The following is a 144,179-nucleotide window of genomic DNA, read 5'->3' on the forward strand; positions in this document are numbered from 1 at the left end:
TAGTAGGATTTTCATTGTCTTCTAGATATAGCTACTCGTGATGAGTACTTGGTAGATACTGCTAGTTTATTTTGTGAATCCTATCTTGTAGAATTGGAGGATTCCATTGAGGAAATTCATATCCTCTTTCATGACAATTCCTATTGAGTTGCATCTTCTTCTTTAGATGTTGTGAGGGGATCTTCAGAACCTCTTGTTCTTTCTCTACATCATCATCTATCATATTTCAGAATTGGTGTGGAGATATTTGAGCAACATTTGGAGGGGTCATAATTGTCTTTGGACTATGATCTACATTGGCCTTCATTATATTCTAGATTTATATCTTCATCATTGTGTCCTAGAAGACATTTTTTGGCAATGCTACCTTTTTGTATCAACATGGAGACACTTGTGTGGAGTCTAGAAAATTCCTTTATGCTAGGTTTTCTTTCATCATATTCCTTTCAAGACTAGGCAGATAACTTGCATACTACTATGGTTCTATTTCCTCATAAGAGGACGAATTTTGTTAATTTGGATTGGATCATCTTCAACATTCATTGATAGGCATCTACCAACACTAGAGGAGATTCTACATTGAGGGTGGGCTGCATGGTCTCACTCTTTCTCTCTTATGGGAAGGATTTTTTGTTCACTTGGGGTTTTGTACTTCTCATCTTGTAGAAAGCATGTTTTTTTTACCTTGTTTTGTGGGGGGTTTTTTCGCCTAGGGGTTTTCTTCTTTTCTTAATGCATGTATTGTATTTGGGTACCTTATTATGGTTTGATTATGAGACCCACTCTTATTCCTCACCCCATTAATGCATAAGGGGGTGGGGAGTTGGTGTATCAAAAAACTTAGGTGGTTGCTTAGATGCCATGTTTAGGTGGCTTGCTTATGTGGAAAGTTAGGTAGGATGGTAGGTAGGATATTATTCCTATATATGTACCTCCTCCCTATGCATTTTCATCCATCCAATATCAGTATTCTATTTTTCTCTTACAATTTACTCCTTTTGTTGTTTCCATTATGCCTAGTAATCTTGGTGTTGGTGTATAATCATGCTTAGGTGGCAAGTTAGGTAGGGTGGTAGATAGGATAATTTTCCTATATATGTACCTCCTCCCTATGTATTTTCATCCATCCAATATCAATATTCTATTGTTCTCTTGCAAATTGCTCTCTTTATTATTTCCATGATGCCTTGTAATCTTGACTAATTTCTACAAATGCAAGGGCTTAAAATGAATATAAACAAACACTAAGGGAATGGACATTAAGTTGGGTGAAATTGCAAGGGTGTGTAATTTATAATACTGCACTTAGTAGTCTAGACTAGGAAAATGAAGCGTTTGCTACATATTCATCTCCTTTAAAGATAAGATTCATCAATATAAACTTTGATTTAATGGGTCCCATGTCAAAATAAACATCAATAGTATCATTTGAAACCTTTTCCTCTTTTGATTCTTTTTGTTTAACTTTTTAATAATTTCACCTCATGTAGTGTTCCATTGATGTGTAGTTGGATATAGACTAGTCTTGACCCTCACTAGTGCCAAATGATGTGCTATATGTAGAATATTTATTTCTCACACAACCTATAATCAATTTGTCATTATCCATTTAGGAACCTTCTCTATCATGATGAGGTTATAAAGATATATGTCCATTAAAACAAATACCACCAAATTGTATCACCTTCTTGAGAATAAGAGCTTAATTTCCAACTTGAATGGCATGCATCTACCCACTATACATGCATACATCTACCCACAATATGTGCATGCATCTAATCATTAATAATAAAAGTAATAAGAAATTTATGACTGATTAGCATACGTCTTGAGTTGTCAACACACTTGATAGTAGGACACTTGAGGATATGTGTTCATGAAATTTGTTATAATATCATATGTTGATGATTTTTCAATCTTTTAACATCACTTAATGTTGTGTCATGGATTACATGCTCATGATTAATAGTATAACAAAGTTGTTCAACCTCATTCTCATATTATTGTTAATCTCAATATTAGATAAGTATATGAGATCACATTTAACCAATTAATATTGAAATATTTGTATGATCATGCAAGAACCCGTGAGAAATAAAAAATAAAATATTCTATTCAATGTGTAATAGTCATAAATGAAGATCCTTGATGTAAATAGTGTCATAATTAAACATTGACAATTGAATCTTCTATAAATACATCTACATTAAAAACATTCCATCATTGATATAGGAATAATAGATGAAGGATTTTAAATTTTTTTATAATATTCACCTCTAAAATATTATAATCAACTATAAGAGATTCATCATATGACCTAGAAGGCCTATATGTATCCATATAATTTAGAGCAAAGGAAATATATAGATGTAGGATTACAAGGAGTGTGTGCATGAAAAACATGAGTTAATGTATCATCATAAAAAATACACCATAGAGAAAAGATTCAATATTATCATCATGAGAAGGCAATAAACTATTAGTAATATCTTCACTAAATATATCATCCATAATGACGAACACAATATAGAGAAGAATATCTACCATTAGTGGTTGAAGTAAAATAATGACCATATGATAACATCACTAGGATAGCCATTAAGGATTAATTTTGAAAGAATAAACACTTTTGTAGACTCCTAAAGGACACATGTTGGAGAACCTATAAATGCAAGAGGAGGCACATGTAGGAGAACCTATAGATGCAAGAGGATACACATGTAGAACCTATAGATGCAAGAGGAGAATACTTATGAGATTTAGAAGATTATGCTTACTAGGTACACCAAGATCAAATGAAATAAAATTGCAATATGTATCATGACAAAGTAGGGCTAGTTCCTCATTTTCATATGTTGAAAAAAATGTAATCATCATGGATCGTGTGGATACATGAGGAAGATTACACTAAATGGAATGCAAAAGCACTAACAATCTCTATGAGCCATTGCATTTATATAACATGGAGCAACCTCCATGTGGTAGAAAGAAACAATATCCTTACTCATATGTTAGTGAGATGAAACACATAATTAAAACACATGAGAATCATCAATATATAAATGGAAACAAGTCAAAGATAGGGGCTAAGAACAATACATTGTAAAAAATCTAATAGTGGACAAAAATCAATAGGAGGTAGGGAACTAATCAAAGAGGTAGTAAACAATGAGCTCGCTAACAACTCAATTAATTAAATCGAGAGGCTTCCTACAGTGGCAAAAAAAAGTATTGGTAAACAATTTGATTTTTGAATAAATTTGACACCTGTCTCAAGAGCTAAGTTGGCAATAATGCTAGAGAATGTAATTGATTCAGGGGGTGGAAGAATATCATAGGGTAGTGAAAGAATCACACAGGGTAGTGGAAGATTGTATGTGAATAGTTTCATTAATTGTTTAAATGAAAAGGATCGACGGTGTGAAAGCATGACCTTGATCATTGTGGAAGACTCGGTTTCCTCCTACCAAGTTGTGATCTCCTTTCTAGTAATGCAATGTTGTCTTTGCCCTAGAATTCAATGTTGTTGCTTTCGTATTCAAAATCTTCAAATTTGATATTGAGAGTGAGCAACAATGTATTGGGATCTTCGTCTTCAACAATAAAGATACTAATCACCATCGCTCATTAAGAAAGAAGAATTTGCAAAAAAAAAATGATTGCATTTTCTGGATTTTCGAAATCAAAATGGGAAATTTTGCTTTCTTTAAATCTCCCCTTATGCTACTAATTGTGGCAAATTTCAATCCTATCACCTTCCCTAAAAGCTTAAGTGAGTATATCAGTCTTAGTTTGTTTTAGAGGGTTTTTATAGTGTTTTATGGATTGAATTGTCAAATTTATTTCTTTAAATCTCTCGTGTTGTTTTAGAGGGTTTATCCAGTATTTTATTGTTTTAATTGTTTTAAAGTCGACAAAGATTAGTATTGGTATATATGTGATTTCCTATTCAACTTTTATGTGAAAAATTGATTAATATAATAAGTGCCTCTAGAAGGATGTCTCTCGGTGTAATGTGTGTGTGTGTGTGCGCGCACACTTGTTTATAACAATGAACATCAATAAGGGGTGAATCAATATTATAACTAGATTTCAAATTATAAATATCATTTAAAAAAATTAAAGATAAAGAAGGTCAAAAACCTAGAAAAAAACTTGTAGGATTTCAAATGTTATATTTACTATTATTTGTAAGAATAAAATAGTCTACATTAAATTTATAGGGTATATAAATGAAATAAACTACTTATAAGAAAACTAATCTAATATATAAGAGTTTGTGACTAAAGTATGTACCTAAGTTGGATATTAAATATAATAAAATAACAAAATGTAAATGTATACCTTAATATTGATGAAAATAACAAACTTAAATTTGATTTCAGATACAAGACAAACAAAGTGAAAAGCTATTACTTATGATTTTCATGATTTTGTGCTAAACTGGGTCACTTTTACATTATAGAAGTGATTTTTTCCTCTATAGACTTAATCTTTACTTTGTATAATAACATTTGATTATAAATTTGACCCTAATGTCTATAAACATTTTATATATTTGCAACGAATGAAACTTGACACTTGAATAATGTGTGAAAGGGTAATGCAAAGACCTAGTGCTTCAAAATTTGTTGACAAAGAGGAGATACAATCATAATAGTTGAATATGGGTCGTGCTATGAAAAGTGCAATAGTGATTGAGAGGCATGAAGCTAGGACTAAATGATTCTAGATGATAAGGAGTGATAATTAATGTGCTATGCTGATGATCTAATATTGCTGTGGCTTAGACCCAAATCGAAAGATTCAAAATGAATATTAACACACAAAAACTAGTTCGAGAATTTAAAATTTGAACATGAAGGTCAAATATGCATCGTAGAACTAATCTAGATAATTTTTGTATTCATAAATTAGACTTTAAAAAATTTGGTAATCTAAAAATTAAAAAATTATATGAATAAAAATAACACTTCAAAAAAAAAAAAAATTAACTAGAAATTAAGATCACCAACAGCACCAAATCAATTAAAATAATATGGAAAAATTACCATTCAGAGTATTATCAAAATCAATGATCCAAAAACATCTGACATCTTACCTAAGTCTAGTCAATTCCACCATATCATGGTTCAATGTATAGTAGTCAATAATCCAAAAGCATGATGGGTAGTCTTTCAATTATAAAAAAAGAAAAAATAGCAAGTGGAAAATATTTTACAAGATTATATAAAAAAGAGGATGGGCTGCTCCAGAGTAATCACATGGCCCACAAGTCAATTCAAAATTTAATATTCTTACTTTCCAAATATGAATTAAATACAAGAGAGACGGCTACTTTAGTGTTTGATAAATTTTTATTTTTATTTTATGGGTCAAACAAAATCCAATGGTTAACTATTTACATCATTTTTATTTTTATTTTTATATAGTCTTATATTCCCTATAATAATGTGTGATCTTTGGCTCTTTAATACTTTTCTTAATGACGAAAACAGGTCTTTAATGATTTATTGTGTTTTTATATAAAAGTCATCTTGGGTAAGGACATTCATATGGTGCTCGTTATGACGATTAGAAAAACAAGTGTGATGATAGAAAATTATAGAATTAAAATTAAAAAATAATAATTAAAATTTATGAAAATTTAAAAGATTATTATTTTATTGTTTTTTAGTGGTAAAAAGTATATATTTTTTATTATTATTTATTTAGTTTTATGTTTAATTCAAGATAACTGTTTGATGTATTTATATACTTTGAAATGATATATTCTAATAAATAGTTAGCTTTGCATATCTTGTCTTTTTCATACATATTCTTTTATTTGTCTTTTATCTTTATGTTTATCTACATGCAGTTCTAATTTAGTTGACCTATCTATCTAATTTTGATCATTAATCAATCCACTAAATATAAATCCAACCTAGTTTTCTCACTTATGTCATGTCCACATGTCAAGGTCATCCTTGCAAAGATTAATCAATGTTCATCTAGTCGCTAATAAATTTATATAAGATTTTATTTACTAACATAGAATCTTTAAATATCTCTATCTAATCAATGCTTACAGATACTAGTTCGAAGGCTTCTCTAAATTATTTGAAACCTTCACTTTTTGACGATCTTTAAATATTTGAAAATGAAGATCTTGTCATGATTGAAACCTTCATTTTTTTATGATCTTTAAATATTTAAAAATGAAGATTGTCATGCATTTTTTTTTGTTTATTTAAATATTTTTCAATGATTTAATAATTTTTGCTTAATAACATTTTTAAATCAACAACTTATATATTAAACAAGACCAAATTACCATTGACAAGCTAAAAAATAACATAACAACATAGATATAATAATATGATAAAAATGAATCTATATAAATTTATATAAAAAAAATATTATAATTTTTTTCTATAAGTCATTACTCTTAACTAATTAATTGAAGTAATTATCTCTAAATTTTGAAATAATCACCACTTCAAATATTTTAATGTATAATCTATTACTATTTATTATCATGCAATTTTATAAAATGGAAGGTTTACATCAATAGATAGAAGAATATTAAAACTATCAATATCCTCATATCTCAACTTTGTTAGCACCCTGTTTTAAAATTTAAAATAAATAAGTAAATACACATATAATAATAGAAGATTTTTTTTTTATTGGTATGTTGTAGACATGGGTTTTACTCCCATGTATATAAATGAATAATAACAAAAAAATTACATCAACCCTTAACCATGGGTGCAACAAAATCACATATTTCTTCAATATTTTCTTCCATGATATTAGCATCATTTGATGCTTGAGTATGAAGGGGGGATTTCTTCCTATTTTCTTTGTCCATTCTTGATTTGTCTAAGTAAATTAATTTGTATGTTTTTTTTCTTTTGACCTGTCTTCATTACCTCCAAGTATAATTGTTAGAACATAATGCTATTAGGGGTCATACCCTTATAGCATTTATATATAACGTTCTAACATAAGGTTATAAAACCTTATATATTATATGATTTATAAGCATCTTATTGAAATAATTATAATCTAATAACTATTAGATTATTAATTATTTGTGAATCGAGGTTATTGAAAAGGTGTGACTAGTGAAGTCACCCTTCCTCCTATATTTAAGGAGGTCCTCTCATTTGAGAGGTGTGTGAATTGGAGCTTTATGTGAGTTGTATCCCTTTCCAAAAGAGATATTATTGGCCATGTGGAAGTATTGGAGGGGTTTCCTCAGGTTGTAGTCAATTTTATGATAGACTATATTTGTAAGTGTTTTAATAAAATAATGTTTTATGGGGTTTTTTTTTTTACCTGAAAGGGTTTTCCCCATGTATATCTTGTGTAATGTGTTAATTTATGGTTGTATGATTCTTAATGAATTTATTTTATACCTTGTTTATAATAATTAGTAATCTAAGATCCTAATTTCTAACAATAATAATCATTGATGCCTCCAATAACACTATAGAGACCTAAGAAATAGTTGTCTTGGTGATTAGTTTCTTCAGAAGGATTGATGAAGCCTCTAGGATATTTCCTTAAATAGAAGCTTAATGGAAGACCCCAATAGTTGGGTCTTTTAAGTCAAGTGAAGGGGATGTATTTAGATTTGGATGAATTCCAAAGAGATTAGGAAGAAGTTGTAGCATCATAAAATTGTGACCCTTACAATTTTTGACTGCATTTGGGTCTTTGCATTAGCGAAGGAATCCCTAAACTTGATTGGAGACCCAAAACATGCTCCTACCATCAACCACTTGCATTTTCCATCACTTTGCATTGTCTCTTAGTTGTTGCTTGTCCTAAATTAGGGTAGGACAGGGGTGTGGCGCCCTTGTCCTAGCCCTATTTTGGGCCCCCTTTGGTCCTATCTTACATTGAGCTTGTCAATTGTTGAGCGGGAAAAGTTTCCCTTTGTCAGACTAAGGTGGGAAATTATCTAAACACCTCTAATCAGCAAGTATATAAGGAGCACTTCCCCTTCTATTTGCATAAGTCAATGATAAGTTCGACAGGTGGATCATAAGTTGATAAGCGAAGTCAATCATAATCATTCAAGCATTGAGCATTTCAAGTCTCCTTTCAAGGCCAGGTTTTGCATTCAAGACACAGATTCAACCATTGAAGAGGAGATTTCTACCAACATTCAAGACATCCTATTTCACATATCCATTCAAGCAAATTCATCTAAAAAGGTATCAACCTTTCAATTACATCCCCTCCTTGAGGTGGATTCACTTCAGACATTTCCTTTCATTTACTTGCAACATTTTTCAACCACTTGGTTAATTCCAAAACAGGGTTTGACCTAAAGGCAAACCCCCAATCCCAACAACATTTTCCTCTCTTTTATGTGTGTAACTTGTAGGTGCGCAATTGTAATTGCAGGTTCAGGCTTCATTTCTAGAAACAGAAAAACCCTTTTCGGTGCACAGATTTTTCGGAGGACCGTGTGCAACTTCAACCCGGTCCCTGCAACTTTTGCTCAGATTTGCAGGGAAGCTTCATCTCAAAATTCTACTACTAATTCCAGGTGCACAACTCCATCCTGCATCTCTATCTCAAGATATAATTGCTTCTTTGTCATTTCTACTTTTAGTCTCAATTTGCTTAGTTCAACTAGTCTATTATAAAAGAGGGTTAATTTACTTTCCTAATTGTAGTGTCATAAAATTGCAACCCCTGCAATTTTAACCACATTCGGGGTCCTCACCTTGGAGACAACATCTCCTTCCTTAATCGGGACATACTTCTGCATTTCTAACCCCTCTCCTTTTCTCCTTTATGTCTTGTGGCTACTCTGTATCCTATCTAGTGCCCAAAAAAGGGTAGGACAGGGGCATGGCGCTCCTGTCCCCATCTCCTAGGGTGGTCCTATTTGTGGGTTGCTCGATCTCCTATGCACTTCTTCTCTCTGGGGTTTTTTATTCTGCTTTGTCAGCTTTCTATGGTTGAAAGTTAATCCTTGATACATGTATAAAAAAGAATTCAATACCCTCATTCAAGGGAGGATGAAGGACAAATGATAGATGATAAGAGATATAGAGCATAAGGAGAAGATACAATATTCCAAGGTCATTATCAAGCATTCAAGCATTCAAGTCTTCTTCATTCATCCATTAGAGCAACATTACAACATTCATTTGCAAGCATGTGTGTGTGTTAGGATTTTGTCATGTTACATGCCATTTCATACAACATTTGTGATTACAATCAAGAAGCAAAGAAATCATCATCAAGAAGTTGCAGATCTACAAGGTATACATCTCCATTGTTTACATTCAAACATTTGCAATTAATTTCTTTCTAGGTTGATTCCTCAACCAGGGTTTGACAAAGGAAACGCCCTATCCACAACCCCCCTTTCTTCTCTTTTCTGTGTGTAGGTTGCAGGAACGCAGTTGTAATTGCAGGCTTGGGCTTCATTTGTAGAGACATAGGAACCTTTTTCATTTCGTGGATTTTGTGGAGGACCATGTACATTCCGACCACGGTCCCAATGAATTTTCTCCAAATTTGTAGGGCAGATCTGTATCAGTCTAATTAGCTTAGATCCGAAGTTACAGTGCGATCTCAAACTGGTAGCACCTCATTTCACTCATTTCCTCTCTCTTTTCCACATAGTCAACAAGTCAATTTTCTCATTTACAAAAGAGGGTAAATCACTTCAACCACTTGCAATCCACTTAGTATTCAGATCCTTGCCTCTCTTAGATTTGGATCTAGTGGATTCAACCCCTCTTTTGAATGTAAAGTTCCTCCCAAGTGAAAATCATCCTAGTGGCTTCCTTTCTCTCTCCTAGGTGGGGAGTCACTAGGATCCAATTTTCCACTTTACATTTTGGTGAACCTAATGTCTTACACATTAATTCTGATTTCTCATTCTTAGATCTGATTAATTGCAATTTGAATTTAAATTTTATTTTCAAGCTTAATTATTTGCAAATTTTAGAGGTTAATTGCATAAAAAAACCCTAATTTTTCATTTTGAGAAAATTAAGCTTGTGAGGCATAAAATTTTAATTACTTGTTTCAGATTTGATTTCTATTTCAAAATTACAATTCAAATCTGTTTCTTTATTCTGAAAATTCAGTGGTTAAATCATAAAATCCTAATTTTTAAGATTCTTCTAGTTTCGACCTTTGATTGCAAGTTTGACCAATCTAGACATCTCCAAATCGACTGTTTTTTTGAATTCCACATTAAAATCATAATCTATATCATACCTGAAATTTTCAAAAAAAGTTGGTTGGACCGTGTGCGTTCCCGCCACGGTCCTCAACTTTTTTCTCAAAATTTCGAGAGACATAATTGTCTGTATTTTTCTTCTCGGATCCATAAAATCAGCGTACTTTATTAATTTTAACACTCTAAAGTGAAATACAAATTCAAATTTCATCAAATTCAAATCTTAAAATTAAATTTCATAGAAGGTCCTAATTTTAGATCTTCTTTTTCAACAAATTCAGATTTCAATTAAGAGACTTTTAATGGCAATTAATAAATTGGATTTAATTGTTCTTTCACATGTGATTACATTAATTTTTGCATATATATATATATATATATATATATATATATATATATATATATATATATATATATATATATATATATATATATATATATATATATATATATATATATATATATATATATATATATATATCATGTGTCGGATAAGAGTTTCTTTCATTTCTTGTTGCTTCTCTTTCTTCATAGCACTTGGTCATATTGTGTTATTAGGATTTCCAAATTATTTTCTTTTCAATTAGATCTGAAATCTTTCATGTATCATTTATGTTGCATTATGGTAATGTTGTTAATAAAATGCATTTCTTATGTTAATCATCTTAAAGCTTTTGTAGATCCTAATCTTTGTCCCTCTCCTCGGGTTTGTGTAAAAGAAATGAGATCCAATGCTTTACCCAATGATCTTTCTACAAGAGAGCAAGCATTGGAAAGTAATGTGGATCCATCTTCTTCTTCTACACACACCCTTGAGAAAGGGGGGACATATGACAACATCAACATTCTTACATCCTTAGATCCTCCTTATTCTCCTAGGACCTATCTTCAACATCAAAGTCTATGTAGAGAGGATGATGTCATGCATTTTATTAATGACCTTTCTCCTCACATAGAAATCACTAAAAATGACCTTTTAGATGATGAAGATGTTCCCCATATTCCAACAAGGATAAGCTTGATAAAGGCAAAGAGATTCTCATTTCACATGATACACCTCCCTCATCTACAAATCCTTTTTTGCCTCCTTACACATCACATTTCAAAGAAATTCATGATCTTGTTCCTCCATCTAATCAATTGCAACACTCTTATAGTCATGGCTTTCATATAATTACAAAACAAGGTTTTAAAGGACAAGGAATTGGGAAATTTGAGCATGGAATTCGTGTCCCTATAAACCCTCCTACACAAACTACTACAAGAGGCCTAGGAAGTAGTACCCCTCTTTCTATGGATGAATTCATTAGACTTCAAAACTTTCAAGATTACCTTCAAAACAACAAATCAAGAGAGCCCGCAAGAATGCTTCTTCTTCAAAGCGTCCTTTTTGTTCATTTCATCAAACTCATGACCATAATGCTGATAATTGCCTTGATTTTCAAAAATCTAGTCAAGATGGCATAGACAGTGGCAAAATTAGAATTGTGGATAATGAAACTCCTTCTAATAAACCTTCTTCTTCATGGGAAGATGATATTTACCATCCTGACAGATTAGCTGCAAGAATCTATTGGAGATTGAAATATGACAAGAACATTTCCTTTCCTCCTCAAAATAAAAATAAAAATCTTAAGCAAGTGAAAGGTATTGAATATTGCATTTTTCATGATTTATATTCATATTCTATTGAAAAATGTTATGTATTTAAGAAATTTTTTCAACTACAATATGATCTTGCACACATTTGTCTCACAGAAGATCTAGCTGCATTTCTTGTTAAAAACATCATACCTTAGCACTTCCTTTTCCCTTCATGTTGCTCTTCACCCTATACCTTGGCATAATTATCCCATTTAATAGGGGCTCTTTATCATTAGTGGTGGTAGTTTTTTACTTTAACATACTTTGGGGCAGCAACATGAAGTCCTTTTTCTCTTCTTTCTATTTCATTTATCTCTATCTTTGTGCATTGTTCATTATTAGATCTCTTTTCTTGCATAGGGATATTCCTATTTGAGCATATAATTATTCTTTGGTTTTCCTCTTTGCTTAGAGAGGGGCATCTTTAATGAGTACTGCGCTTCTTCTCTTTCCTTCATTCTCTTGAAAATCTTGCCTCTTCTATGGTTTCAATTATTCGCAAGTATGATATGCCCCTTAGCAGGGAATGATCTCTTGGGAGGTATGCATCCTTTCCTTGAGAGGATTTGTTCTACTTGGATGACATATCACTTGGGACTAATCACCATCAGAAAATGTGTAATATTTCTCCTTGTTCTCCTCACTTGGGGGCCAAGGATTTTTGCTCCTTTCCCTTGTATCATTATTTCCTTTAGGGGCTGCATTTTTCATATGTGGTTATTGTTTCTTACAATGGTATGATTTTATGACTAATCCCCCTTGGGGAATATATGATGCTTATTATTTCTTCTTTTCGAAGATTACCACTTCTTGAGATGTGGATTTTATATTTACTAATGTCTTTTCTTGCATGTGTTCATGTAAGTTCATTGCACATTTTGCTTATGTCTAATCTCTCTCGTAAGTTGTGTAAGCTCTTCTCATTGTCCCTTAGCTTGAAGGGCAATGATCCTTCTCTATCTCTTTCTCTAGGGATCCACTTTTCCCTATTAAGTGGATGGTGTGAGTTTTATTACTTGATGTCATTCCTTACGTGCAATTTTTGGTTGTTGGCTCAAGGATTCTCTCTTATACAAGAGGTATTAATCCTTTATTACAATCTCTCTCACACTTGGTAATGTACATCTATGATAAATCCAACCATCCCTCTGGGGGCTAAATGTGAGTCATCCCTCATCAAGAATCTCTTTCACCTAGAAATAGGAGGAAGGATTGCATTCTTGTTCTTTCGCTTTCTTGTTCTAGAAGATGTTATATTTGTCGAAGACAACTCCTCTTGGGGGTAGATGTCTTTTTGAACAAAGATCTCTTCTCCTCCAAGGATCACCTTTACGCTTACAACAAGATATCTCTTTTCAACTATCTTATCCTTGCTTGAAGAGTATTCCCTCTCTTGCTTGGATTTATGACATTGTTGCATGGCAGATATCTTCTTTGTGATGAAGGTAGGTATCCTTGTTCTGCTTTCCTTAATATATCAACATCAACCTATGTTGACATCTTAAGGCAGGGAACCCACACTACTCCTTTGTACTATACTTCTCTCATGCATTGAACAATGTGACATTCTTGGAACCAGAGGGGAACCTCTTAGAGCAAGATGTCATCACTTTTTGTACAATGGGTCATTATCGGAACCAAAGCATAGTCTCTTAGAGCAAGATGTCTTCACTTATTCTTCTCTTGTACAATGAGACATTCTTGGAACCAGAGGGAAACCTCTTAGAGAAAGATGTCATTACTTTTCTCTTGTACAGTGGGTCATTCTTGGAACTAGAGCACGGTCTCTTAGAGCGAGATGACACCACTTTTCTCTTATGTGGGGTGATTATTCTTGGAACAAGAGCATGGTCTCTTAGAGTGAGATATCATACCTTTCTTGACACTTGTACTATACATTCTATACAGGTTGTAGCGTACTCGGGCATAGACTCCTATGAGGCACTTCAAACCTCACTTTCACACACGCACATGAGGTTGAGTGGAACTAACGAAGTTCTCACTCTCTCTCTTTACATGGATCACCTAGGCAAGCTCTATGGGTGAGATTTTCCATGTCCTTCTCTCTATGGATCACCTAGGTAGGCTCTAGGGGCGAAACATCAATGCTTTCTTTCTTCTTCACTTTTCTTCTCATGGATCACCAAGTGTGTATTCATGTTCTCTCTCTTCTTCCTCTCACGAACTCATAGTTTTACTATTGATAGTTCATGGATGATGTTAGCTTTTCTCTTTTATGTGGTTGCTCGTGTTTATGTGATGGCATTGGTCTTTGTGTCCTGATTAGTTGTTGAGACATCTAAGCTTGAGATCTCTTTGGCTAGTTGGTTTGTCATCTTGTGTCTTGTTCTTACCGTGTGTCTTTTTGCACTTTGTCTTTGTTTTTGTGTATTTTATGCCTTTTTGTGTTGTATGCTCTTGCATATGTTGGTGTGAGTTGAGACCCTAAAGATTGGGGGCTTTTTGCTCCTCAATATTAGTGATGTCTTATACTCCTTGTGGTTTTGCTCCGCATCTCCCATCTTCATCTCTCTTTTCTTCTAGTTTATCGGCAGTAGTGACGTGAGCCATACTCCCACTAAAGTGGGGGCTAAATGTAGTGTCATAAAATTGTGATCCCTATAATTTTAACCACATATGGGGTCCTCACCTTGGCGACAACATCTCTTTCCTTAACCGAGAACTACTTATGCATTTCTAACCCTTCTCCTTTTCTCCTTTATGTCTTGTGACTGCTTTGTATCCTGTCTGGGGCCCAAAATACGGAAGGAAAGGGGCGTGGTGCCCCTATCCCCCCTAGGACAGTGGCATGGTCCCCCTATCCCCATCTCCTAGGGTGGTCCTATTTGTGGGTTGCCCGATCTCCTATGCACTTCTTGTCTCTGGGGTTTGTTATTCCTCTTTGTCGGCCTTCGGTGGTTGAAAGTTAATCCTTGAGGCATGTATAAAAGGGAATTCAATACCCTCATTCAATGGAGGACAAAGGAAAAATGATAAATGATAAGAGATAGAGAGCATAAGGAGAAGATACAAGATTTCAAGGTCATTATCAATCATTCAAACATTCAAGTCTTCTTCATTCATCCATTGGAGCAACATTACAACATTCATTTGCAAGCATGTGTGTGTTAGGGTTTTGTCATGTTACATGCCATTTCGTACAACATTTGTGATTACATTCAAGAAGAAAAGCAATCATCATCAACAAGTTACAGATCTACAAGGTATACATATCCATTGTTTACATTCAAGCATTTGCAATTACTTTCTTTCTAGGTTGATTCCTCAACTAGGGTTTTACTGAGGCAAATCCCTATCCACAACCCACCTTTCTTCTATTTTCTATGTAAGGGTTGTAGGTGCGTAGCTGTAATTGCAGGTTTGGGCTTCTTTTGTAGAGACGGGAGAACCCTTTTCATTTCGCAGATTTTGTGGAGCACCGTGTACATTCCCGCCACGGTCTTGACAAATTTTCTCCAAATTTGCAGGGCAGATCTGTATCAGTCTAATTAGCTCAGATTTGAAGTTACAACATGATCCCGAATTGGTAGCACCTCATTTTACTCATTTCCTCTCGCTTTTCCACATTGTCAACAAGTCAACTTTCTCATTTACAAAAGAGGGTAAATCACTTCATCCACTTGCAATCCACTTAGTATTCAGATCCTTGCCTCTCTTAGATTTGGATCTAGTGGAGTCAACCCTTCTTTTGAATGTAAAGTTCCTCCCAAGTGAAAATCATCCTAGTGGCTTCCTTTCTCTCTCCTAGGCGGGGAGTCACTAGGATCCAATTTTCCACTTTACACTTATACATTCCAAATTTCTTACAATTCACTTAGTATTCAATCTCTTTCCATTGGGATTGGATCTAGTGAATTCAACCCACCTTTTAAGTGTAATGTGTGTGAAAAATTGAAGGGAATCCTTTGCGAAACTTTCATCCCTCTTTTGAGGGGAGTAAATATTTCCACTTGATCTCCCCTCATCACTTTTCACCATATTACATTTTGGTGAACCCAACAACTTACATGCCTTACATTGAAAATTATTGCATATTTTTCATTTACAAGTTTAATTTTCTTGCAATTTACAAAAATTTAGTGGTTAATTCATTCAAAACACTAGTTATTAAAACTGAAATTGAACTTGTATTTTTCAAAAATTGCTATCTACTATCTTAGATCTTAAAATTGTATTGCTTGTCAAATTCAATTCTTTCATTGTCTTGTTCAATTTGCAAATCAAAATTACAAAATTAAGTGGTTAATTGTCAAAACCCTAATTTTCAAACATCAACTTGAACTTGTGCAAAAATTGGATTTACATTTAATTTTCAGATTTGTGAGTGTTTTTAGACTTGTCTTCTTGCCTAAAATTCAAAATTTCAATTTCTCTCCTTTTCCCAAAATTCAAAATTTTAAAATTCAGTGGTTAGGTTCTAAAACCCTAATTTTCAATTTTAATTGGATTTTGTGCAAATTTCAATCAATTTCAACCAATTTCAGTTTTCTAAATATTATTTAAGGTGTCCCTATCCATTAGGTTTGACCTTTTTCAAAATTGCAATTCAATTTCATATATTTTTAAAAACTCTAATAGGGTCCTATTTTGACATTGAAACCTTAATTTCGCTTATCTAGAGATCGTAAAATCAATCAATTTTTTGGGGTTATCTATCAAATCATCGTAGCTTTCATTCCTGAAAATTTCTGAGAAAGTTGGGCGGACCATGTGCAACTTCAATATAGTCCTTGGCTGTTTTCCCGAAGTTTCGGGAGACTGTTATGACTGTATTTAATTGCTTAAACACAAAAAATTGGTTGATTTTGTCAAATTTGTATCCCTCTACTTCCCAAATTCAACATTACAACTTCCAAGGGAACATTTAAAATTAAGTGGTTAATTATAATCTGCCCTAATTTTACTTTTGTCAATTTTAAATTTGAAATTAAGTGGTATCCCATTGGCCCTTGTTTTAAATTTCAATCTCTTTTTATTAATTATAAATCTTTCTTGGAGATTGTGTCATTTCTTCTTTCCACAAAGTTCAAATTATATCATCATCATTTTCTTGAATTCTACATTATTCAATTTTGCAAAATTTGTTCCCAAAATTCAAAATTCAAATTCAAATTTTCCCTCTAGTGCATGAGTTTTACAACTATTAGTCCTACCTATACTATCCCAGTTAGACGAAGCATTAGAATTAGGGCTTCCCAAGGTTTAATTCTCAAAGAGATGGAGCCTAATTTGGGTGACTTCTACAATGATGATATTGCTAATTCTTCCCATCCTAATAACATCTCTACCTACCCAATTGATGATTCCCAGGATGAAGAAGATGCTTTGACTAGAGTTTTCATATATCAACTTTCAAAATTGGACAATCATTTTGACAATTTCCAACAATGAATGTCCCAAGAATATCCTAATAGTGAATCTCTTAATTGAAGGTCTAAAACACATGCTTCAAAGTGATAAGAATGAAATTGATATATTGTGTGGTATTTCTCACATTGCTGACTCTATTGTTATGCCTATGAAGAGTTGTGCTCAAAACTTAGGTTATTCACAACCTTCTACACAAATCAATCATTATATTCCTTTGAACACTTCTATGGCTAGTATTCCTACTTTCACTTCAAAAATCATGGCTACTTAAACTCAAAATGTCATACCTACAACCATTAGTCATGGGGGCAATCCCTCTTCTTCATTCAATCCTCCATCTTTATCTATGCCTTCAAGGAGTATTCCTATTGTCTCCCAACCAATCAATGTGACAAGGGGGCAATTCGTTCAATTATTTTACTCCTCCTTTTAGTGTCCCATTTCCTACTCAATCATCACCTATGCCTAATTATCATAGTGTCCCACCACCTTATTCTCAATCAATGCCTTCTTTCAATAACATCACACCACCTTCTCAATCAAATATTTCTAACATAAATTATTCAACCAAAGCAACCATTAATAACCTTGCTCAAATCGTGTCTTAACAATAAATTTCTTCTATGAGTCAATTCAAGTTTAGTGTGCCCACATTTGATGTTGCGAGCCCACTTTCTCTTGATATTGTTAGAGTTGTCCCTCCTAAACATGTTGAAGTTCCTCAATTGGAACTCTATAATGGAAAAGGTGATCCTTTAACGCATGTCAAAATATTCCAAACTTTGTGTATTGACTTTGCTTATGATCAATGATTGCTTGCCAAATTGTTTACTAGAACATTACGAGATAAGGCTTTACAATGGTATTGCTCTTTGCCTTCTTATTCTATTACTTCTTTTCAACAATTAGCAAATGCTTTTATTCAACAATTTCGAAACAACATAGGTCCTAGAATCACTTTGACTGATTTAATGCATTGTAAACAAGGTATTAAAGAAAAAGTGACTGATTTCATTGGTAGATACAAGCATTTGTGCTCTCAAATTTCTTTTCTAGTGCCTAAAAATGATATTCGAAGAATTTTCATTTCTAATTTGCAAAAAAACATTAGGGAAAAAATTCTCTTTTCTAAGTTTACTTCCTTTCCGCAGTTGTGCGCAACACTTCACAATTATCAACTGAATGATAGTCAAATGGAGCAATCTAATCCCATGGCTCTGAGTGATAAGGGTGAGAGTTCTCAACACCTATTTGCGAAGTTAAAACAAAACAAAGGCTTCATCAAATTCAATGACACCATTAACAACAACAATGTGAATGCTACAATAGGTGTGCCTCCTATTTCTAAATTTTTCAAAAGAGAGAGAATTGACTCATTTGAATGAATCTTTGTATAGCATCATGTCTCAGTTGTTACAAAGAAATGTTATTAAACTTTCTCCAATAAAGCCAGTTGACCCCTCTAAGGCAACTTCACCTCACTTTGATTATAATTCTTTTTGTCAATTTTATCGTCAACCTGGTCATGATACTGAAAAATGTTTTGCATTAAAATGTAAGATTCAAGACTTGATTTATAATAATACTATATCTGTGGAAGGTGTGAATGACAAGGGAAACAAATCAATAGCTCCTCCTAATCAAAATCTTAAGATTTTCACTGATCATTTACCCTCTCATACCTCTAATGTGATTGAGATTGAGCATACTTCTTTCTCTCCCTCTGATTTTACTTTCACAGCTCACGATATGGTTAATATGGTAAAGAAATAAGAAACACCTAAGGATCCATGTATCACATTTGTTCCTAGTGAGACCATTAAGGCACCTGTTGGCCCTTTATACATAGTTGCGAAAATCCAAGGCAAACCTTGTCGTGGTGTGCTTATTGATCCCTCTTGCATGGTTAATGTCATGACTAAAGAATACCTTTACACTTTACATTTGCATCAACCAATCTATTATGATACTAATGTGGTTGTTAAGTTATTTGTTGGATTTTCTTATCCTACTATTGGTTCTATCACACTTCCTATTGAGGTTCATACTAAATCTATAGATGTTAGCTTTGTTATCATTCCTTCATCTCAACAATTTTGTGTGAATTTAGGCTACTCTTGGCTATCTTCCATGAAGGTTATTGCTTCTCCAATCCATAAGTGTTTGAAATTTACTCACAATAGAGAAATCATAACTGTTAACCATAGCTTATTTCGACCAACCGAAAGAAGCCCGGGTGTTCCTATTGATTACTTTTGGCCTCAACAATTTGCATCTCTTCCACCAAGAAGTGATTCTCTCTTTCAATCTTATCAAAAATAGAAGAAAGATATGATCCTATCCTTAATCCAACCTAGGACTCCAACACTTGATATTCCCATCATTCTTGAAGATGAAGTTCTTCCCCTAACAAATAGAATTAATCTTCTGCCTAAGGAAGAATCCCAACCTATTCCTATGGATCAAACCATGCCTTCTCCTAAGAAGAATAATAATATTCCTCCTAATATTAGACCTATACCTCCTCCTCATGATGGACCAGGTCTCCTTCCTACACAAAACATTCGTCCTATCTATGGTGTAGTCCCACCTCCTTCCTCTTATAGAGAAAAGAGACCTACATCTCCTCTTGTCCAACCTAAAATGCCTCGACCTAAACATCCAACTACTAAAGATGAGAACATTCCTCCTTCAACAAATATTCTTCCTTCTTCCCAGCTTTCTGCTAAGACTCGATGAAATCATTGTACAATAGAATGTCAACGAAGACGTCGTGTTAGAGCCCGTGAAGTTGTTTCTCAAACTATTCTATCTCACAAAACACTAACAATTGACATGATTCTATTTTCTCCTCAACAAAATGTTGTGCCTAAATCTCCAAATCATAAGTTGAAAAACGCATGTGATGGTTTTAATTCTATTCATGTTAGAGGTCCTCTTTTTATAAATATTGATGAAGAAATGGGTGAAAATGTTATTCATGATGGCAATACAACTCCTAATGCTTCTGATAGTGAATATGAATATGTTGATGTTGACAAAAATTTATCTACAAAATTTTCAAAAGCCTTAATCCTAGCTCCTAGAAATGAACAAAGTGACTTAGCAAATGAGCATAGTCCTTGTTTGGATCTTGTGATAGCTCCATCTATTGTGCTCGATGTCACTCCTCTGGCATGTTTCCCACCTTCCCGAAATAGTGATCAACAAAATCGAGAGGAGGATGTCGTGCTAGACTAGCTACATTAGCACCGTGGATCCTCTACCTCTCTCCTTTCTTGCTCTTTTGTGACCATTCTTCTATGTGTTTCCCTGTTCTTCTATTTGTTGTCCCTAGTGATGTCTCCTTGAGGATGATGCAAAGCATTGAGGTTTCTTTTGGTCTCTTTCATGTTGACTCAAAAGACACATGTGTTCCCTTTCTTCCTAGGTAGTTTCCTTTCTTTGGAGAATGGGGACTATTCTATATATATACATGATATACATGAGTTATCATACATCATACTAACCCCAAGGAAAGAAAATCCACCTCGTGCTTTGTGTTTTGTGTTCATTATCCTTGGGTTTCTTCCTTGATTGGGGGCTAAATCCTTGCGATAACTTTCTCCCTCTCTTTCTCTCTTAGGTGTATCCTACCTTAAAGAAATTGCTCCCAATAAGGCGTGCGTGATCGCTTTAACGTGGGGGCATACACTTTTCTCATATCTTCCTTCTTGATACTTGGAGTTACTTAGTGAACTTGGCTTTGCTTAGTAATTTTTGGTGTCCTTTCTTGTCACGACTCATAGTGAGGGGAACTTTACTACTTGCAGTCATGGTTCTCCCTCTTGATCTTCCCTTTTACTTTATCAATCAAAGTTGTAAGATCCTTAGTCCACTAGGGGCTTGGTGTATCTTTCCTCCTTCATGTGGTGAAAGTCTTTCAATCTTGTCTCCTTGTACTTTATCGGTAGTATTGGCGTACGCTTATACTCCCACTAAAGTGGGGGCTAAATGTAGCATCATAAAATTGCGACCCTTGCAATTTTCAACCGCATTTGTGTCTTTGCATTAGCAGACAAATCCCTAAGCCTAATCGGAGACCTGAAACATGCTCATGCCATCAACAACTTGCATTTTCCATCACTCTACATTGTCTCTTAGTTGCTGCCTATCCTAAATTAGGGCATAATAGGGGCATGGCACCCTTGTCCTAGATCTATTTTGGGCCCCCTTTGGTCCTATCTTACATTGAGCTTGTCAATTATTGAGTGGGAAAAGTTTCCTTATGTCGGCCTAAGGTGGGAAAAATAGATAAACACCCCTAATTGGCAAGTATATAAGGAGCACTTCCCCTCCTATTTTCATAAGTTGATGATAAATTCGACAGGTGGATCATAAGTTGATAAGGGAAGTCAATCATAAGAATTCAAGCATTCAAGCATTGAGCATTTCAAGTCTCATTTCAAGGCTAGGTGTTGCATTCAAGACAAGGATTCAACCATTGAAGAGGAGATTTCTACCAACATTCAAGAATCCTATTTCACATATCCGTTCAAGAAAATTCATCTACAAAGGTATCAACCTTTCAATTACATCCCCTCCTTGAGGTGGATTCACTTCAGACATTTCCTTTCATTTACTTGCAACATTTTTCAACCACTTGGTTAATTCCAAAACCAAATTTGACCTAAAGGAAAACCCCCAACCCAATAACATTTTCCTCTCTTTTTTGTGTGTAGGTTGTAGGTGCGCAACTGTAATTGTAGGTTTAGGCTTCATTTCCATAGACAAAAAAACTTTTTTGATGCGCAGATTTTTCAGAGGACCGTGTGTAACTTCAATCCAGTCCCTGCAACTTTTGCTCAGATTTGTAGGGAAGCTTCATCTCAAAATTTTACTACTAATTCTAGGTGCACAGCTTCATCTTGCATCTCCATCTCAAGATATAATTGTTTCTTTGTCGTTTATACACTTAGTCTCAATTTGCTTAATTCAAATAGTCTATTATGAAAGAGGGTTAATTTACTTTCCTACAATTCACTTAGTATTCAATATCTTTCCATTGGGATTGGATCTAGTGAATTCAACCCCTCTTTTAAGTGTAATGTGTGTGAAAAATTGAAGGGAATCCTTTGCAAAACTTTCATCCCTTTTTTGAGGGGAGTAAAGCTTTCCACTTGATCTCCCCTCATCAGTTTTCACCATATTATAGAAGCCATATCATTTTGAGTGCCTAGTGGAATGATCATGCAGTCTCAACATGCTCTATCTCAATCCACTAGGTGGGCCTTCCACTTAAAGCATGAATTCACCACTCACGAGCTTGAAAATTTTGACATTGATGGGTAGAATGATCAATTGAAAAAATAATTATTGGACTTTAAAGTAATTTTTCATAATCTATGAGTTGCCTCCAACAATTGTTTTCCACCTTTAGAGAGATTTTCTAGGAAGACCTTCAAATAGAATCATTTCCACATATAAGCATACACAAGTTTAACTTTCATAATTAATTATTTCTTTTAAAGTGTAATGATAATTACATAAGCCATTACCAATGACCATAAACTCTCTAATTCCTATGATTGTTGGGGAAGATAAAGTAAACACACCCAAAGGTAAGCTAAAGAGACATTCTCATTTCATGGATCAAAAGACAGGATTCAATATTTTATGCATAATAAATCCCCTTCTAGGAAATACAAGGATAATTTTTTAACACCATCTCCACATCTTTAAGAGATTCAAATTAAAGGATAAAAAATCCCTAGCACAGGGATGAATGCAAAGTTATTCCTCCATACATTCTTTATATTTTTTGATGGGTGGAGGTTGCATATCTTTGGTCATTTTTTCATAAATTCTTATACGAGGGAATGATTATACAATATTCCTCTCTATCACAAATAAAATCATCCAAACAAATCTCAAGAACATGGATTGAGTGTCAAACAAGGAGGGGACTATCTAGGTTGACAGTCATGTCAAGTGATGAACAATAAAAAGGAATGACCATCAAAATAGATTTAGTTGACTATATCTCGATGTCCCACAACCATAATCTTGAGTGTCATATTTTAGCATATCCTTGAAACGGTGTAGGTAGCCCTCTATACACCAAAAATATTTTGCACTAGATCATAGCAAGTTAGGGTTGTAGATGTTGATAGAAGGAATTTAAAAGGTTTATGATAGATAGTACAAATAAGAAGGATGGGTAGAACTTTATCTTCTCTACTATAATAATAGAATAAGGTACATAAGCAAATTCCTCCTTTACAAATTTACAAAAGTCTCTCTAATTTTTTTTAAAAAAATTCCAACTTATCAATTTTATCCTACCAAGACATCGCCTTTATAAATTTAGTGATTTTTAAAGTTTATTTACTGATCCCAATGAAGGGGGGTATCCATTCATGAAGCAAAATTTATGACAAATATTTTTACATGGAAACATGGTTAAGGGAAAAACCATGGTGGGATTCAAACCCATAATATTAATATAACTTGTTAGAAGTATAATAATATTACATGAGGGGAATGCACATGCATTCAGACACACTGCCGAGAGCTCATTGCTCAACTACAAGTAAGGGCTAGAACCCTGGAAGGCTCACTGCCTTACAAAATATTACATATAATAATTGCAATGTCTGAATTGATAAACAACATCTACAAATGCCTGAAACAGTTCCAATTAAGCACAAATACTCTGTCCTGCAATTCTGCTATGTTATGATACTCTGTTGTAATCTGGAGCATAAATCCTTCAACTGTGCATGTGAAATTGCACACTATCACTCATACACACATAAACACTGATATAAAAAAATGATCAAATCAATTACCTATATATATTTGCAACATCAAATTAGATCTATTTCATGTCAGCCCAAAAATGCATAACATGCAAATGAAACATGCTACCCAAGTAGGTTCAATCCGATAAAAATAATCAAGTGGACCAAAACAAATGTCCACATGCTTCCCACATGTTGGCTCACTATCCTTGAACACACAAACAACCACCAAAATCACTCTGCACGATACGCTCAAGGAATCTTCACATGCTACCACTGATGAACACTATTCTACAAGAAAACCTATCTACCAGATCTTCCAATTTACACAAGACTGAACACTAGAGGCAATAAATCTGGAATAAGGCATGTTACATGTCCAAAATGCACCTTCGAGATCCACAACACCAAATACTCAACACATCTGAATCACCAACCAAAACATTGTACACTTTGTCGGATGTCTTATTCTTCTCACCGGACCTCACCAATCCTTAATCAATCTTCCGTTATGAATTAATCATGAACTGTAGATTGGATATTTGACTCAAGTTGCCATCAATGACAACATGTGAACAAAAATATAATGTTTCTTGCAAATAATCTCCCCCTTTGGCATTGATGGCAACACTTAGTGAAAAATGACTGTGTCAGAACCAAAACCAAAATATATACATTGCAACAAGAATCTAACTACCGGACTCCAAACATCAATAAATCCCCCTAAGATCAACATTTTTCACTCCTCTTTACTCCCCCTTTGACATCAATGCCAAAGATAGGGTTCCGAAAATAAAAAATACTATTAACATATGTACACAAAGTCCTTACACACAAAAATTTGAAGATGTCTGCATATGAATTCTTTAATGTGTCCAAGTGGTTCTCCCAACCCTTCTTCAAGCTCTCCAAAACTATTATCAAACCACTAAAAAGATAAGCTTAAGCTTCTGCGATCTTTAGGTCTATCATTTCACTATTTTCTAAAGCATCTTGAGATTCCTTTAAGGCACTGAGCATAATATCTAACTTAGGAGTGATGAGATGCCTAAGTTCTCCAACTCTACCAATTATTCTCTACCGGTCATGACTCAAGCTTCTGTTTTTCTCAAGTAGTGATATCACCTAATTATCATGATTGTTGAATGATACAGACAGAGGATCAACTGACTAAGATATGTGTTCAAGCTCATCCTCATGTACCTTAGACTTCTTATCAATGTCAACAGTAAACCTGGACTAAGATAAGCATGATTTGTATAAGTTTCCACCTTCAAACAGTGCATCTTTCATGTTCTTCACACAAACATCTAAAGTGACTTTGTCTTTTACAATCATCTTTTTCAAATTTTGGAGCCTCTTTGCATTGAATTCATTTTGGACCTTCTCCTTAGTAGATTTTTCAAAAGATTCAAAATGTGCATTTACATAATTAATCAAACTCTTAAATTGCTGTCATAACCCCTCTTTGGACATGGGATTAAATAAAGACGATAATTAAAACATTTATTAGTTAACATTTAATAATGTTGGAAAATCGTCTCATTTATGAGACTTCATGATTTTTCCTCTAATATATGATTATTAATGTTTATTATTTGTTATGATTATTATTTAATATAACGTTCATATTTGAATTATTAATATTATATTAACTATTAAAGAAGTTTTACCATAAAATACTATTAAAACATAAAATAGATATATTGAATATATTACACTTACCATATAATGTGTTATTTAATAAATATAAAATATAAACATGAATTGTCAAAATACATTATAAGTATTATTTGAAATAATATTGAATTAATACAATGCCATTAATAGAACCGATATACAATATAAATTATTTATGCTCTCCAAAACACACTTAAGAAGAGCGAATATAAAACGTAAATTAAATAATTATTATTAATTTAATATTTATTAATGAAAGATTAATTGAAATTATTAAATAGTTGTTTATTTATTAGATATCATTATTTAATTAATATTCATTAATAATAATATTCTGAAAATATTCAAATAGAGCAAAACAATATTATCATTATAAACATTACATAGCATCATTTTGGACAGCCATAAGGTGACTGATGGCTTCTATATTGTTGGCATAGGAGTTACTAACATGGTGTTGGGGGTAAAATGTCTTGGATAATTAGAACTATCAAACCATGGAGCTGAAGTTCCTCTTAGAGGGGAAGGAGGTAGTGCTTTGTGAAATAACAAATGGATCTCCTAGAATTGTTTATACAAAAAGAATAGAGAGAACTTTCCATTGACAGTGTCATGTCCCTATGATAATTGTACTAAATATGTATTTATGTTATTCAACTTTCTGTTATTTATGTAATAACCATTCAATTTCATATGATGTTAAGTTGATCACCTACGATTGAATATTAATTTAATATTAATTTGTATTACACTAATTAATGTCCTATTATTTATTATACTAAAATAATTTATTGATGTATCACATTAATCAATACCTTACTATTTAGCAAACTAAGATGGATGTATTACCGAATATAAAATTGTTGACTATGAAATTAATATATAAACTTAGCCACCGCATGGGAAGCACCTTTTCAGTCAGGCACGACCCAGACTGGGTAGTTGGACAATCGACATGTCTCAAATAAGAGCCACATCCCTTCTACCATAGACGTGACCATTAAGACCAACCCTGATTACTATATCATGGGCAGAAGTCTCATACGGAGGGATAAGAAATAAGTTTTAATATTTTTTGTGAAAGGAACAATTTGCAGCGTTCTGTTTACCAGTATGTAAGGTGATATCCCAGGGTTATAATATACGACGATAATTTGCATCAATGCCAAATTCACGTGTTCTGGTGTTAACCTGTAAATATCCACCATTCAACTTGTACATCATTGCTTGTATCTCAGACATATTAGAAGATAGTCTATCATATTAGACGGTAAGGGCTTGCACGCTATAAAATATAATATCAGATCCTTTATAAAATTGCAATATAAATATATAATACCGACTTATCTCTTATAACAAGTCCGAGAGGATCAATATACACTTATATCTATACATCGTTCATCGTTCTCATTACAAGTGATATTTACTGTCAACTATATCAGTTTCTTGATACTTTCTTAAAGAAAAGATTCTTGTAGTTAAAGTATTAGCTTCTGTCCCAAAATTCATAAGCCATCCTAATAAGGGACATTACAATTGCTCGGATGGAGTATCTGAAGTATCTTTTTGAAACGAGGGCATCAATGTTTTAAAAACACCAGTTGCCAGGGTTAGTTACATTTTGTCTTCTGTATGAGGTTTCAAAAGATCCTCACTAGCTTTTTCTTGAGAAAATGATGCAAGTTGAAGCTTTTGAATTGGAGATAGAGAAGCAAGGTTAATCGAACCTTTAATAAATTCTGGATTTTCCCTTTACTGTCTCTGCAGTGTCTTTTACCTTAGTCTTGACTTCAACCTTAATGTCCACCTTTTCTTTTCCTGCATTCTTCTAAGGAATTAGAGGGTCAACTACAACTACTAAAGGATTCTCAACTTTGTCCTTTCCTTCATCTATTTTTCCTGCATCTACATCACCCTTGTCAACCGCATCATCAACTTTGACTTCTTTTTGCACATTAAGCTCTGCATGATCAACTGTCTGTACTTTCGAGATAGAAATATCATCCATTTTCTGATTGACTTGAGTTGGCGTGTTTTGCTCTTTCAAGAGAGATTCTTAATTGACTTCATACTTGTTCTCTTGCAAAAATTTTCTCTAAATTTTCTCAGTTTCCTTTGTAGCTTCATCAATTTTCCCTAACATAATTTTATTTACTCTATACTTACTTTTGAACTCATTTTTTGCTAGTTTAAGTAGTCTATCTATCTCCTCTTTAGAAATAACTGAACATAAAATGACTAATATATATTCTTTTAGTCTCTTGTCTTCCTTATTTTTTGTTTGTCTCCTAGCATCCAAAATCTCATACAAGCTCTTGGGTATGACTGTCATTAGTTCAATTAGAGCTTTACTAAATACATTCAAATACTCTACTACAGTAGCTTCTTCTAAATTTCTTTTGCTAGATTCATAAAAAAATCATACCATTATGCTAATGGCTTCAAGTTACCATTCTTAATTGCTTCATTAACAATCTCACTCAAAGACATGAGAGGCTTAACATATAGCTTACCTTTCTTCAATGCCTCATCAAGTTCTATGGCTTGGATTTCTTGTCATATTTAGCTCTCCTAGATGGCTCTTCTTTTTCAAATTTTGTGGCCTTAGTAGCTTTAGCCTTCACCTCCTTCACTGCTTCATTTGACTCGGTCTCCTCATCACCAACAAGAATAACTACTCTAGCTTGTCCTCTCTTCCTTTTCCCTTCGCTGGATGGCTTGACTGAATATTTGGGCTTGCTTATTGGCTTTGTAGGACCAAAGGAAGGAGTTGTGCTTCTGGATTGCCTTGGCTTAGGCTTAGGCACTTCCGGTTTAGATTCCTTCTTCACAAACTGCTCCTCAGAGAGAATATTTTCATCTCTAGCTTTCTGGACTGCTTCCTTTGTTATCCCATGCTTTTTGCAAGATCCTCTACCTCCTTTCTTACCTTCTTTTGTATTGCAAGCTTCTTGAACTATTGATGTAGTTTTCAACTCTTCTCCTTGTATGTGCCAAACCTCTCCTCATTGGGGTCCATCGGTTGACTCAGCAAATGTTGTGTATACAGTTCCAAAATATTTTCTTTGACCTCATAGCCCATAGGCATAATCCATACTGTTCAAGGCTCTATAGATTCCATCAAACATTGACCTGTATCTACAATAAAACAGATGGTGTCCTGATATTTTTCTACAATATATTTAGGGATTCTCTCCCTCTCATGCATTTCCTTTTGGAAGTTTTTGAAGTAACCCCACAGATTCTTATTCCAGACCTTAGAGTCACCAAAATTGTATAGGTATTCTCGGATCTAAACTCCCACCGACTTGTCAAAGACCCACTGCACTTGCCCAACACTCGGAACCTCTTTCACAAAGTAGAAAAACAAACATGGAAGCAACGTTCCAAACTTGAAAGGATGTTTCTTATTTTCTTCGATCTTCTTTATACTCTTAATAAGCTCACTCTGAAGAAACTCACAAAGATCATATTTCGTATTCTCCCTCATCATCTCATAAGAAGCATAGAAACATAATTTCTCTACTGAAATAATAAGTCTTATAGCCAATTACCATTGATGCAAACTTGATGTCATGCTCAAGGATGTCAATGATTGTCATTGCTAATTTATCTAATTTTGACCCAATTGCATTAGTCCCAATATCATTCTTCATCGCTTTCAATGATGGCAATTACTGGATGCACACAATCCTCTCACAACTTGAATAATAGTCTTGGTGATCTTGTGGGGCTTGTCCAAACACATGAATTCAATGTGTACTCAGCTCAATATGAACCAGATCCATTCCTGTTCATAGAACATCAGAAATCTAATTAACTGTGCAAAACCCTTATCTTCCAGTCCTTGAAATTCTGGTTTCAATATTGAACTCTTATCAGATAGTTGATTATTGTATAGATTTAACATTTGTGAGCTTCCTAATTCCTCAATGGGACAATGCGTGTAAACCCTAATGTATTCAATGTGCAAAACTCCATAGGGCATAGATGAAAACACACTCTTAGGATCGTCTTCCATAGAGATGAATGGATGATTATTGAAGTTTGGACATGCACGCTCAGTTATTTCAACAACCAAAGGAGTATCAGTACCAGATGCAACCATCTTATCAAATTCAAATTTCAAACTTCAACCAAAAATGGGTTTCGTTGTCAAATACCTTTCAATCGGATGCAAGATCGCACACCAATCTGGACATCACTCGAAATCTCTACAAATTCTTCTTTACTGCTCTGTTGCTTTGAATGCACAGTGACAAATGAAGTGATTAAGTCACCTTTTATTCATTGTAAACCTAACTTTTTATCGCAATAAATGCACTTAACCCTAATGCTTCCAGATACTCTGTGTTTCACAATATCTTCTACGGACCTTCAAATATGCCCAAACTCTTTCAGAAATCCATCATAAACATCTGCTATCACCATACACACCTCTGCAATCTACCAGAAACAGGAACATATCTCCAACAAGGGGTTTGTAAGATTTTCATGAAAACCTCCCCCTAAGGCCAGATGCCTTAATTTAGTTACTTGATGAGGTTCCAGCACTGGAATCAGGTGTAGACCCACTTACTGCATCATTATTGCTCTTCTTCACCCAAGTCTTCTTCATTTACTCTTTGATGTTTTCAAATTTCTCTTTTCCCTTCTCAACTGCTTTCAAATTCTTGTTTTTGTCTTCCAAACCTCTCCTATTCACATTTCTTCTTCTGCAATACTTAGCAATGTGATCAAATTTGTTGCAAGCATAGAAAATAATATTTCCTTGCATAGGTTTGACATTCATCTGATTAGCAACATGTCTAAACATACCACATGCATAACACCTCATATTTCTCCTAGTTTGAAATTTACTCATCATACTTCTGCATTCATTTACCTTATGACCATACTTATTGCACTTGAAACATTGACTGGTAAAAGATGGACCATTATTGATCATCCCATTTTTGCATTGACTAGCCATATAACCAAATTTATTGTAAATAAAATAGTTACCATTGAATTTTTTAGCATTAGGCTACCTTACCTAAGGTTTTCTTGAATTGTTCTTCTGCTATGTTGATTTGGAGCTTTCACTTTTCTCAAATCCAAGACCTTGAGTATCATTAGGATTTTTTTGACTTGCAAGCATCTCATCTAGCTTGGCTGAGCTGATTTTGAACTTTTCCTTATACTCATTCACAACTTCAAGGTCATATTTAAGAAAATGGATCTCGTTTCCAAGATCTTCCTTGGTTTCATACAATTCCTACTTTAGTTGATCATTCTCATTTTCAAGTCCGCAACATTCTTCAGATTTGTCTTTTAGGGACTAAGCAAGCTTCTTCTCATTCTTCTTCCTTTCTTCAATCTCTTTTGTTAACCTTATCACAATGACTTCCACCTTATTCTTCTGGACTGTATTAGCTCTAGCAAACCTCTCACACTCTTCTGTCTTTTCCTTTAGGGCTTCTTCATCAATACTTTGACTTTATTTTTCCTTCAACTTATCAACAAGTTCCTTTCTCTTCTCTGTTGACTTGTTCAACTGATATTTCAATGATTCAATGAATCTCTCAGCATCCCTAAGGCTCGTTTTCACTTGCCAGACCTTAGCTTGTGAATGGTTGATATCTTCAAGTGCAAAAAGAAGTTGTTGTCTAAGACTACCAGAATCCATTGATTCTCTTTCCCCGATCCTCCTCAAGCTGTTAAGCTTCTTCTAAGGAACTAGGCTCTGATACCAATTGTTGGAATCAAGGAACACTCAGAGGGGGGGGTGAATCAGTTTTCTACAATTTTTAACTTTATTAACCTATTATTTCAACCACTTAATGCAAATGAAGAAAGGTAAAGTGCAGAAACACAAAGCAAAGATGAACAACACCATAACACCAAGATTTTTACGTGGAAACTTGGTTAAGGGAAAAACCACATTGGGATTCAAACCCATAATATTAATATACCTGTAGTCACATAAATCTGTCCACTTAATTAAATGAATATTTAGTATTTATTTGATTATTTAACCATCAATCATTAATTAATTAAATTAATATTTAATTAATTCATTTTAACCCTCTTCTCCTATTAATTAAATAAATTATTCAATTTTTTTGATTTAATTCACTTAACCAAATTCAGACCATTAATTAAATAAATAAATCATATTTGTTTAATTAAATATTCTCTCACATTTAAATAAATTAATATTTATTTAAATCCCCCAAAATCTCACCTCTCACATTTAAATAAATTAACATTTATTTAAATCACCTTTATCCTCTACCCACTTGCATTTTCCTACAAATGCAAGTTGCACAACTATTTTAAATAAATCATTTATTTAAATCACCTTTATCCTCCACCCACTTGCATTTTCCTACAAATGCAAGTTGCACAACTATTTTAAACAAATTATTTATTTAAAATCCTATTTATCCTCACCCACTTGAAACCTTTAATGGTTTCCCTTAAAGTCTTCAAACTTGATGGCTTTAAAGTCTTCAAACTTGATGGCTTCCCTTAAAGTCTTCTTAAGACTTTAATTGCTTCCCTTAAAGTCTTCAAGCCTTTAATGGTTTCCCTCAAAGTCTTCAGGCATTTTAATGCTTTATCTTCATTTTTCTCATTTAAATAAATTAATATTTATTTGAATATTTATCCAAATGCAAATTACACCATTTAATTGAAATAAATGATTTTATTTTAATTGAAAATACCAAAATTTCTCCCACTTTTGCATTTTCCTACAAAATCCACTTGCATGCCTAAACCCCTTCTAGATTCTTCTAAACCCTTCCTAATTAACCTAATCCATCCCCTAAATATTGTCACATTCCTAAGCAAATTGGAGTCACTTCTCAAAGACTCCAAAGTCTTTGAAAAGCAATTAATGCTTTGTGTGTTCAACAAATTAACCTCTAAAGTCTTCCAAACCACTTATGGCTCTTACATGACCATTAATGGTTAATTCCACTTGCACCAATGGTTAAGGACTTTGACCCCTAACTTAACCCTCATGTAACCCATGTGTCTCTTCAAAGCATTTATTTCTTTGACTAGGGTAACCATCATGTCCCCTCAAGCATTTAATGCTCCTTATCTCTCCTCTCAAGCCTCCTCATGGTGACACTTGTCAACATGGGATTGGGTTGAAAGTCTCACATGGATTGAATATCTTTCAATCCTAACCCTTGTTAAGATTACTCAATCTTAACCCTTCATTTCTCCATTTCTTCTATAAATAGAACCCTTCTCCTCAAGCAAAGAAGAAAGCATTAGAGTATTGTTGTTATACTGGCATTAGCATAGAGCTTTCTCATAGCATCATTATCTACACTTGCATAGCATTTTCTTATCATATTCAACCATCTTGAATCTCCATATGGCATCCATGGCTAGTGCTAAAAGCTGAGAGCTACACTCATTTGGGACTTGGAGAGGAGAGGAACAAGGGAGGAGCTACTATGAGCATCTTGATTAGCTATTTTATTCTATGTTTATATGCTTTCTATTTCATGCTTAATATCTCTCTTGATATGCCTATTTAGGATAATCTTTTGTTGCTAACACTAACGTTTGTTTCTTGTGCTCTTGTGTGTGTTGCCATCAAACAGATTTTCTAATCCTTTTTGCAGAGCATCAATACCTTTTAGAAGTATAATAATATTACATGAGGGGAATTCATATGCATTCAAACACACTGCCTAGAGCTCACTACTCAATTACAAGTAAGCTACAACCCTAGAAGGCTACTACCTTACAAAAGATTACAGATAATAATTGCAATGTTTTAACTGATAAACAACATCTACAGATGCCTACAACAATTTCGATTAAGCACAAATACTCCATTCTGTAACTCTGCTATGTTCTGATACTCTACTATAATGTGGAGCACAAATCCTTTAACTGTGCTTTATCGCTCATACACACATCACACATAACTGCAGATATCAAAAAAGATCAAATCAATCGCCTATATATATCCACAATATCAAATTAGATCTATTTCATGTCGGCCCAAAAATGCGTAACACGTAAATGAAATGTGTTACCCAAGTCGACTCAATTCGATAAAAAACAATCAAGCAAACCAAAACAAATTGTCCACATGCTTCCCACATGTTGGCTCACTATCCTTGAATATGCAAACAACCACCAAAATCACTCTGCACTAACTGCAAAATGAATCTTCACACACTATTGTTGATGAACATTATTCTACCAGAAAACCTATCTAACAGATCTTCCTATTTACACAAGACTTGACACTGGAGGCCATAAATTTGGAATAACACATGTTACACATCCACACTACATCTTTGAGATCCACAACACCAAATACTCAGCACATTTGAACTTCCAACCAAAACATTGTACGCTCTATCGGTTGTCCTGTTCTTCTCACCGGACCTCACCGAACCTTAATCAATCTTCCAGTATGAATGAATCATGAACTGCAAATTAGATATTTGACTCAAGTTGCCATCAATGACAACATTTAAACAATAATGCAATGTCTCTTGCCAACATAAAGAGACTTAATATAATGTTGCATGGTATCCTATTAAATAATTATCTCTCAAAGCAATGTCACATGGTTCAAAATTTTCCTCATTTAACTGATATATATGTGAAAATAATGAATTTATATTGCAATGACAACTAATTTAGGTTTGTTGTAAATAATTATTGGGATAAAAAAATTAAACTCTAATTAGCTCTTCAAAAAATTGCAAAACAACAATTCTTCATATAGTGTGTTGACTAAGTGGTGGTGTTGTTGTTGTGGCCACCAAGCTTCAAACCCTTATTGGGTCATTGTGATCGCAAGCTTGTGCCTTTGCTAATCCAATGTGCTTGTGGGTTTGAGCCTCAACTTTGATAAATGGGGATATGGTCGCCCATTTGTGATCTCACTAGTTCATATCTCTAGCACAAAAATTGTTTACGATAGAGGGCTTGTCGTGCCAAAATCACCAATCACATTAAAAGTTTACTAGACACTAATGAAAAGTTTTTAAAAAATTGCAAAACAAAAACATAAAATAGGAAAATATTTTTGGGTGATCCAAGAAAAGATTTCTCTATCCCTTATATGTTTCTACACAAAATTCTTATGTATGATGTGAGGCCCTACTCATGATCCATATTGAAAATATTTAATAGGAAGACTAGTTTTGTTAACTTTAGGAAATGTTAATCAAGTGCCTTATTATTCCTTTTTATCCTTTCGCCTCACCAAATATTCCATTTAATTTCTTGCTTTAGTCTTATTTATCGCTCATTTCTTCAAAATTAACTCAAGTTTTTCACTTTGCATTTTTGAAACTATCATACTGTAATATATATTTATAAAATCTGTTAGAGTAATCTTTTATTAGCTAATAATTATTTATTTAGTTATTAGTCTATTATACTCTATGCTTAAGCTAAACTTAGGAATATTATAATTCTTTAGGGTTTTCTCCTTTGGGATTTCGAGTATCCTCTTATAAGGATTCTCTCTTTGTATTTTCATAACAACTGTAATGATTGAATTGCATTCTTGTTGCACAATCAATATGACTCCTCTTTTCTGGATCTCTGAATTCTGGCTTCCATAGCTTTTTGCTTCTCTCCTTTTGTGACAGGTTTGCATGCAGGTGATCTTTGGGAGTTGTAGAGTTGATTTTTTTTCAACTCCAATATGGTATCAGAGCTGTGAGAAAGACAACCCAGGGGCACAAGCCAATCGGCCCTTGGTCTACTGGTGAATTTGAATGGCTCCAAATGAGCCCACCTGGAGTTGAAGAAAAATCAACTCTATAGCTCCCAAAGATCACCTACATGCAAACCTGTCACAGAAAGAGAGAAGCAAAAAAGCTATGGGGGCCATAATTCAGAGATCCAGAAAAGAGGAGTCATATTGATTGTGCAACAAGAATGCAATTCAATAATTATAGGTGATATGCAAATACAAAGAGAGAATCCTTATAAAAGGATACTCGAAACCCTAAAGGAGAAAACCCTAAAGAATTATAAGATTCCTAAGTTTAACTTAAGCATACAGTATAATAGACTAATATTTAAATAAATAATTATTAGTTAATAAAAGATTAATCTAACACCCCCCCTTAAGATGAACTTAGGGAGTAGCTAAAAAACAACTAAGGACTAAAAAAACATTTAAAAAATGTAGGTGATATTTGGGAGTTGTAGATTTGATTTTTCCTCAACTCCAATATGGTATCAGAGCTCTAGATTTGCATGCCCCTGTTCTCTTCATGATAGATTTTGGGCCTTGTTTTTCAGATTTGTGTATTCAGGGGTTTGTGCAGTTGTTTTTTTTCCATTTTTGGGGGTAGCTGATTTTTTGGTACATTTTGGTGCCAAAAGGAACTCATGATTGAATTCAAGAGGCCGTTTCCACGAATTTTGATATATAATTCAACCTTTTTCGGTGACAAGGGAATCTGAGCCATGATTTTTTTTATTGGCATGCTTTACGAGGCACAAAAATCCGTACGGTTGTACCTACAAATGCGTTAGATTTTTTTTAAATTTTTTTTAACCCTCCGTATGCCCTAAAAGAGGTTTTTTTTTTTGTTTTGGTCGTAAATTGGGCATACGGAGGCATTTTTCGACAAATCTTATATCATTGGAAATCTCTTTCCGAGCTCTATCTAGATCTAGAGGTTTGAATTTTGAATTTTGCTTTTTTGATATAATTTTTTTGCTGTCAAAGCTAGAGGTTCATTTTTGCACTTTGGGAGACATAACTTGAGCATCCGAACTCCATTTTTTGAAAACTTTATATCATTGGAAAGCTTGTTCTGTGTTCTTTCCATTCATATAAGTTTTCTTTCCAGATTCTGCATCAAGTATATTTTATTCAGTTTTTTTTCTTTTTAGCACTCTAGTGAATATCTTTTGATGTTTCAAGTCTTGGGATCTCTTTCTTTGAGTGGGATGTCTCGTCTTTGGTTGTTATTTCTATGTTTCCAGTCTTATGTCTCTTCTGATCATTGTAGCATTTTATTTATGCAAACACACCGAGATAAAGTGCCACCATGCATTGTATACTTGGGATCTTGCACATCTTGTGCATTATTGTACATGCACTACTTATAAAGTGTCATGGGGGGGTTGATGTTTGCCTTTGTTTTCCATCTACCTTTGTCACATGAGTGTTCCTTCCACGATATTAGCCTTATGATGTGTGTCAAGTGAGTGTTCCTTCCATGACACTATGTACTTTCTCGCACTTTTGATGTTCCTGGTTCTTCGTCATGTAGTTCTTGTTGGTCGTTCTTTTCAATGTACCCGTCCCTCTCCCTTTTCAACATTATGGGGAGGTTTGTTCTATTGTTCTAATGCTTCCTTGGTTCGATTGATCAACTCTTTAGGATTTGGTGTTTAATGCCATCTGTATCTTCAAGTTTAGTTGTTTGCCTTTGTTTGCTATCTGATTTGAGTAGTGTCATTTGAGGGTACTCATGCAGATTACAGTCTTCTGTACCTGGTCATGTTCTATTTTAGTGGAGGTTCTTTAGATCAGCAGTTACTCTTCGACAATGTTTGCAGTTATTTCATGCTTCAGTGGTGTTCTTCATTCTCTTCTTTTTGTTCCTATCTTTTAGAACACTCTTGTTTGGAGGCTTCTTAGGTCCTTCACTTGAGTTTTCATCTCTTCTTGGAGACGAGTTTTGTTCCCACTGGGTTTTCTCCTTTGTCTCCACTTTACAGAGATTTTATTGTACTTGGGTACCTCATCAGGCCTAGTTGTTAGGACCCATTGTTTCTTTCCTACATTTTTTACATGTGTTTTTAGTCCTTAGTTGATTTTTAGCTACTCCCTAAGTTCATCTTAAGGGGGGGTGTTAGAGTAATCTTTTATTAGCTAATATTTATTTATTTAATTATTAGTCTATTATACTCTATGATTAAGCTAAACTTAGGAATCTTATAATTCTTTAGGGTTTTTTCCTTTAGGGCTTCGAGTATCCTCTTATAAAGATTCTCTCTTTGGTTTTCTCCTTTAGGCACATTTTTTAGTTATTGTTAATGGTAATGCTTCTGGTTTTTTTCGAGCCACTCAAGGAGTTCGACAAGGTGACCCACTATGACCTTTTCTCTTCATTATCATGGCAGAAGCTTTTAGTATATTGGTCAATAAGCAGTTGAGTCTGGGTCTTTGGAAGGGGGTATGCATCCCTTATACCTTAATTTCTATCATTCACACTTTATTTGCAGATGATACACTTTTATTTGGTTGTTCCAATATTCAAGAAGCAAGGCATATTAAGAAAATGTTAGACATATATACTTCCAGATCTGGGCAGAAAATCAATGCTCATAAATCTAAATTATTCATATTCAATACTTCTGAAATAGTGTCTAACAACATTATCTAGACATTGGGCTTTCCAGTGGATTCTCTTCCATCCTCATACTTGGGTATCCCTTTCTTTATGGGAGCAGGGAAACCTTATTTTTGGAATTATGTGATTGACAGATTAAAAAGAAGAATTTTTGTGTGGAAAGCTAGATGGTTATCTCTGTCAGGATGAATCCTTCTTGTCAAAACTATTTTGGCTATAATTCCAAACTATTACATTTCAATCCTTCAAGCCTCGAAATCTATTGTTTCCCATACCAAGAAAATTATTTGAAATTTTATTTGGAAATTTAATCTTTCAGAAGATAAAAAGATCTCGCTTGTGTCTCTCAATAAAATGACTCCAAGTAAATATACAAGCAGGGTTGGTCTGTACAATCTTTCAAAAAGGAATAAGGCCTTTGGGGGAAAGTTGGTTTGGAATATTTATGTAAAACCACATGCTTTGTGGTGCCAAATTATTGAAGAAAAGTATTTAGATACTCCTACCCCATCACGTATATTTACTATCCTTGATCCTCCATCAAGGTCTGCAATTTGGAACTTCATGATAGCATCTAGGAATGTGATTACTAGATATTTATCATGACAAGTACATAATGGCAAAGATGTCAACTTTTGGCATGATTCATGGAGTGGTCTCCCTCCTCTTAATCTTGAGGAATCTCTAGTAGATGAAATCCCTATATTTATTACTCAATGGGGTTCTCACCTTTATGATTACATAGATGATCTTGAGAAGCCTTCAAATCGTGTCATTTGGAAGAAGCTTGCTTTACTCCCAATCTCCCCAGGTCAAAAGGTAAAATTTTCTTTGATTCTCAAGAATCGAATTATTTTTATCTCTAATGGTTTGGAAAAATTGATATGGTGCCCTACAAAGAATGGAAAGTACTCTATCAAGGAAGGGTATAAGGCAATTCATCAGATGTCTGTTCAATCCTATTCACAAAGAGCTTATAATTTCTGTTGGAACAACAATATTCTTCCCAAGGCAAGGATGTTTGCTTGGCTTTCTCTACACAAGAGAATACTCACTAGTGAGAGACTTGATAAATTGAATATTGGACATCCATTTGCTTGTGTACTTTGTGGTGAGCATAGTGAAACGTTAGATCATCTCCTCCTCCAATATGATTTTGCTCATTATTGTTGGATGTTTGTGCTTGATAAGCTTTCCTTTAGCATCCCTCTTCCAAATAATGTATGGGATTCATTCTAGTCATGGCTAGTCTTATACTCATCCTCTCTTTTTGCATGCATTTGGAAAGTGATCCCATCCACAGTAGTATGGTCACTTTGGTGGGAAAGAAATAAGCGCATTTTTAGAAAGCAAACATCTCCTCTTTATGATGTTTTCAATTATATTAAAAAATCAGTACCAGAACTAGTTAATGCTCATATTTCAATTCAGTTCAATCCAAATAGGGAATTTACTTCTTGGGATGGTCAAGTTATTAATTATTGGAAGGGAATTTCTATTCCTGTATCACCTTGATTTCCGAGAGTGAGAACTAGTAAAATTGATAGAAATAAAGTGAAATGGTGTCCTCCAGATTGAGTGCATTTCAAATTGAATTTTGATGGCTCCTCTAAAGGGAACCTGAGTGATGCAGGAATAGGAGTATGCATAAGGGACCACACAAGGTGTGTTTTTGCTTTGAAATCTACTTCTATTCCACTGGGTACTAACAACTTTGCAGAGGCATATGCTTTGCTTGAAGGCATTATACTAGTAAAATAAATGAACATCTCTTATATTCACATTGAAGGCGATTCAACTATTATTATCAACACTTGCATAAAGAGAAATATTGACAATTGGTAGATAAGATATTTACTTGAACAAGCATGGACACTTATTGATACATTTGTAAACTTTACCATTTCACATGTGTATAGAGAAGGGAACCGGGTTGCAGATCATTTGGCAAATATGGGAAGTTTCAAGGTGGAACTTAATATGATGGGTCTGAATTGTGATCTCGATTCTTTTCCAATTCTTAAGGAAATTTTTTTGGAGGACATGGGTACAAGATAATATTACACATGGCTATGCAGTGGTCTTTTTCGTAATGATAAAAATTGGTATGTGAGGTATTATTAGTGCAGGATCTCGTGGTTTTGCTGTATTTGTATGATGTGAATGGATGTGGATTTGAGCATCTAAGAAACATGTTGGATTGCAAGTTGAATAAATGCATAAGTGAGACAGACTATGGACTACTATGTAAATGTGTACAACTCTCATGATGTTTTGGTTCGGACTTCATCTTGTTCAACATATTCCAAAAAGCATTCGATACTTGGGGATGATTTGTGGCACTCGGTATTCTAGACATTATAAGATATATTGTACTTTTAGGCATACTAGGGATTTAAGTTTCACAACCTTTTTATGTATTATAGAGAAAGGATCAGAGTTTTTCTTATTGATTCTTTTCTGTGGAAGCTCTTTGAATCAACTTTTGTAAAAGAAATATATAAATAAATAAAATATATTAAGTGGCACTGCCACCTTTTTTTAACAATTTTTTTTTTATTGAATTGCATTCTTTTTGCACAATCAATATGACTCCTCTTTTCTAGATCTATGAATTCTGGCCTGAATTCTGGCCTCCATAGCATTTTTGCTTCTCTCCTTCTATGACAAGTTTGCATGCAGGTGATCTTTGGGAGCTGTAGAGTTGATTTTTCTTCAACTCCAATAAAATCTTTATATTCTTATAATTTTGTTTTATACAATCTACTAAATTGAATATGTGAATTATTATTACAAAATAATATTTATTTAGAAGCCACTCTTATTTATATGTGCTTCCAATAACATTAATAATTCTATCTAGGTTTTAACCTCATAATTAATATAGATGACACACATGATAATTATAATTAATTAATAATTTAGAATGTTTATTTAAAGGTCTTATTTATATATGTTTTCCCCATGCAGTTTACCCCATGCACAAACTCAATTTTTATATGTGTTTATTAGTTAGTTGTATGCAATTTACCCCATGCACAAACCCCATGTGTGGTTTCAAAGGCCATGGAAGATGTAGATGAAACTTATGCCAGCTGCGTAGAAGAAGGGTTTGAGCAAGATCATATGGTGAATATGATTTCTATTGGTTCATTTCATGATAACACTAAATATTACTCTTTAGAGGAAGATGGAGTTCAGATAGATGTTGAAACTTAGAGGATGTGGAATTTAGGGCACCAGCAAGAGGCTTTCTCAAATGATGAGGATACAAAAGATTGTAGGGTACATGCAACTAATGCACAATTGGAAGAGCTAAATTTGAGAAGGCCATCTGAGGAAGAGATTAGATAGTTGACTGTGGTTGCAATAGACCAAGCCAAGAATGAATACAATTTGAGATCAAAGGGTCCTCTTCTGAGCCAAGGAAGGTCAGGAAGGCTCTTCATGAGAAATAAGCAGCCTGATATAAAGATACAAACAATACAGGAAAGACAACTTAAACTCAACAATATTTTCTAAAATCAAATCAAAAGCTTGCAAATCCTGACAAAGAAACTCCAGGAGATACACTTGTCAAATCTGTAGCAGGAGATAAGGATAAACAACATAAGGTAATCACACAAAAGGAAACTAAACCAGGTACTATCGGTGCACTACTTTTTGATATGGCCCAAACTTTGTCTCAAATTAAAAATTTTGTCCCTTTATTGGAAATGATGAAAATCCAAGAGATAATGCATTGTCATTGATCTCTAGTGTACCAAATGCATTCTATAGGATTGATATCAATTATTTCCTAGAAGAAAACAATGCATATGTTAATGAGGAAAAGTTAGAAAGTATGCAAGTCCCAGAAGTCTACCTAGGCACTACCATAACCAAGAACCCATCCCAGGTAGACCCTTTCTATTTGAATTTGCTAATTAATAATAAACTTGTGAATAATTGTATGACTGATTATGGGGATGCCATAAACATTGTGCCAGTAGGTGTCATGAGAGAATTAGGATTGTCTGTTGATTGTAATTATGGCAGATATTATGCTATGGATAATCGGTCTATACCAGTCATAGGCACTTTGAAGGACTTAAAGGTCAGGCTTGCAAATTTCCCTAAGGCTACTTACAATGTATAGGTGATTGTGGTGGATGTTCCTCCTCATTATGGTATGTTGTTGTCTAGACATTGGATTGCTATAGTGGGAGGTAATGTGCAACTTGATTTGTCTAATGCTACTATCCTTGTGAATGGTCAAGATGTCAAGTTAGAAAGGGAGTCAAGGTTTGATACAATTGTGGAACAAGTTGATCCAAACAATATGGTGTGTTTTTGTGACAATGATATGGAGAACTTCAAACTTGATATAGCACAACCCCTTTTGTAGAATTTTGACCCTATTAGCATTGAAGTTTAGAATAATCATGAAGAATTATGGTAGATGTACTTTGATGGAGCTTGTAGCAAAGAGGGTTCGGGGGCAAGTTTAATACTCATTGCACTAGGAGGGAAGACCTTTAAATACTCTTTCCAGTTGCTATTTGAATTCACAAATAATGTGGCGAAATATGAGGCATTGATACTAGGATGAAATCTTACTATTAAGCACAACATCAAGATGTTATTAGTTTGGGGAGATTCGGAACTAGTCATATCAATAGATCAGGTCAAGGTATTCTTCAAAGAAAAAAAGATAGAAGCAGTACTGTCATGTTGTTTGGGATACAATTGAGTTCTTTGATGCATTTAATGTCAATTGGGTGGAAAGATCCAAGAATATAATGGCTAATTTTTTGGCAAATGTAGCATTGAAAAGTGATGATATCACCTTGGCTGGAATATCAAAGGTAGAGGTTAAGACAAGACCATCAATCCCAGATAACATTTGCAATTGGAAAGTGTTCAATGATGATGATGACTTATTAAGATTCTTGCACTATGTGGATGAATATGAAAAATCAAGAAATTGATTTCAATACCTTTGTGGAAATTGTAGATGGTGTAGATACAATATTCAGGAATGAAGTAGTTCAGTTGATGACAAACAAGATGCTTAGGGGGCTTGTTGCTTTAGAAAGAGTGTTTGATAACAGGGATAGTCAAATGAACAAACCTTCTGCTATCAACAATGAAGATTTGGAGGAAATTAATTTAGGGACTGAGTCATCTCCTAAAAGAGTTTACATTGGAAAAAGGATAACACCCAAGGTTAGATCCATGATGGTAGCATTATTAAGGAACTACAAGCACATTTTTGCATGGTCATATGATGATTTAAAGGCTTACGGGGAGGATCTATTTCAACATGAGATCCCTTTAGACCCAAATGTAAAATAATTTAGGCAAAAAAAGAGACCTATTAATTTGGTGTTCAAGCCTAAAATGTAGGAGGAATTGATGAAGCTCAGGGATGGTGGTATTTTTAAGCCTATAAGGCATTCATCTTGGGTCTCAAATTTAGTTCCAGTAAGGAAGATGAATGGTAACATTAGGTTATGTGGGGATTTCAGAAATCTAAATATGTCATCATTGAAGGACAATTACCCCCTCCCAAACATGGAAGCCATGTTGCATAAGGTCACAAGGTGTGACTTGCTATCCATGATAGATGGATTTTTAGGATATAATCAAGTGAAGGTGAAGGAATTAGAGCAGTACAAAACCGCATTCACCACTCCATGGGGAACCTATGTGTATGTAAGAATACATTTTGGCTTGACAAATGATGGAGCTAACTTTTAGAGGGCCATGGATGTGGCATTCTCAAACCTGATTGATGTTATCATGGTGGTATATCAGGATGATCTGACCTTATTTTCCAAGAAGGTCGAGGATCATTGTCTTGGCCTAGAAAAGGTTTTCACTAGAGTTTTAGAATATGGGATATCAGTTACTCCCAAAAAGTATCATTTTGTTGTCATAGAGGGGAAGTTGTTGGGCCACATCATGTTGAAGGAAGGAGTCAGAATAGATCCAGAGAGGGTGGAAGAAATTGATAAGATACCCATTCCAAAGACTATCAAGGGCATATAGTCATGTTTTGGGCAGATAAACTTTGTTAGAAGACTCATTTCAAAATTTGCTGAAATTGTTAAGCCTATTTCAAGAATGCTCAAGAAAGGGGTTACGATTTATTGGACTAACGAAACCATATAAGCATTTGCAACAATTAAGAAGGAAATTAAGGAGGCCCTTGTTCTGAAGGCTCCTAATTTTTCTAAACCTTTTCAGGTTTTTTCCTTTGCATTATTTTATATTATTGTTGTAGTTATGCTCCAAAAGAATGAGGAAGGCTATGAGCAGCCTATTCGCTTCTACAACAAATCTCTCCAAGCAGCTGAGCTCAAGTATGATATGATGGAAAAGAAGACATATTCCTTGGTGAAAGCAATTAAAAACTTCAGATCGTACCTTGTAGGTGCTAAAGTTATTTCTTATGTCCCAAATGTTGCAGTCAAGAACATTTTTGTTCAGTCAAAGGTGACTGGTAAGAGATGTAGATGGATAAAAAAAATTAAGAGTTCAATATTGACATTCAAATCACTAAGTTAGTCAGAGGAATGGGATTGGCAAGGCTCATGGATGAGGAGAAATTGGAATTTGTTCAAGTGGATGCTTTATCTACCTCAAATGATACAGTTTGCAGCATTCAGTGCACTCCCTGGTATACAAACATAATGTATGACCTTAAGCATATGAAGTGTCCAAATGATATGACTGAGCATCAGAAAATAACTTTGAAACTACAAGCTCAAAGGTATGTGTTCCTAAGTGGTGATTTGTACTATAGACAAAGATGGTTTCCTTTTTTTTGTTTGGATGAACATCAAGCAAAATCTATGCTAGCTGATATGCACTTTGGAGTATGTGGAGGTCATTTCCTAGCCAGCACCACTGCCCATAAAGTGTTGAGGGTCAGTTATTTTTGTCCTACTGTTTAAGGATGCTCATTCTTATGTGAAGAAATGTGAATCATGATAGAAGTTCTTTGGAAAATTGAAATACTCAGGGCACTACCTCTTAGACCTATCCAAGTTAAACTTCCATTTCATCAATGGGGAGTTGACTTCATTGGAGAGATCACAGAAAGGTCAAGTGGTGGACATAGGTGGATACTTAAAACAATAGATTACTTCAAAAAATGTGTAGAAGCCATCCCAACAAGACAACCAACAAGTAGAACTGTCATCAATTTTTTGATTGATAATGTCATAACCAAGTTTGGGGTCCCGGTGAGGTTGATTATGGACAATGCAATGAGATTCAGATCAGAAGAATTTATAGATTTCTGCAAGACATATGGAATCAACATATCATATGCATCACCATACCATCCCCAAGGTAATGGACATGCATAATCTTGCAACAAGAGCCTCATGAAAATCATAAAGAGAACATTGGAACAAAATAAGAAAGCATGGGATTCCAAGTTGAAAATGGTAGTATGGGTAGATAGGGTTACAGTTAAGAAATCCATAGAGAAATCTCCCTTTGAACTGGTTTATGGCACACAGGCAAGGTTACCTACGAATAACTTCCTTCCTGTATATAAATTTATCCAAGAGAATGATTTGGAGATCTCTAATCCCATGAAAGAGAGAATAGAATAGCTCATGGAGTTGGATGAGGGTAGAAATGATGCTCACAAGAGGAATCTAAAGTTGCAACATAAGACTAAATATTTATTTGATAAGAAATCATCTTAGAGAAAGTTTAATATTGATGACATGGTGCTACTATGGAATGCTAAAGCACAAGAAAGGGGTAAGCATGGTAAGTTTGAGGCCTTGTGGTTAGGCGCCTATGTTATAACAGAGAAAAATGCTGAGGATTCTTATTTCCTCATTGATCTGAATGGTGAACTATTGGAACTGCTTGTGCATGGATAGTTTCTGAGGCATTTCTTTTCTTAAACTTTGATCCATGCATACTAGCTTGGGAGATGTACATATTTGTAATTATTCACTATGTTTTTTGTCCTAATCTTCTCCCCCAAAGATTTGGATCCTCACCTTGACCCTATAGTGTCAAGCGTCCCCAACCAGAGCCACTGGTGGAAGTGCCAAAAAATTCACCTTTAGAGGCACTCTGTCTGTGCTTTAATCCTATGATTCTAGGGTTTTAAGGGGGGGTTTTAAAAATAAATATGTTGATGGTGTCTTTTCTTTTCTCGAGCCCTATTATATTTTGTAGTTGACCGCTAATAGATGGTGATTGTGTTTTATGTTGTCACTTGAAGGGCTCATGGTCGTGAGTTTACCAGCCTCATGCGTCTAGTCTCCCTATCAGACCGATCGCTCAAATATATTTTATGTCCTATGTTATATATTTGGCCCCCAGGTCTTAGGCTTCTATGTTTAAAATGTCCTAATATATCCCTAGGCCATGACCCCTTTCACCCTTCACGAGTCTTCATATCAGAAAAGTTCACCCTTTCACCCTTCACGAGTCTTCATATGCAGAAAAGTTCACCCTTTCACCCTTCATGAGTCTTCATATGCAGAAAAGTTCACTTAAGTGACCACCCTTATATCTTAGGTCATGTGGGATAGCGGGAAGTGTTACCGCTAGTAGGAGGACTTACCCCGCATGACCTTCACGTTAGAAATTTTTTCCATGCGGGCTAAGAAATCAAGTTGGTAGTAGTGCAAATTCTTACCCTGCGTGGTATTACTTTGATGGAGTTGAAAAGATTGTCGGATCACCTTGCGGGACAACGAGAACTAAGGGATTGTGTCGAGGCCTTTACCCTGTAGAGCTCATGGATCACGCTAATAAACATTATGGGCTAAGTATATGGGAATAATATAGTTCTTCCCACTATCCTGCATGATTCTTAAAAAAGGTGAAGCTATCTTGATCCCACAAGTATTTAAAAAGGAAAGGATATGCACTGCAGGCTAAGTATTAAAAGAAATTGGATGGTCCTCACCATCCCACCGGACCATCGATGATTTTCCACAAAGAGTAAAGAAAAAGGGAATATAGGTGCCTCATGTGGGGAAGCAAGAAAAATGAGATTCCAATAATCACCCCATCCCGCACAATTGAGAAGAATTGAGAAACTCCCCGCCATCCTGTGGAAACAATAAGGAACAATGCCAACAAGCCCTTCATTGAAATGCGATGTCCATATGGGCTGGCAGGAATAGTGGTAATTAATGAAAGTTTCTATCCAACAAGGATAAAAAACAAAGAGGAGTAGCGACATGGGGAAAGTGGTGTTGGTTTAGTGCATTCTTCTTGGTATCCCGTGATGATATAAGGGTTAATAGTTGGGACTCCTTTGCAGACAAGGATAGAAGATTAATGTTTATGCGGGACAATGGGAATAAAGGCGATCAAAGGAAGTTCATACCAGAGCAATTTCAAGGTGATTGAAGAGTGAACCAATGCAACCAAAGGAACCAAATTGTGCCCTAAACCAGTAAGTAATTGATAAAACCATACATTTTCATTTTGTAGGGTTGTGTCTTGTTATTCAAATGAGGGGGGGTTGTTTCTAGATAAAATTGTATTAATTACCCTACTTACGGGAATATCCTATTTGTTTGAATTGTGTTATTTCCTTGTTGTAAAATAATTAAGATGGCGTCCTCCCTTAGTGCTCCAACCTCATCTACTTCAAAGGCATAGGCTGCAACAAGCTCCTTTGACCCTAAAATTACCCATGCTATCCCACTTACTACAGTTCACCCCTTTCTAGTGATTGCAAATGTCCATGTTGCCAATTCAACCCCTCCGCCTATTGCTACCATTGCCTCAGAAGCTGAACCAAGTGACCCGCTAAAGGAAAACCCTCCTATGACAAAAGGAAGAGGGTGGCCAAAACAGTTGTAGTTTCCACTAATGATGAATCATCAGATGAACCTAGCCCTCCTCCAAAGGCTAGGAAACCCACTCAAAAGAGGAGGAAACCAACTACAAAGCCCTCTGCTCATGAGCCATCCACAGAGGTTTCATTTGCTCAAAATCCATCCACTAAAGAACATAATCCATAGGGTGAGGCTTCTGAATCTAAAAAGAGTAAGGCCCTTGGAAGGTAGGCCATACCCAGGGCTCCAAAGAAAATAAAACATACCTCTGTAGAAGGCGAGAAGGCTCCCACTCAATCTGAGCAATCTACAGAGGCTCCAGTTCCATTGGCCTCTGCAAAGACAACAAAATAAATTGAGGAGGTGGATGAATAATTAGAGGAGATGGAACAAAGGAAGAAAAGAGAGGGAAGGAGCCTCCACCAGGATCTCTTGGAGTTGTTTCAAGGCTCTATAATGCAGGAAGGCATGTAGGTTGCATTTGGTGACAATGAGTTTGGATGCAGAGATGCCCACACAAAGGACAAAGGGTGGGACATATTTTACAACTTTTTTGGAAACAAGGATAAGTCCATCCGAGTCTCAAACCCATGGAGATTGAACTTAGGGAAATTGGTGGTCCCTAATGTTTTTTTGGAGCTAATGTTAATCAGAGAACTAGCCAAGAACTACCATCATCAAAGTATGACAGTCAAAATAACCACATGCCATGATTTGGTGAATATGTCAAAAGAGGTTATCATTGAGTGTTTTTATTTAGATAGGAGTGCCCTCAGGAAAATAAACAAGGATAGACTGAAGAAGGAATACTATATTAAGAGGGACTTCTATAGGCAGAAGATTTTGCCCCTATTTTTAAGAAAATTGTTTAAAGGAGGAAAAAGCTATCTTGTGAAATCAAAGATGGAGCCCCTTGATCTCAATATTTTGGAACATTATTTCACAAAAACTTAGTATGCCCTTTGTCAAGTTTTAGGAGAAGATTGCAGGCTAACAATGATTCCAGTGGATTTTATGATGATGGCAATAAGAATCCATCATGGTGATACTAATGAACTATATGATTTTAAAGAGAATATTTAGGATAATTTGCATGAGGGTTTGATTAGAGCAAGGGACCTCAAGGAAGGTTTGAAATTTAAACATTTTTCATTATTGTGCCACTTAATTATTTACAAGAATATAATTGGATTGGATGAGTCCTTGAAGGTAAACCTTTTTTGAGCAAAAAACACACAAAAGAAGCTGATCAGTACAAAGATGGACCCAAACATGGGACAGGGGGTCCAAATATTCAGATTATTGTGCATTTTTTTTTATTGTTTTGTCATGAGAGTGCTGATGTTGATGGGGATTAAATTAACTAAGCTCCAAAGGGAAATAGTAGAAGTTTTGAGAGTTAGAAGTGTTAAGGAAGACCATGTAGATTATCCTTAGGGTGTCTTCACTCACAATTTTGGTGATTTCTTATTTTACTCCAATTGTACATTAATAAGGTTGTATGGATGCAACCAAGCACCACGTGTTGCCCATCAAGGTCTCACCTAGGCTTGCATTCATAAAGTTCATTTGGTAGATGCTCTGGTTAGAGAAGGAGAAAATAAGGACATAAAAGAAGGGGTAACATCTTCCCTGAATGATAAGATACCATTAATTCAATGTGAGGTGTGACACCCTTGACAAGGTACAGGAATTCCTTGTAAATAACTATATGCTCAAGGTGGGTCAAGCAACATATTATGACCTCAAAGGATATATAAACAATGTTAGAACAAATAAGCTGAGGGTGAGGGGTTTTAACCACCATTTTGATGAACAAGAAGACTTGATTAGAAATGCTTATCCCTCTAAAGCTTTGCAAAGAAGAAGGAAATCGAATTATTTGAGCAAATTGGAGATGGAGAGGAAAGAAGAGGACCCTAAATTCTAGGGATTTTGTGCCCACATTCACAATGAATTTGCTAGGATGTCTTGCAAAGCCAGAATGTCTGACAAATTAATTGAAGATGAGTTGGCTCAGAGGCAAGCCAAATGACTTGGTAGGGTAGAAGAAGAAAGGTCCTCATTTGACCCCTTAGGGAGATATAAGGGGAAAGAAGTTCTGAGGGGAGAATCTTCAAAGGATACACCATATAAGAGACCTCAAGGAGCAGAGTAGACAATTCCCAAAATAATCAGGAAGGTGGAAAAGGGGAAAGCAAAGATCTCTGACTTTTTTGATATTACAGTGGAAGAAGACACCAATGTACCACCACCGTCCCCTCCTCATGATACATTTAGAGAAGATGAAGTTGTAGAAGTTTTGGTAGACTTGGATAGGGAAATAATCCCTAGTGTGATCCTTGAAGATGAAGTCACAGATGAAAGGGTTATTGCCTCTAAAATTTTCATGTCCAATGACAATTTTGTCAATACAGACGAGTTTAAATATTTTTGGCTAAGGGAGAAACTCAAGGATCTATTTGAAGCAGAAATCAGAAATTTTGATAAAGTATCATCAAATGACCCCTGAAGAGGGGAGATAATTAGTGACGAAGAGTGACATTCTCTTGGTACCTGGGTGGGACCTTGAGAAGATTTTTATCCTTGATCAAGTAATGAGGCAAGAGGACTCAATGTCTACACAAGAATTTGGAGAGCATGGGTCTAGGGTAAACCCAAGCATAACTGCTTTTTCTTTATGGTCTAAGGCTCCCATTATAGACAAGCTTGTTGTTCTAAAAGGGATGCAATACAAAACAAGTGATGTAGTAATTAGGACTCTTGTTGATACCATTGCAACAGAGGCGACCACTGTGTCTATGCATGCTAGACATTTTGCTAAATTAGTTGTAGAAGAGCAGGAGAAGCAACATGAAAAGCTTAAAGCTCTACACGTAGCATTAAATTTTCATCATGGGAGGATTTTTATTGAAAATGCTAAGTTAAAGCATGACTTAGGAATGAAAGATTCAACATCTGCAGTAGGTCCTAAGCTCGAAGAGCTGGAGAAAATGAGAGAATAATTACAAAAGAAAAGAGAAGAGGCTGAAAAGAAGATTTTGGACATTAGAAAATCTACAATTTTGTAGATTTCAGACAGGGTCTTGGGCCATCTGGATGAGGTCCACATCTCTTATTCTTTAGTATCACAATTGCATGATTAGGTTGACAACATTCTTTCATTTTTTCAACAAATTAGGACTACTTGATTCCCTAGGGGTCAACAATTGAAAGAAATTCTTTTTGCAATAAAGAATGACCTAAAGGCGCCTCAGCTTGTAGGGATCACATGGAAAACTTTCAATTTATTGATTAAAGAAATTGCCCACATAGAGGAAGAAAAAAAAACTCTGACAAAAATGATTGGATCATTCAGAGGCCTAAAAAAGTGGGAAATTCCTCTGATTTTGATAGATGAAGGGAAAATAAAAGATCTAGCTAGGTGGAGAGAGGATTTTGCAACTATAGTAAATAAGGTTCTGGACGCATTGGCAAAAGAACCAAATCAATAAAATGCCTACTACTTAATTATTGATAAGATTATTGATGTAGCTTCCCTTTATCATGATTTTTCATTTGAACTATAACTGTGATGCTAAAAATGCGTGTCAATGGAAACAAGCATACACATAGATGAGTTAATAAAACATAAGTAGGAAGCAAATAAAAAAGCTAAATTAAAGATGCAAATGCATATCCTCCTTTGAAATGTCCCATCTTCCTCTATTCTTGAGGACCTTGAAGGTTGTAGAATTGTTGGCTCTCAGTGGAGCAATGACCTCCAATAGTGACAACTCAACAGTTGAGTAGCTACTTGATCATGATTGATTGTGCAAATGATATGAGATGCATCATGATTGATGGATGATTTAGCTAGAATGATCTATTAGAGCTACATGATTTGATAAAAAGGAAACTAGATTAAGATGCTATGTTTAATCCCAATTAACAATTATGCTAGATGATATAAATTCAAATGCCTATAATAACAATGCAAAAACTATGAATGCAAGGGATCTTTATTTCTCCAAAATGAGGGGTATTTATAGGAATTCCAAGGCCAAAGCTGAGGTGGCAGGAATTGAAGGTCTAGATTTGATTTGAAGATATCAAGGGCCAATATTGAGGAAGTTGGAGAAGAGGTTGGAGGAAGGGACACATGTCATCTCTGTGGTGACAAGTGTCAAGGAACCTTGCTCATAAGAGGGCAAGTGTCCAAGGGAGAAGACATGTGGCAAAAGTGCCATGTGTCTCAAGGAGGGGATATCCAACCCACAGGAGGTTAGAATAAAAGAGGTTAGGATGTGAAAGATAAGATAGGTTTAGTTAAATCCAAGATATGATAGAATGGGTTAGGTTAGGGGGTGGTTAGGCTAGTTGGTTAGGATTTAGGAGCCATGTGCTCATTTGAATTTAAAAATTCAAATATTAGGAAAAATAATTAATTTCAACAAATCATGATTTGATTTGTTTTAACTAATTATGAGATTAGAAGAATGAAACTGATGGGGGAAAATTAATTAATTTAGAATTAATTAATCAAAAGGGATATGAAATGAACTATATAAATAGATCATGTAGATTTATTTACTAGTATATGAATAGGGAAATTAATCAAATTGCTTGTGAATTCAATTAAATTGGGAAGGGGGATTAATTAAAGTGTTTAATTAATTATCTTCAAACCATTTTTAGGTGCATACATTTTGCCCCTCTTTGAAGCGACGTGTGACCACACATTGGTTCAAAGAAAACTTGATTGATGATGTTGATGTGATATGATTCGATGTGGATTTGATTTTGATATGAGGCCCCAGACATTGGTTGATAGGTTACGATGTGAGGATGTCCCATCAGGAGATCAATTGAGAAAATTGGTGATTTTGTTGGATTGTTTGGATTCGGTGTGAAATTGATTTCCCGATAAAGATATTTGATTTATGCAACTTTGGTTGATGCAAATGTCAGTTCTCTAATTACTTTGATATTTTGTTTGATTTGATGATTGATTGAGTTTGATTTACCTCATGATTGATGAGGTTCAATGATGTAAACTCAAAGTTTTGATGATTTGATAGGATGAGTTTGATTGAATTCATGATTGATGAGCGTCAATGATGTAAACTCAAGATTGGATGATCTGATAGGATGAGTTTGATTGACTTCATGATTGATGAGTGTCAATGATGTAAACTCAACATTGGATAGACTAGATGTGTGACCTCATGATGAATGAGCATCACAAATGAGTGCTCAAAGAGATTGATGGAAATCTCTAGTGAGCAAATATGATAGCCGATCAATTGAGCAAGGTGATTGATTGGATAAAGAACTGACATTTTGTTGATATCATGTTGCAGGAAGAGTGAGACATATTGATTCAACTAGGGGGTAGAGTTTTGCACATCGCCCGAGTTTGATATCTTGATATGAGACATTGATCCATTGATGTACACACCTTTTTGTGATGAGATATTGACGATTTCCCACTACGTATTTTTGTGATGTATCTCCAATATTTTTATGATATCATTGCACATTGGACCTGGATTATTTCTAATGATATGATATGCAGTCGATTCTATTCGTTCTATATGTCCTATGTGATTATGGATGACTTCTACTTGCTATATGATTATTTTGTGCAACTATTTTCATGATGTATGCTTTACTTTCTATATGGTTATGGATTTTAGATGATGGATGTATGCTTTCTATATGATAATGTAGTATTTACATGATGTATGCATTTATGTACTATGTGATGCATGTGCAATGGGATGCTTTTTATTTTTATGATGTTTTTATGATTTTTCCCATGCATGCCTATATGACATGGATGCAATGCAATGCAATAATGATGCTACTTGACATGATTGAAATGAGATGGATGCAATGTAATGATCTAACTAAATGAATGAATGATTGGATATTTGATATGAATGATATCTTATTATGCAATGCTTACATGTGATAAAATGAACTAATTTATAATGTAGGATGAATGAGTTGATTATTTTTGTTAATGTCTCATGTACTCAATCACTTAATAATAGAGATAACACCATGTTGAAGCTTTTGGCCTTGGAAAATATGAGCTCTTGTGATCCCATGCAAAATGAAATGCAATCTACTTTAAATATATAAATGTGAATGAAATGCCACGATGTGATCAGTTCAATCATTTGGTCATTGCTTTTTTTTTGTCATCATCGAGCCATTTAAATATGGGAAGTGAGTGCAAACATCAATGGTATAATTGAACCATGATGACCTGAGAACTACTTTCCTGAGTTTCGATATTGCAAGTTAGCATAATCATCAAGGTATAAGTGAACCAAGATGACCTGAGTGTTGATTGCATAAAACAGGTAGTATTAACCATTTTTATATGCAAATCCAAAATGTCCTCGATGATATTCTAATGATCATGTCCTGAGACAAATTTTCACATATTAACGATTAATTTACAAACATTAGACAAATTAAATATCATGTTCCTTCCTTGTTTCTCTAGTCAGAGACATCCTTGAGTCACTCAAGAATTATGATAGCGAAAATCAAGATGTAAAAGTTGAACCATTGTTGTCCAAGTGTTAAAACCATTAGTAAATAGATATCATCCATTGATATGTGTTTTTTATATGCAGACTGATAATAGTTGAATGTAGATAATTTGATCTTGTGTTCAACGTCGGATGTGTCTTAGTTTTCGCTTGACAAGTGTTACCTAACTATTGTTCTACCCATTTGATTAAGCTCAACGAAATTTTGCCCCTAGCTAGGTTCGAGATTTTTGCGCCCAGTCTAGAAACAAACTTTATTATGGTATATACAATGATCCAAACCATGGTGAGATGGCACTGCTTGATTATGTACAAAACGCTTTATTGTGGATATGAATTATGTTGATGAAAATGAATGAAAGTGAAAGGATGCATGAACTAATAGATGGAAGAGCTAGCTGACAAGTAGCACATGTTTCCAGGTTCCCACTACTTATTTTTATTACACTTTTTTTTGATATTTGATTTTTTTTTTCACTATTTTCGCTGTTTTTGAATTTTTCGCTTTTTCATTGTTTTTTGATTTTCTTCTTTTTCCATTATTTTTGGATTTTTCTACTTTTTACACATATATGAGACAATAAAACATAAGTAGGAAGCAAATACAAAAGCTAAATTATAGATACAAACCCATAGCCTCCTTTCAAATGTCCCATCTTCCTCTATTCTTGAGGACCTTGAAGGTTGTAGAATTGTTGGCTCTCAGTGGAGCAATGACCTCCAATAGTGACAACTCAAGATTTGAGTAGCTACTTGATCATGATTGATTGTGCAAATGATATGAGATGCATCATGATTGATGGATGATTTAGCTAGAATGATCTATTCAAGCTACATGATTTGATAAAAAGGAGACTAGATTAAGATGCTATGATTAATCTAAATTAACAATTATGCTAGATGATATGAATTCAAATGCCTATAATAACAGTGCAAAAATAAATAATGTAAGGGATCTTTATTGCTCCAAAATGAGGGGTATTTATAGGAATTCCAAGGCCAAATCTGAGGTGGCAGGAATCGACGGTCTAGATTCGATCTAAAGATATCAAGAGCCAATATTGAGGAAGTTGGAGAAGAGGTTGGAGGAAGGGACACATGTCATCTCTGTGGTGACAAGTGTCAAGGAACCTTGCTCATAAGAGGGCAAGTGTCCAAGGGAGAAGTCATGTGGAAAAAGAGTCATGTGTCTCAAGGAGAGGATATCCAACCCACAGGAGGTTAGAATAAAAGAGGTTAGGATGTGCAACATAGGATAGGGTTAGTTAAATATGGGATTAGATAGAATGGGTTAGGTTAGGGGGTGATTAGGCTAGGTGGTTAGGAGTTAGGAGCCATGTGCTCATTTGAATTTATAAATTTAAATATTAGGAAAAGATAATTAATTTCAACAAATTATGATTTGATTTGTTTTAACTAATTATGAGACTAGAAGAATGAAACTAATGGGGGAAATTAATTAATATAGAATTAAATAATCAAAAGGGATATGAAATGAACTATATAAATAAATCATGTAGATTTATTTACTAGTAGATGACTAGGGAAATTAACCAAATTGCTTGTGAATTGAATTAATTGGGAAGGGGGATTAATTAAATAACTGCATATTTAATTAATTATCTTCAGACCATTTTTAGGTGCATACAATAACTATGCCTTCTCCAAGAGTAAAATAAGCAATGAATAAGCTACAGGGCTTGCAGTCTTTTGTTTGGCCAATAAATGATGTAGATATATGGCATAAGAAATATTGTTCTTTAGAAGAAGAACAACCCGAGGAGGAGTAGGTGAGACTTTATTTATTTCTCCACTTGCAAATTGGCATTTTTGGCATTCTGATATAAATGCTCAGCCACTTTCTACCAGTTGAAGTATATGAAACCCGACTTTGAGATGTTTGATAATAACTACAACAGATACAAGTGCATATGAGCTACCTAAAAGACTTCATTAAGAGTGCAGCTCCAGGCATCATATCGGATCTCTACATAGGTAGCTGCAATTAATAGACTCTGAAGATTTGATACACAAGGAGGATTTGAGTTACTTAGTAGCATTTTGTAAAAGATATAATTAGGGTTTTGACAGATGTCACAATTGACTTGAAGCTTGTTTTCTCCCTTAGTGATATAAAAGGGAATTCAGAGCCATTGTGAAGGGATTGATATTTGAATTTTGAAAGATCTGTTAAGTAGTATGTACATAAGCCAAAAGGAATACAAGGATAGATGAACATTTCCTTTCTATAGATGTCCACCTGAATGTAAACTCTTGTTTCGATGATTAATGAAATGAAGATCATTCTCAGATTGCATCATATTTTATGTCCATGTGTTGTATGAGATTTTATATCAATGATATATGAGTTTGTTTTTCTCCAGCAGGAATGTGGGTCTCTTTCAAAGAAAGAGTTAAATTTTGTTTTCAAACTACTGCAATTTGTGTTTGATTGGAAAATATTGGTTATTTAGTTATGGTGTTCTCAACAAATTATGCAAGTTATAGTGTATTCAAATGGGCATTAAAGGTGTTTCATTTTGAAGTGTTGATATTCTGTGGATTGGACTCTGTTCACCCTAGGCAAGGCACTGATTAGGTTTTAGCTTTCAGAATCATTCTTATTTCACCTTTTATATTTCTGCAATAGGAGTAGTTTTAGTTTAGATTATCAAAATCAATGCAAGCATATAAGGTATAAACTGAGGTTGAAGCCAAAGATGAAGGTTTATTTTCCTTTCCTTGGTATATTTTCATTGAGATATCTGCTTTGTGTAATAATGTCAATCCATAAGTATGTCTGAAAGTTAGTTGGCACTGTTAAGGTTTACTCACCTTGGTCTTCTAGAGCCAGAAGTGTAGGAGATTCTAGTTTTATAATTGAATCCCATTCATTGGCCAGATCTAGCCTTAGACCTATTGATAGGAACATGGCTAAATCCTTAGGGTGTAGGGATCTGTTGATTTGGGAACCAACAAATTAAACTGTCTATATTTCAGACTCATCTAACCAAAAGATCTAGACTGATCAACAACCAAAACATATCACTATCATCTATTCACACAGTAACTAACAGACCAGGTCTTAAAGACATCAAACAATATCGATATAAGCTAACACTTTAACATGACACAATTACAAAGACTTATCAAAATATTGTCCATGACTTAGAACAGACTATAAGTAGAAATTTCATTGATCTAACTAGGTTGTCCATCTGAGGGGACACTCCATCCATATTGCTATCTTGTTGTTGACTAACATTGCGCCTAGGGCTGCAAGCTGGGCTTGATGTTGTCTTTCCATATTCCTACCTTTTATTGATTTTGTGCATGAAGGTTGCTAAAGAATTCACAAATGGGGTCATTTCCATGTTAAATCTACTCCATGTATATCCATGAGAGATCTTCAAAGTAAATACTCTAGTTCCATCCTCTTAGAACCTTTCAAACTTTTTCTTGGCCAACCTCATGACTATGGTGACCCAAATGTCAACACGATGAAAAATGAGTCTCCTTAGAGAGTCAACATGCATCCTACCTTTACCTTGATACTTATCCTCATTCCTAATCTCCTAAATATACCAGATAATTTCACAAGATAATACAAACCAGAATAAGTTACAATCTTTTTTTAAGCCATAAATAAAACTAGTAACAACATCCATACTAAAATTAACTCCAAAAATAAACTATATTTCCTTACAAATGACGTAATCAAATAAAATATGATTGTTAGTTTCAACAAATTTGCAAATATTACATGTGTCGATGACATGCTAATAAATACTGAAAGGAAGCCTAAGAAAAGTAAATAGCCATTTAAAATCTTTCTTCTTAGGAGCTATGTCACTGCTTCACAATCTACCAAAGATTTTATGCCAGTCGTTGTTAGAATAATCAATAAGCCAAATAGAATTAACATGTGAAATAAGATCAACATTACAATATTAAATATTATAGACCATCTTAGCTTTGGTCCTTATAAGTGAATTGCCATCTGTCCAAATATATAAGATAAATTTGTTTGCGCTCTCTGTACAAGACTTGGGAAGTTGGAGCATGATACCAGCCTCCCTTAATATAGAGTATGTCCTTTGATTGGAGTCAGGAAGCTAAATTTTTTGAGACAACTCAACCCACAAAATTAGTTGATCATTAGTAATAATATCTTTAAAACAACATATACCTTCAATAATCCACTTTTAGCAAAGCATCCTTAAACGAGAGCAAGGGGTCTACCTCTATGGAACAAGTTCCACCAAATAGATCTCTCCCCACACAAATTTTAATTATTATTGATGATCCTATTATTAGAGACCTAATGTCTAAGATGATCCCAAGCCTTCCAGATGGCCTTAAAAACATTAGAACTAGCTGGGGAAATAGGGAAGTTCCCAACGACTAGGTCACTAAATGAGAGGGATTTACATGCCTTAACTTGTTTTGGAAAAGCCAACATAATATTATTTATATTTAAATTAGATCATGACATGTGTCCTCATCCTATTCCATGAAACAAAAATCACATGACCTATGTTTAGCTTAAGTATGCTAAAGTAAAAGTGGACCTAATAATTAAATAATTAGATAATTTTTCATTTTACTCTAAAACCCCCTTAAGAACAACTTAAAGAGAAGCTAGGAACTCTAATTATCAATGCATGGATAGATGCATAGATGGTTCTCTATCATAAGACTCAATGAGGCACCCATGTATAAAATATATTTTTCTCATAACTAGAGAAAAGGAAAAAATTGAATGAAGAAAGACTCCTCTCCGAAAGAGAAAAAATAAAATAAATGAAATAATAGTAAAAGAAGGAAATGAAGTTATGATATGAACCCATAAGGACTACTATTGTCATGTAAGTATAATGAATTATCCTCAAAAGGAGAGAAAATATGAGACTATGAATCCCCCACAAAGAAGTAACTCATATCCTAATGATGATAGCTTGAAGACATAATATGAGATCCACTACATACTGTACCATCCTTAAACTACACCCTTGTACAATTTTGACTGCATTTGGGTCCCTACCTTGGCGTTTGCATCCCTAGGCCTGATTGGGGATTGAATCTGCTCATATCACTCAAGTATGATTGCATTTTTTACTTTTACATCAACATGAGACCTTGTCCTAGCCCTAAATTGGGGTAGGACCAGAGCACCATGCCCTTGTCCTAATTAGGCCCAAGGCACCATGCCTTGGTCCTCCCTCATTGGGCGCTCTTTCAAACCCTTTTTGCTATTTTAAATTTGTGTGGGATTCCTAGCTTTGTGTTGGCTCGTGTCAAAAAATTAGCAAGTTTTTTTATGGGCATGTATAAAAGGAGACTTTCCCTTCTCATTTGACATTTAAGGAATAAGTAATGTGCTATTCTCAAATACATCATTGCTAAATAGGAAATAAGGACAATCACAAATTCCTTAACTATCTAAGCAATTCAAACATAAAACCAATGAAATATTGCAATCAAGAAATATGAATGTAAAATATATTAATCAAAACTCCCTATTCCATGATCACATATGGCTTCCATTTCTCTTCTCCTCTCTATGGTATGATGACTCTCAGATATTGTGCTGACAACCTACAAATGACACAAAGATTCAAAGTTCGTGATCTAGAGGAATTGTGAGGATTGAATGCTCAATTTATAGATTTTTGGATGAGATTGATTGAAAGGTGGAACAAAATGATCAAGAGTTGGAACTTAGGTGAGCTCACATGCTAATTGATAGTCTCTCAAATACATCATTGCTAAATAGGAAATAAGGACAATCATGAATTCCTTAACTATCTAAGCAATTCAAACATAAAACCAATGAAATAGATGCAAAATAGAATCAAATTAAACAATATGAAACTCCCTATTGTGCATCATGGCTTTCATTGTTCTTCTTCTCTCTGTGGTATGATGGCTCTCAGATATTGCACTGGCAACCTGCAATTGACACAAAGATTCGAAGTTCATGATCTAGAGGACATGTGAGGATTGAATGTTCAATTTATAGATTTTTGGATGAGATTGATTGAAAGGTGGAACAAAATGATTAAGAGGTGGAACTCACATGAGCTCAAATGAAAATTGATAGTTGAACTGCTGACTTGGAGGTGAAATAGAATAGATTGAATAGATTAATTGAGTAAACTGATTGAGAAAAAGCTAACTGAAAGAAGAAAAAGAATGATTGGAGGAAATAAAGAGGATGACAAAAAGAACTAGAAGATGGAAATAGAGATTGGAGAGATAATTGAATTAATTAATTTATCATGTGCTTGCACTTTAACTTAGATTTTCAAATTAATATTTGCATTAAAATTAATTTAAATAATTGAATTTATTTAATTTAGTATTTGAATATATTTAGAACTTGACTTTGATTTTCAATTTGGTTTTTGAAATCATGCACATGTATTTGAATTTGGAAGAAATTAGAAGAATATGAAATTAAATGAAATTAGAATTTGGAGATTTGGAAGTGAAAGAATTAATTAATTAATTAAATAATTTAAAGAAACTATTTAATTATTTTAGAAATGGACTTTAATTAAATAATAAAGATTATTTAATTTAAAGGATTAAATCATAATTAATTAAATAAAAAATATTTAATTAATATTTAGAAAAGGGTTAATGATTAGATGATTAGAGATAGAATTATTTAAATAATAAAGATTATTTAAATTGGGTAATTAATTAGAATTAATTAAATAATAAATATTTAATTAATATTTAGAAAATGATTAAAATGATTAAATGATGATAGAATAGGAAATAGAATAATTACTAAGATGATGAGGAAATATGAATTTAGAAGAATATGATTAATTAACTTAATTAAATAATTAAAGAATTTTTTAATCAATTAGAGGAATAATTAGTACATGATCAATGAGATATTTTTAGGTGTCTACAAGTAAGCATACAAGACATCAAACATTCAAGCAATTGAGCAAGTAATCAATCTTCCTTCAAGCCTTGGAGTAGCAAAACAGTCAAGATTCAAGCATTGAAGTGGAGATTTACATCCTATTTTGTCAAAGACTTCATGAAACCATAATCCCATGTGGAGAAAAACAAAACTTCACATAGAGGTATATTGTTTGGTTTTCAGTCATTATTCAACATCTCCCTCAGAAGGAGAATCTTCAATTACAACAATTTAATTATCTTTTATCTCTATTTCATGGTTAATTCCAAAACCGGGGTTTTACTTAGGCAATCCCCTATTCCCAATCTATTACCCTTTTTTCTGTGTGGAGGAAACAGGTTTGAAGCTGCGATCTCCAGAATCAACATTATTTTCAAAGACAAATCAACCCATTTTGGTGTGCAAAAAGTTAGGAGGACCAAGGTGAATTTCGCTCCAATCCTAGCATTTTTGGAGCTTTTCGAGGATTAGATTAGAATATTCTTATATTCCTCAAATCCAGGTGTGCACCTCAATCCGATGACTATAACTTACCATTTTCGTATTTTTACCTTCAATTTCAGCACTTTACCCTAATTTCAGCAATTCAACTCACAAAAGAGGGTAAACAAACCCACCACCTTGAATCTGATCAGTATTCAGTTCTTATCCTTGTTGTTTTGTGATTGAATCTACTGGATTCAACCCTCTTTAGAATGTAATAGGTCCCTAAGAAAAAAATAACGGTTTTCATCCTTCTTGTGGTGAAAACCCTAATTTTTCACCCATTACATTTTGTTGAACCTGACTCATTACACCTTGATTTTTGATTTATGTTCTCAAATCTAAGTGTTTTTGCAATTTAAGATTCAAATTTTCATTTACAAGTTTGATTTCCAAGTGAATTTAAAAATTTTTAGAGGTTAATTTCAAAACCCTAATTTTTAAATTTAAAATTGAACTTGTGGGTTATTTAAATTTTGGATTAATTTTTTAAAGATTTGATTGTTAATGTAATTCAAATTCAAAATTCCAATCTTAGATCCAATTTCAAATTTAAAAATTAAGAGGTTATTTTTACAAAACCCTAATTTTAAATTTAATTTTACTAGTGGGTTGCATGCTCTTTATCTTTTCCAAATCACATATCAATGCGCTTAATTAATTGAACAATCATTTTTACAAAAAAATTATATTTTTTAATTATTTCAAATTCCAAATTTTGAATCTCTAATTTCCCTCCTTTGTGCACATGGAGTTTTACTACTATTAGTCCAACCTATAATATCCTTGTGAGAAGAAGTTGTAGAATTAAGGCTTCCCAAGGTTTAACTACCGAGGAGATGGAGCCTAATTTGGATAACTTATTCAATGAAGATGTTGGTGGTTCTTCCAATCCTACAAATGACCTTGTTTATCCTCATTCTTTTCTTAATACTTATTGTGGGATGCAAAATTCATCTTCTATTAACAAAGTAATCAATTAGAAACAAGGGAAATCATGAATCCCTATCCTAATTAGAATTTAACAAACAATACAATGGAATAACACAATTAAGAAATAAGAATTATAAATGAAGTCAATAAAAACTCCCTATTCCGTGACTGCATAGAACTTCCATTTCTCTTCTCCTCTTCATGGTATGATGGCTCTCAGATATTGCACTGGTAACCTGCAAGTGACACAAAGATTCAGAGTTCTTGATTGTTGAAAATGGAGATTGGATGCTCAATTTATAGAAAATTGGAGAAGATTGATTGAAAGGTGGAACATATTGATCAAGAGGTGTGAACTCAGGTGAGCTCAAATAAAAATTGATAGTTGAACTGCTGATTGTAGGAGTGAAACTCAATAGATTGAATAGATTAATTAAGTCAATTGATTGAGAAAAAGCTGACTGAAGGAAGAAAAAGAATGATTGGAGGAAATAAAGAGGATGACACAAAGAGCTTAATTTAGGAAAAGCTAACTGAAAGATGGAAATAGAAGTTGAAGAGATAAATGATTTAATTAATTAATTGATTGAATTAATTAATTTAGCATGTGCTTGCATTTAGATTTAGATTATTAATTTAATCTTTGCATGAGATATTATTCAAATAATTGAATTTATTAATTCAATTTAGCATTTCAATATATTTAGAACTTAACTTTGATTTTCAATTTGGTTTTTGAAATCATGCACATCTATTTGAATTTGAAAGAAATTAGAAGAATATGAAATTAAATGAAATTAGAATTTGGGGATTTGGAATTGAAGAATTAATTAGCTAATTAAATAATTTAAAGAAACTATTTAATTATTTAGAAATGGAATTTAATTAAATAATAAAGATTATTTAATTTAAAGGATTAAATCATAATTAATTAAATAATAAATATTTAATGAATATTTAGAAGAGGGTTGAATGATTAGATGATTAGAGATAGAAATTGAATAATTAGTAACTTATTTAAATAATAAAGATTATTTAAATTGGGGAATTAATCACAATTAATTAAATAATAATTATTCAATTAATATTAGAAAATGATTAAAATGATTTAAGAATAGGAAAATAGAATAATTAATAAGATGATGAGGAAATATGAAATTAGAAGAAATAGATTAATTAAATTAATTAAATAATAAAGATTATTTAATCAATCAGAGGAATAATTTGTACATGATCAATGAGACATTTTTAGGTGTCTACATTTGCCCCTCTTTGAGACAAAGTCGGAACAACATTGTTTCAAAGAAAACGAAAAATTCTGCCCCAGTATGCCTTGGTACTGCTGTATAGTGTAAATATGCCCCCTCGGAAAAGGTGGTCGGAAAATTCCAAAATTGAGACCATGTTTTCGATATCAGTGTAATGAGCAAGTGTGTGGAATTTCATTTGATTTCAAGATTGTTTGAGTAGGCTACGAGGTGTTTGAACCTGACGAGGACCATGGGCGTCGAGGTGTCAAAAAACCCTAATTTTGAGCTATAAATAGAGATTTTTAGATTTTCATTCGCTCATTTGCACTTTGGTAATTCCTTGGTTTTCTCTACAATTTGTGTGTTTTGTTCTGAATATTTGATCATCATGGCTGGTTATAGAGCTTAATTGCACCTGTCTGACCGAGTTCGTTCATATCAGAGACCTCCTAGGACTAGCGACATGGTATTTTTCCAAATTTTTCCTGATATATGCCTGTTTTATGTCTATTTTGCAAAAATTTTCCATGATCAATTTTTGCTATCTGTTACGCAATCGCTTGTCGAATTTCACGCATTAGTGTTAAGTGTACCGCAAATGCTTTAAATGCTACGCATGCACCCTAAGTGTTACACATTAGTGTTATCATGCCGCATTCATGTATATCATTACGCATAAGTGTCAATCATTACGCATGCGCCCATTTCATTACGCATTATCTTTAATCATTATGCAAAAGTCATATTTGTACCGCATAAGTCATAACTATCATGCATTTGTTGTATAATTTTTTTGTCATGCATTTGAAAATATTTAAGTTTTTCGGGATCCGATATCTGATATTTTGATCATTTTTTCGTTGCAAGAGAACATTGGAGTGTTATACTGCCGACAGAGCAGACCTAGTGGACTTAATCTTCGAGCTGACTTACCAGATGAGGAGATTGAGCATATCCGATAGCTTGGTCTATACCATGTTTTACATTTGCCAGAGGTTACGGCCAACAGGGCCATGATTACAGGTTTGATAGAGCGGTGGCATTCCGAGACCTGTTCGTTTCATCTTCCGACTAGTGAGGCATCCATTACATTAGAGGATGTATGGCATATACTGCATATTCCCATTCATGGTGAGAGGGTTATATATGACCATGATGATGGTGTTGCTGGACTATGTGCACTTTTCGAGTGTGAGATTCAGGACTTGTAGATTAGTGGTCATTATGAGATCCCTTGGGCCTGATTAGACTATGATGACCTGACCATTGTATTATGTGGTATTGTTAGTGGTTTACTGATACCTGACAGACGAGGTCATGGGTTTCCAGTTGGATGGGGCATATTGCTCCATGATATGATTGTGCATCGTCAACTATATGCTTGGGGTCCTTGTCTTTTAGCCATGTTATACTATCAGATGCATGGTATAGTCTATCTAGGATACCGTTCTATTAGTTGTGGTGTTACTTTGCTTTAGACATGGGCATGGGAGCATATTTCTATTTCTAGGCCTATCATTCATGTAGACTTGTAGCCTAGTGAGCCTTATGCCTTCAGGTATACAACAGGTATCAGACACAGGGGTTCAGGGAACACCTTGTACTGGAGACATCAGTTTGATATATTGCAGCATTTTATTTGGAGACCTTACTTAGATTGCCCCAGTTGGCCTGATAATGTAGTGCATTTGTCTTTTTGCCGACAGCAGAGATATCTCATTGGGAGGACCTTTGAGATCCAACAGATTATCGAGATGTATCTTCCAGGGCAGGTTCTCAGACCGTTCGGTGAGGTACAGGTGACACCTGTGGTTACTGCCTATTTTGCTTGTGTATCGCGAGAGGTATCTGATTGGGGTCTTTGCATACAGCCACATGTTGCTTCTGCTGAGTTTGATTCTCTACAGCCATTACTCTGGGGTTGGGGTAGAGGTGGAGCAGATCCAGGGATGATGATGGAGTACAATGCGTGGTTTGCTAGGCATGAGCCAGTGCCTTTGACTAATTCTGTTGTTTTGATTACAACACAGCAGATTCACCATCCTAGACAACGGTTGAGGATAGACGTAGGGGAGAGAGTCGGAGGAGGAGGAGAGGGTGGAGCTGAGGGAAGAGATGGTGGAGATGAGGGAGGAGGTGGGGGAGATGAGGGAGGAGATGATGGAGATGATGATGTAGACATTGGTGGAGACACCGAGTCTATTAGCAGTGATGACAACGATGATTCTTCTAATTCATCGAGCAATGAGGATGGAGGTGATGATGAGGATATGCCAGAGCTAGAGGATGTGCCTGGTGCTAAGGATGGGAGAGGACAGGTTGATGATGAGTTGGAGACTCTTAGAGCTCAGGTCTAGAGTTTGGAGGATGAGGTCACCAGATGAGATATCGAGCGAGAGACCTACCGTGCAGATTATGGTGCCCTTGAGGCTGAGAGAGATCATTTCTAGAGGGAGAGAGATGAGGCAGTGTGGAGATGTCAGATTACTATGGATGCCTTCGATCAACTTTTTAGAGCAAGTAGAGATGCGCGCGACTAGGTAGACAGGTATTTCACTGCTGCGCAGGAGTCTATTTATTATCAGCAAGCATATGAGAGAGCCATCCTTGAGGGTCAGAGAGAGCCTAGCTTTAGTGCATACATGGGGAGGAGATTGAGTAGATCTACTTCACGATGGACTAGCAGTGGTGGTGTTATAGGACTACCTCGACATCTTGGGGTAGGATCTAGTGGACAAGATCCACCTGCTGACAGAGGCAGTGTTGGTTGATCATGTTATCTGAGCCTTCGGGCTTATTTATTGTATTCACACACATTATCATTTTTGAGTTATATATATATATATATATATATATATATATATATATATATATATATATATATATATATATATATATATATATGGCATGCGGGTTTGGTAATGATCTATGTATGTTTTATATGATGTTATGAGTTTTATGATGCATATCTATTTAAATTCTATATGATTCTAAATGCAATGGTAGTACATGTATGTAGTAATGATGTAAATGAATGCAAATGAATGCAAATGACTCTATAATGAATGTTATGCTAATGAACTCTTATAATTAATGCAAATGAATCTATAATGAATGTTATGAAACTATAATGAATGCATGTGAAACTATAATGAATGCATATGCTAATGAACTCTTATAATGAATGCAAATGAATCTATAATGAATGTATGCTTTTTGTATGATAATGGTTGAACCAATTTTAACTCAGATATAAATTGAAGAAATGTTAGTCAGATTGATAGAGAGAAAATTTGATGATGGAAAGAATGTTAGAAAGAATGCGATTTAGACAGAAGATGAGAAATCAACAAGCTATCAATAAGCAATTGAGATGAGAATAAGAATGAAATTGAATGAATCACAAACCTGTTTCACATATTTTATTGTGTCAATATATATTCATCATTGAGCCTTATTATTGAACAATGAAGCTTTAGCACATCAGGGTATAAGGAACCAAGATGTAAAGATATCTCATTGAAGAAACAAACATGTAGCAGACAAGAAGTGAACCCTCCATTCTGGGAATTGCGTTAGGGGTCGAGGTATGTGTGGCAATTTCACCTTGATGTGAAGGCTCTTATCACAGACACCCACTAGAGCAATTTCCCTAGAATTTCATCGGTTCACACCACAAACAACAAACAAAGAAAAAGATAATGCCCATCATAGCTCCTCTAGTCACTTGTGGACATCCTTGAGTAGCATAGGAACAATATCTGTCATCAAATGATAAAAGATAAAGACTGACCCGGACAAAATTCAGCAGCTATACTGACCTTGTGCCTTCATTCTCAGTTGTTTGATGTGATGGTTGATAATGTCTGATCTTAGAAAGTTGAAGATCCCATTTAAGACTGACCTGTCTAATTTCAAGTGTATCCTCTTCTGTTTAAGACAAGATAATGATCACGTTGATATGTATATGATATGATTGATAAGATAGTTTGATCAGTGGATTGCAGATGTTTGACTGGATAGTCGTATCCTTTGTTAACTTCGTGCGAAGCATTTGCTAGATATCTGCTAGGGTATTTGTTTCTCACAAGACATTTTATTGCAAGTTTTTTTGATTGATTGATTGATTGATTTTTGATTTTTAGTTCTTTTCCAAGAGCTTTTTCCGATGTTTTTGGATTATGTGGATTGATATTTGAATGTTTTTGATTGATTTTTTCAGGATCGTATTTGAATGTTTTTTGGTTGTTATGTAAGATTGTTTTGCAGATGTTTTTGGTATTTTTTCGAGACATTATATGGATGTTTTTGTTATTTTTTCAAGACATTATATGGATGTTTTTGGTATTTTTAGGTTTCAATGTTTTTGGATTTTTGAGTTTTTCATTGTTTTTGAATTTTGAGTTTTTTAATGTTTTTGGATTTTTTCAGGACTTTATACGATTTTTTGGATTTTTTCAGGACTTTATTTGATTTTTGGGATTTTTCAAGACTTTATCTGATTTTTAGGATTTTTCAAGATTTTATCTGATTTTAAGGATTTTTTCAGTTATGCCCCCAGTGTACAGACCTGTATGACATGATGATCTGCAGAATGTATGTGGAGACAAATGAATTTTTGACATGACCTATGTGAATGCAACGTGCAGGATGAAGATGCATTTCCTATTCGAACAAGGTTGACTGTGTTTGTTTTTGCATTTGAATACACCAATTGAAATGAAGGTGCAAAACATTTCCTAGATAAGTAGTCAATCAATCTCTAAGGCCCTTCAGAACATTCATCTCAACACACTTAGTGACTAGGATATACAAATGGAGACACAGAAAACTTCCCCATTGGTTCTTGAAACTTTGATCTTCTTTTGCCCATGTGTATGCAAATGCGTTAATTCCCGCTCTTATGTTCACTAAAGATCCTTAGCATCCTATATGACTAGCTACATGATTTTTATAACTTCAAAAGCATCCCGAATAGAGCCTCACTGCTGGCAAGCCTTGAGAGCTCCGATGAGGTTATAGACTGTAATTTCCCAAATATTGCTCCATTTCTAGTAGGCGTTCATAGCCCTGATGGAGTTACTTGTATGTTCCCATAGTCAAGCTTTTTATCACATTTATATACATGATATTTCAGTTATATATCATTGCTCTATTTACCTTTAGATGGATATTTGACATAACTCTTTTTTGTTTTTCTTAATTTTCTTGCCTTGACTTGTAAGTATTGAAACCTACTTGGGTGTGACAATTACAATGATGCTAAAGCAAAATTTTAGATTTTTCACTAGTCATATGATCAACTAGGTGTCTAGAATGAATTAGAGATCTTCTTAATGTGTGAGATATAACAATTGATAGATTGTGGGTTAACAAGTCTCAAATAGGGAAATTGCTACCCAACCATAAGTAAAGCGTCGTCACAGGGTAATGTTGAGAATGAATGACCTTAGAACCTCAAAGACTTCATGTCTGAATATCTAAAAAAGGAGATGACCCTTGTTTTTCTTAGATACAAACATATGATAAACTTGAACAGTTGCCTTGTTTTATTGATGCTTCTATATGAAAATGTGGAAAATTTTAAGAATGCGATGCATCTAAAAAAGATACTACATGTAATGTTGTGTTTTAAATGATATGATATGCAGTGCGGAAAATAAAACCAAAATTAAACACCCCTTGGGTATAATATCACTTAAGGTGCATGTTGTTCATAGGGTCAAAGATTGGATCTCCCTCCATGGTAGCCAAATTATAGGCTCCATTGCCTATGACCCTTGTTATAATGAAAGGACCTAGCCAGTTAGGTTCGAATTTCCCTGGCCTTTCTCATTCCACTAGGTTCCTTTGATTCTCTTTAAGTACTAGATGTCCCACTTGAAAAGTTCGTGGGTGGACCCATTTATTATAACTTCATCTCAGTCTATTTTGATATCCTTGTAGATGGTTAAACGTTGTTTGTCTTTTTTCATCAAGGGTTTTGAGTTCTTGTAACCTTGCTACCTTGTAGTCTTCCTTTGATATGATGTTCTGTAAGGAGACTCTTAGAGACGGTATTTCTATTTCAATGGGGAGTATCGCTTTTGTCCCATAGACCAAGGAATATGGTGTTGCTCCTGTAGGTGTGCGTACTCCTGTTTTGTAAGCCCAAAGAGCGGGTTTTAACTGGAGATGGCAGTCCCATCCTACGTCAGTGACTACTTTTTTAAGAATTTTCAATATTGTTTTATTTGTAGGCTCTGCTTGCCCATTACTTTGTGGATGATATGGCGTAGCAAATCTCTATTGTATGTGGAACTTGTCACACAACTCTTTCACTTCCTGGTTTTTAAATGGATGCATGTTATCTGTAACAAAGCACATTGGAATTCCATATCTACATATAATGTAGTTGAGCATGAATTTTTCTATCTGCTTTCCAGTGGTGTATGTTAAAGGAATCGCCTCAACCCACTCAGTAAAGTATTCAGTGTTTGTCAAGATAAACTTGTGCCCATTAGAAGAAGTAGGGTTAATTTTACCCACTAGATCTAATCCCCATTGTGAAAATGGCCACGATGATGTGATGGGTTGAAGATCTTGTGCTGGTGCATGAATAAGGTCTCCATGCATTTGGCATTGTTTACACTTCTATATATATTTGTAAGCATATTTTTCCATTGTTGGCCAGTAATACCCCGTTCTCAGCAATTTCTTTGACAATGGCGGACCACTTTGGTGAGCCCCAGAGATTCCATCATGGACTTCTTTTAAAGAAAGATGTGCTTCATTCCCATCCAAACATTGGAGAAGAGTTCCATCAAAACAATTTCTATACAAAGTATCAGCTATAATGGTGTATCTAGATGCCTGACAAATAAAGGTCTTCTTTTGATTTCTAGACAAATCTGGTGACATGTATTGGGTGTATAAATATGTATATATTTCATTGTACCAAGGTGATTCTAGACCCACAATTACACATACATAGTCTGATAAGGGAGTCTCATATGCAGGTAGCATTAACTATTCTATGATAAACTCAAAATGAGTTTCGTTAGTAGGCATATTCAGAAGAGATCCTATGGTTGCCATTGCATCTGTTGCCTTATTTTGTATTCTTGGGATTTGTTCAAAGGTAATTTTGCTGAAGTGCTCCTTATAATCTTTGACCAACTTCTTATAAGGCATGAGTTTGTCATCCTTCATGTTGTAATCATCATTGACCTGGTTTACAATCAACTGCGAATCACCATAGACCTGTAACTCTTGTATTTTCCATTGTACAACTGTATGAAGCCCTATGAGGAGAGCTTCATATTCAACCATATTGTTGGTGTATGGGAAATTGATCCTAAATGACTTAGGTATAACATCCCCTTGAGGAGTAATGAAGAGAATGCCTACTCTAGATCCGTGATTTGTATATGACCCATCAAAATATAATTCCCACATTACTGAGGCAGTTAATGTAAACACGAATTCATCTGGAAAGTCTATCAGCAATGGATGACTGTCTTGTATAGGAGCCTCTGCTAATTGATCTGCTATGATTTGTCCTTTGATGGCTTTTTTGTCTATGTATTCTATATCAAACTCGCTCAAGATCATAACCCACTTAGCCAATCACCTAGTTAATGTTGCTTTGCTTAATAGATACTTGAGTGGGTCAAAGTGTGCAATGAGTTGTACCTTATGACCCAACATGTAATGTCTAAGCTTTTGTATGCAAATATTACTGCTAAGCATGCTCGCTCTATGGGGGTATAATTAAGCTCATAGCCGATCATAGTCCTACTTATATAGTAAATGGCTCTTTCTTTTCCATTTTTGTCATGCTGTGCCAATAGAGCTCCTGGAGCCGAGTTTGTTGCTGATATGTATAACAATAGAGGTTGTCCTGGAGTAGGGGATATTAACACTGGTGTGTTCAAAAGATAATCTTTTAGAGCTTGGAAAGCTTCCTGGCATTATTCTGTCCATTTAAAAGTAACTCCTTTCCTGGGTAAATGCTAGAATGGGTGACACTTATCTGCCAATTGTGCTATGAATCTCCTTATAGATTTCAGTCTTCCTTGTAATCCTCTGAGTTGTTTAAGTGTTGATGGAGGTTGCATATCAATGATTGCCTTGACCTTAGTAGGGTCTATTTCAATTCCTCTATTTGACACTATAAACCCTAACAGTTTACTTGCTGTTATGCCAAACACACATTTCTTTGGATTTCATCTGACATTATATTGTTCTAACCAATCAAATATTTGTGTAAGAACTGCAATGTGACTTTCTTTGGTTTGTGATTTAGCCAATATGTCATCCACATAATTTTCCATTATGTTATGGATCATATCATGAAACAACGTTGTCATGGCTCTTTGGTATGTTGCTCCGGTGTTTTTAAGACCAAATGACATCACATTCCAGTAGTACGTTCCCCAAGGGCATGTAAAGGCCATTTTATGTTGATCTTTTGGTGCAATTTTAATCTGGTTGTATCCTGAAAAACCATCCATTAAGGATAGCATCTCATTTCGAGCTGTTAGGTCAACTATCATGTCAATATTGGGTAACGGGAAGTCATCCTTAAGACAAGATTTATTTAGATCTCAAAAATCAGTACATATTCTTATGCCTCCTATGGGCTTAGTCATAGGTACTAGGTTGGATATCCATTCCACGTAGTCAATAGGTCTAATAAAACCTACATCCAACAACTTTTGTAGTTCTATTTTAACTAGTAATGCGATACTTGGATGCCTTTTTCTCAATTTTTGCTTGTAAGGTTTAACTCCTGGTATCAATGGTAAGTGATGCAACACTCATTCAGGGTCTAAGCCCAACATGTTTGAATAAGACCAGGCAAAGTTGATAGGTTGGTCCTTGAAAAAATGAATGAATCTATCTTTTTCTTCTTTTCTCAGTGATTTTGCCAGATGGATGTTATGTACAACCTCCCCTTCTACTATGTTTACTTCTTCTGTTTCCTCTGTAAGTAATGCTAAACTTTCTCTTTCCATAGGAAGATTACCCAAGTCACTTTTGTCATTATGGGTAGTTTGATCCTTATCTTCTATTGGAGAAGTACTTTCTTCTCCAAAGTATGTCATTCTATTTAGGTCTATAACAAACATTTCTTTATGATCACCTTGCAGAAATCCCTCTCTGACTCCTAGAAATTCTAAGATTGCTTCGTAATTTTCAAACCAATCCAGTGTTGGTTTTCCTTCTTACCCCCAATAAATCAAGTGTGAATGTACTAGGGGTAAATCATTACTCCCTTCTTTAGTAGACTCGGATAACATGAAGACTTGATTGTTTGACTGGCTTTGTGTATCTTCATCCTGTATAAGCCTTATTTGATTCTGTAATATTACACTTTTTGGTGGGCTAGAATCATGGAGTGATAAGAATTCATAATTATGAGAGTCTATCTCACTTTCAATATATGTTTCATCATATGAGTTATCATCACTTATTTCTTCTTGTTCATGTCCCTGATTCTATTGTAGATTGACTGGTCTTCTTTGCACATTAGTGACCCTTCTTGAGCCTGGTATAAGCCTTTGCAATCTTTCTTCATCTGTTTCGTTAGGTTGAGCCTGAGTTGCTTCTCATGGTAGAAGTAGTGACAATAATCATGGGTGGGATTCAGGTGGTGGGGGTAATCCTACATTTGTTGCCACATTAGCTTGTACTGTTGTGTCAATAACTGCATCATTTTGTAACTCAGTGGTAGGTTCTTGCAAGAGTTGTCTCATGTCTTCCCCATCTGATTCTGCACTTGGTGATGTAGGTACCTGATTACTCATTTGAGATGAAGATGGAAGCACCTATGTGGACAAATTCCTATGTGATATGTAATCTATTGTTTTGCTTGGTCGATTTAGTATATCAAGAGTACGCTGTCTTGCTTCGGTAATATGTTGTACATGCTTGTATCCCAATCCTTGTTTCACTGGATTATCATTAGGAACAACAGGTTCTAGTCCTCCTTGTTTCTGTAACCCAAGGCTTGTGGTACCATCATATCCATGTCTTTGGAGTATTTTGAATCCATTTCCATACTGATCTGTGTGTATTTTGGGTATTTTCATGTGATCTTCTTCTCTATATATCCAATGGTTAACATCTTCGTTAAGGGATTCTTCTTGTAAGTCACCCCATCTAATGAAAGAGCATGAATTTGTGTATCTAACAATTTATTTTCCTTTGTCTCACTTTTACACTGTAGTGTGAGGTTTCCCAAAGGACTTAGGAGAAAGAGACAACTATTTCCCACTTAAAGTATTTGTGATAGAGTATTCTCCACAACCCATATCCTTTATTTGTTAGGAGGATGTTGTAGGCATATCTTTTTTTTGTTTTTGTGATCTTTAATGCTTCCAAGTGTGTAGTGAGAGGTGTGACCTGATTGATAGGTATCTGATTATCCATACTATCTTTCAGATAATTACAATGTTGGAACAGATTTGGATCACACTTTATGGTGATTTCAATACCATTGTATGGGAATTTGACACACTGATGAAATGTGGATGGTACTACTTGCATGGTGTGGACCCATGGGAAACCCAATAACATGTTATATCCTAGTTCTCTATCCAAGACTTGAAAAGCAACCTTTGTTGTTATTGGTCCTACTTGTACAGGTAATGTTACAATGCCTTTAGATGGACATTCTTCGTCATTGCAAGGCTTGATATTTATCCTTTTGGAAGAATCAATGTGAAGTTCAGAATATCCTAGTGCTTTGACCAACTTTAAAGTACAAATGTTGAGACTGGATCCCCCATCTATGAGTACTCTTCTGATTCTTTTCTTATGAATGTAAGCTTCCAGATGTAGTGGGTCATTATGAAGCAATTTATCACTAGGAATATCTTGTTCTGTGAATGCAATACGTGTGCCTTGTGTCATATTTCCTACCATAGACTGGAAGGCATTTTCATCTATATCTCTATCCACTATTGAATCTTGAAGTGCTTTGTCCAGTATAGCTCTGTGATTAGGTGAGATATGCAATAGTTCAAATAATGATATCTGTGTTAGAGTTTTCTTAAGTTGCTCAACTACATTGTAAGTCCCTACTGCTGGTGGTTGATTTTGTGGTATCCCTTGTAAAGTTACTTTTGACCTATGAGTAACCACTACATAGTCTCTATCTCTGGGAGTAATTGTGATTGTAGCAATTGTATCATTTGTATCATAGGTTGTTTTATCAAGATTTATGTTAAATCCCTCTTCATAGTCTTGATGTGTATGTTTGACATCCATAATATGTCCAATGAGTTCATCTTCAAACCAACCTGAGTGAGATGGTAGATCATGTCCCCAGTCTCTGAGAAAAATATTTGTATCATCATCATACATTGGTGCTTCAGATATCATGCAAATTTGGTGATCATCTCTATGAGTATCTTGATATTGGTCCTCTTGAACAGGTGTTTCTTGTGAATCATTGTTTGTTGTATCTCCTGAACTAATGGCATGAATAGTATAGTCGTATGAGACCTTTGTGTAGTTAGCCATATTGTCTTGGGTACCTGATGTGGTAGCTTTTCCCTTGTCATGCTTAACAAAAGGATCCTTAAAAATCATATGATTTGTGTTTGCTGAGGTCTTATCGGTATCAATTGTGATGTCCCCTTGGTCTATCATATCTTGGACCAAGTTTTTCAATTTGTAGCAACTTGCCGTTTTGTGACCTTTAGTCCTATGATAATTGCATAAATCATTATCATTCCACCATGTGGGTTTGAAAGGACCTGGTTCATACACTCTTACTTCAGGTAAAGTGATCATGTTTGTCTGTATTAACTTTTTGAGTGCTGACTCAATTGGTTCTCCTAAAGGTGTGTAATTTCTTCTTGGAGCGTTTACCCTGGGGTATCTTGTGTTCATTTTTGCGTAGCATTTACATTTGCTGATGTTGTGTTATTCCTTGTATGTGGATTTGTTGACTGACTCATTCCCAAAGATAAAATGGGTTGAGTTCTATTTATCGTTCTGGCATCTACAATACCATCATTGGTCACATGTTTGTTTTTCAACCAAAACATAGATTTGTCATCGTTGTTGGTGTTGCCATACTTAATAAGACCTTGTTATACTAATCCCTTCTCACATTTGAGATCCTTTTCTATGATTTGTTTGATTGTGGTTAGACATTGGATTTGTATCGGATATTTAATCTTAGGAATCAAATTTTTTGTAAACATATCCACTTGCTCTGTTTCTGGGATAACTGTCTTGCACCTCCTATAGAGAGCCCTCCATCATTGTATGAAGGATGCAAATGTTTCATTTTCATATTGTTTAGTGGCACATAAGTCCATCAAAATAACTGGGGTGTCAATGTTGTGAGAGAAGTTTGCTATAAATTGTTCAGCTAATTCTCCCCATAATGTGATGGTTTGTGGTAAATGTGAAAACCACTCTAAAGCCGGACAACCTAGACTTTTAGGAAATAGTCTCATTAGATAAGTATCTTCTGAGGCAACTTCTATACATGTCATAAAAAATTCTCTAATATGATCTCTAGGATCACCCTTCCCTTGATATCTATCAAATTTGGGCATTTCAAAATGCTGTGGGAAAGGTAGCATGTATAATGTGTGATCAAATGGATAAGGATGTAGGTCCTGCATTGTGTAGCTCTTTTTATCGTTACCAGTTTGAATTGTCATCATTTGTTGTTGCAAATTTTGTATTTGTTGTGTCAGAATATTTATTTGTGTCAAAGGTATACCTTATGTTCGTGTATATCCCACAAAAGGATTCATGGTTGCATAACTAGGAGGTTGTTTGAAGGTACCAAGATTATAACCATGTGTGTTGTGCATTCCACTAGGTACTGTGAAATAGATGATATGCGAACCCATGTTTGGTTGAGTTGTACTTGTTGTATTGGCAATACCTAGATTTGCATTTTGTTGACTATATGTGGATCCCATGGAATAGGAAACTGGAGCTTGGGTTGCACTAGGTGTTGAGACACTTGATATTATTGGTATGCTCTGTGATGGTATACTAGCATTGATCGCTGAGGATGACACACTTGTTTGAAAGTTTACATTTGTTTGGATAGGTATGTTTTGAGGAAAACTGGAGGTCATTGCTTGTATTTGTGTCAAGGGTGGTGTTTGACTGTTATCTTGACCTAAAGTTTTTCCTAGTGGTAAAATCTTTGTGACATCAAAATCCTCAGGTAGTTTTACCCCATTTTGTATTAATATCGAAAGATACTTGTCCCTATCACTATGTATAAGTGCATCTAAGATCATGAGGACATGTGGGTCTTGCTGTGCAGACTCAATTTCTTCTTTTGTCAAATGTTGTTGTAATTTGTTTATGGTGGACATTGTCTGTGTACTTGACTGTTGACCTGTTGACATGTCCATGTTCCAAGCAGGCTTTATAGACTGTGTGTTGTTTGGGTCCATTATTCCTTTCGCTTTCTGGTACCTTGTGATGGGCATCTAGAATTGCTTATATGAGGATGGTTCTATGCAAGACGATGACCTAACACTAGACAGTAGACGTAAATATGAGGTATGCAAGACTATACTAGACTCTATTGAGGATTTTGATGTGAGACCTTTTTAGCATTTCTAGATTTCTCTAACGCAAGTCTTTCCATTTGTTGACGAAGTTGTTCAGCCTCAATCTCTCTATCAATTAAACGGGAAATCCTAGACTTAATGTTTATCTTGTGTATGACTCCTATATATTGAGGTGCGCTTCTTCTTAAATCCCAAGCTAAGTTAGCTAGACCATCAATGATTTCTCGTTGACTGCCATTTGGAATTAGATTAGGTTGCTCGAAGGGGAGAAAACCATCACCTGGGAGACCCATGAATGCACATGCTATGAACCTATAACTGATAATGGACTTAGATGTATATGAGGTCTAGATGAAGACGTATGTGATAATGTAACTAATATGGATGATAATGCAAAAAAGACTTAGGATGATAATGAGGACGTAAGTAGGACTATGCAAAAGATGTAGGACGATAATGAGGATGTAAGTAGGACTATGCAAAAGATGTAGGATGATAATGACTATGCAAAAGATGTAGGACGATAATGAGGACGTAAGTAGGACTATGCAAAAGACGTAGGATGATAATGAGGATGTAAGTAGGACTATGCAAAAGATGTAGGACGATAATGAGGACGTAAGTAGGACTATGCAAAAGACGTAGGATGATAATGAGGATGTAAGTAAGACTATGTACAAGACTGTCTAGGGTCACAAGTATGTAAGGAATTTTGAGTTTTGGTTTCAAAATGGACATTTTTTTCTATAACTTCATGTGTAGGACAATGTTTTATAGTTTTCCAAATCTGAGAACAATTGCTGGTAGGTATGTATAATTAACTGACTCAATTTTCATACAATCTCGAAAAATTCAGAGATACGTGGGATAGGGCCTGAAATAGCCCAAGGGACTGACTCAATACTGGTCTAGCACAACGATTCATAAAAAAAAATGGAATACAATCTTAGGCTAGATAGTGGACACCATTCAGTGAGGCCCCCACAACAAAATACCGAAACAAAATGGACAGATAGAGAGTCTGGTAGCACTGGCTCCACTCCACGACACACACTTCTTGGGCATGCCAGTCTCTCTTACCCCGAAGATCCAAAGATCTTATCACCGAGGGATTTCTGTCTCATAATATAAGGTACATGAAGGGTATCTATGGGGTACGATCCGCACTCCCAAAATCACTGAATGTAGGATTTTTGGCAACTAAATTGGTTCTTAGTATTAGGTTTTGAGGGGTCTCAATCCAACAATAGATTCTCACAGCAAGCCGCTTAAGGCTTTAGTTGAGCTTATCGGTGCAGGGAAGGCCCCCACATACGTCGAATTCACTCAACACTCTATCCACCTGACCAGTATATTTATATAGTGGCTCAAAAAACCTGCTTGAGAGTATGCTGGGAGAGATGATATCCCCAACACATCCCAATTTGAAGTACCTCTGTGGGGTGATGAAATCCCCAATCAAAGATACCCCTCACTACGTAGAACAAAAGAAAATTTGGATGTCATTGTCACCTTCCTTCTTTCTCCCAAGAGCTCGATGGCGGGTAGAAAGTCAGTTAGTGCAACTGTAGGTCCACCCTAGACACAATGAAAAGTTCAAGAAAATGATTTAATCTTATGCAGCCTAATTCATGTTCATTTTATCACCCAAATTTAGGTGTTAGATCCACATGTGCATGTCAATTTTAAACACCAAATCCAAGAATGAAGGCATACATGTCAATTTTAACCATTTGTTTGATTTTTAAGCACTAAAAACCAAGTGTGAGATACACGCATGTCAATTTTAGCTCATGTTCATTTTAAACACCAACAACAAAGTGTGAGATTATCCATGCATGTCCTTTTTAACTATTGTTGATTTTAAGCACTAAAAAATTGAAGTGTGAGATTATCCATGCATGTCCTTTTTAACTGTTGTTGATTCTAAGCACTAAAAATTGAAGTGTGAAGTGTGCATGCAAAATTACTAATCTAATCCTCTCTGCAAATCTGCCATAGGCTGCAAACAGAAGATTAGTAGTAAAATTAAACCAACAAAAAATAGAAACTCAAAACTTGACAGAGGCGATTGCATAATACTACCTGAGCAATTGCGTGATACTTACAAACCGAATGCGTAAATCTGATAGGCTGAATGCATAAATCTAAAAGACCGAATGCGTGACGGTATCTGGTCAATTGCGTAGCACTAACAACTCAATTTTGTGATAGAATGCAAACAATAAAAAAAATTAGAAAAATACAAGAAAACTAAACCCGATCAGGAACCTGCGAAACCAATTGTGAAGCCCTAGCCAAATCCCTCATTATCCATTCAATATTGATTAGATCATATTTAACTATATAAGAAAGAAATAGGCTATTATATCTGTCTAAGGCTAGTTGTTCCTCTGAATCTTGTATAAATTTTTCTACCTGGAGAACTTTTTGATATCGTTTGGCTTCTCTCCTTTGTTGTTTCGTCCTTCTTGCACCTGAAATCTTGAACTGAACTTTTCTTGCCATAAACAATGTTAATCAAATTATGAAATAAAAAGCAATTTGATCCCGGATTAACCAATTTTAAGACAAAATTAAACAGAACAGATAACAAACGGAAAAAAAATTAAACAACAAAGCTTCCTACGAATGCGTGATCCCAAAAGGGCGATTGCGTGATTTGGACAGTGCGATTGCGTGACCCTATCTGAACGAATGCGTGAACCTGAAGGGTTGAATGTGTGATATTGTCTATGCGATTGCATGATGATGTAAGCTTGAATGTGTGACAGAAAATCTTTCCTCAAAATTCATTCAGCTTGCAAAAAAATAAATAATCTGCACAATCTACAAAAATCACACAGAACACAGAAAAGGTTAAATTGCTGTTAGTTCATGTCGGGTTCACCAAAATGTGGGATGCAAAATTCATCTTCTATTAACAAAGTAATCAATTAGAAACAAGGGAAATCATGAATCCCTATCCTAATTAGAATTCAACAAACAATACAATGGAATAACACAATTAAGAAATAAGAATTATAAATGAAGTCAATAAAAACTCCCTATTCCATGACTGCATAGAACTTCCATTGCTCTTGTCCTCTTCATGGTATGATGGCTCTCAGATATTGCATTGGTAACCTGCAAGTGACACAAAGATTCAAAGTTCGTGATTGTTGAACATGGAGATTGGATGCTCAATTTATAGAAAATTGGAGAAGATTGATTGAAAGGTGGAACAGATTGATCAAGAGGAGTGAACTCAGGTGAGCTCAAATGAAAATTGATAGTTGAACTGCTGATGTAGGAGTGAAACTCAATAGATTGAATTGATTAATTGAATCAACTGATTGAGAAAAAGCTAACTGAAGGAAGAAAAAGAATGATTGGAGGAAATAAAGAGGATGACATTGAGAGCTTAATTTAGAAAAAGCTAACTAAAAGATGGAAATAGAAGTTGAAGAGATAAATGATTTAATTAATTAATTGACTGAATTAATTAATTTAGTATGTGCTTGCATTTAGATTTAGATTATCAATTTAATCTTTGAATGAGATATGAATCAAATAATTGAATTTATTAATTCAATTTAGCATTTGAATATATTTAGAACTTAACTTTGATTTTCAATTTGGTTTTTGAAATCATGCACATGTATTTGAATTTGAAAGTGTTGGCATTTGACATTATAACAGACAATGGGAGATTGTTGGCATTCCAATAAGGATATTGAGAAGGTTGTTGATGATTATGGATATAACTGATTAAGGATGTTTACTGTCTTAATATTATTATTTTGTCATTGATGTCAAGAAATTGATTTTCTAATTCAGTATGATGTTGCCATATCTTGAGAAGTATGATTTGATGAGTATAAAGATATCGATAAAAGACACAGAAAGAATATGATGAATAAGGGGATGAATAAGGTATTCAATGGGCAACTATTACCAAGTCAGACAATGATGAGATCATGATGTTTAGATTGTTTTAACATCATACATATGTTGGAAATTGTAAAGTTAATACTATACTATGTTACTGAGCAAAGAACCTAGTCGGTAAACCCTAAGGTTATCGCTATCGGTTAATGAAGGTGGAATGTCTACCAAGTGAAGTTTAGTATTCATCAAGTTGTTACCGAGTTGTAACCAAACTGTAACAGAATACATTAAATGGTTACATGCGTTATTTAATGAAGGAAGCTGATGAGATGGAACTGATTAAATGATTGGTATGCCGTGCATGAAGTTTTTCAATGAATCTATGGCAAAGGAAAATCGACATGAAGATCTACAGCGCAGATTGAACTGCATTACCCTAACACAAGTTCCAAGAAATGTATGCAAGTTCCTAGGCGGCATTTTTCAGATCGAAGGATACATTGAACCTGGACAAGTTTGAAGATCTGATGGCTATGATTGATCATGGGAAGTGTGATCAAGGAGATTAAGAGGTTAGCTAATTGTTTATAAATAGGGAACTGTTGATAAACAATGTATGTGGGCAAATGTATGCACAGAGATGCTACATAGTGATTATCGAGCACAGAAGGTTGAAGACCTGTTTGAATAATAGAGTATAGAAGCCCAATAGATGGACTATATTAGTTCTATGTCTAGATTGTATTGAGCAAATAAGAATCTGCTTTAGCATTTTAGATATGAGGTTGCAAATAGATTTTATGAAAGTGACAAAAAATCTCTTAACCGAGTGGACTTAACAGTCTTATTTGTAAAACCCTCTAGCAAGGTGACATTCTGATTGAGTGTTTGAAATCCTTTAACAAGGTCACTTATAACAAGGTGAAGATCCTAATAGATATGAGGGAAATACCTTAACCGGGTCACATCTAGCAATGTGTTTGTAATCTTTAATAGGATTTTCTTTTAATCGAACATACTCTAGAAGAGTATATTTCTTAGTGGGTCCGAAATCCCATAGTGGTTTTTCCCTATTTGGGTTTCCACGTTAAATCTGGTGTTATGAGTGATATGATGTTTATATGCTTTTGAGTTTGCATGTTTAGCAGTTTTGGTTATATTACTGAAGTATATGTTACCGAGGTTGAATTTGATATTTTTTTGGAAGATTAAGTTTGTATGATTCACCCCCACCTCTCATCTTGTTGGCTATTGGATCTGTACTTACATTAATTATCAGAACTATCAATTGGTATCAGAGCTTTGGACTTCAGAAGAAAAAGTTTAAAGGTACTTGAGGCAAAGATCCAAAGATGTATAAGAGGGATGCACCAAAGCTGAACAAGTCAAGTTTCTCTACATGGCAGAAAAGGATGAAGCTGCACCTATCAGGAATTGGAGAATATGCTGTATATTATTTGGAGAATGACCTCATCACACTGAGCACCTATCCATTGACTATGGAAGAAATAAAGGCAAAGCAAGAACATATCCAAGCAATGATTGAAATAACATCTGCATTGACCGATTCAGAGTTTAATGATCTAGAAGGCTGCAATGATGCAAAGGCAATGTAGGACAAGCTCATATCTCTATATGGCAATGATGAACATGTTCAAAGAGAAAAAGTAGATAGTCTAAGAGGACAACTTGATTCTATAAGGATGAATGAAGGTGAGAACATAACCCAGTACAATACAAGACTAAAGGAGATCATCAATCAAATCAAAGGAGCAGGTGGAACTATTGAAGAAAAGGATATAACAAGTAAGTTGTTAAGAACCCTTCTACCAGCTTATGCAATTCGAGTCTCTGCAATAAATGAATTAAGGTTTGTACCTAATATGCCAGTTTCTTTAGATGCTACTATTGGTAAGCTACATGCATTTGAGTTAAGTAACTTTGATAAAAGTGGATCTTTGGTAAATAAAGTTGAATCTGCATTTAGTTCTTTTCATCTTGATGAATCTAATGATTACAATGAAAGAAAGTACAAGTATTCTGAAGGAGATCATAGTGGAGCAAGTGAAAGATTTCATAAGAACATGAAAGAAGTACACAAACTGTATGAGGAAATCAGAAAGCAGGAAGAGTTTGAAGCACTATTAGCCAGAAGGTTACCGAGAGGCAAAGGTAAGTATAAAGGAAAACTACCTTTGAAATGTTTCAATTGTGATAAAATAGGACATATGGCTTCTAACTGTCCTGACAAAGATTCTACTGAAAAGAGAGATTACCGAGATGACAGACAAAAAGATAATCATTATAGAGGACACCGAGACTTCAGAAGAAGAGATAGAAAGACATGCTTAATAGCCAATGAGGAATCCAACGATGATAAATCAAATGAAACTAATACAGAGGAAGTAGTTTATGTGGCTATCAAAGATGGATTAGATGAAGAAAGGTATGAAGAAAAATCCCTAATATCTCACATAAATACTAATGATTCTTGGATCATAGATAGTGGATGCTCACATCATATGACAGGTGATAAACACAAGTTTGTTATGTCAGACGATTATGATGGAGGCTATGTAAGATTTGGTAATGATGCACCATGTCCAGTAAGAGGTAAAGGATATATAACACTTCTTGACAATGCAAGATGCAATGATGTTTAGTGGGTTGAAGGTTTGAAATACAATTTGTTGAGTGTAGCACAGCTAAACAATACAGGTTACTGAATAGAATTTCAGAAAGTAATTGTCAAAGTTCATGACAAGCATGGAAAGTTAGCTGCTACCGGGACAAAAACAAAAGGTAATACATTTCACCTTGACTCAACTCGGAACAAGTGTCTGTATGCAAAGATAGATGATACCTAGTTATGGCATAAACGGTTTTGTCATGTAAATTTTGATAATCTGATCAAAATAAGTAAGAAGCACCGAGTAAGAGGTCTACCGAGTCTTGAAAAACCTGACAATGCTATGTGCCAAGGATGCCAGATGGGTAAGATGACAAGATCAATCTTTACAAGTAAGTCTTGCACCTCTAAGGGAATTTTAGATCTTGTGCATACTAATCTTTGTGGTCCTATGAAAGTTCAAAGTTATTATGGTGACAAATATTTCATATTATTTGTGGATGATTACTCAAGGATGATGTCAGTAATGTTTTTAAAAGAAAAATCAGAAGCTTTTCAAATGTTTAAATGGTACAAGGCAAGAGTTGAAAATGAAACAAGAAGACAACTGAAATGTCTTAGATCAGATAGAGGAGGAGAGTTCACATCTGATGAGTTCAACTTATTCTGCAATGATCATGGTATTAAAAGACAAGTCTCTGCATCGATAACTCCACAACAAAATGGAATTGCTGAGAGAAGAAATAGATCTATTGTGGATTGTGCCTATGAAGAGTTGTGCTGAAGTCCTTGGTTGTACACAACTTCCTATTCAAGTTAATTATTTTATTCCTATGACTACTGCTATGTCTAGTTTTCCCACTTTTACATCCAACATCATGGTTACCTCTACACAAAATGTCATACCTACACATGTTAATCAAGGGGGCAACTCCTTTAATCATAATTCCTTCATCCCTCTTCCTATGAGTCTTCCATTTGTTACCCAATCATCTCCCATACTTACCTCTTAGAATGTCCCACCCCCTTATTCTCAAGATCCTTCTTCCTTGAACAATTTTACCTATCATCAATCAAACATGTCCAATTTCAATCCATCCACCAAAGCCACCATCAATAATCTAGCCCAAAGAATGTCTTCCTTACAACAAAAAATAGCTTCTATGAGTCAACCTAAGTATAATGTGCCTACATTTGATGTAGTTATTCCATTATCTAATGATATTGTTCATTTTTTCCCTCCTAAACATGTAGAAGTCCCTCAATTGGAGCTTTACAATAGAAAATCTGATCTCTTAACTCATGTTAAAATATGTCAAACTTTGTGTAGTGACTTTGCTCATGATCAAAGACTTTTGGCTAAATTGTTCACTAGAACACTTAGGGATAAAGCTTTGCAATGATATTGTTCTTTACCTCCTTATTCTATTACTTATTTTCAACAATTGGCTAATGCTTTCATTCAAAAATTTCACAATAATATTTGTCCTAAGATTACTTTGAATGATTTGATGCATTGTAAGCAAGGTGTTAAAGAAAAAAGTGACTAATTTTATTGGTAGATATAAGCATTTGCATTCACAAATTTCTTTTCTGGTGCCTGACCAAGATATTGAAAGAATTTTCATTTGTAATTTGAAAAATACATTAGAGATAAACTTCTCTTTTCTAAATTTAATTCCTTTACACAATTGTGCACAATACTTCACAATTATCACCTTATCATGAGTGTATTGGAATAATCCTCTTCAATGGCTCCAACTGATAAAAGTGAAAGTGCTCAACAACCTTTTGCATAGTTCAAACCAAATAAGGGATTCATTAATTTCAATGACAACAACAACAGTCAAGTAGCAACCGCCACAATAGGTGTGCCTCCTTTGTCCAAATACTTTAGAAAAAAATTCACTCCTCTTAATGAATCTTTACATAGTATTATGACATAATTGTTACAAAGGAATGTGTGAAGCTTACCCCTATTAAACCACTTGATCCATCTAAGACCTCCTCATGTTACTTTGATTCTAAATCTTTTTGTCAATATCATCGTCACCCTGGTGATGACACTAAAAAGTGTTATTCCTTAAAGAGTAAGATATAAGACTTGATTGATAATGATACCATATCTTGTGGCTGGTGTGAATGATAAAGGAAATAAATGTGTAACTCATCCTAATCAAAATCTTCAAATTTTCACTAATTCTTTACCTTCCCATTCCACTATTGTGATTGAGATCGATCATCTTGCCTTCTCTCCTAATGACTTTGGCCTTGAGTCTAAGAATGTGGTAAACCTTATTGATAAAAATGAACCTCCTAAGGACTTATGCATTATATTTGATCCTAGTGAGATTATTGAAGCACCCGATGGCCCATTATATATCACCACGAGAATCAAAGACATACCCTCACGAGGGGTTCTCATTGATCCAACTTGTATGGTTAATGCGCTAACTAAAAAAATTCTTTATATATTACAATTGCATCAAGTGACATATGATAAATTTGGTGCGGTGATTAAAATATTTGACAGCTTCTCTTGTCCTACTATTAGCTCTATAACAGTTTCTATTGAGGTTGGCACTAAGTGCTTAGATGTTGTCTTTGCTATCATTCCTATATCCGATTAATTTCATGTGAAGTTTGGACATCCTTGGATCTCTTCCATGAAAGCAATTTCTTTTACTATTCATAAGTATTTTGAATTTCCTCATGATGATAAAATTATAGTAGTTAGTCATAGCACGTATCAACTTACAGTGAGAAAGGGAGATGTTTGTCTTGACCATTTTTGGTCCAAACAATTCCAACCTCTTAAGCCTAGAAGTGATTCTCTTTTTCAATCTTATCGAAGATGGAAGAATGACATGATTTTATCCTTGAGTAAATCTAGAAATCCAACACTTAGTCTTGCTCCTAGCAATGGTTGTATTCCCTCTCCTAAGGATTATTCTTCCTAAGGATAGATATATTCCTCCTCCTCATGATGGACCTGGTCTCCTTCCTACACCTTATATTTTTCCTTTATATGGTGTGGTCCCACCTCCTAAATATTACAAAGGGAAGATCCCAACATCTCCTATTATTTAACCTAAGAGACCTTCTCTTATTCATCCTTTGTTAAAGGAAGAGAATAATCATATGCCTATTGATGTAACCAGTTAAAACATAATCAATAATTATAAATAAACACAAGTCTAGATCAAATGTTCTTCATTATTCTTCTGCAACTTCAACCATTCTGCCATTACAATGAAAAAGTCCCTATTTTAAACAATCCCCCAAAATTTTCCTTTTTGGGCAGATTTTTACAAAATCCAAAAATTGCCATTTAAGGAAACTTTCAAATCTATCCCAAAAATCATGAAATCTTCTAGAAATCTAAAAAAAATTCCTATGAAACAAATTAATAACTTTCTAATTTTAAAAATATTACGAGCTCAAAATTAACTAAAAAACCAACTTTCTAAAAAATCGAAAAAAGAGTAAAAGCCAATTTTGAGGCCTTAGATGAAGGAATCCGACCCTAAAAATTTGAAGTTTTAGGGACCCTATAGAACTTGGTTCAATGATAATCCAATCAACTCCTCAAGATCTACGTCCACATAAAATTTCAGCCCAATTGGACAACCGAGTCAAAAGTTATGACCCCGCGAAGTCCCTGCATCACCTATTGATCATAAAACTTCACAACCTTCAACTAAAACTAAACAAAACTATTGTGCAAGAGAACACCAATGGAGATGTCATGTTAGGGCTTGTGAACTTGCTTCCCAGAGAATTTCCTCCTCGAAGACACCAAGTATTGACATAATAACATTTCATCAACCTTCTCCTAACCAAGATATTCAACCTAAATCTTCAAGATGTAAAATGATTAAGATAAATCATGGTTCAAGTTCTATTCCTATTAGAGACCCTCCTTTTGTTAATCTCGATGAAGAAATAGGTGAAAATGTTGTCTATGATGAAAATTTTGATGCTAATAATTCAGATGATGAATATAAATATATTGATGTTGACAATGATTTATCTAAATAATTTTCAAAAGCATCAATCCTAGCTCCAAGTGACAGACAAAGTGACTCATCATTAGAGAATGGTCCTTGTTTGGAACTTGTGATAGCTCCATCTATTGTGTTCGACATGGTTCCTCATGTCATCCACCTTCCCAAAATATTGATGAGCAATATGGGGAGGCGGATGATTTGCATGATTAGCTTCATTCATGCCATAGATTCTCTTTCTCTCTCTCTCTCTCTCTCATCTCTTGCTTGTTTGTGATCTTCTTCTATTTTTTGTCCCTAGCGTTGTCTATGTGAGGATGATGCAAAGCATTGAGATCTCTTTTGGTCTCTCCCATGTTGACTCAAAAGACACATGTGCCTTTCTTCCATGTTGATTTTTCTTTCTTTGGTGGATGAGGACAATTATATGCATACATGTATACATGATATACATTATTTATCATAAATGCATACTAATCCCAGAGTTAATGAAGACCACCCTATGTTTTATGTCTTGTGATCATTATCCATTGATTTTCCCTTTCTTGGGGGCATATTATTGTGATAATGTGCTTATCTTTTTGGGTGTATCCTACCTTAAAGAAATTTCTCCCAATGAGGCGTACACAATCGATTTAACATGGGCGAATACACTCCACTCAATGATCTCTCTCTTTTGTAGATCCTAATACTTAGACTACTTAGCAAAGTTAGTCTTTTGCTTCGTAATTTTGGTATTTTTTCTTTTCATGAATCATAGTAAGAGAACCTTACTAGTTTGTAGTCATGGTTCTCTCTTTCTCTTTCTCTAATGATGCCCCTTTTATCTTGTCATCAAAGTTGTAAGATCCTAAATTCCATTGGGGGCTTGGTGTATCTTGCCTCCTTGGTGACTTGGTGAAAGTTTTCCAATGTGAACCCTTGTACTTTACTAAGAGTATGATTGACTTAATACTCTTGCTAAAGTGCGGGATACATGTAGCATCCTAAAACTGCACCCCTATATAATTTTAACTACATTTGGGTCCCTACCTTAGTTTTTACACTCCTAGCCTGATTGGGACCCGATTTAGCTCATATCACTCAAGTATGATTACATTTTTTACATTTACATCAATATGACACCTTGTCCTAGCCCTAAATTGGAGTAGGACCAGGGCACCATGCTTTGTTTCTCCCTAATTGGGCCCTCTTTCAAACCCTTTTTGTTATTTCAAATTTGAGTGTGATTCCTAGCTCTGTGTCAACTCATGTCGAAAAATTAGAAAGTTTTTCGATGGGCATGTATAAAAGGAGACTCCCCCCTCCCATTTCACATCTAAGGAATAAGTAAGCATACATGACATCAAGCATTCAATAAATTGAGAAAGTAATTAGTCTTCCTTCAAGCCTTGGAGCAGCAACAAAGTCAAGATTCAAGCATTGCAGTGGAGATTTACATCCTATTTTGCCAAAGACTTCATGAAACTCTAATCTCATGTGGAGACAAACAAAACTTCACATAGAGGTATATCATTTGGTTTTCAATCATTATTCAACATCTCCCTCAAAAGGATAATCTTCAATTTCAACAATTCAATTATCTTTTATCTCTATTTAATGGTAAATTCCAAAATTGGGGTTTGACTTAGTCAAGCCCCTATTACCAACCTATTTCTCTTTTTTTCTATGTGTAGGATACAGGTATAGAGCTACAATCTTCATAATCGACATTAATTGCAAAGATTACTCAACCCCTTTTGGTGTGGGAAAAGTTAGTTCGCTCTAGTCTCGACATTTTTGGAGCTTTTTCAGGGATCAAATTAGAATCTTCTTATATTCCTCAAATCTAGGTGTGTGCCTCAATCTTATGACTATAACTCACTATTTTTGTATCTTTACCTTCATTTTCAACACTTTACCCTAATTTCAACAATTCAACTCACAAAAGAGGGTAAAAAAATCCACCACCTTGAATCCTATTAGTATTCAGTTTTTATCCTTGCTAGTTTATGATTGAATCTATTAGATTCAACTGTCTTTTGAATGTAATATTTTCCTAAACAAAAATTAATGGTTTTCATCCTTATTGTGGTGGAAACCCTAATTTTCACCCATTACACATACAAACAATATGTATCCCCTTAAAAACAAATAGATCCTTTGATGATCATATAAGTCATTCCCATAAGCTAGATGAATAGGGAATCTGAATCCAAATCCTTGTCTCTAAAACTACTCAAATATAAAATTAGATGATGTCAATCTATAAAATCATATAGACTAATATAGAACATGGTCCAAATATAATGATAATGAGATAACAAGGATGATGAGGTTGTCATGGAAGATAATATTAATGTCCTCAAATGAATCCTACAAATATGCAATATGAGACTTCATAAACAAGGATGATTTTTTGATAGATATGAATCCCAAGTAGTTAAACTAGATCTATAAGAGGATTAATGTCTTGTTGCATTAAATTTATAGGAACTATAGATGTAGTGATACTAATTGCATTAGGATAAATAGAAGCCAAATATGCGATCTTGATAAGAGGAGTGGGAGAAAATAGACGAGTCTCTAAACCATTAGAAGATACAAGACTTGTGATGTAATAAAACTCCTCTAAGGTATCATCATCAAATGGTATAATATCTACATATTCAACTAGAATGACAATCTATAATAAGATAATCTAGGAATTAAGACATATGAGTGGCTCCATAGATCTAGTCCAAAATGTGTGGGGATAATTAATATATGATATAACATACATAGTCTCAAGATCAACACTAGAATAAATCAATCCTACAACATGATCAATAATATTACCCAAAGTTGATTTACTCTCTAGTGTGTCTAATTTAGGTATGACTCCATAAAGATAATTAAAAATATCAAGGCACCTGAAATGTGTTAAGATGTCATTTTTCAAAGACTCTTAATATATTTTTCTAGGATTATCACAAAATGATGATTATAAAAACCAATGATATCTCTTCAAATGTTAAATTAGAGATCAATAACCTCAATGCATATAGACCAATTGAAATGAAGCCATCTCATGCAAACATAACATTTACAAGTGCCAAGATGTCTAAGTAATCAACTAGAATGTGAAACATCATAAAATTAAATTAAAAATGTTTGGGTTAGTTTCTAAAAGATTTACATGGATAACTTTGAATAGATTTGAAATAAATTTCCAACTTCACAAGAATTATAAAAAATTGGGGTTATAATAAAAATGTTATGAGCACAAAAGATGAAAATGATGATATGAATTTGATAGTTGATAAAATATAGTAATAAAAATATAATAACAACAATCATATCACTATAAATTCCTCAAAACTAGCTTTCCAATGATAGATTATATCTTCAATTTTTTAATATTTGTATGTAAAATTTATAGCAATTTTTGTTATACTTCTCTTTTAGATCTCAAAGCACAAAATAAGCCTTATATGGGCACTTGTTCACCCATGTGACTAGAGGCTAATATTTTGGGGGCTAGCATCTAAATAGTAAGGCTTTGGTCACCCATGTGACTAAAGACTAAATCTTTGGGGTTCTTAGACCTGAAAATCAAGAAGACATAGAAATCAAAGCAACACAAATTTTGAGGCAACATAAAAATCAAGTTGATACAAAAGTTGAGATGACATGAAAATTAAGGAAGTCATACAATTATACAAACTCTTTTGTTAGAATTTTTCAAACTCCAAAAATAAAATAAAATAAATATCAGGGCCAAAAATCCCTCCTCCGGTCCTCCGTCTGCCATGCCCCCAACTGCTCCCTTTGAACCCCCTTCAACTGCCTCTACTCTCTCTCATCTCCCCACTCCTCCCCCATCAGACATCATCCCCCCATCTCCGGCTATCCCTCACCCTCTCGATCCCCCCCTTCCTCTTTGGCTCCCTCAATGGCTGCTTCTATCTTGAACTACAGTAATGCTATTAAAGATGCCCTATCCACTATTCAGTCCCCCCCCCTTTGAACCCATTGTGCTTCTTGTTAACCCTAAATTTCACTCGAGCCCAAGATCCCAGAATGCACAACAACTTGTCTTGGAAAAATTGAGAAGAGTTGCTGAAGCTAGGAAGATTCTTGAGCAAAACCTTCACAAGAAAAAATTGGAAATTGAAGCCTCCTCATGACAGATGTCTAGCCTTGAGAGCTTTGATAGGGGTGCATCACCTATAATAGGTACCCCTAGTAGTGCCTTTGGATAGGGCCTTGAATTCATTGCATGTAGGGGACCTACTGAAGAAACTAAAATAGAAGAGGTTAATCCTCCTACCCTAGATTTGAAGGATTGTGAATGCAATTCCACTGTGGGTGAAACCTCGGTAGATCCCCTAGGTGCATCCAATGGGTCAAAGGCCTCTGTGCAAGACCCTATTAGCAGTACCTATTATACTTCTGACACCCCTATTGAAGCCCTAAATGCAGAGAAGACCATGACACGAAACAATGGGATCAACATGGATCCCCTTACTCCTGGGTGCACCAATTTTGAGCAAGGTTCGGTAGAAACACCAAAGGGGTTCACTATGGTCAAATAGAAGAAATCCAGAAGGAAGAGATCCCCTAAAAATAGCAAAGATAGCTCCTCTAGGAAGGAATCCCTTGGCCCTGAACATATATTTGAGGCAAGGAAAAAGAGGGGTAGACCTTGTTCCTCCATTGCATTTGATGCTAGCAATATCACAAATAAAGAGGAATGACCTAAATGCTTTGAGGGATTTAAATCCCAAATGGACCCCTCCCAATAAAGTTAGCCATGCTGAAAACAATCTCTTGGAATATCAGGGGCCTTGAGGCTCCTGATAGGAAATATATCATTAAGAGATTCCTTAATGGACATAAGGACATGGATTGTCTCCTTCTTCAAGAGCTAAAGGTTGTTGGCTTCACTCTACAAATTGGCCTCAAATGTATTTGGAGGGAGGCTACATCCTTTTGCACCAACCACTCCAAGGGTAAAGGTGGTACAACCATACTACTTAGCCCTAGATGTGCTAATAAAGTGATTAACTAGGGCCAATCCCCCTGTGCTAGGGCTATCTTGGTTTCTATCCAACTGGATGACCCAAAGTTTGGAATCTATTCTATATATGCCCCTAATGACTATAGGGAGGGGGGAGCTCTGGAACTGGATAGCAGATTTGGAGCACATCCCCTAGATTGCGGGGGGTGATTTCAGTATGATTGAACATACAAATGACAAAAAAGAAGGCAACAAGTTTGAATGGAAAGGTATGGAAAGGTTGTAGTGGGACATAATGATTAATAAACTACATCTTGTTGACCCTATTTCTGGAAGGAAAGGCCATTTGAACACTGTGTGGTATACTTGGTGTAACTACCAGTAGACGAATAAGAGAATCTACTGTAAGCTAGATAGACTCTACTTCAATAAAAATCTCTTTGACATTAGCAAAGGAACTAATGGGGATCAATACTATGTTTCCCCATACACTCTGTCTGATCATCATCCCATAATAATGGGTATTGATCTCTCCTCCTCTTGTCATCCTCCCTCTACAAGACCTGTTTCCTTCACTTTAAACACTAGACTCTTGGAGGATGAGGATCTTTGTTATGCCTTGGCCTTAATCAAATTGTTTAACATGAAAGAGTAGCACTGACTTTCTAATATTGACAAATGGAATTTGAACATTAAAACTTGGACCACCCTCTTCCAAACAGTAGGGAAAAAGAAAGCCAAGGATGCCAGGAGACTTGAGAGGCTTCTTTAGGATGAGCTGTGTAATGCAGAGATGGATCTTTAGAACTCACCTAACAATGAAAGTCTCACTAACACCTTGGTGTCAATCAAGAACCAGCTAAGGAAAATTCAGAATGAGAAGGTTAGAGGGTTGAAAACCAAGGCCAGAATGAATTGGTTGGACTCGGGGGACATGGGCTCAAAATTCTTCTTTCAAATGCTTAAAATCAAAGAGGCAAAAGAAAATATCAATTCTATTTGGGAAAACAATACCCACATTATTGACACAGAAGAGATCCTCAAGTGCTTCACTCAGTTCTACCAAAACTTATTTTCTACAATAGATGTAAATGATGAACATAGGGCTGCTAGGGGGCTCATTAAGGAATTGATCCCATCTAAGCTTCATGAGGAGGACATTGAGTTTGTAGGGAGACCCATCTCAAAAGAGGAAATTGAAATGGCATCTCCTCAATGGGCAATGACAAATCCCCTGGACTGGATGGATTGTCAGTAGAATTTTACAAGAATAATATCAAATGGATTGTTGATGACCTACATAGCCTATATCTGGAAGCTATTAATAATGGAACTCTGGGCAAATAAATCAATCAAGGGGTGATCAAGCTCATCCCTAAGGAGGGGGACAAAACATTGCTAAAGAACTGGAGGCTAATCACACTATTAAATGTCTCCTATAAGATCTTGGCCAAAGTGGTGGCTAATAGGCTGGTTAAAATCCTTCCAAAGATAATCAGTCCTACCCAAACTAGATTTGTCAAAGGCAGATATATCTTGGGAAATTTGATCACCTGTTGGGAATCGCTCGAGTGGACTAAAGAGTCAGGGGAGAACGGGGCCATGCTGCTTATTAACTTTGAAAAGGCATATGATAGGATAGAATGGACTTTCATAATCTAGATGCTAGTGAGTCTGGGGTTCCCGGAGGCATTCTGTAGGATAGTTCAAACTCTACTCTGTGAAGCCAATGATGTTGTTTCTATAAATGGAACCAGATATGATAATATTATTCTTTCCAGGTCAATAAGAGAGGGTTTCCCACTTGCCTCGACCTTATTTGTGTTGGTTGTTGATGTTATGTACTATATACTTAAGAATCGTAATATGACCCCCATGGTCAAAGGCATCTCTCTCCCTAATAAAGAGGAAATTATCAATGTTTAGTTTTTTGATGATACAACTATCCTTCTTGTCTTGGAAGAGGAGAATCTATCCTCCCTGCTGCACAACATTGAAATCTTTTGCAAGGCTTCAGGCAGCAAAATTGCTCTCCATAAATCAACCTTGCTAGGATGGACTGACTCCCCTCCTAGCTGGCTGTCTAAATTTGACTTGGAATGGGGGGGACCAAACCTAATCATTAGATATCGTGGTATCCCTTTCTCTATCTCCCCGAATCTGAAATAAATGTGGGACTCATTCAGGAATAAGGTGGATAAAAAACTGAACAAATGGAACAGAAAGTTCCTCTCCCTAGCAGGTCAATTTTAGGTCTGTCAAAAAATCTTGTCCTCATACAACACCTATTGCTCTTTAGCCTAGCTATTCAATAATTACCATTTCAATTATCTTCAAAAACAAATGAGGAAATTCCTATGGTCAGATGGGATGGGGAATAGGAAACAACATGCAGTAAAATGGGATTGGTGTGTTAGATCTAAGTTGCAGGGGGGCATAGGCCTCAAAGACCTCAAAATTTGGGGCATTGCCTTGGCTTCCAAGTGGATTTTTAAAGCCCTTGATGGAAATGAACCTTGGAAAATTCTGATCAGACATGATATACAGTGCTCCCTCCCTAAAAAGGCAAAGAAATGGAGGAACTTGCCCATGTGGGACTCGATTGCTGGCAATTTTGGGATCTCCCCTGCGGGCTCAATGGTCTTTAAGTCCATATGGAGGGCTTGGAATCATGTCAAACAATTCATCAGTAATAGGGATATTGTTGATAATAAGGGTGCTCTTAACTTGGACATATCTATATGGTGGAATACTCTGCACAATGGGAAACATCTAGCCTGCCTTCAAGGGTGCTTTGCCTTGAAATGGCACAACTTAGGACTTGTAAATTTTGAACACATCTTGAAAGACAGTTCTCTGATTTCTTGGGATGCTCTTAGTTTGGCCTTCAACCTACCCAGCTCCCAAGCCAGAACCTACAATGTCCTCAAAAATGCACTTGGCCCCATCCTCTCCTCATCGTCCCCTCCTGCGCTCTCCCCAATTGTTTCCCTCTATTGGGTTGACAACTCTCCCTTCCCTCTAATAAAAGCAAAACTTGTCTACTCCTCCCTTGCTAACTTTGAAGATATCCTAACTCATCTCAATAATCTTTGGAACCTCAATTGGGATTCTAAAAAGTGGCATTCTGCTCTCTTGAGATTCCGGTCTGCTTCGTCTGAACCAAAAAAGAAATTCTTTGCCTGGAAACTTCTGCTTCACAAGCTCCCTCTTAAAGACAATAATGACAACCCCCTATTATGTAAATTGTGTCGTCTCCCCAAATCTGTCCTACATATCTTTTTTTAATTTAATTTTGCCAAAAAGGTGTGGAAATTGTTTGGTCTTTCAATTGATACTAAATGTCTTGCTACTGATGAGGTGGTACTTGGTTATATTAAAGGTGGCAAGAAATGTGCTAATCTTTTTTGGTCTGTTCTCTCCTTGGAAATTCTTTGGACCATTTGGAAATCTAGGAATGATGATGTGCTTATTGGCAAGGGTAGATACCTCACTAAGTCTCTTAGGAGACTCATTCTTTACCTTATTGCCATGCAAGTCACAGTGGTTCTCTGTCTTGATGAGGGCAAATTTGATAGGTGGTTGAACGATGGCTAAACATATGTCTTCATTAGGGAACTATCGCATGGATTCACCTAGGATCGAATAGGAAGTAATAAGACACACTTTGAACAAGCTTTAATGAAATTCATGTAGGAAATGGAGGCAAGACAACAGAGAGAAGACCTCATTCAGATGGAACTGGAAGGTTTGCCTGCACACCCTTATAGAGACCAGTTCATCGAGGGGCATGTACAAGTGTGGTGTGAGGGTGAATTTGGTTGGACTGCATGGCTCCCCCCATTGGGAGATAATATTGATCTCGATTCCTCCCTCTTCTTTAGCTAGTTGATAAGATGTTTCCTTTATGATATACTACGTATATGGGTCCTCCAAAACTGTAATTTTATAAATTTTGGGATATGGCTGTATTATTCTTATTCATCGTCTGCATCCTATATGTAATGGTCACATGATATGACCTATGGGCTTTCCAACCATGATTTTACTGATACTATAAGTGCTATCTGTTAGATGGTTGTGTGTTTTCTAGTGAAGACTCTTGAGTTTTCTAAAGCTGATATATGATACTTAATACAAAACTCCAAAAAAACCTCAAATAATTTTCTCTAAAACCTATTGTGCCTCATATGAAAATAGTAATTCTGGCATATTCAAAGCACAACCATGAGGTATTTTCTCTCCAAGATGCATTATTTGGATCCTCGAGGATGAGTCTTAAAAAAAGGACAGGTAATCATAGATTTGGTTATTTGATACCATGTTGGAGTTGATTGTTGAACTCCACAACTCCTATAAATTACCTACAACCAAAACACCTATAAGAGAAAAAATGAATTTCTTAAGCAACCTTGATAATTGTATTGATCCAAAAAAGCATCTAAATGAATTAAAATATATAATAATGAACCTTATAATAAGAAAAAAATTTAAAAAATAACCCTAGATGAAACTGTAGGTGAGGATTAAATCAGATCATGACACATGTCCTCATCCTATGCTATGGGACTAAAAAAAGATATGACCCAATTTTTGCTTAAATATTCTACAGTAAAAGGGGACCCAATAATTAAATAGGTGATTTCATATTTTATTACAATAGTGTCTATTTGCTAGATCTATATAAGTTTTTCAAAAAAAGAATCATTCTTTTATAGTTTTTTACTACAAAGAAAATTTCTCACATATTTATTTTGATGTAATATACCATGTTTACTCCATATTTTTCTACATATTTTATTTCTTTGTATTCTACAGCTTAATCATTAACATGAATGTACACATAATAATATTAAATTCTTAATATTTAATATGAGAGCCTATTAAATAGGATATATTAATCTTACCTACAAGGACAAAGTAAATAACTAGAAAAGTATGGGTTACAAATGAAGAAATAAACAAAAATAAATAAATAAACTAGTAATTGGACCTTTATGAAGTACACAATCATGATTTTTGCACAACATAAATTTCTCTTTCTTTGATATAATTTATTTATTAAAAAAATTGTTTTGTTTTGAGGTTTTATGTTAAAAATAAAAAAAATATTTTAAGAAAAAATATTTTTTGAAATTATTTTACCACATCTTGATGGATTTTATAAAAAATAAAATATTCTTTTACAAAAAATACACACCATAAAATATAATATGTATACATAATAAAACATAATATGTATACATTACACTTCATGAAAACAACAATAAAATTTATGTTAAGATATATACAAATAGTTTCAATAGTTTTAATAGTAGCAAAACTCTAAACAATCAACTTCCAACATTTATATTATAATAGACACCCTTGATATAACAACTTTGAGATCAATATCAAAACACACCCTCAATTACACTATCAATATAAATATTGGCATTGATGTCACTCTTAATAGTCATATATTTTGCAACCTCCTCTCTTTTACTATCCCCATATGAATAGGGTAATTCCTAATCTTTTTTAAAACTAGTTTTTATTTTTCTTTTGACTTAACATCTATAATTAATAGGAGATTGATGTTTTCAGACCATATTGTATATTATATATTCTATACATTCTATGATATAAATCTTTTTTATAGATAATATTTCATACATTCTATATACATAAATCTTTTTTATAGATAATATAATTCATATGTATGTAAATGTGTATTAGAAGGACATTGATGGCAATCTTGAATAAACTTCCAATATTTTTACTCTTGTTATTTGTAGGATTTTGTGATAATTTTTTTATTTATGTAAAGGATTGATATTATATTCTTTGCGACAATTTTTAGATTTTGGGATAACATTATTTTATGTGAAACCATTAACACCATAATTTCAATACCTCTACTTAATCATTTAATGTTATGCTTCTTAATATGAATCCCCAAAATCATCCAATATTATGGTTGTCTATAATTATGTTCTTAATATTCTACTATATTTGTGGATTGTCCCATTTTTTGAAGCAAATCACAACTCATTATAAATATTCTTGGTAGTAGATATAGAGACGTTGATTTCACTCATACAATTTTCTCACATTCTAGTTAATTTAGGCATCTTGTAGGTGAGTTGGCTTGGGCGGTGGGTTTGCTCTCCATCGGTCTTGGGTTCGACTCCCTCTCGGATTTAAGAGGGAGGACTAGTTGTGGGCTCTGGATTCTCTCCCTAGGGGACTATTCTCGCCTCAGTTCGCCCCTTCCTGGCCCCAACTTGGCAATATAAGTAAGCCCAAGGTAAGGCAGGTTGGGTCACTGGACTGGGTCGTGAGGATACCCCTGGCGTACTGAAAAAAATAATAATTCCGAAAGTTATTAATTATAGCTAGAATCAACATTTATATTATGAGTTACTACCATTTTCTTATCATATTTTCTATCAAAGATATGCTAAATTTATATAGATGACTTATTCCAAGTGCAAATGTAGTGCCCCTCCCTATCTCGTTCTTTTGAGAGGGTGTGATAAACACTTTTAGGTTTGTGCATGTTCAAATATATCTATCTCATTCTTATACTAATAGTCTCTTTGAAATTAGTGAATTCATTATGATTTATGTGGAAGAAATTATGTCCCAGACTAACATGATGATCAAACTTATGTGTAGTGATCTAGATGCACTCATTATTCATGTATCAATTATATTGCTTATGAGGATATGATGACATCTTATTATTGCTAACCGCACTTTATGATTGTAATGGACGAGATGATGCTTTGTTGATTGTGATTGTCTTACTACTGTATTCGTGATAGAGACGATATCATACCCCTCATTATGAGAATGATATGACGTTGTGATTCTATATATATATATATATATATATATATATATATATATATAAGCCAAGACACAAACTGACAAGGGTATCAACTTAATCCTAAAGTGTGTAGAGGGAACTCATGCCATCTCCAATCAACTTGCCATTGAGATTAAGACACGCTTAGACCAGTGAGACCAAGTGGAGTTATATATATTATGGTATATGTTGCCTCGTGGTTATTGGTGGTTGTAGGATTTGTAGGTACTAAACATCAACTTCACTTGGTCTCACTGGTCTAAGCGTGTCTTAATCTCAATGGTAAGTTGATTGGAGATGGCATGAGTTCCCTCTACACACTCTAGGATTAAGTTGATACCCTTGTCAGTTTGTGTCTTGGCTTCACTCGTTGGTCTGCGTCATGTGGTATGTTGTTCAACCGTATGTCGGGTTGCCTTGTGAGTTTGTGATTATTTATTAATTAATAATTAATCGATTTACATAGTTTATTTAGTATTAAATTAAATTAATATTTGATATTAATGTGCGAATTATTATTATTGGAGATTTATTATTTATTGATGTTTATTTCATGAATTTGTATTTAATTGATGGTTTTATATTATTATTATTTTATGATCTAATGTTTAATTGAATATTTATTATTTAATCTTTGATTTAATGGAATATTATTTATTTATTTATTTTTGAATTACTGGTTGAGTATTTATGTTTGTCCGTACATTTACTTATTTATTATCCATTTTGCTTATTTATTTGTTGTTTATTTATTTATTTATTGTTGGGTTATTTATTGTTTATCTAATTATTTATTGTTTTGATTATTTATTATTTATTTGCCTTGTTGTTTTATTTTGTACCTACCCCTTGTTATGATTGGCCCTCCTAGGAGTTGTGATTGTGAGGATATTATTATTTAATTATTTGTTTATTTATTTATATTATTTGTGGTTTTATATTTAATTGGAGCATTTATTTATATTGCCTTTTATTTATTTTATTGGGCTTTGATTTATTATTATTATTTGTTATTATATTATTGGATTCCCTTGTTACTAATTGAGTAATTAAATATTATGTTTATACCTACCCTATTATTTTATCGGTTGAGATTTGGGGGTAGGTAAATAATATTATTTTATATTCTTACCTCGATCTTTGGAAGGGGGTTGGTATAGAATATAGTTTATTGGAATATTTTGATTGGTTGGGATTCTTCTATAGTTTTTGAATGAGATTTTATTTATTGTTTTTTTGAGCATTTGTCGTAATGAGCTTCTTGAATGATTTTTTGCGACTTTGGAGAATTTTGAATGTTACTGGAGATTTTGGTTTTGATTTGGAGGTTGGTTGGATTGCTGAAGCTTGTTGGATTTTTGGGAATTAGATTGCTCATTGTCAACTCTCTTTTGACATAACTTCTCTTGTCTAGGCCAATTGATTTTGTCTCTCAGTGCATTTGATTTTCTAGAAAATATGTCTTCTCTGTGCTTGAATACTTTATGTGGGAATGGGAGAAATAATGTAGAAAATGGAATGTTGTATAATTATGATATATAGATTTAAGATTAAATTGTATATGTTTTATTTGTTTTTGTTTATTTATTTATCTGCCTGGTAATTTATCATGAATGACTGTGTGATTATTTTGTGAATGCTTTGGTTTGCAATGAATTCTCATCTTGGCCTAGGAAGAGTGAATTTTTTTGCCATTCTTTCATGTGTGTTTGGAATGAATGTTTTCCTTGTTCATAGCCTTTATTTAGTTAACTAGGTGTTGATTCTTTGTGGTATGTCATTATTTCTTGTGGCATTTGGGAATAAATCTTATGTCCTTACTTTGGCTGATTATTGAGATTTTTACTTCTTCCTTGTGATATATTCATTATTGTGTCTCTCCTCGATTGGTTTCAAGTCATAATTTTTGCCTTAGTGAATCTTTTGAGTCAGTTGTGAGTCTTATTTCCATTATGAGTTATTAGTCCCTGTCATATATGCATTACAATATTGGTTGTATGCGCTAAATATATTTTGTATGCACTGCTTAATCTAGTAAATGTGCCACTCTGGAAGGCAGATGCACTATTATGTTAGGCCAATGCACCATTATGATCAGTAGATGTTTTGTTATGTTCTGCAAATGTGCTACTATGTTCTGCAGATGAGCTATTCTAATTGGTGGATGCGCTAAAATACTTTGTATATGGGTCTTTGATCATTTTATCAGTTTGTGATGCATTTTTGGATTTTGGCTTGTACCAAAGGCTTTTTGGTGATTGTCTTGAGTTTTATTTGAGATGTTTATGGTTCAGTATCATTCATTTTATTGTTGATTTGTGCTCTGGCAAGATGGTTTGTGCCTTGCCATTGAGGTTTGTGCATATATGTTGATTAGCTGCAACAAGAGGGAGAATGCCTTGTTGTTGAGGTTGATTGTATATGAGCTCTAGTGGGATGGATGTGCGTCACTATTGAAGATTATATTTACATATTATTGAGTAAGATGGTGTATTCCTTACTTTTTCTTATTATTGTATTTTTTATGGTAGAGATTCTTGTTTTGGCACGTTGGCATTATAGTTCATTGTTATGCTTCAGATATGTATCTATGATGTTGTGATTAAGGATTATTTTCATGTTGAGTCTTCATGATGTTATTGTGATGTCATTGTATTTATGTTTCACCCTAAGGTCTTGGTCCATGGTTAGGGGGAGTGGGCTCTTTCATGTGTCGACTGGGGTCATGAGCAATAGATTGCTAAGAGGTTCCTTGTAAGGATGCTTAGAGTCTAGACCAACCCAGGAACCACATGAAGAGTTTTCCTTTGGAATTGCAATTGAGAACCTTAATAATTGATTAGTGGGTTTGGGTAATTAGGAATTCACTTAATCAAGATAAGAAATTGGTTTTTTGGTGTCCTATGTTATAGCCTTGGAGTGTTGACTCGGGATGATCTTGGGAAGAACGTTGGAGCGGTAAACTGAACTCCCTTGATTGACTCCAAGGTTGAGACAATTCCACATGTCTATCAAGGTGTGGCTTGGCCCCTTATATGTTCATGATAGCATGTGATGAAACTCTTTTCCTGCATGTGTTCATGTTCCTTATGAATTTATTGTTGATTATGCCTCTGGGAGTTTATCACTTTTGAATTAGCCTCATAATGTGTTTGAGTATTGTTCTTGGATGTTATCTTTGTGGATCTCACATTGAGTCCCTTGGTTGTTAGGTGTCAACCTAGGTTTTGAGCGTGAGTTGGAACTCCATGTCATTTCCTAGCATGGGGGGTGGTTTGATGCCTTCTTCCATTGGGATGTTTTTCATTGAAAGCTAGCATGTGAGGATGTGTATTATTATCATCTCTTTAGGTGGATGGATTCTTGGAGCTTATTCTATGTAATTGAGATTGTAATTATGTATCTTATGTTATGAGGAAAGATGTAATTGTAAGATACTATGTTTCATATTTATGTATCTTGTAATCATATGTGATAGGACTGGTAGTAGGCTGTGATCATGATGTAATATAGTAGGTTATGATTGTTGTAATCATTGTAAGGCTTATGTTGTAATTAGATATTCATTATGTATGTAATTTTGTCTTGGAAGGAAATAATTGAATCAACGAGTAACGTTGATGGAAATTATCTTAAGTGTATCTATGGATGTAAAGAGAATATTAAATAAACATATAAGCATTATGGTAGATGTTCTTAATGGAAATGATGCTATTCCCTATTATTGGTTTCCTCTTGAGTATGAATATGCATGAGTGGTTTTTAGGAACGTATGTTTAACTTAAAGGAAAGGAATTAGTTTAACTTTATGTGATGCTTGCATGAAAAATATGATATCATGTTAGAAGGTTCTAAAAAGGTGAAATAGGAACATTTGGTTTGGTGATTTAAAATGAATTCAAGAGTTAATGGGAATATTTAGGATTTTCATTGATAGCTCATAGTACTCATGTTAGGAAGAAAGTAATTGATTGGGAACTAAATGTAATAGTATCATGATTTTGGATGTTCTTATGTGTTATTGTTAATTAAGTAATGGTGTTGAGGTACCCTAGGGATGGATAGTTGTTGTTTTGTTATTTCTGCTTGTGTATTATGTTGTTAAGGATGTGATTATGTTCAATATGTTTATGCAATTATTATCATGTTATGATTAATGCATTAGTAGATGTTTTTAAAAAAATCTCTATTTCTTTGTTAGTTTAGTTGTTTCTCTAGGGTATTTTGGTGGGCATTACAGTAAATTTAACTGTTGGTCTTCATGAGGAAAAGATCATATTCTCCATCATTTTATTATTTAATACCTTCTTAAGATTTATGTACCTCTTCCAATCTCACCCAAGATTTGAACATGTCATCCAAGTGCGCATGTAATTTATTGGATCCTTCATTAGAGTAAAAGGATTCCTATCTAGTTAATGAAAAATCAAAATATCCCTTAGGAAAGGTGGTTTTGAAAATAAATGAATTTTTGTTACTCTTAATGATAGGAATGATAAAAAATGTAGATTATTAACTAGAGGAGGAAGAAAGATAAACTCAAAAAACATTAAGAATCATGGAATATGCTCCTTTATTCTAATGAGGGTGCAAATAATATTGTTGGTATTATGGATGTATTGCATTGGTTTTGTCATTGATGTCAACACTTGCCAACACTTAAGAACACTTATCAGCACTTGGAGATCTTTGGTTATGTTCACCGACATGTTCAGTGATTTATGCACAGTCACCGGTATCTGGTTCACCGACAAGTTATATTGTTCACCGGCACTAAGGATGATCTGTTATCATTTGGAGATTACTTGGTTATGTTGAAGATATTGTTTGGACACTTTGTTTTGGTGATTTGGTCATTAATCTAGGTTTGCATATTTGTTGTTACCGGCAAATAGGTCTAGGTTATGGACGAGCAAGCATTATCTATTCCAGATCAGCATGACACGCTATGAAGATGACTTGTTATTGTTGTAAATGCATTGAGACAATATGATGCATTGCATATTGATTCATTTGTAATTGATTTTATTGTAATATCTTTAGTGAGCTGACCTACACATTTGGTCTTAGGTTTTGGTATATATGTAAGATCTTATTTGTTAGATTAGTGTAAGTGGAAGAGGAGTATAATAAGGTATATGCGAATATAAGCAAAGCTATACACGCAGACATCATTCAAGATTCAAGAAGGTTTTGAAGAAGGGAAATCAGAGCTTAACTGATATTGAATCCAACATATGAAGATGTTATTTTGAGTAGTACATTATCATTGGATTTAACCATCCAATTGTAGTCAATGTGACTCCCATTTTGTGTTTGAGTAGTGAGCTCTAGGCAGTTGGCCTTTCTGCATGTGCAAACCCCATTTGTACACACATACTATATGCAGTAGTATCATCTAATTGTGGGTAAGGTTTCCCACCGTGGTTTTTCCCCTTACAGGGTTTCCACGTACAAATGTTTGTGTTATGTGTTGTGGATGTTATTTGTCTTTTGTTTCATGCATTAAACTTTATCGGTACTGTTATTAACTGCTAAACTGTCTACCGACATTAAGTTTGGTTTATCGGTATTATGCATTAAGATTGGTTAAGTTATATTTGGGTTGAAACTAATAGACAATTGATTCACCCCCCCCCCCCCCCCCCCCCCACCTCAGTTGCCTCCGAGTCCTAACAATTGGTATCAGAGATTAGTCCTCTTTTTGTAGAAGTTTATCAACTTGAGGAGATTCTATGGCAACTAACTATTTCAGGAAGGACAGTCCGAAGCTTGATGGAACTAACTATGGTATATGGAAGATAAGAATGGAGACACATCTGAATTGCATTGGAAAAGACATACGAGATGTTACAAAGAATGTCTATGTTGGTCCTACATAGAGTCAACCTAATCCACCAACCTTGATTAAAGATCAGGAGAATGAAGCAAGAGAAGCACTTTTGAGCGCATTGTCAAATCAACAAATCATGGGATTATCAGACTGATTTAGTGCTAAAGCTATTTGGGATAAATTGGAGACATTAAATGAAGGTGATACTATTGTCAAAATTGCAAAACTGGAATGCTTCCGAGTCAGGTATGAAAATCTGAAAATGGAAGAAGATGAAAGGATTTCTGCTTTTATGGAAAGAGTTAATGAAATTGTTTTGGGTATACAATATTGTGGAGGATCCTTAAGTGAAGATGAAATTATTTCTAAAGTTTTAAGAGAATTGCCACTAACATACAAGATGAAAGTAACTACTATTAATGAATTGAGAACAATGCCTAATACATCAGTATCTAGAGATACTTTGGTTGGAAAACTTTCAACTTTTGAACTTGAGGAATTTGGTCCTATTGCTACAATTAAGACAGATTTGGCTTTCAAAGCTTCATCATCTGCAACATCATCATCATCTAAAAAATCTAATTGGAAAGCACTCTATGCTAGAGAAATTGAAGAAATCAGAAGAGAGAATGAAGAACTTGAAGAGCTTGAAGCACTATTTGCAAGGAAAATGCCTAAAGGTCCAGTTGGAACTAAGTATGAAGGTAAAACACCATTTAAATGTTTTAACTGCAATAAAATTGGTCATATGGCATCTAGGTGTCCTGATAGACATGCAAGATTGAAAGAAGAAGCTAAAAGAACATACAAGCCTAACCTTGAATATCAAAGATACAAGTTTAAGAAGAATAGAGACAAATCATGTTACTATGCTGATGAAGGAGTTACTGATGATTCTGATGAGGAACCAATAGACAATGGATGGGATTTTGTTGCAATAACAGAAGATCAACCGACACCTATTGTTCAATCAGTAGAGCAGGCCCTAGCAGCTAAAATTGAAGAAAAGGATGAATGGATCATTGATTTTGGATGTTCACATCATATGACTGGTGATAAGAGTAAATTCTTAACCTTTCAGGAATACAATGTAGGTCTAGTAAGATTTGGAGATGAAAAAGCTTGTTTGATCAGAGGAAAAGGCACTATATCTTTTGATGTTAAGCACAACACTAATAATGTTTACTATGTTGAAGGTTTGAAGCATAATATTTTGAGTGTTGGTCAATTAGTTGAAAAGGGATTTCAATTACAGTTCAAGAATGGTAAATGCAAAATCATGAATAGAACTGGTTTGGAAATAGCAACCGGTAATCAAACTAGAGGTAATATCTTTCATTTGAATAACAATGAGAAGACATGCTTGATTGCACATATTGATGAAAGTTGGTTATGGCATAAGAGACTTTGTCATGTAAATTTTGATTGCATTGTGAAAATCAGTACAACTAAGGTAGTAAGGGATTTACCTAAGATTGTTAAACCTCACAATCCGGTATGTAAGGAATGTCAATTTGGAAAGCAAGTTAGAGAAACTTTTAAGAGTATTCCAGAAAAATCCAATAATGTTCTTTACCTAATTCATACTGATTTATGTGGTCTAGCAAGAACTAGAAGTTTACAAGGAGAGAGATATTTTATGCTAATCATTGATGATTATTCTAGAATGTGTTGGGTTACTTTTCTCAGGGAGAAATCAGAAGATTTTGGGAAATTCAAACTATTCAAGGTCATGGTAGAGAATGAAAACGGTAAGAAAATCAAATGTTTGAGATCAGATCAAGGAGGTGAATTCACATCTAAGGAATTTAATACATTCTGTGAAGTGACTAGAATCAGAAGACAATTATCAGCACCTCAACCACCCTAGCAAAATGGAGTTGTGGAAAGGAAGAAAAAAACTATTTTAGATGTAGCTAGAAGAATGATATCAGAGGCAAACCTACCTCATGTGTATTGGAGAGAAGCAGTCAATACAACTGTTTATACATTCAACAAAGTTCACATCAAAGGTGAAACCGGTAAGACCCCTCATGAACTATGGTTTGGTAATACTCCTACTCTTAAATATTTCAGAATATTTGGAAGCAAATGCTATATTAGGAGAGATGATTATACTGGCAAATTTGATCCTAGAAGTCATGAAGGAATATTTCTTGGTTATTCATCTAAGAGGAAGGCATATAGATGTTTTAACAAGAGATTGCAGAAAATCATTGAAAGTGGAAATGTGAAGATTGATGAACAGTTTAGAAGGTCTATGGAATCTGAACCGATAGATGAGATAATCACAAATGAACCTACAATGAGTACACTGGTATAGAATGTTGATCCAGTCACACCGGCATCATCTGAGAATTCCACAGTGACTAAAGAACAAGAACAAGTAAATACACCCAGGTATGTAAGATTTAATCACTTTGAAAGTCAGATAATAGGGAATAAGTATCAAAGAGTTATGACTAGAGGAAGAATAGCAAATGAAGAGGTATGTCTAATTTTTCAAATTGAACCAGCAACTATTAATGAGGCATGTGAAGATAAACATTGGATTAAAGCTATGGAAGATGAATTAGAATAAATTGAAAAGAATAACACATGGACATTGGTTCCCCGTCCTAAAAACAAAAAATGTAATTGGAACTAAATGGGTATTCAGAAATAAACTTAATGAATATGGTAAGGTAATAAAAAACAAAGCAAGATTAGTGTGTAAGAGATATTCACAGAAAGAAGGAATTGATTACAATGAAACCTTTGCACCGGTAGTTAGAATTGAGGCAGTCAAATTATTATTAGCTTTTGTAGCACACAATAACTATAAAGTATATCAAATGGATGTTAAATGTGCATTTCTAAATGGTGATCTTGAAGAGGAAGTTTACATTGAGCAACTTGATGGATTTTCTTTGACAGATGACAAAGATATGGTTTGCAGGTTAAGGAAAGCTTTATATGGATTGAAGCAAGCTCCTAGAGCTTGGTATGCGAGATTGGACAAATATATTTTGAAGCTTGGTTACACTAAAGGTAATGATAATGACAACTTATATTTCAAAGTGACTAATGATGACATATTGGTTATAGAAGTTTTTGTTGATGATATCATTTTTGGAGGAGAAGATGGATTGTGTAAGGACTTTTCTAATAAGATGCAGGAAGAATTTGAAATGTCTATTATTGGGGAGATAAAATTATTTTTAGGATTGTAGATTTCACAGACTGATAAAGGTATATTCATAAATCAATCAAAGTACTTGAAGGAATTACTTAAGAAAATTGACATGGAAAACTCTAAACCGGTAAGCACACCTATGAATACAACTAACAAACTATCATTGAAGGATGAATCATCACTTGTTCATCCGACAAGATACAAGTCTATGATAGGAGGTTTACTGTATTTGACACAAACAAGACCTGATATTATGAATGTAGTATGTATTGTTTCAAGGTTTCAGAGTAATCCTAAAGAAAATCATGAATCAATAGTAAAAAAGATTTTTCAGTATCTACAAGGCACAACAAATCTTGGTTTATGGTATCCTAAAGATGAAAATTTTGATTTATGTGCATACACAGATGCAAATTGGGCAGGAGATGTAGATGACAAAAAAAGCACCATAGGTGGAACATTCTTTCTTGGTAGCAGATTAATTTCTTGGTTAAGCAAGAAATAGAGTTGCACATCTTTATCAACAATAGAATCAGAATATGTTGCAACAACAACTAATTGTACACAGGTATTATGGATTAAGCAAGTGTTGAAGGACATAAAGGTAAAATGTAAAGAACCTATAAATATTTACTGTGATAATATGGCAGCAATTGATATATCTAAGAATCCAGTATTTCACTCTAAAACTAAACATGTTTCTATCAAATTCAATTTTCTGAAAGAGAATGTTGAAGAAAAAGAAGTGAAGTTGGTTTATGTGAATACTAAAGAGCAGATTGCAGATATCTTTACTAAACCTCTGCCTAAGGAAACTTTTGAATATCTAAGAGAGCATCTTGGAGTTATACCCTCACTGGTAGAAACTTAGTCAGTTGGAGCATGGCATCAGACTGATAGAATTAAACAGAGAAATATTTTTTTCGACTTTGATGAAGTTGAGCTACTTCTTAGGGTGAGTAGTTGGATAAATTGATAAGTTGGTATTTGTAATGAGTTCTATGAACTGATTGTATTTGGTTTTGTATTTCTTTGGCATTTGATGTCAAAGGGGGAGAGATATCTATGGAAAAATACATTATCTTTTGGGGAGACATTATTCATTGGGGGAGATATTGTTACTCTCTGTATCTGTATTTTGATTTATGGTTAATGATATCTTTGGGAGATTGTTGGTTTTTGGTTTGTGGCATTTCTACTTTGGCACTTAGATAGTTTTTCCATCTTGTGTTTCCATCAATGCCAAAGGGGGAGATTGTTGGTATTATGGATGTGTTGCACTGGTTTTGTCATTGATGTCAACACTTGAGAACACTTATCAGCACTTGGAGATCTTTGGTTATGTTCACCGGCATGTTTAGTGACTTATGCACAGTCACCGGTATTTGGTTCACTGACAGGTTATATTGTTCACCGACACTAAGGATGATCTTTTATCATCTGGAGATTACTTGGTTATGTCGAAGACATTGTTTGGACACTTTGCTTTGGTGATTTGGTCATTGATCTAATTGGGTTTGCATATTTGTTGTTACCGGCAAATCGGTCTAGGTTATGGACCGACAAGCATTATCTATTCCAGATCAGCACGACACGCTATGAAGATGATTTTTTATTGTTGTAAATGCATTGAGCCGACATGATGCATCACATATTGATTCATTTGTAATTGATTTTACTAGAATATCTTTAGTGAGTTGACCTACACATTTGGTCTTAGGTTTTGGTATATATGTAAGATCTTATTTGTGAGATTAGTATAAGTGGAAGAGGAATATAATAAGGTATATGCAAATATAAGCAGAGCTATACATGTAGACACCATTCAAGATTCAAGGAGGTTTTAAAGAAGGCAAATCAGAGCTTAACCGGTACTGAATCTAGCATATGAAGATGTTATTTTGAGCGGTACATTATCATTGGATTTAACCATCCAATTGTAGTTAGTGTGACTCCCATTTTGTGTTTGAGCAGTGAGTTCTAGGTAGTTGGCTTTTTTGCATGTGCAGACCCCATTTGTACACACATACTATCTACAGTAGTATCATCTGATTATGGGTAAGGTTTCCCACCGTGGTTTTTCCCCTTACAAGGTTTCCACGTACAAATATCTGTGTTATGTGTTGTGGATGTTATTTGTCTTTTGTTTCATGCATTAAACTTTACCGGTACTGTTATTAACTACTAAACTGTCTACCGGTATTATGCATTAAGATTGGTTAAGCTATATTTGGGTTGAAATTAATAGACAATTTATTCATCCCGCCCCTCTTAGTTGCCTCCGGGTCCTAACAAATATATATATGGGGATAGTGTAGGTTTTCTAACATGTGTCATGATTTATTTATTTTTATACTAATGTTTGATCAATTAATTTTTTATGTTTATGTAGCTTAATTTTTTTTGCAAGAGCATCCAAATTGTAAGAGCAATCTTGCATCACTCAAAAAAAATGTTTGTTTTAATTCTAGTTAGGTTTGGTGAAGAAATCATCAAGAAGGACTAAAAGTAGTAGGATTTATAATTTAGTAAGTTGTCATTTGTTCATGTATGGGCTTGAAATCCTACATAAAGCTCCGCAATTGTAAAGATAAGATAATGGTGAATAAACCACCTCAATATCATTTATGGTTTGTGAGATATTGGAGTTTTCAGTTCAAAGACCCCTTGTAATCTTCTAAGTCAAATTTGAGGCACTTAGAGGCCTCAAATGGGTCACAAAATTGGACAAATGTGGCAAAAATTCCAAATATCCCTAAAGAGACCTTTAGTGGAACTCCAAATTTTTGCAATCTTTCCAATGGTGCAGATTATTCACCAATCTGATTCCTAATTTAAAGGTTATGGCTCCCAAAATTTATGCTACCAAAATTCTAAAATTTTAAATTTCAAAGGGTAGGAAAAATGGACATCTAGATATTTGTGTTAGGAAAAAGGTACTGTCTATCTTTTAAGTACTATGAAATGGTTACAATATCCTTGGAAAGTGTCCTAAGGCACTTAGGGTGTATTAGAAAAATATTTTGTAATATTTATTCTCACTATTATTTATAATACATTCATAAGGGATGATGGGTTCTACTAACAACAATCAAGGTGGTTGTGAACACTATTATTTAATATTATTTTTCCCACATATGGATGCCTAGAATGAGATATTTAATGATTTAGGAAGTAGACAAATGAGTGACCTTCAGGCTTCTCCAAGTGGGGTGTTAGAAGAGGGATCATGTGTCTCTTAGTATTCTATCATTTATTACATTTAATATAATGTTTATCATGCAAGATTGGGTGTCCAAGTTAGAGGAAAAGTATTGGAGCTAAAACTAGTGTCATTTTGGATTTTGTGGAGGCAATACAAGGGTTGTGGTCATTTGGATTGAACAACCTTCTTTAGACATATTTATTGGTGGTTTTGGAGTTCTTGACATTATATAAATACAACTCTTTGGATGTAGAAAATATAAGGAATAGTTGAATGTAGATTTACTTTGTAGGAACAAGGATAGGTGGGATGCATAAGGAGTTTGTTCATAGGTACACAAGTGCATCATTTATTGAGGATAGGTGGGATGTTGGAGGAAAAAAGGAGAATGTAAGTGAATTTATTGTAATCACATTTATTGTTGATAATGCATACATGGCCTCGCTTCTTGTTGGAGTTTTCTCTTGCAAGGGTTTCTCCACTAAATCTTGTATTATGTGGTGTTCTTATGTTGCTTATTTGTGCATCATTAATAATATCTTATGGTGATGATATTATTTATTTATTTTTAATTATAAGTTCACATAAGATAGGTTTATTAAGCATGATATGTAGGCTGATTTTCAACATCATTAAGAAGAAGGATAAAGTGCATGGTTCTCCATATTAAGGGAATTTAATTTTCAGATTTGCATATAAGTTTTATATTTTCATGTTGAATTTTTTAAATCCTTGTATCTCATCCTTTTATTTTTTTTATTCAATATAAATTGATCTTCATAATGTTTGGTATTGAACCCATTTATTTCCCAACATTTGGTATCGGAGCTAATGACTAACTAGTTTTAGGTATTCCTCTATTTTTGGTTTCTTAACTTGGAAAGGTTGTGGGATTATATTAAAAGTATTTAAAGATTTTTGAAAGGATTATGGGACTATGATTAATTTTTTATGAGGTAACTTTATTCTACAAATTTGTGAGATTGGAAACAGTGAATATTGTCAATTTGATCTATGTTGGGCACATGATTTTGGATCTTCACAGAGTTGGTTATGTTTTGGTAATTTGGAGCTCTTGTTTGATAATATTTTTGTATTCTCTTGTGTGGTGGTTTTCTCCTTTACCTTGTGGTCATGTGTAGACATTTATTTTGGATAGGTATTGATATATTGGTTACATGGAGAAACACTAAGTATTTGGACTACCACACAAAGTGCTTATGTTATGTTCATGGTTTTAGCTCATGGTTATATGAAAGCACTATAAGATAATCCATTGACCTCTTTCTGAGTAGTGGAGCTGATATGGCTCATATGGTTTAATCTCCTACACAACTTAGTTTTCCTATTGGGTTGCAGTTTTCTCTTATTTTCAATTGTTTGGTTATAGCATATGTTGATCTTGTAAATTATTTGACAAGGATTTAGTTTATTAGGTCTTATTTTTAGTCATTATTATTATGTTGATATATTTATTTTAGTGAGAAAAGGATGTTTTATGAGTACTTGATATAGTTGTCCATTTGAATCTTAGCAGTAGATTACAATGCATGAAAATACATATTCACTTGCAATGGAGTTTTGGTAATGTTATTGTTCACAATGCCATGCATAAATCAATATCACCTATACTGGGATATTTATGCGTCACATATTATGTTCTATCTTCTTTTTTACAAGATTTTGGTTCTAAGTTATTGTTGTTGCAATGCGTAGTGAGCCATGGGCAAACTTTGATTAGAGGATGGACGATGTTTTTCTTTATGTGTTGGTTTCATGTATAGCTAGTGGATTCCACCTTCAAATTATGGTGAGACTTTGACATATTTATTTCTATAAAAAAAATTATGTATGTTTTTATATTCTTGGTTTAGAGAGTGTGGTTTGATTCTCCCTTTGAGAGCTCTTGGTGTTTAGCTCATTGATTATATTGGAGCCACAAAGGATATTCAATTAGGAGATAGTTATCATGTTTCTTGGAGAGTTTCATTACATAGTTCAATGGAACCTTGGTTAGTGATATGGAATCATGATTTGATGATGAATGGTTATTTTCATATTGTTTGGATATGGTGACATCTTGGTTTACAATGGAGGAATCTTGAGTCTTTGTTGACGTGTCAGTTTATGATATGTTATTTGGAGCATATGATCTTCCTTTGAGAATATGATAGTGCTTGATGTAGAAATGGGGTCTTAGCCTAGGGACATAAAATAATATTTTAATTCTCAAATCACCACCAATAATTGGAGAAAATAACCCACAAGATCCAACTTTACTCCTTAAGGGAAGATGGATGCTTTATTTGATTACTTTTTCTTTTAATTTAATTTGATTTGATGTGAATATGCAATGACTGGGTTAAATGATAAAAAATTGAAAATATTAAATATAAATAGAAAGACATGGAACTAAAAACAAACACAAAAATATAGAGTTGGAAATGAGATGTAGAGAGGAACTTGTAGCTAAAATCTAGTGTTGAAAGTGCTAGAGTATAAAGCTAGGTTCCCTAATACTGAAGGTGTCTTTGCTAGCTAAGGTCTTTAGATTATAGATTAGGTGGATTTATACATATTCATCTCTAAAAATTAGCCTAAAATTGTTGGACAAGTGAGCTAATTGACATAATATAGGTTTTTTTGTCTATTCAAAGTATGGGACTATCCATCTCAGTCTTCTCTATGCAAATCTACAACTATCTAATATCAGATATGTACTTGCACACATGAAAGAGGGGGAAAATGGTTGTTCTATATATGGACTTTCCTAAGTCAAACCCCATGTTAGTGTTCCCACCTCCACAAAAACAATGAATGCAAAAGAGAGCTCACCCCTAGTAAGGCATACATTAAATCATAAATTAAATGCTAAATTAACAAGACTATACCTTAGGATTGATAATTGTGGTGATGCAATGCACTTTAGATAAGTCTTCCCAATTTTGATGCAATAACATGACAAATTATAATAAAAATCTGTCATAAAACATACTTTAAGATAAGTTGCTATAGTTTGATTCTCCTTATACTCAAATTTTCTCTGATAAAGGAATTAGGACTCTTGAATTGTGATGAATGAAATGCTAGATTATTGTTTGTGAATGATAAACAATTGTCATATATAGAGTTATCAAAATATTTCATAATTTAGGCTAACTTCTAATAGTCAAATGAAAATATTTGGAACAAATCACAAATGGTGAGAACTGACACTTTCACATGTTCAAATTTGGGTCCCTTTTTAAGGGAATAGGGTTATAGGCACCATAGTCCACTAAAAAAAGGACTAAAAAGGGTAGTGGAAAAGTACATGGGTCTAAGACATAAGATCTAGTCTTAATATTGGCATATGACAATAAGAGGATGTGATAAGGACCAAATAGGATTGAAATGACCTAGAAGGAGGCACACTAAAGAAAGGGACCAAAAAGAGTGTGAAATTACAAGGATTGGTATGAACTTATGCTCATAATCATGATAAAGTAGAGATGAAGAGATAGAGTAGCCAAGAGCAAAATAAACTCTGGATAGGGTGACACTAAATTGATGGATGGTTAAGCCCCCAAACTTTCAAGCAATGAAGAAGTCCTAATGTAGGATACACATCTCTAAGCAAGGATGAGTTCCTCATGAAGGGCTAACAATTATATTAAAAAAGATACAAGTCAACAAATGGAAAGTGGATCATAATGAAGGACAAATGTTTGAAATTTATTTTTGCCCTTTAGTATAGAGACAAGAAGAATTAGGCTGTTATGTTTCTACCCAATTATGATTGCACATAAAATTGTACCATAATTAATGACAATGAACCCATAAAAGGTATGCTATGAGTATCACATAGTGAGGAGAAACATAATAGGGATAAGTGTTATTTAGAAGGGACATGAAAAAGGGGCACTTGTCATTTTAATGATACCATACATGATAAGTTGAATCTTATATTCTAATTATTTGCATTCATTGGTGAAATGGACATGCATTTGATGATACACATAATAGAATAATTTTCATGATTATGTCGATGATTTTTCCTCCATTTTGCCCAAGGGGTAGTAATATGGTTGGATTTAAGAAGAAATACAAAGATTCTCTCTTTTTATATAAAAGGTCATGAGTAGAAGTCAATCCTTCCTCATCATAAGATGAAGACACAGTTGTATTAGAAAATGGAGGAGGAGATGTAGACAAAGGAGGAGGTGGAAACTCTTTAAAAAAGTGTGATGTATATTTCTCATGAGACTCAATGCTTTGTTCCATACATCCTAGACTATGTCCATTGTATCCATGTTTAGAAATAAATTGAAAACCAACCCTATAGTGTATCTCTAAATCAAATGCAGGATTCTTAGTGTTTGTTGAAATATTAGTAGGAGAGGGCCGACTCTTAGTTTTAACTAGGTTGAAGTTTAAAGAGCCCCAATCATCATCAAGACATGTGTTAGAAGAGAAAGTTGGAATAAAGTTAAAAGTATCTTGAAAAAATGAAACACAAGGTTCCTTTGAGGCCCCATTTTTAAATTCAAGGAATTTATATTCTCCTACAAAGGAAGGTGTAAGTTCTAATGAACTTGAATTCTTCTCTAAGAAAGTATCATTGGTAGAAGATTGTGTTGTAGAAGGAACAATAACACTAAAGGAAGATATACATCATTATATATATAATTTTTAATCAGATTCTAGTGTGTACATAATGTTATTGTGAATGAATTTGAGTATACAATGAAGAGTAGAAGGGACTGCTTACATATCATGAATCTATGGTAGATGCCTAGAAGAATATTGTATGTGAGAGTATCATGCATGACATGGATAGGCATGGGTACAATCACAAGACCCATCATAATAGTAAATGTAATTGTACCTAACATCTATTTGTTATTATCGAAGCCACAAACAAAGAGATAATTAGGTTGACTGAGGGAGTTATCCACCTTGATTTGATGCTATAGGTTTATGCTAAAAATATGAATATGTGATCTATTATAAACTAACATACATTTAATCCCAATTCCATTAATAAGAACAATAATCATGATCAAATTTTACTAATTTTGGTTTTCTAAAGGCAATAACTCATGTTGTGAAAACACAATATCTGACTTTGTTGTGTACATACCATAAAATAAGGCTGCTATATCATTTGGTTCAATAGAAAATAAGACAACTACATTTTGTAAGGCTTATTGGAGCATCCAATGGTATGTAGGTGAATTTTGAATCAAATCCCAAAGGGAGATTTTACCTAGAGTAGCACGAATATTATCTATAAGATCATACTCCTTACCAACATTTTATGAAAAATGAGGGAGTATAGGAAGAAAAGGTTGAGAATTAGAAAGAACATTTAAATCTTGTTTATTGTTGTTGGTGTTATATGTGTGAGAAACTTCATGATATTGAGGTTGTTGCGACACTCGTTGATTCATTCTATTTCTTTGACTGAATTGTTTTGTCAAGTTTAATATTTAATTAGGAAGTCTAGTTGGATTCTTACCACCCCTAACAAAAGGTACATGATTGTTTTGAGGTTAATGGTCATCTTGACAAATATGGATAACAATTTGAGGTCTCACATGATAAAAAAATGAATTGCATCGAATCGTCTTTGATTGGGTTCTTTTTATTGAAAGATTCATCTCTAGAAGGGAGAACATAAATAAAAGTGCTAATGATATCATCCTCTTTCTTTAAGATACCCTCACTTGTGGAAAAAAATTGTTAGAGGTATTAGAAAAATATATCAATGCCTTGTCTCTAGGAGAGATGTCATTTAAGTACATGGAAGGTAAATTGACATAACAGAAAGTGTTTATAATATCATTCTCTTGCACTAAAATATCTTCTAAGATCTACTTTGGAAGAGGGAAAAGCATGATTCATCTCTAGAAGTGAGAGAATCGATAAATGTGCTAATATTACCTTCCTCTTTCTCCAAAATATCCTTATGGATAGGAGGATCTTTAGGAGAGGGATAGAGTGATATAATGGTGTCTAGGCCACTATCACAACTATGAAATTTTTTCATTATATAATTTAACCAATTGAACACACAATGCAACCAATTTGCTTTTCAAATGTGTGTAGGAGAAAAAGTGACACTAAGAAAACATGCCCTAATCTCACTTTCAACCACACACTTGTGGAATACGAAAGAGCCTAGAGGTATCACACAATTGGCTACTTCTTTTTGTGGAAGAGAGAGCCGCGGGCTACCTATTAGGATTTCTATTCCTTTGTTGTAATTGAAAGATAGAATGATGCAAGTTCAATTCCTAATCCCAAAATGCAAGTATGAACTAATGACAAGATTGCAGAATTGAACTTAAACAATGGAAAGTTATAAACACAAGGACAAGACAAGAATGTGGATGCGTACCCGAAGTCAAAATCTAAGTGAAAATGTTCAGGACGGGGGCGCGGGCGCCACTGTCCTAATTCTGCCCCTGAAACTGCTCCGGAAACTGCTGTTTTGCACTCTGGAAAAGCTGCCAAAAATGCTGAAAATGCTGTCTGTCAGGAGGACCAGGGTGCCTAGCGCCCCTATCCCAGGGACCAGGGTGCCCAGCGCCCCTGTCCTGGCAGGACCAGGGCACCCCACGCCCCTGTCCTGGTCTTTTGCTCTGAGATTTGGTGTGAAATGCTGTCTCGACCTGCTTCTTCCGAATCTGTAACTTGCGGCGTCGTCCGAATTCTGAAACCTGCACTTATATCTGAAAAGGTGTGGTGGGTGGCTATATAGGGTTTTGCCTTAGTCAAACCCCCACTTCGGTGATTTCCACCTCCATGAATAGCCAAGTTGTATTGTAAAATGTATTGTGTGTGCAGACCTAGTGTGTGTGCAAGGTCCTTAAATGCAAGAAAGCAAACTAGAGCAACCTAGAAAGTAAACCCTAATTGCTTGTAAATGATAATGTAAATGCTCTAAATAAAGATGCAAAGTGATCTAAAGCATGAATAAAGGATATATTGAAGCTTATGCAAAGACATGAAAACAACACGAAATCATACCCAACCCTCAAGGGAGGAGTACAAGCCAATCTTCAGTCGGTAATCTCCTATTGTTCTTCAATGTCTCCCAAGCCCTAAATGAATGAAATTGATGAATGCTTGATGAATGGATTTTGAATGTTGTTGAAGTCTTCAAAGATCTTCTCTTTCGCTGCATATGAGGTTCCTGAAAACAAAAATCGGATCCCTTCAAATGAATAAAGAGAGCTCTTATATAGGAAACCCTAGGTCTTAATTTTGACTTTTGGCCGACCTAGAGATTGAATATCCTGCCAATTTCTTGGGGTTAAGCTTTATTTTATGATTGGATCACGCTCCTAAAATTTCAAGAAAAATGTCCGGGACCATGTGCACTCCAGGTGCCATGGTCCTCTCCGGGCGCCATGGTCCTGACAACTTTTCACCAAATTTTCAAGGCCGTCGGATATGATGATTTTAGAGAGAATCCCGAAATTACAGGTGATTTTGAGATTTTTTGACCCCCGAAATCAAGTCCCCAAGTTCAAAATAGGACCTAATTAGGGTTTTTGATTAAATGATGTATAGGAGGAATAAAATGAAAAGGGCACACTTTAATGAAAGGGCCCAACTTTATGATGTGGGAGATGATAAAATAGAACCTTAGACCTAATTAATTTGATTAATTAAGTACTAAAGGGGAAATGCAATGCAGAATGCAAAATGCGCCAAGGCGGGTGCTAAACTAGGTGTGAAATTGTACCACCCTAGCAAGTGCGTACAATTTACGACACTACAAAATGATATAACCAAGATACAAAAAATGTACAATGATTAATTAACCTATAATGCCTGCCAAAATACCCTAGAGAAATACACTTAATCTAACTACAAATAGAGATAATTTTATTTTTTTAAAACACATCTATGAAACAACACATATGTCTATAACATCCATCTAATGCATATCATATACACCATCTACTAAATGCATCATTACAAATTGCATCTTATTCTTAATCACCATATCACATAACACATCATAACACAATTTATGCAAGCGAAATAACATATCATATCATCTTTCCCCTAGGGTATCTCAACGTCACTACTTAAAAGTAACATCCTATAGTATAGGTTCATTTTAAGCACCAATACCAAATGTTCCTAAAACCACATAATACATCCATTCTATCATCTTAAAGATAACTCATATCCTTCCTAACATCATGTTACTAATTCCATAAACAATATTTACTTCCATTGAGGCTACCTTAGATCTAGGAATCTTAAGCATAACATTAGGATTACTTTCATATACAATTACATTTACAAACGTCCATGATATTTAATCAAATACATGTTCCATCTAAAAATCATACATCAAACTTATTTAAACATACAATAGGACAACCCATGTCACATCCAAGAGTATCATATTTATTACATACAATTTCTAGTCTTACAATGTCACATTATATAGATTCACTTTTACAAGGTACATGATCCTTTCCCTAATACAATGTCATCATGAATACATGAGTAATATAATACATAGAATCAGCTGCAAGGCTTCTTACATAATGAAGAGAAATAGAATCTACATCCATGTGCGTGACTCCCATTAAGAAAATACCAATGGAAGAAGGCATCAAACCACCCAACCATGTGGAACCAAATAGGAACCACCCCTCGTGCTAGGAGATTGTCATGCCCAAAATTTAGGGCAAAAACGGAACAATTTTTTTTTTTTTTAAAACATACTATTTAATTATCAAGTTCACTCACATGGCAAGCGTTATAGAATTTCCATAATTATATTTGAACTAGTTCTGAGATGAACCAAGCATTGATAATTTGTTAAATATTATTTGCGGAAAACTAACTGGTTAAATTTTATCTCCACGAGATACCTAGTCATTAGGTTTATTAAATTAATCACGTTAAGGAAAATAGGAGAGGAAATTTATTTCAATCCCCATTAAGACATGTAGTCTAAACATCCAATTTAAAATTTAAATACTCTAATTAAATTAACCGGGACAAAAATAAGTATTTATTACCTTAAATACTTTTAAAATTATAAAAGCTAGGCTTACTTCTGATAATTTATTTATTTCACTTTTCTTTTTAATTATGAGTAATCATACGGAGGTATTTAACTATTTAAAAACTCCATTAAATACTTTTAAAAATTTTAAACTTTATTATATACTTACCCAATTTATAACCAGAATATATGTTTATATATATATATAATATTTTAATCCTTTTAAAACTATCTCCCCAAAATAATAGTTAATTTTCTCTCCAACCCTAATTAAGGATTCATATGAAATTTTTTTTTATATAAATATGTTAATAACTATGAAACTAATATTATTTTCATTCTTTTACCCTAGCCCTACCCGGGCTAGGGTTTAATCCTTTATTTTTGTTAAACACTGAGTATTCTTTTTAGCAGGGCCGAAAACCCCCAAGGTGGCGGCCATGATTTTACAGCAGGTTCGAAGGAGGGTGACTGGGAAAGGCCGAGGCACCACTGTGTGGGTGCACAGTGGGCGCCGCGGCACCACTGTGTGTCCACACAGTGGGCGCCGCTAGCGGCTCCCCCACTGTGTGGCCACACAGTGGGAGCCGAAGTGGCCGCACTGTGTGTGCACACAGTGGGCGCCACGCAGCCCTCACTGTGCATACACACAGTGGGGTCCGCGTGGACCCAAAATTTCCTTTTTTTTTTTTAATTTATTTATTTTTTAAAATATATTATATATATATATATATATATATTTACATAAATTTATAATCAATAAGTTATAAGGGGGAAAAATATACCAATGTATATATATATTTTTTTAATAAGATTTACATGCAAAAATTTTAAACAAAACTAATAAAGGAAAAGCATTATGTTAATTCAAAAATATATATATAGTACTTAAGTTTTTTTTTTGTTTATTTGTTTCTAATTGCTGATAGAGGAATGAAGCAAAATCTATTGTTAAGCTTTTTTAATCAACACTAAATAGAAATACAATCTAGAAATACATTTCAGGAAATACAATATACTTCTCTATAATAAATAGATTTATTGATTTTTCAACTAATTAAGCAATAACTTAAAACATTCCTTTTTTTTTTTAAATACATAAGATCTTTCAGTAAAAATAAATTCATATTTTCAACAAGTAGAAAATAGATAAAATTTAATTGTAAACTAATTTTTTTCATAATACAAAGAAGCTTTTGCATGCAACTCAAAATAACTTTTATTTTTCTAAAAATCAGAAGTAGAAATAAAACAAGCTTTTCATTTTACAACTCTAAGATATTCTGCAAATTTTACAGATGTTTCTTTGTTTAGCTACAACAATTACCCCAAGTCTAATTTCAAGAATTACAACTTGCCTCTCATTTCTAAGAATGAGGGCTTACTTCTGTAACAACTTTAAACAAATATTTGCAAATGAAATAAAGTATCTTCAACAATAATCTTCTGTATCTTTTCATGGCACCTATCCTCTTCTCCTGACTTTCCTGCATAATAGAAACACAAATATGACCACGGAGTGCTCAACTCCCAGCCTAGGCTAACTGGTAGCCACCCCCGAGCTCAGAGAACCAATTCCTCGACGGGTAACAAACAGGGAAACACATAGAAAGCAAATGCATACAGATTTTTCAGACACATTCCCAACTTGGCTTTCACAACACCACACTTTGGTGATGAACATTTTCAAAGGGTGGTAGTGGACCAATACCCTGAGGAGAACTGCAAGTATGAAATAAACAAGAAGCCACCTCATGGCACAATAATAATATCAAGAATCTCAACCCCTTATTCCTTATGCCCCCCAAAGGCATTCTAGCCTTATATCCCTCCTTATGACCCCCATTGCACAAACAGGCCATGCAACAAGGGTCACACAAAGATCCCTTGTGATCGCTCTCAAAGAGAGTCTCTCACTCGAGGGTTGTCACTGCTACCACCCACAAGATCCTCTTCTCTCCCAAGAGTAAGAGGTCTTGAGAAAACTCCCAAAACACAAACAAATCATAATGCAAAAATACCAAAAGATTTTCTAACAAAACTTTCAAGAACACAGATTTCTTACACCAACAAACTTCCAGACATAAACAAGAAGAAGACATTATAATGAATAGCTGCAACCAACCTTAATCTGCCCAAAGGTATTATGATAATTGATGAAGAGCTACCCAATCCACAAATCTTTTTCCTTCTACCCTTAATCAATTTTTCTATTCTATAACATTATTTTCTTTTCAAATTTTCTCATCTCCAAAAATGGAGTGGGTGATTACCCTCCAATTCTCAAAAATCTTCCTTAAGAAGCTCACTCTCAGAGTTCTCACAAGTTTCTAAAAAACCAAAAAGGAAAGAAAGCAAAAATGCAAAAAGACCCTCATTCCAAAAGGAAAAATCTTGATTAGATTTAACTTCTAATTTTCAATTTTCGCTCAACTCAAAAAAAACCAATTTTTAAAGCATAAAAAAAGATCATTATAAAGTAGAAACTTGCCTAAAATTACCCCTAACCCCTAGGTATACCTTATGGGCTTTAGGAAACCCTATTAAACTACCCCTAGGTGTTCATTTAACCCATTTTAAACCCCTCTAAAGTTTATTTTCGGGTCAAACATAAGTTGACCACCCCAAATATTATATTCCCAAAGTATTTATGACAACACATTATTTTATTTAAGAAGAACTATAATTAATCACTTTCCCACCAAGAGACAAAATAAAACATTTAAATTTAAATCCACACGTGTCAAGTGACACAAATAAAACATGAAATTGTCTCTTGTGGTTTTTACACAATAAATTTAAATAACACTTAACACTCATGCAGCATATACTGTTACGAATAAAATACAACACAAACGGGGTGTTGTCTCTCCAAATAGACAAACCCTGGCTTACGAACATACATAAGTCTAGGTTTGATTCTCCGTAATTTTCCATGGTCACATGGTAAATTTCCTGCGCATCTCAATTTACACATTAGTACTTCCAAATATCCATATATAATATAATTCAATAATATAACAATACACATCATTACTTGCATACAATTTTCATTTGCACAGATTGAATACATCTTTTATCAAGCAATTTCACATAAGCAATTTCATCCCAATTCACATACTAAACATACATCATAGTTCTATATTCAGAGTAAAGTCCTGCAAATTCAATAACGACATCTATCATTGCAATATCATCCTATCTCACAGTCATGTAGTGTTCTATCTCATAAAGCATGTAAGTAAATCATCAAATCATAGCAATGTTATCCAAATCCTGAAATCATATAAGTTCTAAGTCTCAAAATGCATCAAAATAAAGTATCCATAATAGTCTAAATATAAAATCCACTGAATGTCGGACTGAGTCGAGGTGAGGCCTCACAGAGATGACAAGGGGTTCCAACACTCACTCATGACCTAGGATGACACCTAACAACCATGGGACTCAAAATAGCATATGGACTCATAATAGACTCTTCCAGAGGTGTACAATAAAATCATGGCATATGGACATGGTCACATGTAGAAATGAAGTGTCATCACATGCTATCCTCATATAGAAGGGAATATGGCCATCCTTACTAGTCATGTTCACAAGAAGGCCTTCAAGAACATATAACGTCATTGAGTACATATTGTTGGCATTTGCATGAATATTGCACTAATGATATGTTATATTTTCATTGATGTCAATTGAACTGGTAATGGTATTTATGATATTTATGATATTGTTGTTGTTATTGATATTATCTTGTAACCGGTAGGAAGATATTTGAGGAATATTTTGTAAACCAGTAAACCGATGTATAAGGTTAAACCCTTTCTATGCAATGTAACCGATAAACCCTGCCAGTTATTTTTGTTAAACCCTAACCGATCAAGTTTGTTGGTTTAAGATCTAATGATGAGCGGTAATGATGGCGACACTTATGATCATTGTATGAGGATAAGTTCAGATTGTTTTGGTGCATTTGTTCATTTGTTTAATTGTCTAGGGAATGAGCATAGTGGGTTGCATCTAATGCAAAGCGTGTGATGAGTTACAAATCTGATGAAGTAGTGATCATGGAGCAGTTGGAATTTTCTTGAAGAATGTGCATAGATTGCTATGTAAATCCAACGGTCACACTTGAACCGATTTGTTTGTAATCTCTGTAAGAGAATTAGGTTTTTTTTGTGTTACTGACCTAATTGATTTGTATTTAAGGTTGATGAAGTTGTTGGCAAAGTGTTGGCTGAAATTAGTTGACTGTGTGGTTGTCTAACCGGACAAGGGATTTGTTGTTTGAGTAAAGGTAGATTGAAGCTTAAAAGGATCTGATCAAGAAAATGTATTGCTATTCAGACAGATCAAGAAAACCTGTTGTTTTTTAACAATTATAGCAAAAGTGAAATCCCCTAACTGGGTAAGACCTAACAAGCTTGGTTACTTCTTAAATCCTCTAACAAGATGGTCCATTAGCTTGGATTCTCAAATCCTCTATGGAGGTTACTCCTAGCAGGGTATTTGCTTTTCATCAAGGCATTTTGTAAATCTCTTAACCGGGTGATTCCTAATAGGATCAGTTCTTAACATGACTTATTGTAAAAGCTTTAACAGGCTTGGCTCCTAACAGGGCGAACTTCAAAAGAGTTCAGATAGCTATGTTGTGAGTCTCATCTCACCGTGGTTTTTACCTATTTGGGTTTTCCACGTATAAACATTTATGTCAAGTGGTGAAGGTTTTTGTGGTTATGATCTTCTTTTTTGATTTGATTAACTTTTGATAAGGCATGATAACTAGAAGCATTGAGAGATGGAGTGTGTTGATATATGATTAAGCATTTTAATGTTTACAAGATTGAAGTTGTTATAACAGTTAATCGGTTGATGTTGAGTATTCTTATGAGTATTGATCTTGATAGTGAAAGTTTTCTTTGTGAGTTTGAATTTGAGATTGGGAAGTTTGTATCAGTTTTTTAGTTTATTGATTCACCCCCCCTCTTAGTAATCTACCGGATACTTATTCTTTCACCATACCATCACATACTGTACATAAAAGCATGCATATGAACCATTACAAGCATAAGGCCTTCACAAATGCCCCATAGCAATGGTACCAAAGTGGGTACATGAAACATAAGAACATCATAAACCACTACAAATCCTCAATAGTAAGGTACACAACATCCCACTAGAGCCATAGAAACAATCATCAAAAAACAAGGTAAGATCCTCTTGCGGAAGCAAACTTTTGCATAAAGAAATTCCTCAACAGTATGGCATAATGCCACTTATCAGAGCATAAAATACATCATGAAACATCATATAGCATCATTGTCCAATTGAAAACACTCAACACAAACCTCACATGCCTCTAGAAGTTACATACAATCCATACTAGGACTTTACAACACTCAAATTGGCCTTTCTCGGCATTCTGGACCAGTTCATCTCTCTTGGTATGTATAGTGGAATTTCAGGTTTGTAGGGTAGCATTTCTGGTATGTATCATAGCACTTCTAGTTTATTTCATATCATTTCTGGTCCTTTGGTTAGTGTTCTAGGTCCATAGGTTAGCTCTCATGGTCAGTTTGTTAGCTCTCTGGGTCTAAACAATGGCATTTTTGGTATGCATATCAGTGTTCCTAGTAGATAGGGTGGTTTTTCTGGTTAGTATGGTGGCATTTCTAGTTGGTTTAGTGGCATCACTGGTAAAGTATGCAAAATCACAAGTTTGAGGGATCCGAAGGGTAAAGTAGCTGCCCAGATCAACTCAGAAGGCAAAAACAACCCCAAGGCATGACCAGGAGGTTGGATAAGCATAGGAAGGGGTATACACATGGATTATACATCAAATGCAACTCTCAAGAAATATTGTGCAACTCAGTGGGTAAGCATTTTGGCTAAAACTGCATTTTAGATTCAAAGAGCAAAGGAGGAAGCCCAATCTCTGCATAGGCCAAAAGGACTAAACCAAAAAATTTCCAGGGCATTCCAATACTCCAAAAACAATATTACAAGTGCCTGAACATGACATGGACACTTCACTGTGAGCTTCAAGAGCTCTTATAATGAAACTGACACATTTAAATTAGAGAAAACAACTCCTATCTCAACTAGGAGTTCACCAGAGAACAATACACAAACAGATATTGAAAACCACCATGAAAATCCCCTAAAACATATAGGAACAATAACATTCAAATGCACAAAATTCATTTTACATTTTAACAGTTTAACATTTCCGGAAAACAAACTTAGAAGAATTTCACAGAGAAGATTCACAATAGCGATTCACAAAAGAGAATCAATCTTTCCCTACAAATCTAACCATTCCATTATCAAACCAAAATAAACTAATCTCCAAACAATCTTTGAGTTGTAGACATGACAAACACATTTTCACAAGAAGGAATCATTCACTGTAAACAAGAATGTAAAAAGTAAAAATCCACCGATCTCCAAACCGTAATCCAAAAGAGTCAAATCGAAGAGGAATAAATGTTGAATCGAAAACCACTCCAAAATCTTCAATCCAAATAAAAAACATGAATCCAAAATCCAAAAAGGTTCCCGCTTGTAATCCCCAAACAACTACAGGAATCCAAATAAAAAGATCTCTAGCAAAAACTCTCGACCAATCAAAAAAATTCATAAAAATAATATTTCCTACCTACCTTGTATAGTTCCAAGGTAGAATATATTTAATATATTTCCTACCAACAATTTCAATTTCACCCAATCAAATAAGAGGGTAGGTAAAAACAAATCTATTTTATTTTTACATTTCCCTACATAGTAAAAGCAACAATAACGATATTGTTATTATTTTAGGAGTGTAAGAAAAGAAATAGGCTTATACCTTTATTATTAATAATAATAAAATCAGCTTTATAACAATGTCTAAAATAAATAAAAATTAATCAACCATCAATCAACCAAAGGATAAAAATAATTTAATGAAGCAATAACCGATAAATCAATTAAATAAATAATCAATCAATTAAATCCAAATTAAAATAATTAATTAATAAATCAAATATAAATAAATTCAATAATAATAAATCAAATATCTATTAATTAATTAATTAATTTAATAAACATTAATTTGTTAATTAAATAAACATTATCCGACCATAAGATAATTAATCCAATCCATAATAAATGATACACACTCACATGACCAACCACACATAAGTAGAACAAGATACCGACCCAAAACCGGACAACACTTATACCTGACAAGACTGACAAGGTGAACATAATAGACCATGAGTAGGTGAGGGAAAACCAAGTCATCTCCAACAACCGCCATTCAGATTAGGACATGCTCAGACCTGTGAGACCAGGTGGAGTCGATGTTCAGTACCTGCAATCCTACATCCACCGATAAACACAATAGAGCATATATATACAACATCATAGTAGCAAGCAAGTGATAAGGCATTGCCCCTTTCACAAAGATAGTCACCCAGTACAAACACATCTCATAAAATCATCATCATGAAGTAGGGTTAGTATCATCATCATATAAATCGCATAAGAATCTCGAATACATATAAGCCATCAAGAAATATCATCCTTTGAGTAATCATAACATGTCACCCATCACATAGATCATCAAAAGTCATCAATATAGCATATGTCCATATAGCATCATAAATGTCTACTGCATAGGAATAAAGCCCTAATCATCATCAAAATATCATCATAAGTCTAGATAAGTCTATCGAATAATGAATCAAAATGTAAATCTAGGAGGGACACTACATCCTTCCCCCCTTTGCCTAGGCTTACTCCTGGAAGCCTGAGAAGAAATAGGGGTACAACTCTCTCATCCATGTTGCATCCTCCCATGTCGCTGAAGAATCATCACTTGGGTCCCATTGGACCCTTACCTACTCCATGACCTAATCCCTAAGGGTCAGCCCTCAATGTTGAAGAATGCACACGAGCTCCAAATAAATTTGGTCATCCTTGACCTGCAATGCATGTCAATCCAAAACAGGCAATATATCAGAATGATAGAGCCTCAAAATAGACACATGTAATACATCATGGATACGAGACAAGCTGAGTGGTAAGGCACGATGATATGCTATAGGACCAATCCATTCCAAGATCTCAAAAGGTCCTACAAATTGAGACACCAACTTAGAGCCTTTTCCATAACGGATCAGTCTCTTTCGCTAATGCACTCTCACAAACACCTTATCCCCAACCACAAATTGCTTGTCCATACAGTGAGCATCTGCATATTTCTTTTGTCTAGTCTTTGTCATTGTCAAATGCTCTTTGATATGCATCACCTACTGCTCCATGTCCTGTATCATCTCTGAACCAAGTAGTACTCTATCCTCTAATCTGTCCCAACTCAAGGGTGTATGACAAGGCCTACCATATAATGCCTGGAAAGGATACATGCCAATAGAACTATGATAACCATTATTATAGGCAAACTCTACTAAATAAATGTACTCCTCCCATCTAGACTGCTGATCCATGACGTACATCATCAAGATGTCCTCCAACACCCGATTCACTCTCTTAGTTTGACCATCTATCTATAGATGATATGCTGAACTAAAGTTTAGTTGTTCTCCCAAATCATGTTGAAGAGCCATCCATAATTTTGAGGTGAACACTAGATCACAATCTGAAATGATCTGTCAAGGAATACCATGCAAGCTCACAATCTGCTCCATGAAGATACAAGACACTGACACTATTGTTTAGGATGCTCTGATGGGTAATAAATGTGCCACATTGGTCAACCTATCAATGATGACCATAATAGCATCATGTCGACGTGAAGACATAGGCAAACCAACAATGAAATCTAGGATATAATGTTCCATTTCCACCCTGGAAACAAGTTTGACTGCAACAAACCTGTTGGATGTTGGTGCTCTACCTTCACATGCTGACACTCTAGGCAATATGCCACATAATTAGCTATGTCTCTTGTCACACCTGCCTAATGGTACAACTATCACAAATCTGCATGCATCTTCTTGATACCTGGATGTACCGAGTAAGGTACACAATGGGCCTCAGATAAGATCAAGGCTTGAAGACAATATGAAGGTGGAACATATATGCATCCCAAATGTCAAAGAAGACCATCTGACTCCAAGGAATAACCTGCATATCTGCCATCCAAAGCTCTCCCTGATGTAATCTCTGCAGTGACCTCCTGATACCAACTATCTGAAGGAAGAGTACTAAGAATCTTGCTCCTCAAATCAACACTAAGAGACACCACTGAAACCTCATTCTCCTTACCCTAGATGTACTTCACCTTAAAATCATACTCACATAAGAACTCCATCCAGCGCCGCTACCTAGTATTCAAATTCGATTGCGTGAAAATGTACAGCAAGCTACGGTGATCACTATGTAGCTCGAATCGATACCCAAGGAGAAAGTGCCTCCAACAAACCAAAGAATGAACCATAGACGCAAGCTCTAAATCGTGAGTAGGGTAATTAAACTCATGATCTTTAAGCTTGCGTGACTCATATGCTATCACTCTGCCATCCTACATAAGGACCACTCTGAGACTCTCCAAGCACGCATCTATGCACACCACAAAATTATTGAAAGGATCTGGTACTACAATAATAGGTTCACTAGTTAGACACTCCTTAAGGATCCTAAAAATAGTCTCACACTGATATGACCATACAAATTTCTTCCCTTTCATCTGAAGAGAAGTGATGGGATGAGCAATCCTCAAAAAATCTTGCACAAATCTACGGTAATATCCTGCTAGACCCATGAAACTACAAACCTCTCCCACATTAGTGGGTGTTGGCCAATCCATAATAGCCTAGATCTTAGAAGGATCCACTATAATGCCCTCTCCTGAAATGACATGTCCAAGATATCCCACTTCTTACTAGAAGAACTCACACTTCGCCACATTGGCGTACAACTGATTATCTCGCAAATACTGTAACATCTGTCTCATATGTTGTTCATACTCCTCTACTGACCTTGGTAAAATCAATATGTCATCTAAGAATACAAGCACAAATCTATCGAGATATTTCCTAAAAACCCCATTCATCAAGCTCATAAAAACTAATGGAGCATTAGTGAGACCAAAAGGTACTACTGTGAACTCATAGTGACCATATCTAGTGCAAAAAGTTGTACGATGAATATCTGCCTTATGAATCCTTAGCTGGTGATACCCTGACTTAAGGTCTATCTTGGAGAAGACCTTTGCATCCTTAATCTAATCAAACAGATCATCAATCCTGGGAAAGGGATATCTATTCTTCACCATCACCTTATTAAGCTACCTGTAATTAGTGCATAGCCTAAGACATTCATCCTTCTTCTTCACAAACAATACTGGTGCACCCCATGGTGAGACACGGGCAAATGAATCTCTTAGCTAATAACTCCTCAAGCTACAACCTCAACTCACTCAACTCCTGAGTGGTCATCTGATAAGGCAAGCCTTTGATATGGGCTCTGTACCTTGAATCAAGTCTATCCGAAAATCGATATCCTGCTTCGGCGGCAAACTTGGAATCTCACTAGGAAAGACATCTGCAAAGTCCGAAAGAATGGGATGTTGACAAAGGAGATCATCATGATTTCCTTTTTCATCCAACTCATTCACTCTAACAACAAATAAATGGCATCCTCACTGTGCACATCACTTCAGCTGCATAGCGAAAATTATGCGAAGGGAAATAGGTCTTTAAACTTCTACTATCTCCACATTCCTCCCACTATCATCCAAACACTGCACTCTCTTGCCATGACAATCAATACTATCTTGATGAGACTCAAGCCAATCCATACCAAGCACAACTCTATAAGATCCCAAAGAAAGAACACGAACATCTACTAAGGTGGTGCAAACTCCCAAATCCATCTCACAACCATGCACCATGGAATCAACTGCCACCTTGGATCGCATAGCAAGCTCAAGTTGCCACCTATCACCTTGCTTTTCCATAGCAAGCCTGCATTACTCTACTACTAAAGGAGAAATGAAAGAATCAGAAGAACCTAAATCAAATAGCACAGAGCAAGAGATACCACCTATCTCACCGGCAGTCTCAACAACTGTAGCTTGGTGCTCGACCTGACGGTTATCAACCGCCGCAAACACACGATGGGATCTCCCTATGTCACCTACTATAGGATAGGAAGCTACTAGTCTCTATCCTGACATCTGTGTCAATGTCTGAGGACAATGAGATGCATAATGACCAAGTTGCCCACAAGTGAAGCAACTCCCTCCAATGAATCCCCGAGTCTCTGGAGGTGCATTGGACTACTAAACACTGCCTCTACTGGACTGCTGAAAACTATGAGCTAGATGAGAAGGATTTGATCATCTATCACACTACCTACCATGATCTCTATCCTACTGAGATCCTGAACCATGTGCAAAATTCTAATTTTGAGGATACTTATTCTGATAGCGTGGATTGCTATGAAAGGAAGCTGGATGACTCTTGGCAATGCTTGACGATTGCAGCTGTACACTCCTCACAATTGAGAATGGAGCACTAAATGACTGCACACCTGATGTACATCCTGATGCTAAACTCAGGTTCTCCTCTACCAATCATTTCTTCTCTAAAGCTACCTCCAATGAGTTAGGCCCATGCATCCGAACCTCACCGATGATGCGGTCACTGAGACCTCTAACAAAGTGTCAAATTAACATCAGCTCATCATCATCTATCCCAACATACTACTTAAGCTCAAAGAACCTCCTCTCATACTACTCAACTGACAAACCCTGTTGCCTCAAGTCATGAAACTCATCGGCCTTCCTCTGCCTCCAGTGGTCCGATAGGAAACTAGCACAAAAACGCTCCAAAAACATCTCCCATGAAATAGTAGCAATATCAATATGAAGCTTATGCTCCTCTATCTGCCACCATGTTGATGCAAAATCATGAAGATGCATGATCTCACACCTCACCTTGGTGTTACTTCTATATGGGTACATAGCAAAACACTTATTCAAATCTAGCACCCATTTCTCCGCCTCCATGCCACTGTCGAGACTATCGAAGGTAGGAGGACGAGCTCACAAGAGATCTCTCATGTGGCCAACTGCACTAGCATTTAGATCTATCTCCACTCTCCTAGGTGGAGAATGTGAACGCTCCCTCTCTTGATGATGAGAATGATGGGACTCCACCTGATGATTCCCCTCCTGACCTGGTCCTAATCGATCAAGAAGGTTTTGCAATGTCGTGACCAACTATTGAACCACATCACCTCCAGGTTGCTCCTTTTGCTTCTCCTCATGGTGTGACTCCTCAAAAACCTTGGGGTGAGGGTTCCTATGAGTACCCATGCATCCTCCATGGCCACATCCACGTCCTCTACATCTAGCAAGTATCTCGTCTAAGCAAGATGCAAAAGAACCATAAGCTAATGCTAAAGCAACTAATGCAAATAACATAACAAGCAGGGATAAACCGTTGGGCTACCCCGTGCTAAGTGCCAACATGCACAATGGGCTCATGTGAAACCAGAGTACCTAGTGTATGAACATGGGCTCTGATACCAGATGTAATTCCCACCAAAATACCCTAGATAAATACACTTAATCTAAGTACAAATAGAGATAAAAAAAATAAATTTAAAACACATCTATTAAACAACAAATATGTCTATAACATCCATCTAATGCATATCATATACATCATCTACTAAATGCATCATTACAAATTGCATCTTATTCTTAATCACCACATCACATAACATATCATAACACAATTTACACAAGCGGTATAACATATCATATCATCTTTCCCCTAGGGTATCTCAATGTCAATACTCAAGAGTAACATCCTATAGTCTAGGTTCATTTTAAGCACCAATACCAAATGTTCCTAAAACCATATAATGCATCCATTCTATCATCTTAAAGCTATCATATCCTTCCTAACATCATGTTACTATTTCTATAAACAATAACTACTTCCATTAAGGCTACCTTAGATCTACAAATCTTAAGCATAACATTAGGATTACTTTCATATACAATTACATTTACATATGTCCATGATATTTAATCAAATACATGTTCCATCTAAGAATCATACATCAAACTTATTTAAACATACAATAGGACAACTCATGTCACATCCAAGAGTATCATTTTTATTACATACAATTTCTAGTCTTACAATGTCACATTACATAGATTCACTTTTACAAGGTACATGATCCTTTCCTTAATATAATGCCATCATGAATACATGAGTAATACAATACATAGAATCAGCTGCAAGTCTTCTTACATAATGAAGAGAAATAGAATCAACATCCATGCGCGCAACTCCAAAGAAGAGAATCCAAATGGGAGAAGGCATCAAAGCAGTTGACTATGTCGAACCAAATAGGAACCACCCCCCATGCTAGGAGATGACAAGGGGTTCCAAAACTCACTCATGACCTAGGATGACACCTAACAACCATGGGAATCAACATAGCACATAATTAACTCAACATAACAATAGTCACATTACTTCACAAGGCTAAAATCAACAATAGACTCTTCCAGAGGCATACAAGAAAATCATGGCATATGGACATGGTCACATGTAAGAATGTAGTATCATTACACACTGTCCTCATATAGAAGGGAATATGGCCATCCTCACTATTCACATTCCTACATGCTATCCTCACAAAGAAGGCAACTATGCACCCATAGTAGACATGTATGATATCCTCACAAAGAAGAGAAATCCATACTCCTAATAGTCATACAAGCTACCCTCACAAAAGAAGGGTGGAAACAATCCCTTAATAGACATGTCGAGCCATCTCAACATATGTGAGTACAAGGGAGATTATCTTGCCATCTCATATGGCCCAACCATGTAGAATTATATTATTAGGTGAAACCCAAACCCAATCAATTATTACAAGTTATCACTAAATTACAAAGAGGAAAACTCCCATTGTGTCCTGGCGGTCTAGTTGCCAAGCATCCTAACTCACGCAACCCTGATCATCACAAGGAAGCCCACTCCACCTAATCATATGCCAAGCCATAGGGTAAAACATAAAATGACATCACAACACATGAAAGAATGTTCACAAGAAGGCCTTCAAGAACATATAACATCATTAAGCACATACTGCACATAAAGCATACATATGAACCATTATAAGCATAAGGCCTTCACAAATGCCCCATAGGCATGGTACCAAATTAGGTACATGAGACATAAGCATATCATAAACCACTGCAAATAATCAACAGTAAGGTACACAACATCCCACTAGATCCATAGAAACAATCCTCAAACAACAAGGTAAGATCCTCTTGTGGAAGCAAACTTTTGCATAAAGAAATTCCTCAATGGTATGGCATAATCCCACTTACCAAAGCATAAAATACATCATGAAAAATCATATAATATCATGATCCAACTAAAAATTCTCAACACAGACCTCACATGCCTCTGGAAGTTACATACAATCCATACTAGGACTTTACAACACTCAAATTGGCCTTTCTAGGCATTTTGGACCAGTTCAGCTCTCTTGGTACGTATAGCGGCATTTCTAGTTTGTAGGGTAGCATTTTTGGTATGTAGTATAGTGCATCCGGTTCATTGCATAGTGTTTTTGGTCCATTGGTCAGCGTTCTAGGTCCATAGGTTAGCTCTCTAGGTTAGCTCTCTGGGTCTAAACAATGGCATTTCTAGTATGCATAGCAACATTCTTGGTAGATAGAGTGTCTTTTCTAGTTAGTATGGTGGAATTTCTGGTTGGTTTGGTGGTGTTTCTAGTAAACTATGCAAAATCACAAGTTTTTGGGATCCAAAGGGTAAAGTAGCTGCCCAAATTGACTCAGAAGGAAAAACTGACCCCAAGGGCATGACTAGGAGGTTGGATAAGAATTGGAAGGAGTGTACACATGGATTATGCATCAAATAAAACTCTCAGGAAATAGTTTACAACTCAGTGGGTAAGTGTTTTGGCTAAAACTACATTTTAGATTCAAAGAGCAAAGGAGGAAGCCCAATATCTGCATAGGCCAAAAGGACTAAACCAAAACATTTCTAGGACATTCCAATACTCCAAAAACAAGATTAAAAGTGCCTAAAAATGACATGGACACTTCACTGTGAGATTTAGGAGCTCTTACAATGCAACCGACACATTCAAATCAGAGAAAACAAATCCTATCTCAACCAGGAGTTCACCAAAGAACAATACACAAATAGATATTTAAAACCACCATGAAACTCTCCTAAAACATACATAAACAATCTCGAATCAAAGAGGAAGAAATGTTGAATCCAAAACCACTCCAAAATCTTCAATCCAAATTAAAAACACAAGTCAAAAATCTAAAATTGTTCCCACTGGTAAACCCCAACTACAGGAAGCCAAATAAAGAGATCTCTGAAAAAAACTCTCACTTAATCAAAAAAATTCATAAAAATAATATTTCCTACCTACCTTGTATAGTTCCAAGGTAGAATATATTTAATATATTTCCTACCAACAATTTCAATTTCACCCAATCAAATAAGAGGGTAGGTAAAAATAAATCTATTTTATTTTTACATGTCCCTACATAGTAAAAGCAATAATAACGATATTGTTATTATTTTGGGAGTGTAAGAAATGAAATAGGCTTATACCTTTATTATTAATAATAATAAAATCAGCTTTATAACAATGTCTAAAATAAATAAAAATTAATCAATCATCAATCAACCAAAGGATAAAAATAATTAAATGAAGCAATAACCAATAGATCAATTAAATAAATATTCAATCAATTAAATCCAAAGTAAAACAATTAATTAATAAATCAAATATAAATAAATTCAATAATAATAAATCAAATATCTATTAATTAATTAATTACTTATAACTTTATAACACAACATTAATTAATTAATTTAATATGTTGGTGTAGACACCTAAAAATGGTCAACGCTTGCGGAATCATACTTTAACATTTGCACATTGCCTTATTTTAGGGTTTTTGTGTCATATTAACATTTCTCCTATGATTCGTACTTGGTCTTTATCATTTGCGAGCATCGAGTCATTCTTCTGCATTCTTCAGTTGTCTCACTCTCGAATTCGGTCTTGTCGACAATAACTTTCAGTCATGATTTTGATCAATCCTATCTTGTTGCATCAATGTGCGTACTCATTTGTCATCATTTTAGACATCGTCAATCCTAATTAGGGTTTTGTCCTCTTTTCAAATTTGTCATCTTGCGATCAATTTTGTCATCGATCGTGGTCATTTTCAATCTTGTCGTCTTGCAATCTATTTTGTCATCGATTCTTGTCCTCTTGTCAATCTTGTCATTTTGCGACCGATTTGTCATCGATTGTTGTTTGTCTCAATTATGTCAATTTGGATCAATTTGTCATTGTTCCTCGTCAATTGGCGTATCTATCAATCAAATCATTTATCACATTGGTCCTTTGTCAGTCAGAATCATGATCATAATCGAATCAACATCAATCATCTTTCATCAAGACCTAATTGTCATTCTCGCATTACTAATTCATCTTCTAGGGTTTTATGATTTAATCATTTAACCTTGTGTGTCATTTCTCTCTCTAGGATTAAATAATTTATTTTATTTATCCTAAGTCTTCTTGTCACAATTAAATGTTCATTTAATTGGCTAATTATTCCTCTCTTTTGTGAATTAATTAATAAATGACAAATTATTAATTAATTTACCTAATTTCTTAATTTCTAATTTTCATCAATTTCAATTTTCTAATTTTTTAATTTCTAAATTTCAATTATCTCCTATTTTTCTCCTAATTTCATGGGAATGACATAGAAATTTGTCATAATTTGTCATAATTGACAATCAATCAATTCTTGACATAGAAATTTGTCATAAATCCTTGCATAGCAATTTGTCATAGACATGTCATAATTTTGCTATTCTTGATTTGAATTTCCCTTCGAATCACTACAATGCTAATTTGTTCATCTCTCCAATTTGTCTATAAATTGGATGAATTTCTTCAATCAAATCCCCTAACCAAATTATCGAATTTCTAATCACTTTGTTAAATCACACTTCGAGTACTCTTGCGCCAATATCTCATTTACTTGCTTTCATATCATGATCATGCACTAGTAGGTGAGATCCACAACAAAACTATTTGGAGAAGAAAGAAGGACAATGGAGCCGCATGAAGGAGAATTCAAATCATACCTTTGGTTTGCTTAATCTTTAGTTTTGAATGTTTCATTTTCATGTCTCTATTGAGTGTATTTAGGATAGATCATTGCAATGAGCTTTCATGATTGAGCTAATGATTAGTTTTTATATTGTTTGTGATGATTTCCTATTTCCTAACGTACAGTTGGCATTTTGGATATGTTGATATGGTTTTTTCATTGATGTCAACACTTTTCATCGCTTGTCAACACTTCTCAACACTTGGAAATTTTGGTTACGTTCACCGACAAGTCAAAGATTTATGCACAGTCACCGGTATTTGGTTCACAAGCAGATTATATTGTTCACCGACACTTGGAATGACTTGGAAACTACTTGGTTATGTTGAAGACATTATTCGATCACTTGATTTTGGCGATTTGGTTAATTGTTTATTCGGGTTTGCATATTTGTTGTTACCAACAAATAGGTCCAGGATAAGCATCGACAGACATATCTATTCCAGATCAGCATGACACGTTATGGAGATGATTTATTATTATTATAAATGCATTGAGCCGACATCATGCATCGGATATTAATTTACTTGTAATTGATTTATTGTGAGTCGAGCTATTCAAATTGGTCTTAGGTTATGGTATAAATGTAAGATCTCATTTGTGAGATTAGTGTGTGAATGTGAAAAGGATTGCGATAAGGTATATGCGAAAATAAGCAGAGCTATACATGCAGATATCATTTGAAGGTTGAAGGAATGATTTTGTGAAGGCAATCAAAACTAAATCAGTACTGAATCCAGCATTTGAAGATGCTATTTTATGTAGTACATTATCATTGGATTTAACCATCCAATTGTAGTCAATGTGACTCTCACTTTGTGATTGAGTAGTGAGCTCTAGGCAGTTGGCCTTTCTGCATGTGTAGAATCCATATTGTACACACATACTATCTGTAGTAGTATCATTTGATTGTGGGTAAGGCTTCCCACCGTGGTTTTTCCCCTTACAAGGTTTCCACATACAAACATTTGTGTTATGTGTTATGGATGTTATTGTCTTTCTGTTTCATGCATTAATCTTTACTGGTATTGCAATTAACTGTTAAGACTGTCTATTGACATAAAGTTTGGTTTATCAGTATTAAGTATTAAGTTTTGGTTAAGTTAATTTTGGTTGAATTTATTGGACAACTGATTCACACTTCCCCCCCTCTCACTTTTCTCTGGGACCTAAGAATTGGTATCAGAGCCTAGTCCTCTTTTTGTAGAAGTTTAACAGCTTGAGGAGATCCAATGTCTTCTAACTATTTTAAGAAGGACAGTCTAAAACGTGATGGAACTAACTATGGCATATGGAAGATCAGGATGGATATACATTTGAACTACATTGGAAGGGACATATGGGATGTTACAAAGAATGGCTATACTTCTCCCACTCAAGGTCAACCTATTCCACCTAACTTGGCTAAAGATGAGGAAAATGATTTCAAAGCAAGAGAAGCACTTTTGAGCTCATTGTCAGATGAGCAAGTCATGGGATTGTCAGATAGATCTACTGCTAAAGCTATTTGGGACAAACTAGAAATATTGAATGAAGGAGATTCCACAGTCAAAATTGCAAAACTTGAATGCTTTCGGGTCAGGTATGAAAATCTAAAAAATGGAAGAAGAAGAAAGAATTTCTAATTTTATGGAAAGAGTAAATAAAATTGTTTTGGGTATACAATGTTGTGGAGGAACCTTAAGTGAAGATGAGATTGTTTCTAAAGTTTTAAGAGATTTTCCACCACTATATAAAATGAAAGTTAATGCTATAAATGAATTGAGAATAATGCCTAATGCATCAATATCTAGAGACACCTTGGTTGGAAAACTTTCAACTTTTGAGCTTGGGGAATTTGGTCTTATTACTACTATCAAGACAGATCTAGCTTTCAAGGCATCATCATCAACTACAACATCATCATCATCTGATAAATCTGATTGGAAAGCCTTCTATGCAAGAGAACTTGAAGAAAGAAAGATTACAATGGAGGTCTAGTAAGATTTGGAGATGATAAAGCTTGTTTGATCAAAGGAAAAGGCACTATATCTTTTCATGGTAAGCACAATACTGATAATGTTTACTATGTTGAAGGTTTGAAGCATAATCTTTTGAGTGTTGGTCAATTAGTTGACAAAGGATTTCAGTTACAATTCAAGAATGGTAAATGCAAAATCTTAAACAGAACTGGTTTGGAAATTACAACCGGTAACAAACCAGAGGTAATATCTTTCATTTGAACAACAACGAGAAAGCATGTTTGATTGCACATATTGATGAAAGTTGGTTATGTCATAAGAGACTTTGTCATGTAAATTTTGATTGCATTGTGAAAAACAGTACTACTAAGGCGGTAAGAGATTTACCTAAGATTGTTAAACCTCACAATCCAGTATGTAAGGAATGTCAATTTGGAAAGCAAGTCAGAGAAACTTTCAAGAGTATTCTAGAGAAGTATAACAATGTTCTTGATTTAATTCATACTAATTTATGTGGTCCAGCAAGAACTAGAAGTATACAAGGAGATAGGTATGTTATGCTAATCATTGATGACTATTCTAGAATGTGCTGGGTTACTTTTCTCAAAGAAAAATCTGAAGCATTTGGGAAATTCAAACTATTCAAAGCGATGGTAGAAAATGAAATCGGCAAGAAAATAAAATGTTTGAGATTAGATCAAGGAAGAGAATTCACATCTAAGGAATTTAATATATTCTATAAAGTGAATGGGATCAAAAGATAGTTATCAGCAACCCGAACACCCCAGTAGAATGGAGTTGTGGAAAGGAAAAACAAAACTATCTTGGATGCAGCCAGAAGTATGATATCCAAAACAAATCTACCTCATATATACTAGAGAGAAGCAGTCAATACAGCTGTTTATACATTCAACAGAGTTCACATCAGAGGTGAAACCGGTAAGACCCCACATGAAGTATGGTTTGGTCTTACTCCTACTCTTAAATATTTCAGAATATTTGGAAGTAAATGCTATATTAGAAGAGATGAGTATATTGAAAAATTTGATCCTAGAAGTGATGAAGGAATATTTCTTGGTTATTCATCCAAGAGCAAGGCATATAGATGTTTTAATGAGAGATTGCAAAAAATTTTGGAGAGTGCAAATGTGAAGATTGATGAACAATTTAGAGGAAATTCAAGGTACACAGACTCTGAACTGGCAATAGAGATAATTACAAATGAACCTACCATGAATACACCGATACAGAATGGTGATCCAGTTACACCGACATCATCTGGAGATTCAAAAGTCACTGAAGAACAGTAACGAGTAAAAACACCTCGGTATGTAAGATTGAATCATTCTAAAGATCAGATAATTGGAAACAAATTTCAAGGAGTTATGACTAGAGGAAGATTGGAAAATGAGGAGGTATGTCTTATTTCTCAAATTGAACCTACATCAATTAATGAGGCATGTGAAGATAAATATTGGATTAAAGCTATGGAAGATGAATTGGAACAAATTGAAAGGAATAACACTTGGTCATTAGTTCCCTAGCCTAAAGACAAAAATGTAATTGGAACTAAATGGGTTTTCAGAAATAAACTTAATGAGGATGGCATGGTAATCAAAAAGAAAACAAGATTGGTGTGTAAGGGATATTCACAGAAAGAAGGAATTGATTACAATGAAACCTTTGCACCGGTAGCTAGAATTGAGGCAGTCAGACTTTTATTGGCTTTTGCAACACACAATAACTATAAAGTATATCAAATGGATGTTAAATGTGCATTTATGAATGGAAATCTTGAAGAAGAAGTTTATATTGAACAACCTAATGGATTTTCTTTGACAGATAACAAAGACATGGTTTGCAGGTTAAGGAAAGCTTTATATGGATTGAAACAAGCTCCTAGAGCTTGGTATGCTAGATTGGACAAATATCTTTTCAAGCTTGGTTACACTAAAGGTAATGCTAACAAAAATCTATACTACAAAGTAACTAATGATGACATATTGGTTATTGAAGTTTTTGTTGATGATATAATCTTTGGAGGAGAAGATGGTTTGTGTAAAGACTTTTCTAACAAAATGCAGCAAGAATTTGAAATGTCTATGATTGGAGAGATAAAATTCTTTTTAGGATTTTAGATTTCACAGATTGATAAAGGTATATTCCTATGTCAATCTAAGTACTTGAAGGAATAACCAAAGAAATTTAGCATGGAAAACTGTAAACCGGTAAGCACACCTATGACTACAACTGATAAATTATCTTTGAAGGATGAATCTACACCTATTAATCTGACTAGATACAAATTTATGATAGGAGGTTTATTGTATTTAACACAAACAAGACCTGATATTATGAATGCAGTATGTATTGTTTCAATATTTTAGAGTAATCCTAAAGAAAATCATGAATCAACAGTGAAAAGGATTTTCTGGTACCTACAAGGCACTACAAATCTTGGTTTATGGTATCCTAGAGATGAAAAGTTTGACTTATATGCATACACAGATGCTAATTGGGCAGGAGATGTGGATGACAGAAAAAAGCACCACCGGTGGAGCATTTTTTCTTGGCAGTAGACTAATTTCATGGTTGAGCAAGAAACAGAGTTGTACAAGTCTATCAACAACAGAATCAGAATATGTTGCAGCAACAACTAATTGTACACATGTATTATGGATCAAGCAAATATTGAAGGACATAAAGGTAAAATGCAAGGAACCTATAACTATCTATTGTGATAATATGGTAGCAATTGATATATCAAAGAACCCAATATTTCACTCTAAGACTAAACATGTTCCTATCAAATTCAATTTTCTAAAGGAGAATGTTGAAGCAAAAGAAGTGAAATTGGTTTATGTGAATACTAAAGAGAAGATTGCAGATATTTTTACAAAGCCTTTGCCTAAGGAAACATTTGAGCATCTCAGAGAGCAACTTGGAGTCCTACCCCCACCGGTAGAGACCTAGACAATTGATCTTTGTTATCAGCCGGAATAATTAACAGAGAAATCTTTTATTCCAGCTTTGATGAGGAGAGCTACTTCTCAGGGGGAGTAGTTGGCATAATAAGTTGGTATTTTTTGTTTGGCTTTTTATTGCTTTGGCATTTGATGTCAAAGGGGGAGAGATTGATATGGAAAAAAACATTATCTTTTTCTTTTGGGAGAGATTGTTACTTTTGGGAGAAATTGTTGGAGAGATTGATTACTCTCTGTATCTATATTTTGGGAGATTGTTGCTTTCTGGTTTTTGACATTTCTGGTTTGGCACTTTGATGGTTTTTCCATCTTGTGTTGCCATCAATGCCAAAGGGGGAGATTGTTGACATTTTGGATATGTTGATATGGTTTTGTCATTGATGCCAACACTTGTCATCGCTTGTCAGGTTTTGTCATTGATGTCAGCACTTGTCATTTCTTGTCAACACTTATCAGCACTTGGAGATTTTGGTTATGTTCACTGGCAAGTCAGATACTTATGCACAGTCACCAGTATTTGGTTCACTGACAAATTATATTGTTCACCGACACTTGGAATGACTTGGAAACTACTTGGTTATGTTGAAGACATTATTCGATCACTTGGTTTTGGTGATTTGGTTAATTTTTTATTTGGGTTTGCATATTTGTTGTTACCGGCAAATAGGTCCAGGATAAGCACCGACAGACATATCTATTCCAGATCAACATGACACATTATGGAGATGATTTATTATTATTGTAAATGCATTGAGCTAACATCATGCATTGGATATTAATTTACTTGTAATTCATTTTATTGTGAGCTGACCTATTCAAATTGGTCTTAGGTTGTGGTATAAATGTAAGATCTCATTTT

The sequence above is a fragment of the Cryptomeria japonica genome, chromosome 9, assembly GCF_030272615.1.
Source record: "Cryptomeria japonica chromosome 9, Sugi_1.0, whole genome shotgun sequence".
Classification (NCBI taxonomy): domain Eukaryota; kingdom Viridiplantae; phylum Streptophyta; class Pinopsida; order Cupressales; family Cupressaceae; genus Cryptomeria; species Cryptomeria japonica.